Consider the following 144,179-nt stretch of genomic DNA (forward strand, 5'->3'; position numbering starts at 1 on the left):
ATTAAAATAACAATCTTAAATTTCATATGGAAACACAAAAGACCAAGACTAGGATAGCCAACATAGTCCTGAACAAAGAAACTACTAAAGGAAAATCATTCCTGATTTCAAGTTCTACTACACAGCTCTCATAGTAACAGCATAGTATCAACAGCAATAGAGACACACTGATCAAAGCATATAACTAAGGACCCATATATAAACCCACGAGCCTATGACCAGGTACCTGCCCTATGATAAAGATGCTCAAAATACACTTAGAGGAAAAAGAAAGAATCTCCAATCAATGGTACTAGGAACACTGAATATAGAAGAATTAAACGGATCCTTATCTCTCACCCTGAACAAAACTCAAGTCTTAATGGTCCAAGGAATTCAGCCTAAGACCTGATACCCTGAATCTGTTAGAGGAGAAAGTAGGGAATACACTCAAGGCACAAGAATAGCTTTCTGAATGAAACCCCAGTAATACAGACATGAAGACCAATAATTGGCAAATGAGGCCTCATAAAACTAAAAACTTTTGTACAGCAAAAAACACTATCATTTGAGCAAGGAGGCCTCTTACAGAATAAGAGAAAAATCTTTACCAGATATGCATCTGACAGAAGATTAGTGTCTAAAATGTACAAAAAAACTAAAAAAGAAAGTGAAAATGAACAGTTCAGGTTTCATGTTTTTAAGTAGCCATTATATATCAGTTGGCAACACACACACTTACATTTACATCCTTCACCTGAAAAACACAGGGTTGGAGCATCTCCTCCCTCCCATCAGCATCCAGGAACCTCCCTGGTACATGGAGAGAGAGAGAGAGAGAGAGAGAGAGAGAGAGAGAGAGAGAGAGAGAGAGAGAGAGAACCATTGACCCCTTCAGGCTATTTCCAAGGATCTGGTGTTTGAAAGGGGTGGGACCTCTGAGGGCCTAGAGAGACTGAACAGATTCTCTACACAGTTTACAACCTGCCTCATTCTTTTTTTAAATGCATTTCCACCCCCTCTCCGTACCTTCTTTTTCTTTGAGATCAGATGTCACCTTGTAGCCCAGACTGCTTCAGCCTTCCCAGTACAAAGATTGCACATCTGTGTATCTGCATCCCTTTGCCAGCTCCCTTAGATAATAAGCGACTCCCTCCTGTAATACCCAACTAACTCCCTGTGGCCTGGCTAGACCACACCATCCTATGAGCTAGCCTCAGACTTGATGCTGAGGTAATACAGAGCCAGGCTTGGGGTGCTGGTGCTCTGTGGACTCCTGCTGGAGAGCTTTGGCATTCAGGAATGTGGGAATCCCCCAGTGAGCCTCTGTTGAGCTCCTCCACACTGTCAGAGAGGGGTGCTGCCTCAAGTTCTGGACCTGGCCATGAGAGGGATTATGTCTGTGGTTCCAGACCTGACCATTTGCTGGGTGTGGACACTGAGATGCTTCCTAATTTCATTCCTTTGGTGTCTTACATCTGTAACAGAAAATGTCTTTTGTGAAATCTGAAGACTTTATTCTGGTTAACAGCTTTCCTGTAGTATACAACATGTGAGTTGTTTCCTTGGCTCTTTGTGGGGAAAACCACCCCTGTGTGTGTGTGTGTTTGTGTGTGTGTGAGAGAGAGAGAAAGAGACAGACAGACAGACAGAGAAATAGAGAGCATGCCCGCACACATATTATGGCACTACGTCTCTTAGGAAAGGCAACACACTTCTCTCAGAGGACATGTGGCCTTCAGAGGATGCCCTATATTACCAGAGTGTGAAGCCGGGCACAGTGGGAAAGGTCTGGACAGGGGGTGATGCTGACCAGCAGGAGTGGCCACGCTTGGCCATGTGCTAGGCCTGCCCTGGAGGGGATCCCAGGCCGCGGCCCTTTTCAAAGCTGCACAGTTGCTCCACAATTGCTTTAGCCCGAAGCGCTTGACATTCACCCCCGGCAGATAATCGAGGAATAACATTTGCGTTACAGTTTAACACGACCTCGGCCTCTGCAGCTCTTTTTAGATTAGCTGCTGGAAGAAAAAAAGAGCAGCAAAGAAAGAAAGAAAAATGGTCACTGACACCGAGCTGAGGCAGGAGGCGGGAGAGCGCTTATTACCGCAGGGCGGCTCTGCGACGCCAGGAGCTGCGCTGCCCTTTTCCGCTGTGGGTGAGCGACTATTAAGGCGAAGGTATTAAAAGGAGGGCCAAGCAGTGTGCCAGGAGAGCAGGTCAAGCTGGAAGCAGAGGTTAATGGAGTGACTATTACCTGTATATGAAGCTCAGTGTGGCCAATACCCAGGAGGATTCAGCTTTCGCCACTGCTATGAAACTAAACGAGGGGGGTCACTTAGCCCCAAGTTGAAGGATGAGGTGGACTGCTAATTCTCATGAAAATGTGTAAGAATATTGCAGCACCTTTAACACAGAAATGGTGTTGCGGAGAGAGGACACTGCAATCTTTCCACCATCAGACCCACTCCCTGAGTTCCTGGATGTACAGTAGACTAGATGGTCACCCCACATGAGGACTCTGTCCTGAGAAAGGCCTTTGGTTTATGCTTTCACTTAGGGAGGACCGGGAAGTCCAGGAGTACTGGTCTGACAGCCACCACCCCAAGAGGAGGCGTGGTGTCAGGTGCCAGGTGGCGCTCAGGTGAGCCCACACCCAGGGCTCTTGGTCTTGTCACATGTCCATCTTCCACCCAGGAAGGGAAAAGCAGAATTTTTTAGTGGCGTGCATAGATCAGGAATTCAGGCTGGTGATGTGTGCACACTGGAACAACACAGTTCTTTCTGGTTCGTTCAACAATTATGATATTGAGGTCTAGCATTGAGCCTGGAGTTTCTTTCACGTTGTGAACTCAAGTTGCAGACTTGAAAATTCATAGGGTAATTTGCAGACTGGCTGTTCTTGTAGGCAGACTGAAGCCAAACCGTTTGTGGACAGATTATGATGTGGAAGGCCACCCAGGCTGGGGAGTCTGAGTTTCAGTGCCTGGATTGGCAGCTGGCATATGTTCTTAGATGCCACATACCTTGTGTAGGGCCTCTCTCCTCAACCACGGACCCTGTAGGCACATCTTTAGTCACACTTACCTTTATTTCCTGTCAATTTCTCTTTGTTTTACATCTATGCTACAAGGGCACACACTAGCTGCTCTCAAGGAGTACTGGCCAGACACAGGAGTCATACCCAAGGTGTGGGAAATTGGCACAAGCCAAATTCTGCTGTAATGTTTAGCATAGTCAGCATGAATATTGCTTCATCTGAAAATGGGAATGAAGTGAAAGCTTTAATTTTTTTTTAAATGAAACGTAATCTGAGGCTTTGAACCAGCTCAGAACCATAGCATTTACAACTAGGAAGGTGTCGGAAAGAAAGAGCAACGTGCCAGGAAAGGGGGACGAGCTTTGCTTACAACGAATTGATTTTCAGTCATTTCTTTGAGATGTGTCAATGCACAAAGAAGCCCTTCTGTGATGATGCTCTGGATGTGGCATACAGCTGGCTCTCTACAGATCGCCAAGGCCGCTCCCTCTGAAACCTTGCTGGTGCCGCTGTCGTGCTTATGGTGGCGTGCCTCTCCATAGTAGTTGTGGTAGCCGAGATCCCTGCAGCACGATGGTGTGTGAGGCGGGCATGATAGGCCAGCCAGAGTGTCCCCGCTCCCCAGCACACAAAGGGGAGGATGGCGTCTGCAGCTCCCACGCTGGCCCCTCCCCGGGAAGCATGGCCTGCTGACCCCAGCCAACAGCTTCTTGCTATTCAATTAAGAGAGAAAAGATCTCCCTGAGAGGGAGCCGGGAGCCTCCTTTGTAGTTTTTGCTGACCACTCCAATTATGAACATAATTACGAGTGTATTTCAAAAGCACAGGAGGCTAAAGACACTCAGTCACAAATAACTCGAGTCAACCGAATGTTCAACTACTCAGGGACACGTTTAAGGCAGCAATATCACAGTGACACACATTAACATGTACAATTAGTTTGTGCTAGTACAAGGGGGAGGTGCCAAAACAGGAAAGCATCATTGTTAATAATGAGGTGAGTGTCCATCATTTATTCCCCCACACACATCACACCAATTTCAGGGTGTGACCAGCGTGAAGGCTTCCACCCCCACGAGCATGTGAGCACACAAACAAACACACACACACACACACAAACACACATCTTTGTGTGCTTCCTGCTGGGTAAAGGAAAGTCTTGAGTCACGGTTTGGGGTGTGGGCTGGAACTGATTCTCAAACCGTGCCAGGCTTTACCACACAAAGACAGTGCAACAATAGTCAGGCTTTCCCCTCTACAGAGGCGAATATGAAAATGGTTTGTTTAGTTTTTAGTCCGACAACCCTCGGGGGCTGTATCTCTCTGGATACATTTATTTCAGGGTACTTAAAAGCTGACTTCTATGAGATTACCAAGGCAGTGATTACTTTTGCTGAGAAATGTGTCCTTTTTCCCTCTCATTCATCCACTGCTGCGATATTTCTGTTTGTCACAACGCCACAGCCTCTGATAAATGACTGAAGGCTGACTGCTACACTTTATTAAAAAGTAATAACAATTTTTGTACGCACCCTTCACATTGTAAGGGGGGGACCATGAATCAAAGGACACTGCCTGTCTGGGCCTGATAAATGGGCCGTTTACCAGCCGAGGAGTTATTTAGGCCTGGCTATTAATTTAAATCACATTTATCTTCTCTGAGCGGGGGAGGTGGCTGTGATAGGGCCTCGAATGACCAGCAGTGCGGCTAAGTGCGCATTATTTATTACCATGGCCTCTACAGGGCTGTGCAATATGTTAAAAAAAAAGAGGAAAGAAAAGAAAAGGGAAAAAAAAAACAGTGCCAATTACAGTGGTTAATCTCGCCAGAGCAATAACAGATTTCTTCCCAACACAAGACAATTTTTATTCTTGACTTTTCTCCTCTACACATGGACTTTGCTTATAATTCTCCATCATTAAACTCAATTTTCTCTCAGGGTGGCTGTTTGTGGGAAGTGCTCACTTCTCTCTCCCTCACCTTTGTCTGGAGAGCCACATTTTAATTTACCTTTTTCTACAATCGAGAGTGTTCCTTTGCACTCTTAACGAATATTTTTGTATAACACAGAGGGATGGTAGATATTGCATAACAGACCAGACATATTTTATTATTGGATATACCCTCATTAATAATAATGCTTTTGCATAGCTTTTTAACCCACCTAGTTCTTAATAGGAGGAAGAATTGGAAATATATGATTATTAGCATTTTTTTGGCCAATTAACTTCAATTTGGTTGATCTAACATAGAAGATTAAAGTATTTCTAATAAAGTAGGTCTTAGGCAAATATTAACTCCAAGCAGTAAAATTCTTCCACTTGCTGTCACAAAGCCTGATGCACACATGTGCCACCCCCAGCCACCTGTGTTCTGCATTCCCTGGGCTTGAGTTCACCCTGCTTGTCAAAGTCCTGAGGCAGCCATGTAGCACCTGGGTCTTGACTGATCTCCTCCAACTCATTCACATGGCTTAGCTGCTAGCGTCTCGGCTGGCTCTGTTCAGACAGCACAGAGATGTGGGATTGGGGGCTATAAACGCTGGTACACAATTGTCCCACATGCAAGTGGGACAATTTTATATTTGATGAGATGCAGTGTCCTAGCTGTTTTTGTAGTTGGAATTGCATCAGAGTGCTGCCCAGGATGAATGCATCCACAGTGGAAAACCAAACTGGGAGACATGGTAACTATGTGGGAGACACCCACACTATGGCCTGCACCATGGTGTGGGTGGCATACATGGGAATGTTAGCTTTTCTTGGCATTCTTTGGTGATTAGTAGCTAGTCAGGTTGTGCAGTTAACTACACAGATAAGTTGGCAGACATTTGCATTTTAAGTGGAATCCCCTTTAAATTTTTGTTCCCACTGAGTGTATCCCATGTCCAGGAAGCCTCTTGCAGTGGCATAGTACCTACTCTTGAGTGGACACAAAGCCACATTCTTGCTCTTTGCTTCAGCTAACCATATCTTTACCTCTGACTTTCCCCAAACCTTTGCCCTTTGAGTATATGTCTTCTCTGTCCATTTGTATTCCTCCTCCCAAGATAAAGTCCCCACAGCTGGCAGGGTACTGTCTATGTTCTTTATATATAGCTACCTTGTTCTCATTGGTCAAATCTTATTAGTGGTTGTGAAGATCAAGCCATTTACCTACACTTGTTTAACTGGTCTGAGTCATGACAAAATTCAGTAATAGAATGGGAAAAGTAAAAACAAATTTAATAAACATAATAAATGCACAGAAAAATCGGTTACCCAGAAACTTTCAAAAAATATTCTTTAGGTCTACAATTAGAGAGTGTTGTGTTGAGTAATTAAAAAAAATGATTCTTAGAATGGTGAAATAATAGAAATAATACAGATATACAATGGTTTGGATTTTAGATATCCTCCAAAAGCCCAACTGTGAAGGCTCCTGGCATGCATGTTGGCTGTGGGAAAGATATGGATTCCTTGAGAGATGGAGCCTGCAGCAAGTTTTAGGTCATGGAGGATATAGTTTAAAAGGAACAGTGGACTCTGGTACTGTCCTTTTGCTTCCTGCTGAGTCCTGGCCTTGGGAAAGGATGCCCTGCCCTGACCATGATCTCCATGAGTGCTATCTCCACTAACCACAGGACTTTGAGGTCAACCAGCCTTGGAGTGATACTTAAGAACTTGTGAGCCAAAATGAGCCTTCCCTCACTGTGAGTAAGACAAGTTTTAAAATACTGAGTTTCTTTCTCTTATGCAGTGTTGTGACTCCCCAAGGTGAGAGAGAGAGACCAGACAAGTCTCTAACAAAGTGACCAAAATGTTAAAAGTGTTTGAAAAGCTCCTTTACTTTCCAGAAGTGTGACGGCAAAGGGTTTGCTTGACTGGGATACTAACATCTCTTCCCCCCCGCCTCCACCCCCCCCACCGCTGCCTTATTGCTCCTTAACAGCCTGGTGTTTTAAATTATCTTCCTAAACAACCAAGTGTATTGGCTTACTATAGAGAACTCAGTGTGTCCAGGTCTTTCAATTACACAAATGAGGGCAGAAAATAGCTTAACTTAATCTGCATTAACAGCTTACAATACTAATGTTTTCCACATAAGTCTAACTATCCCTTTGTGTTCTGCATCCTCAGGCCTATGTAGCCTACAAAAGAAGGAAGACAGGTGAACACAGCTCTGTGTCACGCCAGAGAGAAGTGAGGAGATGGCCAAGGAGATGGGGAAGGCAAGAAAATCAGCACGAGGAAAAAATAAAGTAGACTGCAGAATTACATGGACAGGAGTCTCTTTACACAGTGAAATGTTTGGTTGCAGTGCTGTGTGTCACAGAGGCAGTTGGTGTACCATGAGTGCTATCAACAAGTTCTCCCTCTTGCTAAGTTGATAACTTGAACAAATTGCTTCGTCTTTCTCAGCAGAGGATGAACACAGTAAGATTTTTCATACTTTCATACTTTTTCATATGTTTGTATAGAAATCACATAGTGCTCACATTATGGATTCAGTGAAATGAGGATTTTTTTCTATCTCTATTGTTATTTTCATCACCATTCACAACCATCAACACCATCACCATCATAACTGCTACCATGTCACCATTTTGTCACCATTGTCATCACCATCATTGTTACTATCATTGCAACCATCAATATCACCACCATCATCATAATAATTGTCATTTCTATCACCATAATTATCAGGAGATCACCATCACTGTAACCATCCTCGTCACCATCACCACGATCATCATTATCATCACCATCGTAACTAACATCATGTGCCACTTAACCTTTAAGTCTATTTGACACAAGCTAGAGTCACCTGAGAGCAGAGAACTTCAATTGAGAAAATGCCTCCATAATATTGGATTATTGGTAAGCCTATGGGGCATTTTCTTAACTAGTTATTGATGTGAGAGGCTGTTGTGGGTCGGGCCACTGCTGGGATGGCTATATTGGGCTCTATTCAAGCAAGCCATAACAAGTAATCCAGGAAACAGTGTTCCTCCATTGCTTCTGTACTAGCTTCTACCTCCAGGTTTCTGCTGTTTGAGTTCCTCATTTGACTCCCTGTGGTGATAGACTGTGGTTTGGAAATGTAAGCAAAACAAATTCTTTCCTCTCAAAGTTGCTTTTGGTCATACTGTTTCATCAGTTTAATAATGAAATTTTCCTGCTTCCTTTAATCTATCTTAGTAAAATGATGTCTCTTTAAAAAATTCATCTTAGTTTATTTCTCTATGGTAAAATAAGAGAAAGGCTGAAAACATCAGATTTTTGTTACTTGACTCTTACACCAAAGCATGCGCAAACAGAGAACATGAAAGTCAACAAAAATGTCCAGGCACAAAAGGACTAATGTATAAGATAGGTAGAGTAAGTGGACTCTTAAGTAGAGCTTTGGAGGGGTTGTGGGAGGGAAGGGAGCTTACTGCTTATGGGGCAGGAAGTTCAGGCTTGGGGTAATCAGAAAAGATCTGGAGCTAGACAGTAGCCCTGGTACACAGCATTTTGAAAACATTTGATGCCGTCAACATGTACACCTAAGAAAGACTAAAATGCTAATTTACTAAAATGCACAGTTTGTTACTATCTGAAAAGATGGAAAATCAGACTTACACACAGAGTAAGTGTGGGTCAAGAACAAGCCCGGTGGCTTGCTTGGGATGTGGAGATAGCTGGATACAGCCCTTCTTGGCCCCTGCAGCCCTCTCCCACTTCAGAAGGTGCTTCATTATTTATTAGCAAAGCAATCTGGCAGGCAGTGTGTTCTCTGCAGCCAGAATTCAATGTGGAAAGGTCACCTGCCAACACCCTAGCCAAAGGGTGTTAAAGCAAACACAAACACACCTTATTTTAATTTCAGCTGAATTGATTAGAGAACAATTGGAGGGTGTCACAGGTCAAAAGGCTCAAGCTAGCAGGTCAGCAGGGAGAAGGGAGCCCAGGGCAGTGGTCTCAGTGTGCTGGGCTGAGCCTGGGGCACATAGCTCTTGTCTTTGCAAATGCAGAAATGACAACAGCAAGACTTTGCTTGAGTCATAGAGAAGGCTGAAGTTCACCTTAGTCAGCACAGGTCAGAAAATGTGCTGTTTGAGGCCAAATACACAAATGTTCTTCAGCACTATAGAAGCAAGATCTAGCCTGTGTCTATGCACTCTCCCATAGCCCAGGAGTACTCCACACCTACCTCGAAATCCATGTCAACCTCAGGGTCTTGAGCAGCTTCACACTATTTTCTACAGGACAGTAAGTATTAGGGGAGGAACTAAGGATTCTGTTCAGTTGCTTCAGTCACATCCATCTTGAAGGGAAGGGAAAGTGACAAAATATGGCCCCAGGGGATTTAGTGGCAGTAGCAAGTAGAGATTTAGAGTTTCATGCTATGCAGCTTCTGCTCGTCCAGGACCAGTAAACAAATGTGAACTTTCCACCCAGGGTTTCAGAAGAGGAAATCCGTGCATAGCTGTAGGCAGAGCTAAGTTTACTTAAGCATGCAATGTTGATCAGTCTTACTAACAGTTGGAGATGTCCATGTTAGAGTCATGAAATCCTTTTGTCAATACTGCCCAGGCTTCCCTACAGGGCCTTCTTTGGTCAGAGTACAAGTTCAGGAAGTTCCAAGGTACCATTGCTCTGCCCATACAGATGTCATGTCCAGGACTCCACCATGGGCCCTCTGAGTATGTTTTAAGATGTGTTGTCAAAAGCAGCCACTGCTGGAGCCCAAAGCCAGAGCTGAGCAGCGATTTTGGCACCACACAGGTCCTGACACCAGCAAAACCCTCAAGACTGAGAGAAGTGACAAGGACCACAGGACAGGGGTGTTGTGATGGCTAAAGACATCTCAGCACTGTGGCTTGGGCAGCCTAGTGCCACCATGGACAGAGAAGGGTATGAAGTTTTCCTCTAGAACATTGTTGAATGCAAGTCAGAGAATCATCACTGCTTCCCTACATTGGGCCTAATCACAGGCTGAGCAGTATCTCTTCAGAACCTGGTTCATCCACTCAGGGGAACGGGCCCTCTGTATGCCATGTATGTGCTCACTATAACACAGAGGACTAGCCACTGAACCTTGGTCTTACCAAAAGTAACCAAAGGCAACTAACTTTTGGAGCTGTGGATAGCTTACCTGGCGACCAGAGGGCTGAACCTAGGGCAAGTCTTTGTCAGGATGTGGAGGAGGCTTGGTCTTCTCACCTTGTTTGTTGGGGCAGGACCTCCTTCTGGTTCATCGCCTGTGGTAAGGGAACATGCTTTCCCTTCTCTATTGTGACTCATCAATGAACTGTAAGTTTGAAAAGAAAGTCCAGGCAGTGGTCTTGAGTTTGTGCAGATATCTATGTAGTAGAGAGCTTCTTAAACCTCCACCCAAAAAGTTTTTCTAGATTCCAAGTGTATAGGAGTAATATACAGGGACACAAGTCAAACACTTAACTGATAATAAATACAGAGAAATATATTTAAAAACAGTTCTTTGATGTATATAATATCACTACGTATTGAAGGCTAAAGAAAATTCACACATAAATGAGATTCTCATAAGGGAGTGGCTCTTGGCCAAGTTGTGACACTTGAAGGCACGTGGTATCTTCAATGTGTCTGAGCTGACTGACACTTTGATTTCATAATCAGCAATGTTGAGAATGCTGTTTTTAAAAAAATGCCTGGAACAAAACAGCAGAGGGAAATCTGGGGCCATTTCAGAAGCTGTTACAAATTATGTCCTCATTGTATGCCAAAATTCACTATATTAATTTTTAAAACAACTCAAGTCAGCAATTCTAAGAGCAATTTTAAAAACAAGAATTATAATACAATACAATATTGGTTAGTTTCTGTCACTGTGACATAAACTAAAGTCATCTGGGAAGAGGGATCTCAGTTAAGGAATTGCCCCCATCAGATTCACTTATGGGCAAGTGTGTGGGACATTTATTTTGATTAGTTTGGCATACGAATACCTAGCCCCCTGTGGCTGGCTAGTGGTCCTGGAGTGTATAAGAAAACAGGCTGAGCAACCATGAGGAGTAAGCCAGTCAGCAGCACTCCTCCATGGCCTCAGTCTTAGTTCCTGCCTTGAGGATCCTGTCTTGGCTTCTTGGAGTGATGGACTACAACCAGAAAGCTGAAGTAAACCTTTTTCCTCTTCAGTTTTGTTTTGATCAGTGTTTTATCACAGCTACAGAAAGCGAACTGGGATATATGCTAAGGAAAATGTGTCAGTATGAACGGGCATTGCTATCTGTTATTAAACCATTACATTCCTATAAGAGCAGAAAGCTTTGTGGGCATGATAATTCACAGCATAAGATATTCTTGAATCTACACAGAGGCATTCTAGGCAGTGCTCACTGGTGTGTTCTGTGATGGAGTGTGTAGAGGAAAGTACATATACTTAGTCTTCAGAACCAATCCTTCAGCAAGGTCATATGATACAACATGCCACATCCACTGGATGGCTAGCACAGTAAGAAGAGGGGAAAGAAAGGAAGGAGAAAGAGAAGGAGGGAGAGAGAAAGTGAGAATAGGAGAGGGAGAGGAAAAGGTGAGGAAGCTGTAGTACTAGGAGCAGAATGCACTCTCTCATTCTTTTTACTTATTTCCTGGCATTGTCAGCAAAGCTGCCTCTAGCCCGAGTTGATTTTTTGAGTTCTACTTCCATAATGCTGCCTCTTGCCTTCTAGTCTCTTTCTTCTCATCTGCAAACAAGGAGCTGTTCTCTCTGTGTGTGAGACCCTGCAACTAAGTGAACATGCAAGAAGTGAACTTACACCAAGTCAGGGGATTCCACACTTTCCCCTCTCAATTAAATACCATGAATCTACTTATTATAGTCATAGAGTCATTGTACAACCAGATATTTAAAACTGTTCTTGTGATCCTATAGCTAACTGGTAGCACCTACATGATGATGCCTGTTTGAATGTCTGTACACCCTGCCTCCTCAGGGAACTCTCCTAAAAATCAGCTTTAGGGTTACAGTGATCCCATGCAAAGCCCTAAACTGAACCCTTGCTTCCAAGAAGTGTCCAATCTAGATATCAAGGTGAGAAGTTTTTTTTGTTTAACTATAAAAACAAAGTGTTGAAATGAAAGTTTGTGGTACCAGAATACTGATAGTAACAGATGCTTCAACAGCAATGAACTTGAGAGATGACTGATTTTACACAGGAAGTGACAATGGAAGGGGGTAGGGTGGAAGGGAAGAAGAAAGGAAATAAAGAGCAATGGAGGAACAGAAAGGGGGATACAGAGAAGAAGGAGAAAGGAAGTGGGAATGGAAAGAGGGAGCAGATATGGGATAAGGGTGTGTCCATGTGTTTGTCATTTCTTCATTCCATTGACACCCCATTCATGTTTCTGGGACCCAAGCTATGCAGGCCACATCACAGCTTGCCTGTTCTCTGTGTTCTAGTCCTCCATGCAGAGGGAATGACATTGACTGGCAGTCTGGCAACAGGCTGGTCAGGAAAACATGAGGAAGCCTGGCTGAAGAGAGGGGACAAAGCCAAGGAGGGTGAGCGTCCTGAAAGACGGTTTAAGGAAGGTACAATTAGGAGCAGGTGGTAGATGGGAGGCCTTGGCTTGGAGGGATGTTCTGAACACAAAGGAAAGTCCCAGACAGGGATGTTGTCTGAACTCTAGAGGCACCTCCTTCCTCAGAACAGAAGCCTCTGTGTCATCAAATGAAGAAAGAGTTTAGTAATCTAGAGTCTCCATGCCACCAACTTTGGACATCTTCATGACCAAAGCTCCACAGTTCATCTTAAAGGCGGCAAAGACATTAGAGGGTACAAGAGAACACAGAGGAGGTTTGGTGTCTGCTCTGGTTCTTTCCTGGTCTCTTACCTAGCTGACAGATGAACTGATGCTTTGGACGGGAGAACCAATGTTCAGAAGAAATGGAGTTGGCCAGGGTGGACATAGAGATAGAGGGAAGTAAAGGACCAGACAGGCCACAGTAGGCTGGCTATTGGCTGGAGCTCAGCTTCAGAATTATTGTGTAGATAATAGGATCAGGAAGGCCTCACAGGAAAATTCCCTCCCTCATACACACTCACATACATACAGGGTCAATTGGGAGTGGGGACCTAGAGCGTCCTGGCAGGGAATCAACCCACCAACATACAGGCCTGGTCAGTCAGGAACAGTGGGACCTGGAGGGGGGCTGGTACAGAAGTAATTCATTGTCTCAGTGTTTCTGTTCCATACAGGTACACTGAAATATTAAGAAAGGTGGGACAGGCTTTGGCAGCACGTAGTTCAGCATATTTCCAAAAGCATGTGCAATATTGCGGCATGCATATGACGGGAAGGACATGCGATGCCTCTAGAAATCCCCCTCCACTGGGAAGGGGAAGACCAATGTGAGAGATCATGGTAGGGAGTCACACTCTGGCAAGATGTTCTTGCCGAAGAAAGTGGGAATGTTGGCCACTGGGTACACAGTGGGTGGGGTGGTACCTTCCGCTTTCCACTGGCTAAATTGAAACTGTGCCATCCTAATGAGATATTCACACAGTACAGGAAATAGAGTATTGACATCAGGAAGAAGGGAGGGATCCTAGGAAGGATGGCACTTGAGCTCTGATATGAAAGTGGGAGAATTGTTCAGCAGGCACAGAGGCAACCCAGAGAGCCCCAGGAGCGACATTGGTGATGTAGCAATGACTGCTGAGAAGACAGGGATGAAGACAAAATCATAGGCTCATGAGTGCAGGACTGAGATGACGCCCCACAGGGTGGAGCCAGCCCGAGCTCAGGCCAACTGACGTTCAAACCCATAGTATCAGAGTTGTGGCAGCCCTCTGTTGGATGTAGGGCTGGTGAAGATCCTTTCCCAATCTGTTGTTCCCAGGCTGTTGTTTTGTTCTGATGACAGTGTCCTTTGCTTTACAGAAGCCTTTCAGTTTCATGAGGTCCCATTTCTTAATTATAGATCTCAGAGCCTGACCTGTTGGTGTTCTGTTCAGGAAGTTGTCTCCTGTGCCAGTGAGTTCAAGGCTCTTCCCTCATTTTTCTGCCAACAGATTTAATGTGACTGGTTTTATGTTGAGATATTTGATCCACGTGGACTTTAATTTTGTGTATGGTGATAGGTCTATTTGCATATATCTGCATGTAGCCATCCAGATAGACCAGCAACATTTGTTGAAAATTCTATCTATTTTCCATTGTAGGGCTTTGGCATCTTTGTCAAAAATCAGGTGTCCATAGATGTGTGAGTTTATTTCAGGGTCTTCAGTTTGATTTCAATGATCCACCAGTCTGTTTCTATGCCAGTGCCATGCAGTTTTTATTACTATTGCTCTATAGTACAGCTTGAGATCAGGGATAGAGATACCTCCAGAATATTTTTTATTGTAGAGGATTGTTTTAGATCGGTTTTTGTTTTTCCATATGAAGTTGAGAATTGTTCTTTCAAGGTTTGTAAAGAATTATGTTGGTATTTTGATGGGAATTGCATTGAATTTTTACTATGTTAATCCTACTGAGTCATGAACATAGGACATCTTTCCATCTAGAGGGTTAATATCCTGAATATATAAAGAAATCAAGAAATTAGCTATCAACAAACCAAATAATCCAATTAAAAATGGTGATACAGAACTAAGCAGAGAATTCTCAACAGAGAAATATGGAATGGCAGAGAAACAGTTAAAGAAATGCTCAACATCCTTAGTTATCAGAGAATTGAAAATCAAAATGACTCTGGGATTCCATCTTATACCAATCAGAATGGCTAAGACCAAAAACTCAAGTGACAACACATGCTGGAGGGGACAGGAGCTCCACAAGGATACCAAGAAAGATACAGAATCTGAGCCTAGAGAGTCCTGCATAGTCTGCTGCACCAGCCAAGGACCATGTGGAGAGGACCTAGACCCCTGCTCAGATGTAGCTAATAGGGGGCTCAGTCTTCATGTGGGTCTCCTAGTAAGGGAAGCAGGGGGCTGCCTCTGGCATAATCTCGGTTGTCTGCTCTTTGCTCACTTTCCCCTGGTGATGAGGCCTTGATAGGCCACAGAGGAAGAGATTCAGGCAGTCCTGATGAGACTTGACAAACTAAGGGCAGATGGCAGGGGAGGAGAACTTCCCCTTTCAGTACACTAGGGAAGGGGTTAGGGGAGTAAGAGTGAGGGAGGGTGGGACCAGAAAGAGTTGAGGGAGGGGGCTACAATCAGGATGTAAAATGAATAAATTATACAAATAATAAAGTAATAATTAAAAATGCAAAAAATAATAAAATACTTGCAAATGTAAAAAAAAGAATAAAAGAACAGAGTTGTGACAGCACAGTGATCAGTGATCAGCACACATGGCACACACAGGGATCACACTTGTGGAGAGGCTGGTGAATATATGGCTCATGAGGCTATTAAATTGAAATAGTGGTGGGCAATGAGCATGTGTATGTTCCACTGCAAAACATACAGAACTGAAAGGGGCCAAGCCTCAGCTACTCAAGGCCATCACAGGCCATTCCAGGTTGGGGTCTCCAGGTTTGCCTCGAAGGGGAAAGGAGTGTGTTCCCAAAGGTAGTAGGGCAGGGTCAGGGCATGTAGCTGTAGAAGAATCATTGAGTAAAGAACATGAAGTCTTTGAACCATGGAGGACTGACAGTAAGGATCTTGCTAAACTTGAAGGACAAGCAGAGAAGGGAGAGAAGCCATGGTGAAACCCCCCACAGCAGTGAGAACCTGGAAGGCCTTGACAAGTTGAGCAAGGAATGTTCAGGACACTCTGGAAGCTAGCTATTCACTGTAAAAGTAACTTTTATTCGCCTAGTTCAATTGTTGACTCAGAGGATTACTGCCTGTCTGCTAACCTAGGCCTAGTCCTGGAAGCCTCTTCTCTCTTTACAATGTAACCTAGGTCTAGAATCTTTTCAGTCTCTGAGACTTACTGCTGAATAAGCTCACCCTTTCTTGTTCTTACTGATCTCTGGGCTGGCTGGTTCAACCCAGCTGTTCTGGCTCAAACTCTTCTCCCAGCTGACTTATTCAATCTGGCTTTCTCTCTGCCTCCAAATTGTTGTTTGGTTTAAAACTAACTGCAACAATCTTTTCTAATCTTCTGGCTCATTCTCAATCTCTGGCTCACTCAGTCTTCACTTCAGTCTAGCTCCCTCTCTTTCTCTTTCTCTCTCTCCCTGTGACCTGTATCTCTATTATTGTCTCAGTAAAATCACCTCCTCACTCTCTGCATTGCCTCTCAAGTAGCTTTCCCTCTCCATGCTCCTCCCCCCATTTTTTGTTATTGTTGTTGTTTTGGTTTGATTTGGTTTGGTTTGATTTGGTTTGTTTTTTCAAGACAGGGTTTCTTTGTGTAACAGCCCTAGCTGTCCTGGACTCCTGTAGACCAGGCTGGTCTCATAAATATCTCATAAAGAACTCATAAAGATCTGCCTGCCTCTGCCTCTGGAGTGCTGGGATTAAGGTGTGTGCCACCACACCCATAGCTTCCCTTTTCTCTCTCTTCTCCTGAGAGTTGGGCGCATCCTATTCTGTCAAATCTTTCTCTGATTTGTCACTTTTTTGCCACTTAATTAGACATCACTTTCAAATATACTTTCCTTCTACAAACTAACTTTACTTTCATTGTTTGTGATTAAAGGCATGTACCACCATGCCTAAGCTTTTCTTTACCTAAAACTTGCTCTGTACCAGGCTGGCCTTGAACTCAGATCTGCTGGTCTCTGTCTCCTGGATTAAAGGCATGTTTGCATTCCAGCTAGATCACACAGACCTAGAAGTTCTTTGGATGTGATCTCTTGCCAGAGCAGCCATGTTTTGAATTCCTCTACAATTCACAAGGTTTGTTTGCCCTCATCTGAGCTGGTCTCTGTGTGTAAAAGAAAACTTTAGTAACACTCTAGTAAGAAATCAGAGACCTTCCACCATTTCTCTAGGCAGCCTTTGCCTGTTATATGCACTACTTTCCTCATCTTTCTGACAATAGCAGCTACTGAAGGAAGGGGTTGTTGTGGCTCATGCTTTGAGGGGAGATGCAGTTCAGTATGGCGAGGAGGCACGGCAGCAGAAACAGGGGGCAGCTGATGACACTGTATCCGGCAGGACACAGAGGAGCGCTGGTCCTTGCCTTGTCTTCTCCTTTTCATTCAGCCTGGGACCCCAGCCCGTAGGAGGGTGCTGCACACATTCAGAGCAGGCCTTCCCTCTTCAGTTAAACCTTTCTGGAAACATTGTCAGAGACATGTCTGAAGGTGTAGTCTTCTAGGGGGCTCTGCATCCAGTCAGGTTGGCAATGAACACAAACCATCATAGAACTCAAAGAAAACTATTGGCGATGCAGATATGGGCATCTGTGAACCGGAATTCAATGTCAGAGTGCTGTGGACATGACTGACTCCAAAGCTGAGAACCCACACTCTCCGTAGGATCAGCTTGAATCAAAAGGAACCCAATGAGTGATGTGGTGTAGACATGGGATAGACTGTGATCAGCAGAACTGAGTGTGTATAAGAGCTGCTCTGGTGTGGCTCCATGCTAAAGATGTGAGTGATTATTTGATGAATTACACACGAGCATTCAGATAACTATTTTAATAGGGGGAATGGTAAATGCAGAAATTTAAAGGAAGGAGCCAAAAGAGAACATGTGTTAACTTGGTGATAACATCCCAGTAAACAACTTGAACTTACAACCTAACTGTATTTATTTATTTATTTTTGCATGTGCATATGTGTGTGGAATGGGTAAGCACATTCCTCTGTGTGTGTGTGTGTGTGTGTGTGTGTGTGTGTGTGTGTGTGTGCGCCTGTATGCATCTGTGTGCACATGCCTGTGGAAGACAGGTGGCTGTTGGGTGTCTTTCTCTCCACTCTCCACTCTCCACTAAGTTGGTTACCTAGTCATGTCCACAGCTTCCTTCTGTGTGGATTCGGAGAATCTGATCTTCAACCCTTACATCTATATGACAAGTCTACTGAGCCATCTCCTGAGCTCCGATCTAATGTAATCTTAGCAACTACTTTTGACCAAGGGAGTACCAGCTCCCTTTTTTGGTGAGGAAACCAAAAGGTCAAAAGGGTTATGAAGTCCTTACATTGATGTAAATCAAGGTCGGGCCTTTCCCACTGAACCTGGTCTTGATTGGGTGCCCAGAGAGGATACAGAATCTCTGTGAGACTTGAGACTCCAACTTGAGACTCTGCTGCTTCTCCAGTTTGAATTCCATGATGGAAAGGAAAACCAAAAGGGAAGCTAGTAAAGGATGAGACTCATCTGGCCATATTAAATGCTCCACACACAGCACAGAGCAGGACACACTGGATTCAATTGCATCTTGTGGGCCCTCAAGGAAGGAAGATATGAATTTCTTCTAACTTCTCTAATAATCAAAATTACTTCCAAACAGAAACTTACCCAAAAAGCTCAATAAAGCAAAATTGAAGCCCCAATAACATAGTCTAGCTGCAGGAGTGTGGGGCGTGTGTAACTTCCGATTTCCTGGAAGTCCTTAGTATTGCAGCTGTAAGTGCATAGTGCTCTAGAATCACACAGATTCCCACAATTCTGCTGTTCATGTGACTTCAGCATAGCTAACTCTAGAGGTCACCCAGATTGACTTAGGAGTGGAAAAGACTTTTCTAGGCTGCAGGGATCCAGACCATGGGTATCCCTTCCTTGGGGCCCTCTTCAGAGCTCTCTCTGATGTAGAGAGCTGACACCCACACCATGGCATCCAGGGACAACTCAAGCTTCAACTTGAGAAAAGTCAAAGAGCCAACCCAATTCAAAGCTGGCCAGGGATGCATGGCCTTCCTCTGACCAGCCCCATGCTCTTCTTCTACCTTCTACACTCTACACTCTACACTCTACCTTCTCATGAGTGCACCTCAGGAATGCTCCCTGGAAGATAGCCATGTTTCCAAAAGAGGTCAGGACCTGTGGAAGGTTTCTTCATTGTCTACAGGTAGTAGGTCTACAGCAAAATTTGAAAAGTTAAACTACACACACACACACACACACACACACACACACACGTACCAACTGCAGTAAGATCATCTCATCTCCACAGTCTCTAGTTTCAGGGAGAGTCACATGGATGAGATTCAGTGATATTTCTATTTCTTTTCAAGATTTTGATATTTGAACTAAATTTGGGCATTTAAAACAAGAGCACATTGTCTCTACTGAATTTATCACATGGTTCTCTGGGCATTTATTTCATCAGGAAACAAACCAATGGAAGAAGGGTTGTTGTTGTTGTTAGTGCAATGTGTCCATTCATCTTTTGGCTGTTTGGGGAGCTGAGTTTTCCACAGATGAAATAGGAACTGCTATGTTGTTCAATTTAGAATTATTTGGAGAGAAAGGCATATTCATGTTGATGAGTCTCTTTCTCTGTGAAGAATATTTTCTATGTGGCTATGATTCTTTCACTCTATGTTGAGGAAAATGATGACAAAACTGTTCTTCTCTTCTTTGAAAACTGGACTCTGGCTGCTTTGCTGGCTTGCTCAACTTAAAGCAACCTCAGGGCTTAGATATCTGCTTTTTTTCTGGAGCTTCCCCAGGCTTAGCACTGGGAGTCTTGAGTCCTGTGAGAATAAAGAGGCTAAGACATCATATCATGTGCAAGACTTGGTGCTAAGATGCTTTGGTGGGTTTTGGTGACATACAGGAAGCATAAACATATGAAATGTTCTCTGTGAGTGCAGTAACTGTCATTCCCACAACCTGAGCTCCTCACCAAGGCAGGCAAAACTGCAGCATTTGGAGTAAGGGCCTGAGACCCCACGGCTATCAGAAGACTGAGTGGCAGTTGGTGGCTTCTGGCAGAGGGGCAGTCATTCTTCTTTGGAGACATGGCCACCTGTTAGTTGTTTGTGCCTGGTGGGTTGAGTCCAATTAGAGCTGCCCATGAGTTTGCACATGCGCTTGGGGAGCTGAGTTTTCCACAGATGAAGTGGGAACTGTTGTATTGTTCAATTTAGAATTATTTGGAAAGAAATAACCCCACACTCATGCACATATGGGCAGCTCTCATTGGATTCAGCGTTATTCATAACAAATAAAAACTGCAGAAAGATGGGAGGGAGTCTGGGTTGGGGGAACTAGGAGGTATTGGGAGAGGCTGTGGTGGATGGATATGATTAAATGAATGAAAAGTTTAAAGACTAAAATTATTTTAAATGCAGTAGAATGAAATGCAACTAGATAGAAACTGGATTTCAAATAATAAAAATAAAATTGACATCAGTTAAAAAACATGTATGCTGTTGGAACCTCAGAGGGTGTGCAAATTCTAAGACAGGGTCCATTTGTCTGAAGATTGGCTAGTTCAAGGGCTGTTCACTGTGGAAGACCTTGTTATGGAAGAATGTGGCAGAGGACGTAGCATGGTTTTCCAGTTTGCTTCTCCTGTGATCAAAACACCAAATCAATGTGAAGATGAAATTTTTATTTCAGCATAGAGGTGATAGCTCCTCATAGAAAGAAATCAGGAGAGGAGCTCAAGGCAGGAACCTGGCATTTGGAACTGAAGCAGAGGACCCAGGGGAGTCTGCTGTCAGGCCTACTCTTACTGGCTTGCTCAGCTTGTCTTTTCCGACCATCCAGGACCACCTGCTCAGGGGTGCCATTCTCATGGTGAGTTAGCACTCACATAGTTTAGCAAGCAAGAAAATATTTCAAATACATAGCCATAGGCCCATTTGATCTGAACAACTCCTCAGCTGAGGTTTTTCCTCCCAAGTGACTCTGGGCTGCGTCACACTGAGAGCTGAAGCTAACTATGACACACCATCAGAAGGAGTGAGGGAGAATTAAAGAGAAGGAAGGAAGGAAGGAAGAAGAAAGAGAGTGAAAAGGGGATGGAGCAAAAGGTTCTATTTTATGGCTAGCCCACTGCTGTAATAAGGGTCCAAGACCTACTCCCATCCCAGCTGATCCCCACCTATCAGCACACTGCACTGGCGATTGTAGTCACGGCACTTGAGGCTTTGGCCAGAGTCTCTTAACCACAAATACCAGATATGCCAAGAAGCAGCTTAGACCTCTGTGTCATTGTTGATATGTTGATTGTCTTTCTAAGCCATTGAGCAAGCAGTGACATCAAATTAGAATGGATAAATTGTATTTTTTATAATTTAAAATATAATAACCATGCAAACACAATAAAGAACTGGTAATGAAGAAGTTGAGGGATGAATTATTCTAAATGGAAAATAAATTACACTTGATGATAAGGATTATGAGCTCTGGGACTCGGCCTGACATGCCTGCAGCTGTATCCCAGGCCCTAGACATGCTTGGCACACAACTGCTGCTCAATACATCCTTGTTGAATATTTTTAATAACTTGTACTCACTTCTAATAAATCTATCACTTGATTAATTCAATTTTCTAAGAAAAAAAATGCTCAAACTACTGTGCCTTTTTCTTTTTCGGGATCTAAGTCAGGGAGCGCAACAAAGGCCAAGCTACCGACTAATGAGGGGATCTTGTCAACCTTGTGTCTGGCTTACACAAGAGCCAGGACAACACAGGCTGACTACATGGATTCCATTTAGAAATAAGAGTACTCTATCTCTCATTGCCTAAGGGCTCAACATTACTTGCAGAATAAATGAAACAAAGATCTGAGCACAGCTTGGGGTGGCTGAGCCTACAGGGCATTTCCAGAAGTTCTGGCAGCCAGTCTAAGGGCACTTTGGGGGCTCTGCAGCTCCTAGATCTTTCTCCTTTGTACATAGCACCCTCTCTGCTCCCCACAAATGAGCCACCTAAATGACACGATTCTCCAAGCTCAATGAAGAAGAACGAGGTGTTGTCTCATAGTGTGACTGAAACACTACTTTACAAAATATGGAACTGTGTCTGCATCCCTGACCTAGAAGAAATTATGTATGTCAAAAATGTAAATGGCCCAGGAGCTGCAACAAAGTCCAGGGACCAAGTGCTATTGATCTGTGCTCCAAAGGGACCCAGTTAGGTGGCTGTTGAATATCACATTTAATTTTTACTGATAGCATATAACTTGGGGTATCTGGAAGGATGCTGAAGTCCTGCAGGCCTTCTGTAGCAGCTGAGAAGATGGTCCTTTTGGTGAATGAGTGCTGACTCACAACCCCAGGACACAAGTGAGAACATTTAAGTGCAAAAGAGCACCCAGCCAAGACCTAGCTCACTCTCTGTATCTCCAAGGCTCCTGGGGGGGATTCTTTCTTACCACTTTATATAAAAGATTATAGAATCTTTTCTTCGGACTATATTAAAAAAATAATCAGCTCAGCCAGTGGCTCTGATGTCAGCCAAGAAGGTCACAGCTGTGGCACCACATACCATGTCCATTAGGTGGTGCTTACTTCTTTCCAATGCTTACTGAGGGTCACTACCTAAGATACTACCCTGGGATTGTTAGGAGTTGTTCACTGTTCAAACCAACTAATATATTATAATAAAGGGGAGTTATGTTATTCACGGCTTTCTATAGCAACAAAACTGATGGAGTGAATATATATTGCCAAAAGGGTTTGCCAGAGTGGCTTACAACAGGGCTATCTGCATGCTACTGAGGCTGAGTCCCCAGTATCTCCTCAGTACATGAGACTAGGTGACTTTCCAGTTCCAATCAGTTGCTGAAGGCCCAGAGAAAATCCTGGAGCACTGTGGGTTTTACAAAGAAGTTATGAGTATCAGTGGCTATCAGTGGCCAATGGCATTGGAAGGGGCAGAGGCAGCAGCAGCAGTAGAGATGCATGCAAAGCAAAGCGAAGGTGGGTGGGTAGGAAGCAGCAGCTTTGGCCTCCCATGTCTCTACATCCAGCACATAACTGCAAGTGCTGCTGACTCTGGCAAAGGGTCTTCTTCAGTTACATGTTGCAGGAAACCGCACAGACACACCTAGGAAACTTCTTTTAGTGGATGCCAGATTCAATCAAATTGACAACCAAAATTAACTATTACAGTCTGAGTCCTCAGCTGACCTTTGTGCATGACAGGAATAACCCTATGATGGGAACTTTGACCCCTGAAATCCTTGTGTCCTCCCACACTGAGAACAAACCTTACTCTCTTTAGTCATCTCATCATTCTCAAGAGCCCCAATATAAACACATTCAAACTCAGAAAATTAAGTCTCCATTTCTGCAGCCCAAAAAGAGGATGAAATGCAAATGATGATATCCCTTTCATCCATCTTCACCCACAGCCCCTTTCAAGCACTGCAGAGGTAGTGACTGTTTCTCCAACCAAGTGAAATGTGGATGGAATGAGGACTGAGCTCTTCAATAGCATACTAAGTGCTCCAAGAAAGGACCTAGATAGATGGTTACCTGAGTGAAGATGGCCATTCTTCTATATGGTCGAGAAATTAAAGCCATCAAGTTCCTTAGCCTTATTAAATATTGTTAAAGATTCCAACTATGTCCTCTTCACAAAATTCTTAACTGTGTGACAGAAGACATTAGTGCAATGATTGCCAGGTATAAAGTGCTATTGATCTCTGGCCCAAGGGACTGAGCCTGGATATTTCTGAGCATCAGGTCTAATTTCCAGCTAGAACCAGACACAGAATGCAAAGCTCGACCTGGGAGTCCTTGGCATGTTTGGAGAATGCCTGACGATCCCACAGTGCATGAGAAACTCAGTGAGCGAGACTTCACTGGCTCTTTCCTTCATAGCCCACAGACATGAGCACTGGCTTCCGGAGAGCACTCTGAGCAAAACAGTGTGCTTACTGGGGGTAATAGCCAGGATGTTCCTAGACCCTCTACAAGGTCTTCAACTCTGACTCTGATGACTTGGAGCAAACCTTGCTTCTCTCAGGGTCATGTGTCTGAAATCCTGCCATGAATCACCTTGAGATGTGGTCCTTGCTGTTTAGCTCTGATAGTCCCATCACATGGTCTTTGCTCCTAAGTCTTTCTCCATGAGGAAGAGAGAAGAAAGAAGCACTATGGCTGCTGGAGCATCTGTAGACTCAAATAACCCTGCCTGGAGGGTCTGAGATTAAAAAAAAAATCTGGCACATTGTTGTGTGTCATGGGCTCCAACTAAATGTAAGCAACACCACTGATCACTGAAGGCTGACATAGCCTCTTAGGGTGTAGTTTGGACTCGATAGTTGCCTATGGCTTATGAAGAGAAGTCGGTCTCATGCAGTTGTGTGTGGTGGAGTGTGAGAACTGAAGACAGAAGGTAAGAGAGGCCCAGGTGCCATTACAGCAATGTGGCACTGGACCTGGCCAGCAGCAGATACCACAGGTAGACAAGACAAGATCAGAGTAAAGAAGGCTGTGGAGGATGGAATGCTCAGACCTTCAAGTAAAGGGGGACACAAGTGGCCTCCTGTGTGGACTGGGCCCTGGAGGATGCTAAGCCTGGGGTGGCTCTTGGAAAGTCTTATGGAGCTTTGTAGACTGGACAGTAGGTTCAGTGAAACTCTCTCAGTAGCTTCCTGAGGATTCTCGGTGGACCCTGCACTATGAACATTTCCCCCCCATGTTCTCAATGTTAAGAAATGCATCTGCTGTTTGTATGGTGAGCAATCAGCCTACTTACACATTCCATATTAAATAACTGCAGAAACAAATTCATTTAAGTAAATTATTTTATTAAGTTTTAATAAATTTAGTAAATTAAAATTAAGTTTATATTAGTATAATTTATAATTATATGAATATAAATTATAATAAAATAATATAATATAAATATAATAAAACAAGGGATTTGAGAGACAGCTCAGTGAATAAAGTGGTTGCCCTACTAGCACAAGGACCTGAGTTCAAATCTGCAAAATGAAAGCAAGAGCCAGATTTGGTATGCCTGTGTAACCCCAGTTCTTCTGTACAAAATGGGAGGAGGAGACAGGAGACTGTCCAGAAGCTTTCCAGCCAGATCATGCCAAACAGGACAGAGAGGACACTGGGTCAATCGAGGTGTAAGGGAGGACAGTAGAGGGTGGAGAGACCCTGCCTCAGGTGAGGAGTAAGAGAGGGGCTAACAGTTGAGGCTGTTCCCTGACATTCCCAGGAGCATTTGTCACACGCCCATGCTCAATCACACGCACACATGAACACACACAGTCCTACTCACTAAACACACCCCACCCTTATTCACAGACTTTTAAAAAATAAAATGAGGTCCTAGTTTCTTTTAATAGTCAATTTATCCTTATAGAGAGATATACATAATATACATTAAAAAAGTTTTTAATGTACCTACATTAGCAAACACTGTCATTAAAACCTAACTCCTTGTTAAATGTCAACCCTTAAGTTTTTTTTCAGTGAAGATACAGTGCTTTGCTCTGGGTCAGGACTCTGAGCATAAGGTATGTGCACAGAAAGCGTGCTAGAGTCCTGGGACCCTGGGGCTCTGGGGCCCTTACTGAGCGGAGCCTAGGTTTCTGATTGTGGGATGTCTTCCGACCTAGGCTCAGACATTAGATCATCAGACCTCAAGCCATGGCACCATATGAGTGATGCCCCTGCCCCCTGGCTGAGGGTGGGACATTCTCATCCCAGAGGCTGGAATCAGAAAGTCATATCTGAGACAGGAATGCTTTGTGGGAAATATTGTTTTAGCACTCACAGAGGGGGTTGATCAGGGCAGCCTAACAGCGTGCTGGGCGGAGATAGACTGACTTCCTTCAGGTCTCCAAAGCAGTATTTCTTTGAAATGAGTGAGTGTAACTTTTGAGATTTGGATAACAAAGCCAGTTTAGACTCATTAGAACTCTCCTCTCCCCAGAATGCACCTGGAAATGATAAAAAAAAATCCAGCTGCCTATTTTGAGTAATGTTGGCAAAGTTTTCCAAGATTTTTACAGTTTGGCTCCAGCATGCTACCGCAGAGGGATTGCTCTCAGTACCAAAGCATGGGATGAGCTGCAGACTTGCTACTTGCTGAAGCCATACCCAGGGTCCTCAGAGCCCAGATGCTACAGTTAAAACTGGGAAAGTGTGTCAGAACAGTTACTTCTAAAAGGAGCAAGCAACCAAAGGTTCTGCAAACAAAAGACTCACACAGCTTGCTGAGAACATTCTGAGCTTAAAATTGCTTTTCAGGAAGAACTCTGGAGACATATCTGCGTCTTATGGTGGAAATCTCTTTAAAGATACTTCCCAAGGTCTTTCTATCTCCCTCTTCTTCCTGCAGTCTGCCCAAAATTTGGCTATCAGTCTCAGTTTCTCCTTCAATACTCTGTTGGGTAGAGTCTTTCAGAGATCCTCTATGGAAGGCTCCTGTCCTGTTCCTTGTCTTCTCCTACTTCCAATGTCTATCCTGTTTGCCCTTCTGAATAAAGATTAAGCATCTTCCCTAGGGTCCTCTTGTGTTTGGCTTCTTTAGGGCTATAGATTTTATTATGTTCATCCTATATGATATGGTTAATATCCACTTATAAGTGAGTATATATCATTTGTTTCTTTCTGCTTCTGGGTTACCTCATTCTGGATGACTTTTTCTAGTTCCCACCAGTTGCCTGCAGATTTCATGATTTCCCTGCCTTTAATTGCTGAGTAGTCTTCCATTGTGTAAATGTAACAAACTTTCTGTATCCATTCTTCCATTGGTGGGTGTCTAGGTTGTTTCCAGATTCTGGCTATGATGAATAAAGCTGCTATTAACATGGTTGAGCAAATGTCCTTATTGAATGGTGGGACATATTTTGGATATATGCCTAGGAGTGGTATAACTGGATTTTGAGGTAGCACTATTCCTAATTTCCTGAGGAAGCACCAGATTGATTTCCAAAGTGGTTGTACAAGGTTACATTTCCACCAGCAATTGAGGAGGTTTTCCCTTTCTCTACATTCTCTCTAGCATGCATCATCCCTTGAGTTTTTGAGGTGTGAAGTGAAATCTCAGGGTCATTTTGATTTGCATTTCCCAAATGACTAAGGATGTTGAGTATATCTTTAAGTGTTTCTCTGCCATTCTATATTCCTCTGTTGAGAATTCTCTATTTAGCTCTGTACTCCATTTTTTAATTGGATTACTTGCTTTGTTGGTGTTTAACTTCTTCAGTTCTTTGTATATTCTGGATATTAGCACTCTGTCAGATGTAGGATTGGTGAAGATCTTTAGGAGAACAACAGAGCCAAAATACCTGGGCCCAGAAGGACCTGCATAGACTGATACTCCAATTAAGGCCCATACCTAGAGAGGACCTAGACCCCCTGTTCAAAGGAAGCCCATTGGCTGCTTAGTTTCCAAGGGGGTTCCCTAGTAAGGGGCACAGGGGTTGTCTTTGACATGAACTCAGTGGTTGGCTCTTTGGTCACCTCCCCCTGGCGGGCACAACCTTGCCAGGCTACAGAGGAATATGATGCAGCCAGCCTTGATGAATCCCAATAAGCTAGGGTCAGATAGAAGAGGAGGAGGTCCTCCTCTATCAGGAGACAAGGGAAAGGGCATAGAGGGAGAAGAGCAAGAGTGGCTGGGAGTGGGAGGAGACAAGGGCTGCAGTGGGAATACAAAGTGAATAAATTGTAATAAATAAATATATAAAATTAAGTAAAAAGATACTTCACGAGAGAGAATTACATGTGCAACTTCTTTGTAGACAAAAACATTTAAGTATAAGATAACTCAGATAAAACTTCTTAAATATGTGTGCTCTGTCAGTCCTGTTAGGCCACAGAGGAGGGCTTTGCAGCCAGTCCTGAAGATACCTGATAAAACAGGATCAGATGAATGGGGAGGAGGTCCCCCCCATCAGTGGACTTGGAAAGGGGCACGGTGGAGGTGAGGGAGGGAGGGAGGGAGGGACTGGGAGGGAATGAGGGATCGGGACACGGCTGGGATACAGAGTTAATAAAATGTAACTGATAAAAAAATAAAAAATAAAATAAAATAAAAAAAGAAAAAAAAATATGTGTGCTCTGTGTATCTGTGTGTACATAGTAAGTACATGACTGTGTGTAACATATAAGAGCATGTGTGTATGTGTACATGCTATCTGCACATCTGTGAGTGCATATTCTTGGTGTGTCCATGTTAGGATGCATGTGTATGAATACATACAGTGCACATACATGTGTTCATGCGTGTTTACATGCATGTGTATCTTTTATGTGTGTACATGATATGCACAGACATGCATGTTTAATGTGTATGGATATGCATTGGGGTGTGTATGTATGTGTGAAGGAGAGTGTGTGGGTGGTTGTATGCAGGTATAGTTTTCAGGGTATCTTCAGACATCATGTTACAGTGTGTCCTTGGGCCAGTGGACTGTGACTGAGCAGATGAAGAGAAAGTGATATCTCACTCAAGAGGTGAGTAGAGCCTGTCTTTCCCTCCTCCCGCCACTCTCCTGTCTGGGCTGTACTGTTACCCTCTATAGACTTGGGGTTCCCACCAAGTGACTGGTCACTCTGCCACAATGAACAGAGAAAGAGCCTATGTGGAGCTGCCTATTTCCATGTTTCCTTGGAAGATTCCAAATGGGGAATTGAGGGCATACCAATGGTTCTGAGCCCTCCCATGGACTACACTCAAGTCTCTGCACTTCCTAAGGTACCTCCTGAAGCCAGTAAAGCAGAAGGGGCAAGCAAACCTCTATTTTGGTCTGTGGAGTCATTTTCATTTATGGCAGAGGTGTGAGTTGGTCCACAATGGTCCTGGCTTCTAGGAAGCTTTGGTGTCCCTCTGTGCTAGGCCCCAGAATGTGTGCCAGCTAACCTGTGATTAGTGGTAAGAACAGGAGCCCAAGTCAAGAGCTCATGCTCACATGTCTGTGGGATTCACCAGGCAGGTCATCTGTAAGGGACATCCAGGTTCCAGGGAAGTGTCACTAGCTCTGGCCTGAGGCTTTGACACTCTGCAGGAAGCTCACTGGTGAGGACAGTAATAGGTTGTCCCTGGAGCAAAGAACAAGTACTAGAACTCTGTTACTAACTTACTAACCTATGTAATGCCAAGCACAGGATGCTTACGGGCTGCTTCATCCACAATGGATTTTTATCCCCACATGCCCTGTTACATGTGAGAGGTTCAATGGGGCCAGAAAATCAGTGGCACAGGCCACCTGGATGCCAGCCATACTTGGCCTGAGGGCTACCAGAGAGCATCAAGTGGCCTAGCTGAGGGCAGAGAAAAGGGTTAGGTTCTTGTGGGACAAGACTGTTGTGCAGTGGCTCTATCACATCCCAGTCCTGCCTGGGATGGTTACAGAAGAATCTAAGAAAAGTCTGCAGGACCCCATGGTTTCCTACTCTGTCAAGACTTGCCTGCAAGGGGGACACTAGTGGTAGCTAGTCAGTGGAATGTCTTTTCTCATCCTCAGGCAATGAAAGCATCAGTTCCAAGTACCATCCACTCCCTTGCCTCTCTGTAGCTACCTGAGTGCCTAGCTTAGCCTCCTTACACTTATACAGTTCAGTGTTCCCTTTCTAGGGAATAATGTTGCCCATAGTGGGCTGGGTCTTTGCCCATCAATTAATATAGTCAAGACAATGCCTCTAAGACTTGGTCACACTGTTTCTCCAACCAAGGACTATGTATAGATATAACCTAGAACCTCTGCTCTGATATAGCCCATGGTAGCCCAGTATCCAAGTGTGTTCCCTAGTAATGGGAACAGGGACTATTTCTGACATGAACTCAATGGCGGGCTCTTTGACCCCCCTCTCCCCCACCTAGGGAGGAGTAGCCCTGCTAGGCCACAGAGGAGGACTTTGCAGCCAGTCCTGAAGATACCTGATAAACCAGGGTCAGATGAAAGGGAAGGAGGTTCCTCCCCTATCAGTGGACTTGGAAAGGGGCAGGGAGGAGATAAAGGAGGGAGGGTGGGATTGGGAGGGAATGAAGGAGCAGGATACAGCTGGGATACAAAGTTAATAAATTGTAACTAATATTAAAAAAATAAAAAAATTTTAAAAAGGTAAATATTTATAAGTACAATAAAAAAAAACTTGGTCACAGGCCAACCTGATCTCTTCAGAGTCACTGAGTTTTTTTTTCCCAAATGATCCTAGATTACATTAAGTTGATAAATAAGGCTTGACACCAAGCCCATCCGCAATGCACCATCCCACTCCCAGTGCCCCATCCCTGGTGGTCCGTAGCAGCCACCTTGGGAAGACAGGTGAGATTTCTATGCAGCAGCCCCCTGCTTGCACCAGGCCACTGGGCAAACAGAGTAGCAGGGAGCTACACCTGGCTCCCTGCACCCTCCATCCACTGGACCTCACACACACCTGTATTCCCAGAGGTTGCTGGGCCCTAGGAACCCCCAAGGGACCGCCAGGCTGCAGGACAAACACAGCAGAGGTGAGCTATGCCTGGTCCTCTGCACCCTCCATCTACTAGACCTCACACTTACAAGAATTCTCAGGAACCACCAGCCAATGGCAGAGACAACCATATGGCTAAAGCCAACACAAGAATACAAATAAGAGTCTTGCCAATATGTCAGCACTAAAACCTGAATATCATTCTACAGCAAGCCCAAGATATCTAAAGATAGCCAATGAACAACAAAAACAAAACAAAACGAAGACTGCCTTAAATCTGATCTCATGAAGTTGATGGAGACCTTTAAAGAGGAAATGAATAAACCCCTTACAGAAACACAGGAAAACACAAACAGATGAAGGAAATGAAGAAAAACTGTCCAAGACCTGAAAATGGAAGTAGAAGAAATAAAGAAAGCAAATCTGAAGAAATTCTGGAGATGGAAAACCTAGAGAAGAAAACAGGAATAACAGACACAAGCATTTACAACAGAATCCAGGAGATGAAAGAGAGAATCTCAGGCATAGAAGATACCATAGAAGAAATTGATACATCAGTCAAAGGAAATGTTAAAGCTCAAAAATTCCTGACACAAAAAATCCAAGAAATCTGGGATACTCTGAAAAGACCTAACCTGTGAATAATAAGAATAGAAGAAGTTGAAGAGTCCCAGTTCCAAGGACCAGAAAATATTTTCAACAAAATCATAGAAGAAAATTTCCCCAACCTAAAGAAAGAGATGCCTATAAATTATACAAGAAGCATGCAGAATACCAATTAGACTGGACCAGAAAAGAAAAAGTCTCCAACCAGTCTTTTAGTAATTAAAACACTAAATCTACAAAGCAAGAAAGAATATTAAAAGCTGCAAAGGAAAGAGACCAACATATAAGGGCAGACCTATCAGAATTATACCTGACTTCTCATCAGAGAATCTAAAACCCAGAAGGGCCTGGACAAGATGTCTTGTAAACCATAAGAGACCACAGATGTCAGCTCTGCCTACTATACCCAGCAAAACTCCCATCATCATAGATGGAGAAAGCAAGATATCCCAAGACTTAACCAAGTTTAAACAATGTGTCCACAAATCCAGCCCTACATAAAATACTAGATGTAAAACTCCATCCCAACAAGAGTAACTATATCCAAGAAAACACAGGAAATAAATAATTCCACACCAGCCAAAGAAAAAGAAAATAAGCACACACAAACACACTCATACTAACACTACCAACATTAGCATAACAGGAATTAACAATCTTTGGTCATTGATATCTCTCAACATCAGTGGACTCAATTCACCAATTAAAAGACACAGGCTAAAAGAATGGTTGCAAAACCAGGATCCATCATTCTATTGCATACAAGAAACACACTTCAGCAACAAAGATAAATAGTACCTCAAAATAAAGAGCTGGAAAAGGTTTTCCAAGCAACGGACATAAGAATCAGGCTGGAATAGCCATTTTAATATCTAACAAAATAGACTTTCAACCTAAATTAATCAAAAGAGATGGGGAAGGACACATCATACTCATCAATGGGAAAATTACACTAAGATGATACTTCATTTCTGAACATATATGCCCAAATGCAAGGGCACCCACATTTGTAAAAGAAACATTACTGCAGCTTAAACCACACATTGAACCCCACATGTTAATAGCAGGAGACTTCAACATATCTCTCTCACCAACGGAAAGATCATACAGACAGAAACTAAATGGATAAATAACGAAACTAACCGATGCTATGAGTCCATTGGAACCAACAGTTAGCTACAGAACATTCCATCCAAATACAAAAGAATATACCAGGGATGGCCTTGGCTCCATCATGGGCATGCTCCAGAGATGCAGTTTTATGATTTCCACACATGTCTGAGCCCTGCCTGCAGGACCCTGAGGCTGCCACAGGTAGGTACACTCACAAGCACCAGGGCTTCCACAGACAGTTTTATCCTAGTCATGTTGCATATGTGGCTTATGTCTGTACCTTCCACTTGCCCTGTGGCTGGTTCTTCCGAGCTCCACCCTTAGATATATCAAAATCTTTTTCCTTTTTGCTGCAATTTCCCTTCCAATGTGCTGATTAGGATGAGCCTTTGTTAAGGCTGTGGAAATTGGAAGCTGTTTGTACTGTTGTGATGCAATGGGCAGGAACCCATGCCTGGCCTGCTGCCCAGAGACCGGGCTTGGAAAGGCCACACACAGACTGGCCCTCCACATTTGCTGGCAAGGATTTAGATCATACCTGTTCCAGTGACAGCAAGCTATGTGGCTCTGCTGTGCATCACATTGACTTCTGTAGCCTGGTTCTGACTGGCTCACTTGTTGGCCCCATTTGCTGTGAGCTACACCATTTTGGAGCTCAGCATGTATGAAAGCCTCCTCTGCACTGAGGCTCAACTGACAATACAAGATCTAGAACACAGAACTTAATCTGTCACAGGAGCTGGGACAGAGCTGTGGGTAATGCCTCGACAGCTGTTGCTTTGCTGAGGGAATTTCCTAGGGTGCAATTTCAGTCCTCTCTAATCCTTGACATTTTTAAAGAACAAAATCAAATGTGCTCTAGCATCCATGACCACACACACCAAATATTTAAGTCTGCAATTCAGAGCTGGGATGGCAGGGTGTTTGATTGGCCACCTGGGTCAAGCAGAGGTGAACAGGCAACTAGTCTGTGGTGCCTGGTATGCAGTTGGCACAGCAGGCAAAGTGGCACTATGTCACTGAGGCTCTCGCTATCTCTCTGCCCTCTTCCCTGTCGGGTGACAATCCTGACCCAGAGGTGACAGGTGATACTGCATACACCTCTAGCCAAGGAATTCCAGGACTCACCATACAACAACATGAGAAAGTATGAACCTGGATGCAGGGATGAGTCTACAGGCCGTCACTTTTCTGTGCAGACTAAGGTGCATGGCAGTGGGTCATTCCAAGACCCAGAGCTGTGGTTGAGCTGCCTAACATTGCAAAGTCTAGGCTTGTAAATGGGCTGTCAGCTGCCAATCAAGTAAGGCTTTTCTTGAAAAAAGGATGGCACTTCCTTCTTGGCTAAATAATTCAGGGTTTTTAAAAGCCTCTCAGAGGACCCTTCTTGTTCCTGAATCCCTGTCACCTGGCATTAGTTTGCAAAGATATCTAGCATCTTCCATGATCTCTTGGAGTTAAGACATTGCTACTAAGAAGTTGGGTTTTACAATCTCTTTTCTTCATAGCATTCCATTCCTCGCTCACCTTCTCTTTCCTGTTATGCAGGAACTATGGCCTTCACAAAAGTAAAAAAAAAAACTCAGTTTAAAGCCTCAGTCATGTTTCTTGGCCTGTATCTGTTCAGATATTGGTCAGATGATAATGAGCTCTTTTTTCTTGTCTGTCTCTTTCCTTTTGAACTTCTGCAGTAGGGTCATCTTGAAAGACAATCTATGGTGACTCAAAGCCATCAGGAGTGTGGGTGATGGACCCAGACACTCCCTCTGTCTAGCATCACACTTCAAATGCCTTTAGAATTATCTCAGAATACAAGCATATTGTTTGAATGCTGTCCTGCCACAACCCTGCTGTCTTAGCTTGTATTCTCTTTCTGCAAAGAGACACCATAACCAAGACAACTCTTATAAAAGAAAGCATTTAACTGGGGCTTGCTTACAGTTTCAGAGGCCCATGGTGGGTGCCAGTTGTTGTTCAGCATCTGGTGGTAGCCTGGGCTTTCCTGTGGTGTGGCTGTTCCACTACGTTTTTGGCCACCAGGATGCCGGGCAGGAAACTGACATGCTCATTTCTCCAGCAGGCCAGTCCAGGTGTTTTTTGGTTCTGGTTGGGATCAGAGGAGCCTCTGGGATCAAAGGTTCCATTTCTCTCAGGAATGATTAGAGTGCTCAAGGTGAAGCCTGTGAATGAGGCTATGCTCCCAGTCTCATGGTGGGTGGGGTGTTGAAATGAATTTTCCACTAGGTGTTACAGTTACTGCTTTTAAAGCGAGATTGCTGGTACCAGATGACAGTGAAAACGCAGCCATTTACCACAGTGATACAGCCCTTTGTTTAAGCCACTGTATTAATGGCAGGGGAGAAGGCAGGTCTGCTGAGGTACAGGCCCAGCAGGCTGGAAGGTGGGTCCAGGCCCGGTGGATCCTTCATAAGTTGTCAAGGCAGCTATAGCTGGCCTGGTTGGCAGCCAAGCCTTGGAAGTTCAGCAGCAAATTTCCACGGAGGTGGGGATCCCTCCCTTCCCCAGAATAAATGATGACTCTCAGTCGGTCATGCTGGAGAATGGAGTGAGAGACAGCTTATATTTCACGAATCAGGGAAATTATAAACCTTGGGTAGTGGGAAGAATTTTGAGGGTGAATGTGATTCACTGGAGCTAGGGATGCTGGGATGCTTGATTTACATAAGTTCTACCATAAGGGGGAGAACACAGTACTTAATTATCCTATAGGTGGGGAAAGAACTCCAGGTACAATTAAGGGTCATTGGTTGAAAGCCAAGACACCAAGACGTCTCATTAGGATAGGGTGGGTGTTTCCAGGAATCTCTAGGGGCTTGCTGAATCTCATCAGAAATGGGTCTTTCTAAGGGCTATGTGATGCTCCTTAGAAGTTCTGCGGTTCCACAGATCAGGCAGAGAGAAAACCCTGCTGAGAAAGAGCATGTTGTCTGTATGAAGCTCAGAGAGTACCCAGAAACGCCAGATTTCTGCCTTAATAGCAGAGTCCCACATGGTCCATTATCATCACGGCAGGGAGCATGGCAAGAGGTGGGCTGGAAACATGGAGCTACGTTCTTATCCACAATCAGAGAGAAGGTAGGTGCCTGAGAGTCAACATATATTTTGTAGCTTCTATTTTAGGGTATAAGGCCTTTCTACTCATACAACTTTCAATTTCATCCACATGTGCAAATCAAGCAAAATACTGTGGTGTGCCCAGTGAGCATGCATGAAAAGGCTGGGCTTGGCCATCAGAGCTCCACACAGGTTCGGATAGGATCTGTTATAAAGTTATATAAATTCTGAGACCCCCAAAGCTCCACAAAGACTCTGTGTTGTGTGCTCTTTGTGGCAGGGAGTTAAATAGATGTGTGTTCTGGTGCAAAGCCACATGGCTTTCCCAGCCAGGAATATCCCCATGGCAGCTCCCAGGTTTGCTGAGTGGGCTTGGGTTTTGTATGCCCCTGCTCTTTGTTTGTGTGGAGTCTCTCTGGTAAACACTGTGCAACAGACTTGTTGTCTCCTCACGTAAGCTGCTTTCTGGCTACTGCTCCCCTACTCCCTTTGCCACTATCATTTGGGATCCTGAAGACAGAAATGGTGGTTAACCACGCTTACCTCCTCACACTCCAGCTTTCAAATTCAGCAAGTCAGAAAAACTGTCTTAACAGGACCAAGATATAGGAAGTGCTAGTCCTACGTGAAGCCCTGCAGTTCTCTTCCAGGAGACTTGTGGGTACCATCTAGACTTCCGGATTTACTTGCATACCATTGGTCCTCCAGCCCCTTCAAGATCGTTCCTCATTGATAAGATATTTCTCTTTCTCTCCCTCTCTCTCTTTCTTCCTCTCTCCCTTTGGCCTTCTCTCTCCCTCTCTTTCTCTCTCCCCTTCTATTTCTTTCCTCTATCTCTTTCTCCTGCTCCCCCAGTCTTTCTTCCTTTCCCCCCTCTCTTTCTCTCTCTTTCTACTCTTTTTAAATGCTGGAATCTTTGAGCAGCCGTATCACTCCTGTAGACATGTAGGTCCTGTGTTTAAGCTGATAGTCAACTGTTGCTAGTTTGTTCAAGTTTAATAATGACTATACTATTGGGACTAGATTTCAAATACAGTATGTGCTAAAAGCTTCCTTTTTTCCTATAAGAAAAAACAAACAAAATCTATGTCTAAATTTATAGGTTTTTTGTTTTTTTTTTTTTTTTTTTTTTTTTTACTGAAAGACTTCAGTCCAACTACTGCACAGGCCCTGCTTCTAACTTCTAGGACATGGCCTCTGATGTTTCCTTACAGGCTCTGAGGCTCTATGCACATTGAAAGAGTATGTTTGCCCTGTGACCTAGGAGTGTACCTGTGTTCAAAGGCCCCAGACTACACTCCTGTTCATGGGACCACATCACGTGTTTCTGCCATCCCTGCTACATCATTCTTCTAGACAGAAGTAGAATCTCGATCTGCATTCACAGTTTGGAGTAGTAATACAAGCTCCAAACTACAGCATGAAGAAGGAAACAGCCCTCTGGATTGTGACTACGACTCTGCCTTCCTCAGCACCAACACCACTGGCCCTTCACCCAAAATGCATCCAGGAGTCTCTAGCTGCGCTTCTGAACTGGTCTACTTTCTGTGAGACTGTCCTACTTGCACTTCTGTGGACAGCAACTGCCAGGCCCTCAGATGCCAAGGCTGGATTTCAGTCCCAGAGACTGACAAGATCCTAGAAACAGTTTAGGATGATTATTTCCATATGGCAGAGTCAAAAATTTGGCAAAAAGCATAGCTTTAGTTTTCACTCCCAGAGGCTCAACTGCTATGCACAGAGGTGACATAACTTAAAATGGTGCAGCTCACATGTTTAGCGGTGGTGTGAGGATGCCCACAATCTTGATCCAATTGTCACTATTTTCTTCAACTTAAATGCAACCACAAATGCACCGTAGCCGAGGAATGAAAGCGGGCCCCTCCGAGCAGAGCTGCTGTGCTCTGTTCTGAGCAGAATGGAAGTGGGGTCCAAGTACATAGTTTGCCTTTAGAACTACCTGAATGCCTTCTCCTGCAGAGTAAACAGAGAGAGAAACCCTGATTCCTACAGTGACTGGATTTTGAGAGACTCACTGGATTTCAGATGCACCCATATGCCCCCTGCCCCTCCCCCGCTCACATGCTGAATCAGGGGACATGAGTACACACACACTTCCATACCTGGGCCCCAGTCATGCTCCTCTACCCTTTACTCATGGGCCACCTGCTCACACTTCCTCCATGCCATCCATGTTATCACCTGTCCTTTGCAGAAGGCAGGCAAGGATGAGAATATGACCTGTAAGGCTCAAAAGATACCCTCAAGATTGTGACCAACTCTGCAGAGGGTTGGGCAGGGTGCAGTTTCCTGGGCTGGGGATGAGGGTGGGTACAGGATGCCAGTCGAGGTGCACCTGGCTGGGGCTTCCAGGCTCTCTATACTCAAAGGGTTCTAAGTGAGGTGTCCTAACCCATCTATACAGCATCTGGCCTGAGCCTTCAGGAGTCAGATTTCAGGTTAAAAGATTTGGCTGCCATTGGGGTTTTTTGTTATTGTTTTTTCAGTACTATGGGGTTCTGTTCCTTATTCCTGCTAGATTCTAGAAGGTTCTGGTACAACCAGCAACCTGCTTTTGGACCTCAGAGTCCACGTTTTGTGTGTGCTTCTGTGTACATACTCAGATGCCTGCAGCTAGAGGTCAATCTCAGGTTTCCTCCTTGGTTCCTTACACTATGAAGAGACACTGAACCTGGGGATGTCCCATCAGCTAGACTGGCTGGACCAGAGGTCTGTGTGAGTCCATCCATTTCTGAGTTGGCTCTCAGCTCTGGGTATGCACAGGTAGTCTTAGCTTTTTATACGGGTCCTGGGGATCTGAATTCAGGCCCTGGAACTTGTCTGGTGAGCGCTTTACCTGCTGGGGATCCCTCCAGCAGCTCTGGTAAGATTTTCATGCCAGACTGAGATACACCAGGCCCAACACAGAAGACGTTTCCATTTAGCCTAGAGGGAAATCAGCCCACTGCAGGGACCGGCTTTGCTCTTGGCCCGCCCTTGCTAATTGTCTTCTCACACTTTCCTCCCAGTCGGACATGAAGATGATTTTATTTGAGCCACTGATGATTACCTGAAAAGCGGATGTGAAAACTGTAATTTTACAAAAGGTGAGTCCTCAACTTTCAAGAGGCCACCACCACTCTTTCTTCTCAACACTCTGATATTAGATGTCTGCTTTCAAATCTTAGCTGAATTCCACGCTGAGGGAGTTCAAAGCATGTAGAATATTAAAGCCTCATCCTTACTTTTAAAATATACTTTAAAAATCTGTTCTCCATGGGGCTGTTTGAGTCCCTCAATGATTCCAAGTGACACTAAACAGCAAGTGAATTAGTGTCAGCATGAATCACTCCGTGGAGACACATGGTTTCAGCATAATTGATTCCGTGGGTTCCGTGTGAGGCGCTACTATCTGGAAAGCAGTGGTAACGGCTGGCTCTACTTCTGCCCGGCTGGTGCTGAGTGACCTTGAGCAAGTCTGGATCCTGATTCCTTCTTCCTTCGTCCTGGGGCATCTGAGGCGTCCACATGTAGCCCAGTGAGAAGGCTTGGAATTTTCTAGAACTTACCTGCCAGGAGCCTGGGGAGGACTCTGGGAGGACAGTGGTGGGAGGAATGGAACAGTTAAGAAATGGAGAGGAAAGGCTGGACCCTGAGAGATGGTGCTCCAGATGTGGCTTGGGGATGAGACCATGAAAGGTGACAGAAGACAAGAACAGGACCCCTTCTCCAGTGATGGCAGTCTCCCCATCTCAGAAGACTCATAGCCCCCTTGCTCTCTCCCCTTCACTCTCTGTCCTTCCTGCTCGTGTTTCTGTGTCGGCCCCTCAGTCCTGACTCCTTAGCTCTTTTGCTTTGTTTCTTCACTCAGATGGCAGATGGCGTGACTTTTCTGGCCTATCTTCCAGCATGCCCTTCTCTTGTTGGTATGGCGTCTGGCACCCCAGCTGCTGCTGCTGATCATGGATAACAAAGCATGTCCCAGGGTCAGGGTGTTGTTGGCGTTCTTGTACACTCTGTCCCCAGGACAGGGATTCTCTCTGGGCTGGCACGGGCTCTGTTCTCACTCTCACTGTCCATAAGAAAAAGCATTGTCCCCCTTCCAGCAAGATGGAGTTCTACTTTCTTCTGAGAAAGCTTGCAGAGTACTAGAAAGACCTGAGAGTGAGACTTTGTGAGGATAGGCTCCATCCCTGGCTTTCCAGACCTACGGACTCCCTTATTGGTTGTTCTTAGTACCTGTCCTCCAGTGGCACTCTGTCTCCCCAGCATGTATCATTAGGTTGGCCACTGCTGTGCTGCCTTAGGTATACAACTAATTCTGTGTGCCTGCTCAGGTCATTGCCCAAGTCTCTGGCTCTCTCCCTGGGGTCACTAGACCATTGAGCATGCTCTGGCTAAGCCTTCCCATGCCTGGAATGTTAGCCCCGCCAGCTGTTTGGGGACAGAACTCTGGCTCCAAAGGCCTGTGCGCTGGTGCAAAGACATGGGGAGCAGAGGGATAAGATCAGGCTACATACCTATCTTGCTCTGCAAAACTAAGATTGGCTCCAAGCTCCAGGACCAGAAAGGAAGCTTCAGATTTAGGGATCCTGACTCTAGCACTGTAGCACACCAGCTACCCCAGTGGCAGTGAGCAGCAGTAGGCAACAGCAGCAGCAGGTTGGGGTCTCTGTGATGGGACCATGAAAGGGTTGCTTTTAGTTACCTGTCCCATAATGCCTTCTTAGATCATGAGGTGTCAGGTTAGCCCCTACATCAGAACACGTCTGCTTTTGCATCTTCTCTAGAAGTCATCCCTAGCCATGAGGACAGGTCTGGAGAGAATGTAAGCAGGTTTAGCTTTAATTTTTCCTCCCATTAAACAGTGCAATGTTCTGTCTTAACCTAATGCTAAATGAGTCTTTCTCTTTCTCTCTCTCTTTCCCTTTGATCATGGTTTCGTCTTGTATGCATATTACATTGCCAAGGGGAACGCCACCCACATCAACATATTTTTACAGTGTTGCTTTCGCTCTGGTAGTAACTCAATTAATTAGGGAGATTGAGATCTCCTCTAATTGCACACCTTGCTAGCAGGAACTTGCCAGAGTTGTCTCACTTCAAGTCCAGTGACCCTTTAAAAAAAAGGAAAGGTGGGGAAAAAAAAACAACAACAAACATGTGATTTTGTGGGTGCCTAGCTCCTTTGCTGAAGGCCAAAAGCATCACAAAATGAAACATCCTGTGACATTCCACCCCTGATCTAAACTAGACTCCCGTTTCTTAGGTTCTACCCAAGGGCAGCCTTCCAGCAGGGTCCATCTGCAGTGATGTTAATAACTGCCATACATACAGATGGATGGCTGTAACTCCACATTCTTCCCTGAAGCTGCAGTTCTCGCTCCAGTGTGCTGCCACACCCATAAGCCCCGTTAGCAGAGCTTTCATAAACAGCTTCAGACTGTGGGAAGAATGTCTTTGAACATCTTCAAAGGCATGCTGTTGCTCATGTAGACATGAGTTTTCAGTTGTGCAATGGAGAGGGAAGCAGACTTTTATCAGACCTTCTGCAGCGTCGACTCTTACCTGTGGCTTTCCTCGTGTGGTCTCAGTCTTGTATGGTGTGTCCCCACAGCTGGCCTCTTGAAAAAATCACCATGCTCTCAGATTCCCTCCCAGGAAGGAAGTCCCCTGTATGTTAACTTTCATAAGAAATTATCTAACAGCATCAGGTAGTTTGCCCCTTCATTGTGCTATGGGGGGGGGGGGTGTCTGAGAAGATTCTTCAAGCTGAAGACACCAAGCTGTTGATTTCTCCTGGCCAAACAGCAGATGTATACAAGTACGCAAGGCTGTTCTTCATTTTAATTGCCCTATATCAGGCTCCAAGAGCGCCTGGGCAGGCCTGGGAATACATCTCTCAGCAAAGAGGCTTCAGACCCACTCACCATCTGACGGAGACCCCAAAGTGCCTCATGCATCTACCAAACCTGTGTTTGATTTATTTCCTCTTTTCTACCACAGTAGAAACTGTGCTCCATTCATGAAATTAGCCCAAGTCCTGTGGTGTTGTTTTTGTTTGTCTGGCTTGTTCTGAAGTTTATTCTCATTCACCCAAGAAAAGCAAGTTTTTCTCCTTTGCATAGAATGTTATGGCCTTTCCTTGCATCTCAAAGCTCCTTGGAGCCGGCAGGCAGCTGAAAGACCACAGAAGCTGCTCCATCAGTGGAACCCAGATGCAAACTGACGCCCGCTGAGGTACCAAGCTGATAGTCCCTCCCATGCTTCTGGAGGATAAAAACTTAGGCACACACCTCAAATGATGTGAGGTCAGTACACCTGTCTAAATGCAAGAATCACAACTTATGAAAAAAGCCCATGGATATGATTAGAAATGCCAAGACGAATTTAAACTAGGTGCTTTTGCTTCAGTATGGCTTTTCATGGCACAAGAAAGAGCTGAAATTGGGTTGTTTCTACATCATGAAATCCTGTATGATGGCACACCAAATTTCTTTTAGTATTTATAAAGCAGAGTGATATGACTGAAACTCAAAACAAATAAACCAACAAATATAAGAATAAATGTAGAATAACAACACAGACACAAATAGGATCAAGGAGAAAAATCTGGGGAACAAAATTATAATTAATTATAATTTTAAGCTATATTGTGTGTGTGTGTGTGTGTGTGTGTGTGTGTGCCTGCACATGTGTGTCAGGGTATGTATGTAGAGACCAGAGGACAGAACTCTCTCCTTCAGTGTGTGTTCAACTCAGGGGACCTGGGGATCAAACTCAGACCATCAGGGTTGGCTCAATTCTGGGGATCAAATTGAATTGGTCAGAATTGGCCCAGAACATTTACCTGCTTTCTTACCAGCCCAGTTTTTCTCTTTTCAATCTGCCATTCTAAAATTTCCAGTTTGCTGTGAGGGGTGATTTCATAACTAGCCAGAGCACTGGAATCATATGCTTTGAGTAACTGGGGACCAGAGAGTAATATTTCTGACATATTGCAAACTGAAGAAGAAGGCTGTGTACAGCAATCCAGAAAGTACTATGAGTGCCAGCTCATCGCAGAATGACATCTTGGGATGTGGGCAGAGCAATAGAGACTGTACTTTCAATTTAATGGTGCCAACATAGAAGCAGTCTGGTTGGACATGCAGGGCTGTGGACAGTGCCATCTTGCAGTTTTTCTCTTGGCAGAGAGAATCAAGTCTCTGGCAACTCCTTTGAAGCAGGAACTTTCCCATCCAGTCTCCCACCCCACAGCCTCATATCTGTACTTCCATCTCCCAGAGACTCCACAGAGTCCTACCAGGTCCCAAGGACTTCAACCTGTGCATTGAGTGGGGGCCTCCTTTTGTCTACATTGTAACAGCCCTGTTAACTTCCAGCCAGCTGCCCAGGCACAGAGAGGTTTGGGGAAAATCCCATGATGTGAAAAGGCCATGTGGTACAGTGGAAGAGCCCGGCTTCAAGGTGGCCCAGTAACTGAGCTTTAAGCAGGTTTCTAAGTAAGGTTATGGGATTGTGAAAGATGCAAGTGAAGCCAGGTGTGAATGAACCCTCTTAGGCTGTCTTGATGACCACCTTGCTGTCAATGCCTCCAACACCAAAGGATGAGTGACTGTTATGGACTTGGTGGCTCACAGTAAGACAGACAGCTGGGGAGAATCTCCAGTTTCTCCATGGTGAATCAAACTTCTCTTAAGATTATGAACGAAGTTTCCCAGGCAGGGACCGCTGTCTTGGCAGAAAGACTTCCAGGAGGCTGCACCGCCTGCTAGAGAACGTTGGCACTGGATGAACACTTGGGGATCCTCACTGCTCCACAGTTCAGCATCAGAGGATCCTTGTGGAGGAAACATGGCTCCCTCACTCAGGTTAAAGGATTCATTGTGTGCTCTAAATATAAGATGGTAATTGTAGACATAATGGCGGTTTCCTAGTGGCATACAGTACTTAGTGTGCCGAGAGAGAGAACAATCCCCACATTAAAAGGAATTATTTTATTTGTCATAAACTCTTCCTAGGATAATTCTGCATTTGGCTCCGGGCGAGCGGGAGGGTGTCTTTGATGAAGAACATGAAGGATTACATGGAGGTGGAAGGTCAGGGGGCTGCACCTGACAGGTGTGCTCCTGGGCCCTGGCCAGGTAACTTACTAAGACTAACCTGGGGCATATTTACATTTGAAAATCAAGCCTGACAGCCAGAGAAACCGAAGTGCCTGACACAGCTGATAGCTCTGGGTTTGGAAATGAGGTTCAGGCACAGGCTGTGGGTCCCAAGGACCATCTCTGATACAAGGTGCCAGGCTGAGCCCAGGGTGGGTGTGGGGAAAAGGCCCTTCTGATCAACCAAACAGAACCTTTCTCAGGAAGAGGCAGCCCTTCCCAACCCACTTTCTTCCATTTCCTTGAAAGCAGGGACACAGTGGAGTCTGCCAGAGAAGATGGCGTCGGCCTTGTCACCCCAGGGATAAGCCTAGGGGCACACGCAGTGACAAGGAGGATGAAGGAAGGAGAGAGAAGGAAGGATTGTTTACTTTTCAGGGTCTGCAACATGGAAATTAAAACTATAAAAGCAGGCAGGGGATGAAAAGGGTTGTAAGGAACAAGCTGCAAAGAGGCACAGGAACACTCCAGAGCCTCTCTTCCTATGTTATTACAGTTACTTGACAGTGAGGGATGGAGTTCTGGCCATGCCCAGTGCTTGCAGATGGGTACTGCATACTCTGTGGATGAAGCAAGCCATTCCTGTCCTGGAAACTGGCTGCAGAGATCCTGCTATCTGCTGAAGGAGCCTGATGACCTGAGCTTCTGTGTCCTCTGGCCACTCTATCCTGGGCAGCATGGCAGAGGGCTCCAGCATACACTTGTCACAGTGAGAGGGCAGTTGGCTTCACCAGGTATGTACAGAGACTGGCCCGATGGTTGATAAAACCTCTGTGCTTTTCTATGAAAGGTCCCATCATTGGTTAGAGCGTGGATGTCTCCAGTTGTAAAAACTGCAGACTCAGTGTACCAAGGAGCAGCTGCTCCAGCAGAGCGTCCAGGAAGTCCTGAGGGTATAAGAGAGTGGGCAGCCAGTTCTTATTGGTTCAGCCTTCGGGTGCCAGCTGGTACTGCAGCTTGTTATAGTCAGGTGGAGAACATGTAGCCACCATTCCTTCAATCCCTTGAGAGTTCAGTTGAGCTGAATTCCCAAATTCCTGATATAATGAACATGTGGTGAGAATGAGAGAGAATTAAAGGAGTCTAAGAACAAGGCATCCATCATGAATCCATAGGTAAAGGTTGCTGTGTGCTCGCAAATTTGGTTGGATTGAAGCTAGTTCCAGGAGCAAAGCTCCAGAGTGACCCAGAGCACAGCAGGAACCTGGGACCCCAAGGACACTGGAGCGTTCCCTGCCAGTGAGCCAGTCAGTAAGCTGGGAAGGTGTCCTTCCTCCTCAGGGACCCACTCTGCTCCTTGTGGCTGGAGAGTCTGGCTTTAGGGGACTTCCTGTTCTTTTTCTGTTCCCTTGGACCTACAGAGCATGGGGCATTGCGTGAGGACTGGGGAACACCGCGTTTGCTGGCAGCACCTCCAAGGAAACTCTGTGACCAGCAGCAAGCCCTCAGCATCCTTCCCTGAACTCGCTAGGAGAAAAGCCTCTGCACACTTTGTGTGAGGGAGTTTCTAGGTTGGGACAGTTGAGGAGGAAAGACCCATCCTGAAGGTGGGAGGCATCATCTTATGGGTAGGAGTCCCAGGCTGCACAAACAGGAGAAAGCAAGCAGAGACCAGCATTGATCTCTCTGCTTCCTGACTGTGGATCAAGGAGACCACCTGTCTCAACCGTCTGCTACCATGCCTTCCCTGTCATGATGGATGGCACCCTCAAACTGCGAACCCACGAAACCCTTCCTTTCTTGACTATCTTCTATCACTTGTTTTGCCACAGAATTGAGAAAAGCAAGTAACAGAACTTGAATACAGGGAGCGTTCAGAGGAGAGTGCTGAGTGCTGGGAATGCCTGAGAGCTGGAGGCTAGCAGGCCATGTGACCTGGAGGCCAGCAGGCCATGTGACCTGGAGGCCAGCAGGCCATGTGACCTGGAGGCCAGCAGGCCATGTGACCTGGAGGCCAGCAGGCCATGTGACCTGGAGGCCAGCAGGCCATGTGACCTGGAGGCCAGCAGGCCAACCGAGGACATGTGAACATGTTCACTCTGGTGAAGAATTGTCTCTATCTGCCACGAAAATGAGGCTTAGCTTTGCGGAATCTGGTGAGACATCTTCTTTAAGTCTCATTACATGGCAAAGTTACATGCTTTCCACTCCTGAGGTGTGATTAAACTCACATTCATTCTTGATTGAGGTTTGGAATCTTTTATTTAGGGAAAAAAAATAGACTTCAGAAGGCAGCGGTCTAGTGCTGTGACACTCGGTGAGGCCATTAAATTTAATCCTTCCTTCACACTCACTCCAGGGGTGATTTCAATTAAATTTGTTCAAAATTTATCAGTTTCCTGCATGTTGGCATAAATGATTCAACACCACTTACATATTCACTGAGCAGAAGGTATCGAAGGATGTGCAGTATTGGTATAACTTTTCACCGTTTCTTCATAAATTCTCCTAATAGGAGTTTCTATTATTTAAAACCCTTGTCCGCTACGTTAAATGGTCCTGTTGTTCTTGCAGCAGTGGAATCTAATTATGGATGCAAATTTTTGGAGCACCCGTGGGTTACAAAAGCCATCCTCTCTCACAGGATGGACATCTGGCATTTATTCCCCGGGAGGAGCAGGGAGATGTGGGCATGGCACTGAGGACCCTGAGGAGAACAAAGGTGTGTGAAGAAGATTTTAGAGGAATGGTTCAGACAGCAAAACTTGGATTGATTTGGAAGCCAGATTCCAAAGGTGTAGAGGATGAACGGATGGATGGGAGGGGACGGTCAGTGCGCGCGCAGACTAGGACGCCCAGCACTGCCAGATCACACCGCATGCACTTGTGGGTATTCGGGCAGCTGTAAGGAACATACACTTACATCTGTAGTAACTTACTTAGGATCTGCATTTGCCGATTCCCCCGAAAGTGGCATCAGAGAGAAACTGCAATGTTCATGTGACCAAATAGCTACCACAACAGAAGAAACACACTGTGCCATCTAAAACCCCATTAAATGAGGTTGGCTGGCCCCAGTTTAACTCAAACTTTCACAGGTGAGCTTCTCCCATGGGCTTTGTGGCTCTCACAGAGTTCACCAGTTGAAAAGGTCTGCATGAGCAGTGTTTCCTTGCCCTCATGGCATCATGAGAACACTACAGGTGAGCTTTTACAATTCTATTTTTCCAATTGCTATAGAGCAAAGCACTCTGTCATTAGTCCACCTAAAGTGTCACAGATACAGATCTGAGTTCTGAAGGCAGCTCATGAAATTTACAGGCTCTCAAGTCTCACATCCATGGAGAGTAACTGGAAAGGAGAAAGTTTACTAAAGGATAGAAAGAAATTGGCTTGGGAAAGCCCAGGACTGGAGCCAGGACTGGCCTCCAAAAGAGAAGGAGGCAGGGGCCAAGCGGCCTTTGTGGGATGCCCAAGTAACACATTCTTTCTGCATAGACTGTTTCATTACCTGTAGACAGTCTAGCCCTGATGTTGTAAGACCTGGGGTCTCACAGCTCAGGAGTTCAATTGCGCCCTTCCCAGAAACTCCCCCAGACCAAGACTCATTGCAAAAGCAAGAGGTTTATTAACCATTGTACAACGGGGTCACCCCTGCTGGTCAGCAAAGAGTGGCACTGGGAGACAAAGGTCTTTAGGTTTTTAAAAGAAAAATTGCGAGAGATTTGAAGTTCTAGTTTTGGCAATTTAGGATTGGATGAGGAAGCTATAAAGTAAGATAATTGGTTAGTCTTAGGTGCTCAAGCTTGGCCAGTCCTGCCAAGTGTGGATGCAGCTGCAATTGAAGGTAGGGGTGGTTAGCTCATCCTTGAAGATTAGGGCTGCGGGCTCTTGGCTGGAGGTCAAAAGCTACTCAGAAGAAGTCTAGGTTTGTTGCTAAGAAATGCTATCTCAAGGACAAGGGTCTGGTCGTTCTTTTGCTGAGTGAAGGTCATTGCTTGCTTGCCCTTTTTTTATATCTGTCCTCACAGATAGGGTCACATTTCTTCACTCTCTGGAAAGGTACTAAGAGGCTTTAGCTTAACCTGGACCTAAAACTCAAAACTATAGGCTTTAGAGGACATATAGGTTACAAAGTTAGCCTAACCCTTTCAATGTCAGCTCATTTCTTGTTCATCTCAATGCTTCCTGGATCCCTCATTTCAGAACCACTGCAGGAGCAAGCCCTCTGAGAAGCAAATTCAGCCCAATTTAGCTTACGAAGCCCTGAACCCATGTTAGCATGCCATGGAGCTCTGCATTGGTTTGCTGTTCCGATACTCCTGTGGGTCAAGGACTCCTTTTCTCACTCCAGAGCACATCTGTATCTTCAAGAAGAGCACCTGCCAGCTCCTTCTCTCCTCTCCCCTCTTCTCTTCCCCTCCACACCCCTCCCTCTCCTCTCCTCTTCTCTGTGGCAGCATTCCCATGTGATTTTCAAAGTGCATGGAGGACCCAGGCAACTTTGTTATGTTCTCTAATGGCCTTTCCCCAGCACGTAGGCCCCCTCATCTCCTGAGATAATGTTGTCTGTGGAAATGTGTGTGTTATGACCCAGTGGCAAAAGCATCCCTGACCAAAAGATACAACAGTTCTGTGACTCTAATACCCTGGTCCTGTCCTCAGATGATCATCAAGCTAACTGAACAGTCTTAGGTGAATACTTACAGAATTTGTTATGAAAAGTTAATAGACAGCCAGCTAGCTCCAAAACTGTATCAGCAATGTAAGATCCTGTGGGTGGGACCTAATCTCTAGAGTTTCCACATTGAAATATTTCATATGTTTGATATTTTTGCAATCTATGAGACACAAAAATAAATTATAAATATGTGAAATAAGTGTGGGCAAACACGGGAAGAAAGATGAGCAGCTGTAACCTGTACTGAGAGACACATGGCATGACACAACAGGCACCTTCATGGATTTGGTTTTATTGTTGTTTGATTTTGTTTTGTTTTGTTTTGAGACAAATCCTGGCTATCCTGAAACTCACCATGAAGACCAGAATTACCTTGAATTCACAGAGATGCTAATGCATCTGCCTCCCAGGTACAAGGGTTGAAGGCATGGCCACCATCCCAGCCACCACAAAGCTAGCTCCAAGAAATTTTGCAAACTGTTTTATAAGTGTTGGCATAATGACAGGACACTGTGCCAAAGTTAGTAAAAAGAAAGTTCTCTCAGCAAGTAGAGAACATAAAATTATATATAAACTACAATCAAAACCATAGAACTTGTGAAGCTGAAAAGAAAGGACCATGACCCAAATAAAAAAATCCCTTCTCAACAGCAGATCTCAGTGCTAATGCACGGATTTGAATAAAGACTGACTGAGATTTTCCAGTGTGAAAAAGGGCATGAGAGACAGCTAACAAAGACACATGGATTCCTTCAGACATGCAGAGACCTTTGTGTTCCATTGGAAATGCAGATACCTCTGAATTCCATTAGACATGAAGAATGTATAGACTCCATCAGGCAGACAGACAACTATGGGTGCTATTGGATCAAAGATACACATGGATCCCATCAGACATACAAAAACCCATGGACTCCATCAGAGATGTGGAGACATGTGGGCTCCACAAGACATGAAACATGTACAGTGCCACATGTAGGAGGAGAGGAGAGAGAAAGGGGAGATAAGAGATAAAGTCATGGTCAAGCTGCTCCAAGAAACTCAGGTAAGAGACCAGTTTCCTTTGGCTCTACTTCCCCTCACCCACAGACTCTTTCCACCACCCATGCAGCCCTGGTAAGAGACCAGCTTCTAGTTTGTTCGGTTCCCTTGAGATTCTCCCAAGCCATCTATCTATCCATTCTCCCACTGAGGCTCAGGACTTTAGCCCAGTGGCCCATACTCGTATCTGAAGACACAATTAACAACCCAACTCCACGTGCCCAGGTCACACCACAAAAAGGATCAGCAACAAACAAGATATGATTTCTGTGTTTCCACACTTCACCCTTATTGTCAACCATATTCTGTGGTCTCAAGGAGAACAGTTTAGATGAAATTCAAGATGTAAGCTTTTAAAAAATGAACCATGTTAAAAGGGCTCAAGGAATTTATAGAAAATACAAATACACATCTGAATAAATTAAAGAAAGGAAGAATAGACTCTTGATTGAAGCCCAAGCAAACAGACTTGTAAGTCTGAATGAAATAATGATACAGTTTCAGGATATGGAAATTAAATAAGGTGATACAGATACTAACACAGGATAAATTGAATTAAAGCTAGAAATAAAAAGTTCAAAAAGTCTAATAAAATACTCAGCAAGAACCCTCACCAATATGGCTCTCATATGAGACAAAATACCACGGCCTAAATATGTGGTAAATGAATGGAAACATTCACTAAAAGAAAATGATAATTTAAATAAAAAAGAAAAGAAACACATGAATAGACCAAACCTACAAATTCTGGGTCTGGGAGAAGGAAAGTAATTAGAGGTCAAAAACATAAAAAATATTTTCAATAAAATCAAAGCATAATTTTTCCAAATTTAGAGAAAGAGAGGTAAAAGGTACTTTTAGGTACAAGAGTACTGTGGAACATCAGATTAACAAGAAGAGAAGAAATTCCCCATGGCATATTAGAGTTAAAACACTAAAACACAGAATAAGATACATGTATTGAAAGCTTCAAGATAAAAATCCCAAGTCACATACAAAGGCAAGCCCACCAGAATAAAACTTATTATTTGATAAACACATTTAAACCCAGAAGAGCTTAGAAAGATTTATTCTAAGTTCTGAAAAAAAAATCACAACTGCCAGATCAGACTATTATACCCATAAAACAATCTTTTATAATTGAAAGGTAAATAAAAACCTTCCATGATAAAAACAGACTAAAGGAATTTATATTCACTAAGCCAGTTCTACAGAGAATACTAGAAGGAAGACTTCAGACTGGAGAGAAGGATAAATATACACAAGAAACCACAAGAGAAAAAAACACGAGGACAGTTAATCAAAAGAGGTCCTTGAAACACCACAAAGTCAACGAAATATAGTAATTAATACAAATCTATTAATAATAATTCTGACTATTAATGATCTCATTTAACCAACTTAAAAAAAAAGACTAGAAGATTGAATTTGAAAACTGAATGCAACTTTTTTTGTTGCCTCCAACAGTCACCCCAAACCATCATGACAATTCCTTGGGAGCAAAGGATTAAAAAAAAATGTGCTCCAAACCAATGGGACTAGGAAACATATCCTAATATTCTAATATCTGACAAAATAGACTTCACATATCAATAATCAGAAAAGATAAAGAATGTTACTTTATACTCATTAAGAGAACAATCCACTAAGAGTTATTACAATTCTAAACTTATGAGCACCAAACACAGGTGCACAGAATTTCAACAAATGCTATTTTATATAAACCATAAAACAACACCATACAGTGATATAGGTGACTCCAATACCTGATACTCACCAATAGAGAAGCTATTTATACACAATATAAATAGAGTAATGTTAGAGTTAAATGACATAATAAATCTCTACAGAGCATTCCACCTGAACAGTTAAGAATATATATTCTCCTCAGCTCTCCATGGAATTTTCTTCAAAATTGCATATTAGGACAAAAAGTCATAACACTTAGGAAAATTGAAATAACATGCTGTATTCTGTTTTTATCACAATGGATTAAAACTGTATATTAATGGCAAAAGAAACTAGTAGAAAGTACACAAATGGATGGAACTTGAGTGATACACCAGCAAATGAGGAATGGTCACTGAGGAAATCAAGAATGAAATAAGCAAAATTTCTAGGATTAAGTGAAAACACAGCACCCCAAAATGACAAGGTGCAATGATAGCATTCCTACAAGAAATGTTTACAGCATCACATGTCTACATTTAAAAACAAAAACAAAAAAACAAAAAGAAACAAAACAAAACAAAAGCTTAGAACCTGGAAAAAACAAGAATGAACCAAACCCAAGAGCTGCAAATAAAAAGAAGTAATTAGAAACAGCAGAAATAAATGAAATAGAAACAAACAAATGACAATATAAAGAACTGATGTAATAGAGGGATGGTTCTTTGAAAAGATTACCAATTGACAAACCATTAGCCAAATTAACCAAAATAAAAACCCAAAATAATAAAACTAGAGATGGTAAAGAAGAAAATAAACAGGAAGAAAAGGAACAAAATTATAAAAATTAAAAAAAATACATTTTAGGTAAATCCTTTTTCCTTAGCAATTAAATGAACAACGTATGGATTAAATTTCCTGGTTATAAGATAAAAGAATGAATTAAAATAAGAACTGTGTCAGTTTCCAATCCTATTTTATACTTTATCTTCGGTATATAAAAGACAAACTGAGAGACAATAAAAGAGAAGTCGAATGTTCAAAACTTATATTTAGAAAATGTGACATTTATCAGGGGAAAAATTCAGTTCTGCTGCATGAACTGCCCTCCCCCACAACACTGCAGTGAGGGCTGCAGAAGTTCCTGCTCCCCAAGAGCCACAGGCCAGCAACCCCACTGGCCATATGCAAGGATGTGAAACAAGTACCAGCATCCAAGCCTAAGCCTAGAGCAGTGCGCACTCGGAGCGCAGTAGAAAGCGGAGCCAGCAGAAGTTGCTGGAGAGCACCGCCAGGCCCAAGTCAAAGGATGCAGCCACATGCAGCTGTCATGGAAGGCCCTGCACCTACCACCAGGCAGCTTCTTCCAAGTAAACGTAGAAAGGTCACTAAAGAAGCCAAAGCACCGAAGGTATTGTCTAGGGAAAACGTGTGTCATTAAATATGAAAAACAGAGTCTTGATAGGAGCTAAAGGTGATGAAAATTAGCTTAATTACACAATATAGATAGTTATCATAAAACATGGGCTTGAATAAACTAAAGCAATTAATAAACACAGAAAGATATAAGGAAGGGGCAGAAAACTGCTTCAGTAATAAAATAGTATTTCATTGATCTCACTGACGTTAAGGATTATTAGAAGTATTTCAGACAACATTGGTAAATAAATATAAAAGTTAAAAGAAATGGTTAAGTTATAGGAAAATACAACTTTCTAAAACTAGGAAGAAAGTAGAGCATTGTAACTGTAATAGTCTTGAATTTATCATGAAAATGAAAACCAAAGAATGCATCCCAAGTCCCAGAAACCATTGCCTGGGAATCTATTAACATAGGAAATATTATGAAATTCCATGTGAATTTTGGCTGATTTCAGGAGCAGTCGACTGTAAGAGACATCTGAATGAAGAGTGACACGTGACACCCCTCCAAACAAAATAAAGGTGGGAGATACAGGAAAGTTTAGCACTTTTTTGCCGACAATTGTAACAAGCCAGACTGACACACACGTGGACACTTGCATGCTGAGGAAGTGGAAAGACCTAGCATAGGGCAAGATGATTGTTGCAAACTTGTTTCCACAAAGGACTCCTGCAAAAGTATTGGAATAACCTGACAAACAACTGTTTACAAAACAGCAATAACCAAACCTGGCTGGATATATCGTGGCTGACCAAGTACCTCATCAGAGGGGCAAGGACGTGTGGAGGAGTGGAGGACCTGGATCTGTGGGGGGAGGGCAGGATACTTGAGGAAGATGTGATGTGCATGCCGAGACAGTACAGAGACACTTGACAGTTGCAGAGATTCTTGGGGGACAGTGGTACGTGCAAGGAGACAGCTTAGGAACAGGAATACTTGAGGGGCAGTGATTCCTGATGATGTAGAGATGCTTAGGGGCAGTGGTAATGGCTGGGAGAGACATCTGGACCAGATCCTCAGAAGAGCTGCAATGTCCATGGCTCCATGTTCAACACACATGTTCTAGCGCTAGACCTTGTGTATGTCACCCACAAGGCATCAAACATTTTCAAGACACCTTTGTTAGAAATGCCCTCCCCCCAGGGACCATGCCTGCCTGCCTTGGCATCCACTGAGGGCTCTGATTTTTGTTTCCAGAGCATCCAAGCATTTCATATTTTCTCCTTTCCAAGTAACAAACAGTCTCAAGGACATCCTAGTATTCTCACTTCATTTTGGCTCAGAGCATTGGCTGCTGTACTTAATCTTAGGGCCCAGCCTGCCCTGTTGCGCCGAATGCTCGCTTTTGCCTGTGCTAAGGGCTTAGATGGCAGCAGCATGGCATTTCATTAAACTCTTCCATTATGTTGAGTTCAGCCAGAACAACGAAAACATTTCCAGGCAACTTGCTACGTGAACAATCAGGTGAGATGGCAGCCCGACCATTACTTATCAGCTTGCCATTAAAATTTCAGGAGGTGTTATTAATTATTGAGAGATTAATGTTGAGACCCAGCTGTGCGCCCCAGTTCCTTGCAGGCATGCGGCGTGGATACCTTACGGCAGGATGTGGCATGCACAGTTGCCCAGCCCCTCTCCTGCTTCAGCTTCTGGTGAAGAAAGGAAAGAAGCAAGTGTTTGTAGTGAAAACAGCATCAGGAGGAAACAAAACTAAAATACCTACAAACATTTCACTTAGCAGCTGTCAGAGGAAGAGCTGCTTGGGAAAATGTGGAGGGTCCTGGGCCAGGGACATTGTGATCAGCTTAACCCTAGTCCTGTGAACACCTGGCAGCACTATTTGGATGACCAGTTGTGGCCAGCAGCTCCCACACTGTACCTTCCCCTGACAGGAGCATGCTCCCTTAGTAATCTCAACTGTGCTTGGGAGAGAGTTTTGCAGCATCCCAAGCAACAAGGCTCCAGGAGCAACATTGACTTTTCATTCCCATGGCTGCTCCTAGTGACTCTTGCTGTCATTTTTGCTTAAAAATTCCTCCCTAGCAGACTAAGAGGCAAAAGTAAACTTGCCCTTTCTTATGCAAAAGAGGCCTCAGTCTCAGACAGGCACCAGTGACCCAGAGGTACAGCTGCTTGCCCCTAGATTGGCTTTTACCTTCTGTTTGGATGGATGGGGACACTGATGAGGGCAAAGATGTTCTTGAGGGATGCAGCCTGTGCCCCCATGCTCTGTTTCCTCCCATTGCACACTGGCACATTAGCCACCAGAATGCAAGAACAGTACATTCATACTTCAAGTATGGCTTACCTTAATCTCTGCTTCTGAGTTGTGATACAGAGGGTTCAAATGCAAGCATGTGAACACCCTTATTATTTTTAATGATGAATTACATCACATTAATATTTCAAACTTGCACTCTGTTGAAAATACAGTATTAGTGGTTCATGAGCCTAATTGGTTTTGTTCAATAGAAAACAAAAGAAGATAAGATTGCCGACTCTGTCCTCACAGTACCTGTGTGTGTCTCTAAGGTGACCTCCCCAGCAGAACCTTACCTGCCGCTGCCCTCCACAGATGGAAATCCATCTAACCACTGGTGAACTGATATAGGTTAGATTGCAGACGGATGGTCAGCTGGTCATACAGATGACAGTTTGAAAGGAAGAAAGATGACCCTGTGCCTCCTACATCTGATGTTGGGTCAGGGAAAAAAAAAAATCAAGACAGTGGGTCTCTCTCCTTGATCATACACCAACAAAGCCACCTAGTAATATTGATAACCAATGCATTTCCATCAGCCTAGCTCAGGCTGCTAGCTGTGCTTGGAGTGTGTGTGTGTGTGTGTTCCTGTTTGTGTGCATGTGTGTGTTTATCAACAGTAGAATCAGAGTTACTCACCTCTCTGTCTCGAAGATGCTTCAAAGGACATACCTATTAGAAGTCAATATCAAGATAGGTGCAGCAACTCAAATCATGGATGGCTGCTAGCTTAGTGTCTGCTTTTGATGCCTCAGGACACAGCCATGTCAGAAGCTAGTAGGAAGAGACTGTAGGACACAGGTTGCTGATGGCCACAGGCAACTCATGTGGAACCCGGGTTGCCCTTGCAGTGATAGAACCTTTGTCTTCCTCTAGGTTTGCCTGGGTGAGGGTTACTACAGTGACCAGAACATGCACACACAACAATGGACTGAGAGGGTGTCTTGGCGAGCTGGTGGCTTCAGAAATTCCTGGGTATGGCCTTTTGGAAAAAGATGCATAGTTTTATAAGAAGGTGGTGGTTTAATGGAACTGAGGTGACACAATGTTCTAGAAAGTGCATGGAGGCTAACAGAGACACAGGGAATTCACATGAAGAGAGACTGATTGTTGGGAAGGACCTGAGCAGAGCTCCTGTGTACAGGAGGCCAGTAAGGAGAGTCAGCACACAGTTGCACCTCAGAGGCCGTGCAATAATGATGGGCAGCGGTGGGATCCCAGATACAGAGGGCTGGGCCTCACATGGACAGAGAAGGATGATTAAGAAATTGGAACTTGGGGATCAGTCCTAAATGTCCACAGAACTGATGCGTGTTGATTGTCAGGAAGCTGTACATGTTTTATGAGTGGACTCAGGCAACAGAGAAGTCAGCTCTTTAGAAGGAGCTAGAATTTACACACCACACATCTGAATAATTTTAGCCGTTAGGGCACTCCTTGCAGAGCTGACCTTCATGTGGACAGTGTTTTTATGTGTGCTTATATATGGATGCATGCCTGAGCACACACAATGAGACCAGATGCTGTCAGAGTAAACCACGGGGTTCTTGCAGTTATTTCATATAGCTCAGCCATGTGATCAGAGTAACATTAATGGTAAGCATGTGTTGTTTTATAAAAATGAAAACCCAGCTGTTCTATTTCACCAATAAAGGCTCAGGGGCCAGATGCTGGGGTGAAAACCTTCTAGGTCAGATAGGCAGAGAAAGTACCCAGCTGACCTTCCTTCTCAGCTCAGGTCTGGATGAAACAAAACCCAAAAGGCTCACTAGCTTAGCTGACAGCCCAGGAGCAAAAGGCCAAAACAGCAAACAAACAAACAAACAAACAAGCAAACAAAAAACAAAAAACCAAGGCCAAAGGCTTGCAGGCTCAAAGCCCAAAAAGCCAGGGAGCTGAGGAGCTGAAGCCTAAGCTAAAATCCAGAGCTTAAGCTAAAAGGCTCTTTCTTCTTCTCCACCCTGTCTTAAATACCCCTCAGCTCAAGTCCCTCCTACTCTTTAATCGCTGTCAGCTGGTTTCTTGCTCTCCCTCTTGACCTAGGATTAACTTTATTAAATCCTGTATACAGAAAGCTCTTGGATTAAAGGTGTGTGCTAGGGCTGGATGAAACACACTATAATCACCTGTTTACAATAAAAAGATCTTAGATTAAAGATGTGTGTTAGGGCTCAACCACTACAAACAAGAAACAGGGTTTTACAGTTCACAGTTTTGGGGTTCAGAATGGGATCAAATGTTCTGCAACAATGTGTGGCATCTCCTAAAAGAGCATGTACATGTGCCTGTGTGAATTGGAATGAAGATCCATGCAAGTGCTTGCAACTGGGAATGTTCATGGACACGCATGATTTTTGTAGACATTCGTGTATTCAAGTGCCTATGTTAGCATGTGTGCATGCATATCTGCATGAAGAAGAGTCTACCTGCACATATGCAAGCTTCTGTCATGTAATCATGAGTACAAATGTGTGCCTGTTTGAGTATACACATTCTTATGCACGCGCGCACATGTTTGTGTTTGTGTGTGTGTACATTGATATGTGCTTATTTGTGTACCTGTGTTAGTAACTGTTTGAGTGAATCCTAGATTTGCATACACACTAAACAGTAGGACATGGGTGTGTTGATACTAGTCTGTACATGTACACATATCTACAGGCTTTCTTATGGACATGTGCTTATTAATGTACCATGTGCAAATTCCTGTGTGATCACATGCACCTGTTCTTATGTGTTGCTGGTGACAGGTCTGAGTAAAGGGAAACGATACCCACATGTGAGCTTGCCCTGGCCAGCTGCTTGATTCTCCGAGACTCACTGCCCTTAGCTGTAAATTGGGGCTGCTGAAGGATGAATCCCGTGCTCTTGGGATCTTGAGACTACATGGATATGTGTGCGTGTGGCCTTTATGGGAAATAAATGTCATAATTTGTTCCTTGCACTAACCACTATGGGCAGGGGCTGAACTGTGTAACCTCAAAATCCATATGCTGGGACCCTAACCCTAATATGATGCTATTTGGAGTTGGAGCACCCCGAAAGGTAAAGATCACAAGAGTGGGGCTCTGGTGATTACATCAATGCTTCATAAAAAGAGAGCTGCCTTCTCCTCTATGTGAAGATACTAAGAAAGCAGTCATCGCATGCCAGGAGGAATCCCAGCGTGCTGGACCCTGATCTGCCATCTACCTCTACCAGGAGGAGAGGCCTTACCAGAATCTACCATGCTAGCCCCTCCCTGATCTGACATCCAGTCTCCAGAACTGGAAGAAATCAAACTTCTGATATTTGAGGGCAAGGCTGTGGCACTTTGCTACAGTAGCCAATTCTTAGTAAGAGACCATGTTCTAAGTCAAAAGATAGATAAGCAAATGTCAATTATCCAATATTTTAAAGGAAGCAACCATTTTTCAATGTGAGTTTTACACAATGAATGTTTTTATGTACCATAAAATCATAGAAATTCATGTTCTCAATTGACTGATAGGACATGCCCAGTTTTGCAATAGTGGCACAAATATCAGGGGAGTAAGCAACCAACCACTGTCTGATTATATTTAAGGCCCATTCTGCAAGATAAAACCCATATACAGCACCATTGTCAGTACAATAATCTATGGTTAGACCTAGGTCCTAAGGAACAAAACTACTACTATTATTCTGAAATATGGACATAGTATTAACCTGACTGTAATGAGTAGTTGCTATAAATTAATCTCTCAACCCTCATCATAGAAATTTCTATATTCAGTATGTGATGATGAAGATAGGAACCAACAACCAGCCAATATGCAGAGAACAGGAGACTTTAGATTACTTGGCCCTAAATGAAACATCTACACCACAACCCCTGTTCCCAAGGCTCAGGAAATACTGTGGAAGGGAGCATGAGAAAACAGCATGAGCCTGAGGCAGCGTGTGAATACAAGGAATGAGTGTCTTCTGGGCACAGCAGGACAGCTGAACATACGAACTCAAATAATTGTGATAACGCACATAAGGCCTGTGCAAGATCAAGCCAAATCCCAGAATGGAAAGGGGAGCTGGGCATGAAATCCTACACGACGATGCTCCAGTGGAAGGGATGAGCAGCACAGATTGGACTTGATGTGGAAATAGAAAGGACCCAGGCTAAAAGGGAAGTAAAGGGGGTATTGATTTGAAAAGAGCTTGGGGAAGACATGACTATGATCAAAACACATTATTCCAATTCTCAAAGAATAAAAAAAAAAAGAACTATTGAAATATTTTAGCTTCAAGTTTTCAATATAAACTAAAGAGAGATGAGGCCATAATAATGTGCAAAAATTTCATGACACAGTTAAAATAAGAAAAATAAGAACAAGATTATACCAAGGTAGAAAAACAGAAATTCAAATAGTAAAAGGAATCAGCAATGTAAGGTAGGAAAATCTGAATGCCAGTCAGTGTAGTCTGCCTTCAGCAGTCTGAAGTCCAGCTGTACAAAGGGCCTGCCCTCCTAGGACAGGCTGTTCCCAAGCGTGAAAGCCACTGAGGAGCAAGCCTGCATTTGAAGCTCAGTCCGGCAGCTGTGACTGATCTCCTGTTACACAGCTGTTAGACTCCAGTAAAAGCCTTTTTGAGAACCACTCTCTCTTTAATTAGCAGCCAGTGGCTGTCCTATTAGATTCAAATTAAGGCCTTATTTGAAGCGGTTAATTTGAAGATTTAACCAAATGTGGATACCTGCAAGGGAGCAATTTCAGTTTCCAGTGCCTGTGAGGACCTGGCAGTTTGGAATCACTGGGGTTCCAAGGCCTGGCCATAGCAGTAAGAGAGCTGGAGGCATCTCATGAAGGGTACAGAACCTGGCAAGTGTGAGTACCCACATCTATACATATGTGCAGCTATATTTACTTCCGGGGTACTTAAACTAAATGTCCTAGTAGCAAGTAGTGGCAAATGTGTCTATCAGACAAAGTACAATCTAATGAACACAGAAAACCAGTTGTGAAGGTTTTTGTTAGTGAACATGCAGGCAGCTCTGCTCCTCCACAGCAGAATGCTTTACTGCTTCTGTTACCAAGGGCAGGCCTCACGAGTCTTGCAATGTTCCCTTCATGAGCTTTCTGGGTCTTGGGTATCTCCATCCTCCCCTAGGAAGAAGTGTTTGCTACCAGACTGGAGGCCTGTCTCAAGAGGTCAGGGGAAGAGGTATGTGTTTGGAACTCAATGAACCTGTGATCTTGCTTATCATTGTTTCCAAAGTGCTTCAAAAATTATTTTTGGATTAAATACTTGCTCCATCTCTCCCATTTCTAGGAACCTGTGATGGGGATATCTCATTTTTTTGGCTACTGCCTGCTGTCTGGGGTTTAGGCACATTTCAGACTAGCACTTTGTCTTTCAAGGACAGCTGTCACTCCACTGAAGACAGGGACAAAATGAACTCAGAAATCGGTGGAAATACAAATGTTAACAGACAATCTACAAATGCCGGTTTTGACCCTCAAGGCCAGCTCCCTGTCACTGGTCTTTACGTCACAGATGAACTCAGATGTCCACATGCACAGAGTACCATGCTCTGCTAGTTTGGTTGAAACTGAAATAGGGCTTTCTCTCTTTCTCTCTCTCTTTCTGTGTGTGTGTGTGTGTGTGTGTGTGTGCCGGGTGAGGGGAGGGGGTCACACTGGATGAGACATACTCTTGGGATTCCATAAAATCAAGCTTATTTACAAGTAATATCCAGAAAGAACCCAGAAACAGGGAGCAGGTTGCAATAAATTTTAGTTTTCCAGTAACTTATGTCACCTGATGAAAATAAACACTGTAGTATAAAGAGGAAGTATTTTAATTGATTACTGTATCAATAATTCTAATCAATAAGTGGTTATTCTTAATAAATATTTATCTTTAAAAATGCCTGTTTTATAGTTAAGATGGAATGCTTATTTACTGAACTCTGGGTTCAACATGGGAATGATTCTTTTAATCTTCCACCCAGGTGACACAGGTAGCAGCCCAGTTTGTTCCTCACAAACATGATGATGAGTATGTCAAAAGAAGCTATGGATCTAAGAGGATATATAATTCTGTCTAAATTTACCCAGAGATATGCCAGAGGTCCTGGGATCTCTGGCATATGCTCAAGATATGTTTGAGGCTGTCTCTCTTCCCCAACTATGTGACAATTCCCCACCTCTACCCCTCCAGCATCCCTGGGGCCTTCTGAACCCCAGAGACAGTTGGACCCCAGAACTCTGACCATAGCCAAGGAGCCTCAAAGGTACTTTAGTAATTCAATTTGAAATACACACACACACACACACACACACACACACATATATAAAGAGAGAGAGAGTGAGAGAGAGAGAGAGAGAGAGAGAGAGAGAGGAGTCAGTCAGTGCAGTGTTTGAATATATGGCTTTCTTAAGTTTTAAAATATTTATTGAGCATGTTTGTGCGTGGATGTGAGCACATGAGTGAGTTGGATCTCTTGGAGCTACAGTTACCTGTGGATATGAGCTGATACGGGTGTTAGGAACTGAACTCAGGTTATCTGCAAGAGTAGCGCATGCTCTTAACTGCTGAGCCCTCTTGGAACTTGACCTTTCTTAATTTTGTCCCAATGCTGATGGAGCCCCTAAATGAAATACTAGACTCTTGTTCACCTTCCCATCGAAGTGTTCCCTGTAGCTTATAAACACATACATATGCATATATGAACATAAGTAAGTGTACATATGAGCATATGTGGTATAAATATCTACCTGGAGACATGATCTGCTGCCTGTTTCGGTTGCTGCAGCCATTTTGTGGAAGGGGCAGTCCAACCCCCCTCCATTTGCCTCCTTCTCTGAGCTCCATATTGCAGTTTGTCCTTGAAATCTGGTAAGAATGGGTAAGAACTAGCCCTGCCTGGGGTCCTGATGACTTTAACAGCTTTCATAGAGAGGTGATTTTGCAAAAATGAGGACACCTGTTAAGCTTTCACTGCCTGTGTTTGTGGTGGTCTACTGAGGAGACCTCTTTTTCTGAAGAGGTTCTTCTTGGGGCTCGTTCATTTCATCTTCTGGTCTCTGCTGCCCAGTACAATGTAAAAACATTTAAGAGTGGTTGTCATATTGAGATGACTTCATTTGGATTTACTGAAAGAGCAAAGTGCATTATTAGAAATCATTTCTGCCTATTTATTTTCACATTGCGATTGGCTCTTTTAGTTATTGCTCTTACCACAGGGACTCTAACCTTGCAGGAACAAGGCTAGCATGTGGAGGAGAGGAAATGTTGTTCTCTCTCAGAACTTGGTTCTGTCTCAGGGGTGAGTTCATGGTCAGTCACATGAGCATAGGAAGAGCATCATGGTGCTGGGGGCAATTAGTCACCTGAGCATCATCAGAAGCAGAAGGGAAGGTAGGAAGGAGGCAGAGCCAAGCTGGCTCCAAGGACCGGATCCCCTCATGCTGATCCTACCTCCAAAAAGTTCCCAAACAGGACCCTGAATTGAAAACTGGGGCTTTAATTCATGAGTCTATAAAGGACATTGTTTTAATTTTTATTAAGATAATTTACTTATGTATGTGTATTCACTGTGCAGTGGTGAGTGAGTGGTGTTTGGAGCACTGTGGGAATTTTTTCTCCTTTCACTGTGTGGGCTCTAGGGCTTGAACTCTGGTCATCAGGCTTGGCATCAGGTGCCTTAACACTCTGAGCCATCTCATCAGCTATGGAGCACATATATTGAAATAATAAGAATTTCCATAGAAAGTTTGTAATGCAGACATGAGTTGTGTTGTATTCCAACAGTCTTGTGCTGCAGGAACTTATCTTTTTGTATGCATTCAATCTGAAACTTGTTTTGTTATTTTTTTGCCTATGTGGTTTAACAGTGGTTAACTTGTTTTTAAATCATACACACACACACACACACACACACACACACACACACAGAGAGAGAGAGGGGGGGGCTCAAGATTGATATCAGGAGCCTTCCTTTGTCACTCTCCACCTTACTCACTGAGGCATAATCCTTCACTTGAACTCAGATGGCTAGAACACCAATATGGCTAGTCTAACCAGCTAGTTTGCTCCAGGGGTCACCTGTCTTTGGTTTCTAAACTCCACTCTCCAAAAGCTGGAATTCAGCTACACCATCACACCCAACATTCAGGTAGATTCTTGTGATCTGAGCTCTGTTTTTCATTTTCACTGCTTGTGTGGTGTGCTGGTTAGATTTAACTGACAACTTGGCACAACCTAGAATCACTTCTAGGAAGGAAGTCAGAAGGAGGATTTATCTAGAGCAGCTTGGCCTTGTGCATGTCCCAGGGGATTGTCTTGATAGTTATTTAAAGAAGGAGCTTCAGCCCATGGGTGACACCATTTCCTAAGCAGGAGTCTAACCCTCCAAAGAGCATAAAAGAGAAGCATGCTAGCTGAGAGCCAACAAGAAAGCAAGGATGAGTTTGTTCTTTCTTGGGCATGGATGTGAGGTGATAACTGCTTGAGTTCCTGCCTTGACTTCCCCTGGGGAATAGACTATAACTTGGAGCTGTGAGCCAATCAACCCTCTTTCTTCTAACTCAGGGTGTTTGTCACAACAACAATGAACTAGGACGCAGAGCAAGAGTGTTAACCAGGAAGACATCTCCCAGTCCTCTGCTTACTCTTTCCAGGTTTAGGTGTATGTCATAATCTTGTAAGCAGATTTAGAAAAACAATTTAAGTAAATTAGATATTAATTTATTTAGCAAATTAGCTTAACAAATTAATTTATTTACAAATTAACTTCTATGGTCAACACAACCACAATACTGAGTTACACTTGTTGGTTTGGTTATGCATTTTCTCTTAAGTTTCATATACACATTAGTGTTTTACCACCCTTTCTATGGTTGACTTTTTTTCATAGTCACAAACACCTCCTGACAAGTGTCGTTCTCCTGTGTGTGCTATATGTCTGCTGGTCATCATGACAGTATGTGTTTTGTATTTGTGCTAATCAATCCCCCTCCTATTAGTTCTAGTGTTTGAAGTTCATTCTTTTGAATTTCAATATAGATATTTTTGTCTCCTAGTAATTCTAACAATGTTATCTCCTTACCTCTATTTTTCATAAGTCACACATTTTCTTATCCTATTTTAGTGACAAACAAAAAAATAGCATTATTGAGTGTAAGTTCACCTCCTTTTCTTAAAAATTAATGTAAAATTTTCTAAACTTAATTGTTTGCTTTAGATGGGAAACTTTAAAAATAATCAAGAAGCTGCATGTGGTGCACAGTATATAAGGCCAGTGCTCCCGAAACAGAGGTAGGCACATTAATGTGAGTTCCAAGCCAGCCTTGTCTATATACCAAATTCCAGGACAGCCAGGGCTACATAGTGAAACTTTGCCTCAAACAGAACAAAACAATCTAATAAATCAACACTATCAATAAATAAAAGTTTCCTCATGTACATTGCTCATAACTTTTTCTTTAAAACAAATATTTATATTACCATTTCACTATACATTTTTACCTCTTGGCTCATTAATGTGAGGTCTTGATTTGTTCTTGTTCCCAGTCCACAGCACTGCACACCTGGATGAAATGAACTCACAGTGGGTCCTTCATGACTTGCTTTCAATAGCACACTGTCAGGATCAGAGCTGCATGAAGTAAGTGTTATATGTCATCAACATTGAATTGGCTGAAATGATAGAAAAATCCAAACCTTCACTCAAAGTGGCTTTGCAGGAAGTGCTCTTGTGCCGCCATACACTGCACTGAGTTTAGGAAATAGGGGTGGGTGGGTACCATTCAGCACTTCTCATCTCTCAGCCCCACCTTAGCCCATTTGGGTGTTGTGATAAAAATGCCATAGTAAGGTGAGCTTGGAACAGCAGGAACTTTTCTCCAAAGCTCTGGGCACAGCAAATCCTAGGTAGAAATGCTGGCATGCTTGGTGTCCATCTGTGTAGCTTCCTCTGTCATGGCAGTCACTCTTCCTGTATCCTTAGGTGGCAACAGGAACAAAGCTGCTGTGTGGTCCTGTTTGTAAGGACACTCATCTACCTATGAGAGCCCCATCTCCAGGACACCATCCCATCTCAAAGGCCTCTTAACACCCTGAAATTTTACTTATTCTCAATTCTGGAGATGAGAGTTTCAGCTATAAATTGTGGGCTCTAATATTCAGACACAGCATCTCACCCTTGACCTGTGTAGTGTCCCTCAGTCCTCAGCTCTACAGCCGTCAGCTTGCCCTGTGCAGGGTACTTCTTTCTGTCTAATCATATGGACCTTGTGACTACCTCTCACTGGTACCCAGATCCTCACACCACTGCCATGTGATGTGTTTCCTCTGTCTTTTAAACTTAGTCATCTGTAGTGTAACTTAATATTAAAAGAACCACTTCACAGACTATAAAAACAAGAGAAAGGGGGTGTTTGGGTATATGTAGAATTGTATATATTCAAGTCTATATTAACATTTAGAAAAATCAATTAATAAGAAAACTCAGGTGTTTTGATGCATACAAATTTTAATTGGGGTTATTAATTTCCTTATCTAGCACTTGTATCATAATTTCCTCAATTTGCACAGTTCCAAGACTCTTCTGACTTCTATAATTGTTAGGAGCTGGTGGTTTCTTGTGTGCAAGTTAAACTGGAGCAGAGGCCAGATGGCTGCTCCTCCCTGACTCCCAGGGAGCCTAATGGGGCAGGCCTTGTTTCCTGCATCCAGGCACATGACCAAGAGGGAGTCAGAATCCCACAGGCATTTTCCACAGTCAGTTTAAATCTTCATTCATTCCAATAAAATATTTATCACGCAGCTTAAATAGTGTCTGATGTCGTTTCCATAAATCTCCGTTTCCTCAGAGTTGACCTTGCTTGGTGTTCATTGGCATTTCTGAGCAACCAGACTGTCCATGCACATTTTTCCATTAGATGCCCCTTTCTGCCCAAGTGGGGAACAAGCATATGTCTTCATCCTGAATTGTTTAAGTGGAGATCTTGAAAATTGATTATGAAGCTGGACACAGTGGCACATGCTGTCCACAACTGTTCCATGGCTGAAGATCAGGTGAGAGAAGGCAGTGTGTTAGAGATGGAGGAACTGGGGGAGCATGGGGAAAGCTGACTTTCTTGAATACGTGCAGTTCACTAAGGAATTCACAGCAGCTGTGATTCCCCCCTCCCAAGGCCTGAGGAAGATAGGCCCATGAGAGTTCTGTAATGGAGTGGAAAGGGTCTCCCAAGGCCCCATCACCCCTGAAGAGTTTGAAGCAGTTGATAGAAGAAAAAGAAAGACTGATGTAGCCACTGAAGATGAGCATGAGCCAATGAACAGCCTCTCCCCCAAACTCCTGTAAACAGCCCCTCTCCATGCTCCTGTCACAACCCAATGGAACTCACTGGATTATCTAAAAATACATAGAAAAGCCTGGGAACACAGGGGCAAGGCACGGATGGAGAAGTGGAAGGAGTCCAGTGGGGGTATGAGGGTGGAGAACAGGAACCGAACCCAGTGAGTAATAAAATCACATTATTTACTTGTGTGAAATGTTCTAACATAACCGTCATGCACTATTAATAAGTAATAAAATAACTAAAGGCAAAGCAGTTTTCTCTTTTTTTAATTGAAAATAGATTCTTCTCTTATACAATATACCCCAATTTCCCTTCCCCCCTCTTTGCATCCCCACATCTTCTCTCCTCCAGATCCACTCTCCAGTCAAAAACAATTTTATTTATTTATTTTTATTTTTTTAGATGTGGAATGTGTGCTTGCCAATTTGTATTTGCTACACTGCCTTTGCACAGTGATAAGAGAAGCCAGCACTGCAGAGAGTCTTAATGCTGGTAGGCAGCACAGGCTTCGGCGTAAGGGCCTGGACAAAGCTGAGTCAGCCTTGTTCCTGCGAGCAAGTGGTTTGTATGCAAGCACAGGGAGGAGAGGGCTTGCCTCTACCTACCCATATGAGCACGTAAGGGGCAGAAAGACAGCACAAATCAAGGCACAAGGGATCTCTCTACCTTGATGACAATGAGTGGCTTGTGGCCTAGTTGAAAATATAAGTTTAAATTTAAGTCTTCTGGGAAGAGAGGTATCAGGATGGAAGGTTTGTGGGACTAAAAGACCCCACGTTTTTTTCAGAACTATAAGCAGAGACATTGATGGATGGAAGCGAGTTAACACACTACCCCTCCTGGGATATTTGAGTGTTGACTGAATTACGCTCTGATCTGTGATTACAGGCATATGGGCAACTGACACCAGAGTATGTGCTGGTCTGACTTGCCTGTCTTTCTCCACTTGAGTCCCAGCTAACAGAGCTCCATCACACTAGTTGTGTGTAGCCATTTGAATCCTATAGGGTTTGACATTTCTTTTGTTTTTAACAGAAAATTTTGTTAAGTTTTTCTATTTCTCTGGATGACACACACTCTGCTTCTTCCATCCTCTGACCTGTTCCAGCTCCCCATTCCTGCGTTCTTTCTCCAGCTCCTGTGTGGAAATCTGTCCTCATGTCTTCTGGTCTCAGGGCAGGGCTTGAAGCTTCCGATGCCACCCCTGACTGTGGAGGCTAGAGCTGCCCTCTGTATGACAATCATTCCTTCAGTTACCTCTTACTGCTGTGGAAATTCCTGACATCCTTCCTGAGGGAAGGAAGTGCTTGTCTGTGCCCACAGTTTGAAGACACAGCTCATCATGCTGGGGACAGTGTGTGGGCAAGAGCTTGAGGCTGCTGGTCGCATTGCTTTCACCGCCAGGAATTAGCAATCAGCACTGGTGCTCAGCTCGCCTCCTCCTTTTTCTTCAGTCTGGGACTCCCACTAGTAGAATGGTGCTGTCTACACTTAGGGTGTTTTCCCAGCTCAATTAACCTAATTTCCCTCCCTCAGAGGCACACCCAGGCTTGTCTTCCAAGGTGATTCCAATTTCTGTCAAGTTGATCCCCAATATTAACTATCCAGTCAGCATCATGTGTCATGCTGAGGCTGATGAAAGGAGAGCAGGGGACATGGATTACTTCTGGGGAGAATAATTTAATTTGTAGTTTTCTGTTGTCTAGTCTGTTCTCCCCACTTCCTAGTAATGTAAGGATAAAGGGGACAGAATGATGCTAAAAGATAGTGTATTTGGATGTGAGAACAATATAGAGAGATTCTAGGAAGCCCCAGCCCAGCCCAAAAACAGAACACCAACAGGAAGAGGAAAGAACATCCTCTACAGAGACTTTGATGACTGGATGGTGTGTTATGCAGTGAAGCCTGTCTTGTCCTGGCTCGTCCATCACTACACAGGACTGAGGATTCACAAGGTGACATACACAGAACCCGGCATTGGGCCGTGTTTATGGTTACACCAGGAAGGTGTCAGCTCAATTCTATTTTCCTTCAGGATACAAGCATCTCCAGTCTGACTCTGCAAATTGCCTTCTGACCTCCATACACAATGGCATGTGGGCACACACTCACTCAAACACATAAATAATCATATTAAAGTATTTAATGCTTGCTAACACCTATGTATAAAACTGACCAACTAAACACTGTAGAAGTGAGTGGAGGTCTGTGGCTCAAGATCAATGCTGGGGGTCTCAGGCATCTCTGCTTCCTCATTGGATGAGCACCTTGCATGCGTAGCCCTCGCTGTCCCACGTACCCTGGTCTCTGCTCTGTAGGGTTCCTCAATCCTTGCAACTTCTGGGTCTTCCAGAACAGGAGCTAATAACTGCCCATTTTGTCAGCATCTTTCTTAACTACTTTCAATCATAGCTTTTCTACCAAGTAGCTCTGGAAGACTTGCCAGTCGACGCCGTGGGGCACCTGGACTTGCCGGAATGCTGGATTGTTGGCCTCTCTGATGTCACTTGCAGCCAATCTGAGAATATGGGACACAGGAGGATGCATTTCATGGATGCAGGTGTGCTCGTTCCGATGCAGAGCCTGCTGATCGGCTCCTCTCTTTCAGGTAGGACCATGTGTGTGAGCTTCCCATTGTGCTGAACTTGGCTGAGGTGAAGATGAAGTGTGTTTGCAGCTTTGCAGGAAGTGGGACCTCCTTATCTCTCTGAGCAGCCACACTAAGTGGGAGGTGAAAGACCAGGGAAGTGGAGGGTGCTGTTGGGAGGGGGGAGTTTGCAAAATTAGCTCTGGTTTTATTTGACAATATTCAAATAAATGAATCATAAAGCTTTAATAATGTTCCAGACATGACGCTATTTCAGCATCTTTTCTGAAGGTCTGATATGTCACACAAGCTGGTATTAAATCCTCTGCATCACAGTGACAGAGAAAAATGTGTACTTGCTGTGTGTCTATTGTAATGCAAATTGTCGAGGAGGTCAGGAGGGCCCTGGTGTTCACAAGCTCAAAGGCTCAAGCCTGTGAGCATTTCCCCTTTAAGCTTCCTAACTACAGCCAGCCTGCTTATAACAGCCCAGGAGATAGTGAGCTTTTACTAAAATATTGAGAAAAGTAAATTAGAAAGTGTGTGTTTTCTTTAGAAAAAAAATCAGTGACTGTACATTTACACAATGGAATACTGCTCAGCAATTAAAAACAAAGAAATCATGAAAATTGCAGACAAACAGTGGGATCTAGAAAAGATCGTCCTGAGTGAAGTATCCCAGAAGCAGAAAGACACACAGGATATGTACTCACTCATAAGTGAATATTAGACATATCATAAAGGATAATCACATTAAAATCTGTACACCTAAAGAAGCTAAGCAAGAAGGAGGACCCTGGGTAAAATGTTCAATCTTCATGCAGAAAGACAAAGGAAATGGAGATTGGAAGAGGGGGAAAACAGGGAACAAGACAGGAGCCTACCACAGAGAGCCTCTGAAAGACTCTACCCTGCAGGGTATCAAAACAGATGCTAAGACTCATAGCCAAACTTTGGGCAGAGTACAGGGAATCTTATGAAAGAAGTGGGAGACAGAAAGACCTAGAGGAACTCCACAAGAATAGCAACAGAACCAAAAATCTGGGCACAGGGGTCTTTTTTGAGACTGATATGCCTCAGTGACCCAAGGGAGACACAACGGTTACCACAAACCAGTGTTTCCATCACCTCCACCCCTTGATACATATGAGCTTGGAAAGGACCTTTTGCACATCTCTGAAAGATGGGAAGTGCTGGTGAGTTTGGGCTGTGTGTTTTTCAAGCCTGAGAAACTCCAAATAAGTAGAGTTTTGCATGTTGGGTTTTCAAGGGTGGCAATAGTCATTTCTCTGTCAATTGGAGGGTGTTCATCCTGGACCACATCTTTCCCTATGCTGCTCCCTAGTCCCTAGGATATGGACTCTCTCTGTTTTTATTTTCTCAAAGGAAATAACTCACCTGAGTGGCATAATTAAAGCAAAAGTTTATTCAGTGAAGGAGTCTCCACGTGGAAGCCGGAATGGGTTGTTTCAAAGAGGGAAATAGTCAGGGGCTTGTATGTTGTGGATTTATAGAAGTCTATGTGAATCTTTATAAGGTAGGCTGCATATTCATGGGGTAAGATTACCCCCTCTGCCCCACCTAATCATGGTAGACCTGATCTCCCTTTTAGTATATTTCTTCCCTTGATCCTCTAAAAAGCCTATGGAGAGTGATCAAAACCACAATACAAATGATGAGAGTAAAGCTAGGGTTCTTTGAGAATTCAGACTCTTTGTTGGTGATGCTGTGTGGTGACTGGAGAGGGCTCCCTGCCTTTAGCTTTTGTCAGACAGGGAGTAATGCAACTGTAGCTTCAAGGATGCTTAACTGCAAAGAGGTGTTCCTAGCATCAAAAGACAGCTGCAGTTTTCTAATTCTCCACCCACCCTGTCTCTCCTGCATGGAGTAAGAGTAGCTAGGGATCTTTGATGGAACTGTGCAGCTTCCTGCAACAGATTCCAGGGTTGGTAGCAGACACAATAGAGAGGCTGATACTGGTACTCTTGCCCAGTCTGGGGGTTCAATCCAAATGTGCTATTCTTTGGTAGCCCTTTTTTTTCCTTCCTTGGCTGAATCTACAGGGCATTGAGAATGTGTAAAGTTTCCTCTGCTCAAATAAGTCAGTCCTTTCCCCATAACTCTGTACTCAGAATCACCCAGAATCCAGATTTTTCTCAGGGAAAATTGTTAATGTGCTATTCAGTGACCTACTGCTGTGGGACACCAGTGGTACTACCCCAAGCATAGAAAGTTCTAAGAATAGATCAGAAAAGTGTGCTGGGGACGATGGCACCATGAAGTGCTGTGGGCACAATGTGAGTTCAGACCCGCACTAAAAAGGAAGACATGTAACATCTCCACCCTGCTCAAGCTCCAGGATGAAGTTAGAACCTCACCATGGTCATGGGCCTCCTCCACTGTGCCTGTCAGTGCTCGGTGCCCATTGTCCAGCCAAGAACGCTGTCTTTGCTGCAGCTCTCTGGAACCTGAACCTGGCTTCAGCTTTCACAGTGAACCTTCCCTGGACCCCAGGCCTCTGGTATAGCACTTGTACACAGAACATTCTGGAGACACTGTACCCTGCTGACAGACACACTCAGTAGAATCATGTAGATTCTGCTGTGGGCTGACCTCAGGCATCTTGTGGGCAGAGAGATGGAATGGAGGTACCCAACAGTTGCTCACATCATGGTTTTAGGAAAGATACCATGTGGTTCTGTGAGTCCTCCAGGTAGAATAGGAACTTGACTGTTCAACACATGGTTACTGAGTTGCTGGGGTCCATATGGTCTACAGTTCCTTTCTCAACACAAACTCTGACCTAGATATGGCCCTATGACAACAGAAAACTGCAGGCATGAGTTAAAGCCTAGGAGGAATGTGCCTTGGGGCAAAACAAGGCCCTAGGGCCAGGGAAGAGTGGGAGGAAGAATTCAGATAAAGGGGTCAAAGATACTGTGTGCTCAAGCCCTGCTGGAAGTGCTGTCTCTAGTAGCTAGCCAAAAAACATGAAAACAGCGGTGAGAAAATAAGAAGTAGTCATTCTTTTTTTTAATCGTCTTTCTTTCTTTCTTTCTTTCTTTCTTTCTTTCTTTCTTTCTTTCTTATTATTAATTACACTTTATTCACTTTGTATCCCCCCATAAGCCCCTCCCTCCTCCCCTCCCGATCCCTTTCTTCACAAATGCCCCTCCCCAAGTCCACTGATGGGGAGATCCTCTTCTCCTTCCTTCTGATGTTAGTCAATCAGATCACATCAGGAGTGGCTGCATTGTCATCTTCTGTGGCCTGGTAAGGCTGCTCCCACCTCAGGGGGAGGTGATCAAAGAGCAGGCCAATCAGATTATGTCAGAGGCAGTCCCTCTTCCCATTACTATGTAACCCACTTGGACACTGAACTGTCATGTGCTACATCTGTGCAGGGGTTCTAGGTTATCTCCATGAATAGTTCTTGGTTGGAGTATGAGTCTCTGGGAAGTCCCCTGTGTTCAAATTTTCTGGTTCTGTTGCTCTCCTTGTGTGGTTTCTGTCCTCTCCAGCTCTTACTATTTCCCACTTTTACATAAGATTCCATGCACTCTGCCCAACAGTTGGCCATAAGTCTCAGCATCTGCTTTGATAGTCTGCAGGGCAGAGGCTTTCAGAGGCCCTCTGTGGCAGGTTCTTAGGTTGTTTCCTGTTTTCTTCTTCTTCTGATGCCCAACCTCTTTGCCTTTCAGGATGGGATTGAGCATTTTAGTCAGGGTCTTCTCTTTTGCTTAGTTTCTTTAGATGTACAGTTTTTAGTAGGTTTATCCTCTGTTATATGTCTATATGAATGAGTATATACCATGTGTGTCTTTCTGCTTCTGAGACAGCTCACTCAGGATGATCCTTTCCAGGTCCCACCATTTACGGGCAAATTTCATGATTTCCTTATTTTTCATTGCTGAGTAATACTCCATTGTTTAGATGTACCACAGTTTCTGCATCCATTCTTCAGTTGAGGGGCATCTGGGCTGTTTCCAGTTTCTGGCTATTACAAATAAAGCTGCTACAAACATGGTTGAGCAAATGTCCTTATTGTGTACTTGAGCATCTTAGGATATATGCCTAGGAGTGGTATGGCTGGATCTTGAGGAAGCGCTATTCCTAGTTGTCTGAGAAAGCACCAGATTGATTTCCAGAGTGGTTGTACAAGTTTACATTCCCACCAGCAGTGGAGGAGGGTTCTCCTTTCTCCACAACCTCTCCAGCATGTGTTGTCACTTGAGTTTTTCATTTTGGCCATTCTGATGGGTGTAGGGTGAAATCTCAGGGTCGTTTTGATGTGCATTTCCCTAATGGCTAAAGATGTTGAGCATTTCTTTAAGTGTTTCTCTGCCATTTGGTATTCCTCTACAGAGAATTCTTTGTTTAGCTCTGTTCCCCATTTTTTTAATTGGATTCCTTGGTTTGCTGCTTTTCAGCTTCTTTAGTTCTTTACATATACTGGATATTAGTCCTCTGTCAGATAGAGGGTTGGTGAAGATTCTTTCTCAACCTGTAGGCAGTCGTTTTGTTTTGATGATGGTGTCCTTTGATTTACAGAAGCTTTTCAGTTTCATGAGGTCCCATTTATTGATTGTTTCTCTTAGAGCCTGTACTGTTGGTGTTCTGTTCAGGAAGTTGTCTCCTGTGCCAATGAGTTCAAGGGTATTCCCCACTTTTTTTTCTAACTGATTTAATGTGTCTAGTTTTATGTTGAGGACTTTGATCCACTTGGACTTTAGTTTTGTGCAGGGTGATAAGTATGGATCTATTTTCATTTTTCTACATGTAGAGATCCAGTTAGACCAGCACCATTTGTTGAAGATGCTATCTTTTCTCCATTATATGGTTTTGGCATCTTTGTCAAAGATCAGGTGTCCATAAGTAGTCATTCTTAAAGTGAACACAGAGTCTTGTATCTCAGTCTGCCATTACCCTCCTCTCCAGGTACCTGTAATGCTCATGGCCAAGGCACTGGATAATAAATTACAAACTGGGCTAAGAATAAGGATAAAGCACAAAGATGAAATGCAAAACAGACAAGCATCATATTCTACTAATATGCCTGTTGACTGATCTGTGACAGACCCAGGTTTCAACTAGAAGAGAATAAACATGTAAACACAGGCGAAACATGCAATATTATTGTCAATGACACAAAAGGTTTCAGCATATTAATAATCAGGTCATGTCACATAAGTCAAAGTAAATTAACAGAGACTAAATTTTTGTTTCTCTTTAATTTGGTTTATTTTGATGGAAGCCAAACTCTCAATTGTCTACAGCTTTTTAACAGGACAGCTAGCTCAAATTTAACTGCTGGGTTTTGCTGTTATTTGTTTTTTGTTATTGGGATTTTTTTGTTTTTGTTTTTGCTTTGGTATGAAGAATCCTTGTGCTTGCTATAAGAAAATTGATCCTGCAACTCAGGTGTGTGGCCACTGTCAACCCTGTCCTCAATCCCCAATGCGGTCCTCTATTCCATAAATTCTGCCTTAACTCATGTTCTCCTCCACCCTGAGACTCTGAATACCTGAGCCCTGCTCCCCTGTGCTTTTTTCTTGACTTATATGACCTCACCTCAGGCTCCTCAGACCCAAAGCTTCCCAGGTATCAGACTCTGAGGCTTGTCCCAACACCACAAGCAGCTTGGAGAGAACCTTCCTACAAATCTCACCCGCAGAATCAACATGATGTCCGTCAATGTTGTTTGCAAGGACCTCAGAGCCTAGCTAGTCTGTCATAAAGGTAGTTCTCAACCTTCCTAATGCTGTGACCCTCAGCCATAAAGTTATTTCATTGCTACTTCATCACTATAATTTTGCTACTGTTATAAATTTTAACATAGATATCTGATATGCAGGATATCTGATATGTGATCCCTCTGAAAGGGTCTTTTGACCTCCAAAGAGGTCACAACCCACAGGTTTAGAACCACTGCTTTATAGCAATAACATAGTCTTCTTTCTCTTACAGACAGTTACACAGTTACTGGTGGATATCTATTTCCATGCTGCTGCAGACTCATGAGAAAGAGCTGGCACACAGCAAGGTCTCTGTAAACTCCACTCTCATTCTTTTCCCATTCCAGAAGTTTCCTGTCATAATGATGATCCCCACTCATCTCATCTGTACTAGGCAGATGGTTTTCTGTGAAGATGTACCCCTCACGGTCAGAGCTGCTTTGGAACTATGTACTCAAACTCCCTTCTCCAGGGGCTATTTATTCTCCCTCCTAAGCAGGTCCTAAAGAGACAGAAGATTGAAAACAACCTAGATGTCCCTCAACTGAAAAATGGATAAAGAAAATGTGGTACATTTACACATTGGAATTTTACTCAGTTATTAAAAAACAATGACATCATGAAATTTGCAGGCAAATAGATGGAACTAGAAAAGATCATGCTAAGTGAAGTAACTATAAAGACAAACATGGTATGTGCTTACTTATAAGTGGATATTAACCTTTAAGTACAGGATAAACAGGCAACTATCCACAGACCCAAAGAAGCTAAGTAACAAGGAGAGCCCAAAAGGGTATGCTTGAATCTCAATGAGAAGGGGAAACAGAATAGACATCAGGGGTGGGGGGAGGGAGGGAACTATGTGTGGAAGGGAGTAGAGAGGGGAGCAGGAGGAACCAAATGTAGGGAGGACAGAGGAAGAAAGAACTGGAATGTTCGTGTGGGGGAGGTAAGCATCTCTGAGGAGAGCTACAAACCAAAAACAAGGGAAACTCCCAGGTACCTCTGAGGGTGACCCTAAGACTCCTAGCAGTGGATGACCTGCAACCTGAACAGGCCATCTCCTGTAACCAGTAAAGACTTCCAATAAAGGGATTGTATCACCAACCCAGGCATAAAACCTTTGACTCACAATTTGTCCTGTCTACAAGATGTGCAGGGATAAAAATGGGAGCAGAAAGTGAGAGAATGGTCAACCAGGGACTTGCCCAACTGAGACCTATCCCATAAGAGAGAACCTACCCCTGACAATTTTAGTGATATTCTGCTATGCTTACAAACAGGTACCTAGCATAACTGTCTTCTGAGAGGTTTCACCCAGCAACTGATAAAAACAGATGCAGAGACCCACCACCAAACATTAGGTAGAGCTTGGGGATTCCTATGGAAGAGGGGGTAGAAGGATTGAAGGAGCCAGAGAGGTCAAGGACACCGCAAGAAAACCTACAAAATCAACTAACCTGGGTCCATAAGGGATCACAGAGACTGAATCTCCAAACAGCATGCACTGGACGGGCCTAGGCCTTCTGTACATATGTAACCGTTGTGCAGCTTGGTCCTTGTGTGGGATGCCTAACAGAAAGAGCAGCGGCAGTCTCCGACTACATTGCCTGCATTTGGATAATCCCCTAACTGGGCTGCCTTGTCTAGCCTCACTAGGCGAAGATGTGCCTAGTCCTATGACAACTTGATATGCCAAGGCTGGTTGATGTCCATGGGAGGCCTCCCCTTTTCTGAGGAGAGAGAGAGAGAGAGAGAGAGAGAGAGAGAGAGAGAGAGAGAGAGAGGACAGCAGGATGGGGGAGGAGAGGGGAGGAGAGTCAGAGAGGAAAGGAGGGAGGGGACACTGTGATCCAGTGTAAAAAGGATTCCTAGAGTGTCTCATATGTTGTCTTCACAGCTTCCCTGCCCCAGCACCAGCCTTGCTTACTGCATTTCTAAGGGGCGGGGCCTGCCTGAGGAACCATGCACAAGTTCTCAAGCGTCTGGGTTGGTGTTCTTGGCTATCAGTCCCCCAGTGTCCATAAACTTCCTGGCTTCCATGAGGAGCCACATCCCACTTGGTCCTTCTGTAACCTTTCAGGTGCCACCACCCTGGTGCTGAAGAACCCCTCTGCTATTAGTTCAGAGCCGAGCAATGAGAATTGGAGAAGGCAGACTCTCTGGAGCTCACATTTGAACTTTCCCTGCAATTTCTGGTCTATAGTGAGCTAATCTCCTGCGTACCATAGGCTTCCTTTTCTTTTATGCTAAGATTCTATCTGGGTGACATCATTAGAGATTCTCACAGGCTGTGTCCACAGCACACACAAACACCCAGAACATTTCCTCTTTGGGTTACTTTGGGTTCTTTCATGTGTTCTTAAGACAGATCACAGTCAGAGTGAATGAACTTCAAATGATCTTCCCAAACTCACTTGAGGTGGTCTCCCTTAGAGTGCTATTGGCTGTCTCCAATTTTACCTGCCTGATTTTTTTCTTACTCAGCTGTAGCCAGGTTGCTGGTCCAGGAAGTCTCAAGAGGTGGCATCCGCTTACCCTTCCTGCTAACTCTAATTTGAATCACAGGTGCTACTGAAGGCTGCCTCATGTCCAAAGCTGAGCCTTCTCTAATGTCCTACAGAGCAGCCCCTGAATGGTATAATTTACCACTGTGCCACTGGACAGCTTTGAAAGTGCCATATGTTGATCTGAGTAGCTTATGGCCAGGCCTGTATGAATCACTCTACCATACACAAGGAAGGAACTGTGTAAACTCACATTCTTGTCCAGCCAAGTTCCAGGACAATTGCCCAGATGAAGGATTAGATTTCGTTTCCATAATTCTATTTGGTTAAACGTTTTGTTTTTTTTTTTTTACTTTAAAAAATACAATAATGTAGATTTGATTTATATTAAATTTGAATTTAAGATAAATAGCTAACAGAAATCAGTTTCTGAAACATTGTTCCCAAGTAAAGATTAGCTTTTCAGGAATGTTTGAAGCAACAGCAAAATCGTTACAGGAAGTTGAAAACCATTATGCTCAAGTGAGTAGTATCTATCCTGGAGTTCAGCTTTCTTTGGAAAGCCTGGACTAGCATGGCCATCTGTGATTCTAGGTGGAACATGGCTGTCTTTCCACTATCAGACCTTTTGGGTATGAGAGTAGTAAAACTAGCAAAGAAGAAAAAGTGTGTGTGCCTTTAAGCTACCATATCTCTAAACAAAGACTTCCCCTCCCCCCTTTCACACATGCCCTCTGCATACATGCACACATTCACATACAAGTACCCTACATAGGCCCACTGCCCACACTTGTGTGCACCCCACACATGCATGCATTCTACATACAACACAGGATGTTTAAGTCGTGCTCCTTCCCACCTTCCCCAGGCGGGAGCTTCATGGGGTAAATGTTGATGGTGTGTTTACCGTGCATGAGTCCGCCATGGAATGTGTACACATGGATTTTGGTGCTCAGTGAGAAGGCAGCGAGAAGGGGCCATGACTCCTAAGAGGATCAAGCTGATCTCCAGCTTGGGAGTTTGCTAATATTTGACCCTGGCTGAACTGGCATCATATTCTAACCCCAGTTTCTCTCCTAAGCTGGGAGGGTGGCAGAGAAGATTAATTGTACATGTCCTCCTTGGTTATTTTTAATAGAATAGGGGTGCTGACACCTGTATCTTGGAAAACAAGTAAACCTAGATCATCCCTCATTGTTCAAAACTCCATAGCCTGAGGTGGTTTTGGGTCTGGCAGTCCCTGAGCCCTGCTTGTCCTTAGGGCTGACCAAGGCCCTTCCATGATGACTAGTCACCACAGACACCTGTGTTCACATCACTCTTTTTAAAACCTCAAGTAGAGGACCTAGTATTTGCTCTCTGCACAGCACATTCTTTCCAGCGTCCCCTTTATTCTGAGGGGCTGGGATCATCCTGCATATCATCCAGGGCTCTGTGACCTTGGGGTTCTCTTATTTGAAAGCTCTCCCTGATGCATCTGGGTTGTGCCTCAGATCTTCTGTGAGGAGGAGACCACACATGGGCTGCACCACAGGCATCTTTGCAGGAAGGAATGCAAAACCTGGAAATGCTATTTGATGCAACATGAAGACAGGAACCATGAACAGAGAGGAACCATGAACAGACAGGAACCATGAACAGACAGGAACCATGAACAGAGAGGAACCATGAACAGAGAGGAACCATGAACAGAGTTTAGAGGCAAAGTTTAGTGGAGCCAAGCCTGGGCTGCAAGAAGGCGTTACAGCACAATGCCGGGCGGGAACCAGTCCCAGCATGGTGCGAAAGGGAGGCCAAGTGATGAGCAGCAGAGTAAGCGCTGCAGCAAGCAAGAAGGAGACCAGCACATTTTTTCAAGGCTTTGACATCAGTGGGAAAGTATGAGGGCCCAGGGTCTGCAGCTTCTGGTCCAAGTGCTGAATCCTAGTGTACTGTGGCTAGGAGGAGAACCAGGACCAGAGGTGATAATGGAGGCTCTCATGTTCCCTACAGTGAGTTTTGCATGAGTAGCTTGTTTGCAGGATTTTGAAGCACATTTTCCCACAGGGTGTTAAAGAAATTGTCAAGAATCACCAGTTCTGGATCATGAGATCCACAGCAGGCACGAGGCCCTATGCCATCCCAAGAAGTGGTTCACACCACCAGTGAAAAATTCATTTTGCCAAATTGTGTTTCTCACAGAGAAAAATGAACCACCCACACTCTATTCACACAGGTATTCTCACCTAGTGAGCTGCAAGACTCTTGAATCTGTGGGGCTCCATCTCAGAGACGCAAGCTCTGCTTCTGCATCCTTCTGGCTGCTGAGATAGCCAAACTCCTCATTCCCCACTGAGCAGCTCAGCTTTCACCTTCCCTAGACACCACTCACACAAAAATGGATTCTCCTTTCCCAGAGTGCCACAGCAGGGCTGTGTACCTCCTGTTTGTAAAGTCTTCCCGTGGGAAGGCACAGGTGTGCATGGCTATTTGCTTGTGCTATTCCGGGCTTACCAGAAGAGCTGGTTCCACCAGGTACAATCACTTATATGCAGCTACCGGTGAATACATGGGTTCTGTGACTCCTGTTTTGGAAATTCATTCAAAATGGTTTTCTTTCCTAAGTTGTAGCTTCATTGTTTTCTTTGTTGATGAGTGTACCAGGCCAGTAACTACAGAGGAATAAGACCCTGGAGTCTCTCCCCTGCCATCGCATTAGAAGGAAGATGCTCAGCATCTAAAAGGAAATGTTTGTTTTGGTTTCAGAGTTTCTCTATTGGCCTCACTCCTCTAATATGCATTTACATATTGTGTGTGTGTGTGAATGTGTCACGGCATATATATGGACTCTCAGAAGACATCTTCCAGGAGGCAGTTCTCTACTTTCACCATGTGCGTTCCAGGGATCAAACTCGGGTCCTCAGTCTTGGTGTCAGGTGCTCTTACCTGATAAAGCATCTTACAGTCTCTGTTGAACTAACTTGTGAAGGGCTGCCATGTCTGCTCCCGTGGGCTATGAGCGCCTGCTGCCATAGGGTATAGCAGACTTGGCTGTCCTCCCTTTGTGCACCTGTTCCACAGCAGCTGTGGGGATGGTCACATGGGATGTTCAGTGCTGCTGTTTTCAACTTTCTCTCCATCATCAGCCCAGGGTTGGGATAGAAGAACCCGGGCGCGAACTCATTGCTGTGGTGTTTGCTTTTGCCAGTCAATGCTTGGGGGCACAATCCAGAAAGCATGCTAGGTACCACTGTCAATCAGAGAAGAAAACCAAACCCAAACCCAGTGTCTGCAGCCCTGCCTGTCTGATCCACTGCCTGTTGCTGGTATCCAGGGATGTTGCAGCCTTCGGGGGTGGGGGCAAGTGTCCTACACTGGGGGAGACACATTCCTTTGTTTTCTGGTACTTCCTCCAACAGATGACAACATGAGACACCAGGATGGATGGAGAGGTTCTGCCTCTCCAGTGGCCAGCTGAATCACGTGACAGATCTGACTCACGATCTTCAGGGTGTGCACCTTATCCTATTGATTAAACCCTTCTGTGCTCCAGGATCTCATTTTGGAGGGCAGGAATTAAGAGAGCAGCCATTCTGTCAGGGATACAGAGCAGGACAGGCCAGCCAAGCTCGAGGCATTCCTACTTGCTCTCACAGATACCCTCGGCAGTTGACCCTCTGACTCAGAGCAGTGTAGCAGGATGGAACTGAGACATCCTCATCTCCATTAACCTTAGCTAGTCCTGTGGCAAGTCATTGACCTCTCCCAGATTTTGAATAAAAGATGGTTCCTTCTGGATCCCACTGTAGCCTTCATGTGGCAGCAGGGGACAGACCAACGGCTTCTGGAAAAATTGTGGCTGTCCCTTGGTTAGTGTAAAGATGGAAGAAGAAGCCATGATACACTATCAGAGCCTGTATCAACCATGAGTTCCTGAAATCAGTAACAACCAATCTGCATGAAAAGGGAACACAAGGTGTCCATATCCCAGGCTAGAGCCCTTGAAAGCCCTGAGAACAAAGGCTGCTGAGGTGTGGGCCCAGGCAGCCAGGTGAGGTGGGTAACATGGCCCTGTAAGTGTTCCTCCCTGGGACGATGTGGTGCTCAGGCTCCGGATCTACCTCTCACACTTCCCCTCACAGGGCAGATATCCCACCTGGATATGAGCTTCTTCAGAAATACATGCCACATACAGAAAAGTATGCTACATGCTATCCTTGATGCCTAGGGTGGTCAAAGGAGAGGTATGGCAGTGTTTGAGAACTGATAGCCTCTAAGCCAGCAGCCTAAACCAGGCAGGTCACAGAGCCACAGTGTGTTCTGACGACTCTTCTCAAGTGTGGATGCTGCATATTTATAAAACTTTATTGAGGGCCACTAGGAACCATAGAACTGTTTAATAAACTAGGGCATGTCTGCTCTAAGGTACCAAGCCTAAAGGCACGTGTCTACCACTGCTAAAGTTTCCTGTGCTCTTATGTGTGTTTGGAGACTCAGGGGAGACTTACCATGCTGTTTATCCTCTTAGTGGATATGATCAAGATACACTGTAGGACAGTCTCAAGGAATTATTAGAAAGATTATATTTTAAAAACAATATTAAGGAGCCAGAACAGATAGACCCCAGCACAGGTGACTTCAGATCAGCTGGGTCAGGCCACACATAGCTTCCCTACACCATTCCTCACACCTGAAGACCTAGAGTTCAGCACATCCTCCACTGTGGAGAAGCACCGAGGCTCGAAACTGGGAAGAGAGCGGTGGAGTCCAGGCCCTAGAGGGTGGCAGAGTCCTCAAGCACTTCCACATGAGTCCTAAAGGCCGATTTCCCCTGCTGACCAATAACAGACTTGTAGAGTGAATTGGTCCAGACTCACAGATGGTTCAGCAAACATCACTATCCAAACCTGACCTCAGAACTTCTGCCCAGGGCTGTGGTCAGCCACTCCAATTCTTCCTGCATTTTATGGATGGCAGGCGGGGAACATGTGAGCTTCTAATGAGAGCCATTTAAATTTAGCTAATTTTATGGCTCTCATCTGTAAAATAAAAATGAGAAGAGCATATTTCCTCTGCGTAATGCTATGCAAATTAATTAGCTGCGGTTAAACATATGGAAAAATAAAAACGTCAATAAAAGCATTAGCACAGCATAAATCTCCATCCCATTAAGCTAAGTTCAGTCTTCACTGGGAGGGTCTCAGCTCCTTCTCCATTTGCAAATCTTTCTAATAAGTATTCATTCTCTGTATTGAGTTCCAAAGCCTTGTGAAAAGCTGGCAACAGAGAAGGGGGCATCAGCTGCCCTTCCCTCATCCACAGCCTCTCCCTGCAGGCGAGGTATTTCTTTCTGGTGCTCCTCAGCCAGCATGTCCACCTTCCTGATTGCTCCTTGCGTATGTCTCAGCTGAAGGGGGATGGTGATTGGAGCAGATCTGCTTGAAAACAATATGCTATTCTCTGATATAATTTATATATATACATACATATACATGTATAATATATAAGAATAAAACCTGGGTTGGGGAGTTACCTGATTTTCAACCTCACCAACTTAATGGGGCAGGCTGGGTGGCGCTTTCTTCCTTCAGAGAGAGGAATAGTGAGAGGAGCTAGTGTCGTTCATGTCTCTCCATCCCCTGGGCTCCCCACAGCACTCACAAGCTCAGGAACAATGGAATTCTATTCCATGCCCCTACTGAGCTGCTGATCCTCACTTACAGGGCCTCTGTTCTTCTCTGGGACACAGACCACGTCTCTCATCTGTATGGGCTTCTTGGGGTCCCAGAATACCTCCTGCCTGACTAGATGACCGTCCCCTCCCTTGAGGCCTCTTCCCACAAACAGTCGTCACACCCCTGAGTACTTCATAGCTTCATCAGGGATAATTTTCCATCTGTGTGACCAGTGCACAGATCTAAAGTGGGACAACCCATGTCTTAGCCTGGGCTCTCATCACTAATCACTGAGCATGCACCACCAAGGCCAGAACTTAATTGAGTCAGCCAGAAGATTCATCCATGGATCTCACTGGGAATGAACAACACTGTCCTTGGCTAAAACAGACAGTGAAGTACACAGTGGCTTTTGGTTCAGGAGAGAAAAACAATCCTTCACTCAATCATGAATTACTTGTTACATACACATTCAAGTTTCAGGTCTCTGCGGCCGTTAACCCCTACGTGTCTAGAAGCTGTTTTCCAGTCGCTTACCCAAGATACCACCAAGCCAGACTGCTGGCCCTTCAGATCATGGCTCTTGGATACATTCTCCTACCCTGTACTCCTGGAGTTCTCAACCACATGGGTGATGACTAGGACACATTGAGAAGCCCTACACAGACGGGCTCCCCAAGTGTAAATGAGGTTGAGGTTCAGAAGCTATGCTGGCAGCTGATGAGCCTCTGTATGTTCTAGAAGGTGATGTTGAAAGTTCCACTCTACTTCTTTGGAAGAAAGGAGGAAAGTCTTCTGCATACCTTGTCACAGTGGTCAGACACACACTTGATGGTAAATGAGGCCCAGGGCATGCCATCATTTCTGTTTCCCTAGCACATACATTGTAAGGGAAATTTGTTGTGGCCACTCCTCATACTCTCCTACTCAGGGCAGTAGATCCCCCTCCATGGTATAGCATGGTAATGATACTGTTCTCTTCAGTAGAGGCAGCTACAACAGGCTCTTGCAGGAGATCCAACAGCATGCCAGTTATGAGACAGGAAAGCAAGAATATGCTTGGGACAAAGGAGTTGTCACTCTCCACTTGGGTTGCTTCTTTGCTGACAGTACCAAAGACACCATCCCTTTGAGTACAGACTGTGTTGGGAAAACGCAACAGAGCTGGCAGGCTTCTCTAGCCCAGCCCCTCTCTAGCAGCCTCTGATGTCTTTCCAGCCTGCATCTCCTGCCTGGATGAAACAGATGACTTTCTGGGCTAGCTCCCGTCGCAGCAGGCAGGAGCAGCAGTGACTGATTGGCTGAAACATGAGGATTAATGGGTATTTATATTTCATTAAATTTTATGCTCACTGGAGAATAATGTATCACTTGCAGATATTGAAACATATGTCAACCCTATCCACTTACATATAATTCAATTTGACTTAAATGCATTGATCAAATTTTATTAAAGTTCAATATATCTTCCAAAAAAGCCTGGTAATGCCGATTGTCCCTTCAGAGTCACTGATGAAAGGGGGGTGATTTTGCTCTGATTCAACTTGTGCTATTTTGGGGGTGGGGGAAAGAGACTGCTGTGGACAGAATACTCATCACTGAATGGCCAGGGCTGCATGAAAACCTCACAAGTGAGAGCGTCAGGCAAATTTCTAAGCAGGAGCCCATACTATACTGGCTCCAGAGAGAAAGTGAGAGCTCATGTCTAGACCTGAAGGGGAGAGATCACTGGGAATGTCTCCCGGATACAAGCTATGGGTATGCAGTGCTTACTGGCCTGCTCATGCACAAACTTCATGGTGAATGGCACATTGCTGATGTTGGCCAGGGAGCGAGTGAATGTGCCTGCCAGGTGCGGTGCTCAGCAGTGTAAGATGGGAGAGTCTGTCCCCGTGGTGTGGCACTAGGCTCCACAGTTCTCCACCTGCCTCCCTTCCCTTGCACCTACAAAACAAAAGAAGCAATACTTTCTGTAGCTACGGCATCCCTAGACAGAGGGTGGTAGGGGCAGTGTCCAGCTTATGGACTGCAGGAGAACACCCTTATTCTATTAAGTAATGTTTAGTTCCAAAAGGAAATACACTCTTTAACTACTGGGTATTGTGTACGTGTTAGAAGTATATACATGCATTCTTAATAGATTGCAATAGTAGATAAATATTGCTTAAATAGAGAGTAGTTAAATATTGTTGCCTAAGTCCAGGCATTATGTCATACTGTGTGCTATAATCCTGGCACATCGAAGGCTGAGGCAGGAGTATCACAGTGGATCAAAGGTTATCCTTGGCTATACTGTGAGAAAGCACATTGTCCCCTAGTTAGATCTGAAACAAAGGGGATCTGTGGATATTTCTATAGAAATGGTTTTCAGCTGTAGGCAGAGTCTCAGGGACTCCTCCTGAGACAGCAGGAGGTCTCTGCCCAAGACCTTTGCAGTGCTGCCCAATCCCATTGGCCTGGGCTGCAGGCAAGGCACTGTCACATCACTTGCAAGTCTACAAGAATAAAGGGCAAATTCTGTCACCAGTCAAGGGGACTCAGTCCTACCGTCACTCAGCACAACTTAGCATTATATTGGATCAACAGCTACAGACTTGCCTGCTGCGGGTAAAGACAGAAGATTCTAGGGCTGACCAAAGAGGACACACTTGTGCCACCTGCTGCAGTGCAGACCGTGGGAAATCAGAACCCACAGGCAGGACTCACTGACTGAGACATGGCACCTTCCGGTGGGAACACACTGAAGGGAGAGGCAAATGGAAAGCAGAGCTGACAACTCTTGAGGGAGCAGGTGAGCTACACCCTTCTTTTCAGTCCCCAGACACCTGACCTCTGGCTCTGATGCAGGTGCCAAGTGCAACAGAAGCACTCAGTAGCCAACATGATGTTCCTGCCATGTGCATTCTGGGAAGGGCAATGCATATGCTTCCCATGCTGCCCACTCTTAACTAAAGATGGAGCTCCTCAAGGGACACCCTGTGCGGTACACTGCTTCTACGCACCAGTCTTTGCTGGATTCTCGGGGTTTTCTGAGGAGTTCTGTGGTCTCCTGGGATACTTCTTCAGCTAATATCCAGTGTTCCTGACTCTTGTCTCCGAGCTTCAGTATATCAGAGTAGCCACACTTTCCCACCTGCAGATAGCTTCCTCTCCCTCTCTGTGACTCCCTGGATCTTGAACCACTTAGGGTCACAGTTTCTACATGGCTTAGTCACTAAGATCCGGCTAAGGTGACAGGTCAGAATTCTTACTGGATAGGGTTTTCACTGTTCTCTGAAGGACCCATGGGTATATCCCATTTTGGTGTCAGGGGCTCTTAACAATTTTACAAATTAAGTAGGTCCAATTGTAACTACTAACAAGGGCCTCTCATCTTTCTTAATTGTTGGGAATACAATCTGCCTACACTGAAGTCTCCTACGAATATCTCCTAGAATTTTCTGGTAGTGGGGAACACTGAAGACATTACCAGAGTCCACATTCCTAGGCCATCACTCAGCTTTCCTTCTTGAATAGTATGTAGGGTGTGCAGAAAGAAAGTCAACAGAAGAAAAAGAAAGTGAGCAAACTAAAGCTACTTGAGAGCAAGTCAATCTTGTTTATTCTTCTCATATGACTTCACCACCAACCACCAAAACAAACAGTGCAGATCCCCTGCTTAGCAAGCTCTTGAGATGACAAATTATTACAGGACACAGAGAGAAATAGATTGCTAGCTGGCAATACAAATGAATAGATAGAGGAATTTATGGAGGGAAGGAGAAAGGGAAGGGAATGATGAATAGATGGATGAAAGAATGGAGGGACAGTGGATTATAGATACACAGATATATAAAATAGGTGGATGTATTCATAAGAAGAAGAACAAATGGGGATAGATGGGTGGAAAGAAGGAAGGAGGGATAGATGAGTGGATGGGAGGAGGAATGGATGAGTGAACAGAGCAATTTTATAGAAATTTGATAGAAAATGAAAGATCGGGTGGATAAAAGGATACATGAAAGCATGAATAAAGAGTTGGAGGGATGGTTGCCTGGCTAGATGAATAGAATGAAATCCCACGTTACTCCTTGACACATGGAGAATAGGAGCCTGACCTATTGTCAGGAGGTGAGGGCCCCAGGGACATGATGGGTGCTGGCTACAGCTCTCTTCTGAGGACAGCCATCAGTGCACGGGGCTAGCTAGGAGAGAGGGAATATATATATATATATATATATATATATATATATATATATATATATATTCAAGTTCTTGAATAATGTGGTAGCCACATTTCTTTGCCTTTCTCACTCCCATTATTCAAAACAGCCTCAAATACAATGCTAATACCCTGTGGTGTTACATGTGGGGAGGTTATGGAGAGTCTTGGAAAGGAATCCTGTCAGATGGCCATCTTTGAGCTTGCCTGAGCTCACTGATCACCAGCAAGCACTGGTGAGTTGAACCAGTGCTGATAACAAACAAGGTCTTCATTTAGAAAGATGCAGGAAGGCAGGTCAGGCACTGGTGGCCTCACGAAATGTAACCCAGAAGCTTGTGGGAACCTGGTCTGAATGCTCGTGGGAGTGGTGGCCTGTCCAGCATTCTCTGAGTCAGTGCTCACAAGACTGCAGGACACAGACATCTTCAGTGACCAACAGGGTTCTGGACTTGTCTGAACCCAGTCAAGGGAAGACAGAACCCAAATCAGTGTGGCATGAGATGTCATGCCAGATGTCCTCAAGCTTGGCACACATTAAACTAACTGGAAATCTTTTTTTAAAAAAATCCCTGACTCCTGCAGAGGTGACAGTCTCTGGGACAGTCTGTGTAGTTCAGGTCATCAGGGCCCTGACAGCAGAGTTCTTAGGGAATCTCTGGTTCATGTAACATTTCCAAGGCAACAAGGGCCAGCTAGGATATTTTCTTACAAAAACCAAAAGCAGTGTGCTCTGAAATTGTACCAAAGGCCCCATTCCACTTAAAGAAGCTTAATATTGCCCATGAGTCCCTCCTTATCCCTAGTTCCACATCAAAGGGACTTTCCCATAGTTCTAAGGATGCTGCCAGACAGTGGATGTTGTGGTTAGCAGCTTGTTTCTGGGGCCCTCCTTTCTCACCAGGCCCTAGTTTGGGACCTCAACAGTTTGCTCACCGCTCACCCTGGTTGTGGTGCAGTTTGCATTCTGTGAAATTCCCCTTGAGAACTAAAGAGCCCAAGTTTGTGATTTGCTTAACACCAAATCTGGCAGGCTTTTCCTGAATACTGATGGAGCTAATAGTTTGCTGGACTGGTTTCTTTGCCTGAGTGTGAACTGTTGAAAAAGATAGAGAAGAGCAATGGAGGCTGGAATTCAGCATCTGTGGACAAGACTGGTGGAAGGTGGTAAATGAGGCAGGCTGCAGCTGCAAGCTTCTTTATGTGTGGCTGTCCCTTCTCATCCTTGGCCTGGAAAAGCTCATGAAGGCAGAGTAGCCTCAGTGGACCCACAGGGAAACACGTTCCATTCCAAGAGATGGGTGACTTTATGGAGGTCCTTTGACAATAAAAAGTCAAAATCAATGGGGAAATCCTCTGGAGAATGCAGAAGTCTGTACATTGAGAGTACATTTATCCTCTAAGTCTCAGGAGAGGCAGGAAGAGCTTGGAGAAGTCTTAGTACCTGTGTTCTGAGCCATTTGCAGAGCAAGTACAGTCCCTGCAGGTCTCTGGGAGTGTTGCAGATTAGGCTGAATCCACCGTGCACCTCTGTCTCTGAAGAGCTACCAACACCTCAACTGGCCAATCACAGGCTCTGCACCCAACAAAAACAGAACATCCCAGATGCCACAATCCCATTTGGAACCTATGGAATGCAGAAATTGAAGCCACTCAAAGACAACTTAGGAATTCCCAGATCCATGGTCAACTGGCTGACATCTCTGAGCTGCAGGCAGGCAAGGGCTCAACCATGACCTGTATTGCTGTGAGGAGCCAGCTAGGGCCTTGGCTTTCCCTGTCTGGTGGGAAACAGCCTGGTTAGTTTCACATCCTAACAACGTCTAGGAATGCAGGGCCATCTGGCCCTTAGAAGCTCCTGCTGGTGCTTTCTTTCCCTCTTGTCAGCCCACCCTGATCCTCTCATTGCAATTCCCATCCCAACTCCAAGCAAATGGACTTACGGGGTTGTGAAACATTTCAGTCCTAACCATTGAGGTCCATGGCTATCCAGGAGGGAAGCTCTGCCCCTCCCTTCCCAGCCCTGAGAGGAGGCACTCATAGGATGAAGCACAACCTCAGTTCTTGCTGCAGAGTCCACTGCTATCCAGGAAAGCTGCACTGCACTGTTGCCTCCGAAAGCAGTCCTCAACTGAAACTACTCTGATATCTGCTGTGACATCACTAGCTTAGAAGACAGCAAAGTGTGACCACAGGTGACATCATCTGAGGTCCTGTGTGATTTAGTAACTGGTTTTCCAAGGGTTAGTCCCAGGATCAGTCAACACACTGGAGTCACGTGTCCCGAGCCTCCAGCAGGATGTGGCACAAGGTTCCCACAAGTGTGACACTCAGTTCTCTGACTGTCTTGAAGCTTTGCACTGAGGGCTTGCCTTCATGCACTTGTCCTAAGTGTGTTTCCTTACACAGAAACATGAATTCCTTCCAGAGGTGCTGGTCAGAAGTGACATAAACAAGGGTCCCAGGAAGAGAACCCCTCAGCCATGGCCGGAGTCCCTCCCACCATCCCCAGCGGGTGCAGCATATGGTACAGCAGCTGGAGAGCAGCATGGAGCAGTGGATAACGAGGCTCCTCTGAATCATTAAGTAGCCTCACAAAGGAGTCCTTCTACCACTCCGTGCTGCATTTAAGCCTGTGAGTCAATTAATACTTAAAAGGCAGAGGCGGCCTCAGCCATGGGCATCAGAAGACATAGCTGAATGAGCCACAAATTCAGGGTGACCCGGCTGGGAAAGAAAGGTCTGCGAACCACCCCCATCATCAAGTCAGATAGCTTCTGCCCACCCAAGCCTCAGAGTGTCCCCCTTCACACAGCTAAGGGACCCAAGTACACACAATCTGGGCTCTAGAGATTTGGGTGGTAACAAAACAGTCCGAGTCATAGAATGGTCATGGCCCATCCCAAAATACAGGTGGCAAGAGTGCACAGGTGACGCTAGGCTAGTGAGAATAGGCCATGGTGCCGAAGACCAGGTTGTCCCTTCGCTCTTGGCTCACATAACAGTTAAAATGATGCAGTTAAGAGTGCACAGAAACATAGATCGTGCAGGGCTCCTCCGGACCATCTCTATGTTTACAGGATACGGAGATCATGCATGAGGTTTAAGCTTTGATTTGTGTGGAGTGGACCTTGATAAGAATACTTTTTGCACACCTGCAGTCTCTATCCAGATCTGCTGGCTGAGACCAAGGCCTTTGCATCTACCACAGCTAGGTTTGTTTCACACGCTCTTCACTGCAAGGGTCAATCATCAGTCAGCTTTCAACAATGTGTCTGTCAGGCCTAGCTGAGGACCAGAGGTTTGGCCCACCCCTTTCCTCTTATCTCCCACACTCGTTTCAAAATCTCAGTCTTACAACCACAACCCCCCCCCCACACACAAGCACACACACTCATATGCACAGGCACTACACACACACACACACACACACACACACACACACACACACACACACTCACATACCACCCCCCACACTCAAATATACAGGAACATACAACCTACCACACAAACACACATACTCACATTCACAGGCATACACATGCCTAGTCATTTCCAGACACACATTCACACACACCGAAAAGGAACATTGAAGTCACATCTTACTTCTCACTGCCTATGTTTTGTGGTTGGGCTATTCCACAGTTGTTTTATTCAGTTTTGACTTTAAGCAAAAGAGCAGCAGGCCCAGGAAGGACCAGGCTTAGGGGTTTTGTCTACTTCATCAGGATGTCTCAGAAATGGTCACCTGGAAGTGGGCACTTGGAGCAGCTGTCTGAGGGGCTGTTCTTCCTAGATGGTCACGTTAAGAATACTAGCCCAGCCCAGCTTAGAGCTAGGGAAGCTTCATTACTGCCATTCAATTAAATACTACCTGTGTCACTTTGAGGTTCCGAGTTCTCCTGCCACCTTAGTTCTAAGACACCCTGGCATCCAGCTTTCTAGTGCTATGGACAAGCTTCCCAATACTAATAGGCACATTCATAAATGTCTTTGCAGTTACGGAGCAGGCTGAGCTGGGTGGTCTCTCTATTCCTGCACATACACAGAGGCTGCTCTATGGTCAGTTGGCAAGCTGCTGGCATAGACCCCGGGGTGTTACCGCTCACATGTCTAACTTATCAGGCTGTTGAAAACTCAGCTGGCACATTTGACATGAGCACTCATGTGAACCTGGAATTGTCAGCCTCCAAACCTCTGAATTTCGAGGCTGAGTGGTGGTGGGGCGAACCTCCAATTCCAGCACTCAGGAGGCAGAGGCAGGTGGATCTCTGTGAGTTCGAGGGCAGTCTGGTCCAAGTTCTAGGACAGCCAGAACTACACAGAGAAGCCCTGTCTCACAAAAGCAAAAAACAAAACAAAACAAATAAATAATAAAAACACTATACCAAAATCTGCAAAATTCTACAGTGTAGAATCTACGGTCACATTTTTTAACCTCCCCCTTTCCAGCACCCACCTAGACACGCATTCTTAGGGAGCAATCTAGGGAATTGATTCTACCTCACAGCCACAGCACGGTCCCAGTTTTTTTGTAGGATCTTTCAGGGTGCCCATGATCTCTTTCAAAAGAGGACAGAGGGGCCAATGATGTCACCTGCTAGGCTGTGAGGACTGCTCATCACTGCAGTTCTGGAAGGCAGTCCTGGCTTCTGCTTTTCTGAGTAGTTTGGCTGCTGGCACCAGGAACCTGGATGAGAATTTTCAGAAACTAGAAAAGTGACTGATGAGTTCACTACCCACTTTTTACAAGCTTGGTACAGACACAGGGCCCGAGGCAGGGGGCTCACCTCAATGTGTAGGAGTCTGAAGGTACCAGAGACACCAGTCAAAGCCCAAGAAAATATTTCCTGTGGCTCAGGATTTCCAAACCACGGCCTTTAGTGCTAACTGACTGAGGAGCCCAGGCAATTGGGCTGTGGTGTGTGTATGTGGCAGGTCACTGTGCATGTGTGGGATGTGTGTGGTGAGGTGGGTTCTGGTTTGTGGTGCAGGCTGCAGGGTGTTGTGGGGGTGATGGTGTGTGGCTTGTTTCCATCTTTTAAAGCTCAGAGGTTCCGGAGGAGCTGTCAGGCAGGTGTGCCAGGCAGGTGTCTGGTAGTTTTCTGGCTCTTCCCTTACAATAATTAGGACACTGGTATGCAGCTGCTTTCTGTAAGCCCTGGCTCCAAGTGAGTTCACGTTAGTTAGAAACTACTTCTAGAAACAATGAGAGAAGCATGAGGCTGCAGTGAACTCCCTTTTGTTTGTTTTACATTTTCAAAACAATAGAGGGCAGGAGTCTCAAACTGATCCTAGAAGCTCTGGAGCAATTCTCTGTTAATCTAAGGATGTTTTTCTATCAGTCATCAGTTCAGCAGGGCTCCAAGGAGCTGGGTTTTCAGCAGGATTCCCAACATCATTTGCAATATTGCATTTCATAAGGGTTTGTATACTTTATACAAAAAAGTAAGTTAAAACATCCTTCTTATTATTTCCAACTCTCACTATTTTTTTAACTTGCGAGTGAGAAAGTGGGACAGTTTCCTGAATTTGTTTTAATCTATCTCTACAGATGAAAGAAAACAAACAAACAAAACCAAACCAATCAAACAGGCAAGCAGGTACACAGACAGTAAATCTAAATCTAAATAACAGTTTTTTATGGACATCTGTTACATAATGTCAAGCACATTTGAAGGGCACAGAGTGGGAATTGAGACAACAGCAGTAAGGCATGAATGATGGGCTAGCTTAACTTCCACACGGATTGCGTGCTGGCTCTGTGTTCTATCCCAGGAATCTCCACACACGGAGACAACAGGCTTGTCCCTGCTGCACAGAGGTGAATCCTATGACTCGGGGCGCTGGGGTCCCTGCATGCAGGAGAACAAGCCTGCATCAGAGAGTGGCCAGACTTACGTCTGTGCCTCTCATAGCAGTGCCTGCAGTGGAAGATGGGGGCCCAGGCAAGAAATAAGTCATTCTCTGTTGCTTCCCTGTTCTTTCTCTTGCTTCCATCCTCTGGCTGAGTGCTGTCAGGATCAGTGGCTTTCTGGTAGGTGTGGGGTCTGTGCCCTATGGCACAGCTCCTTTGCAGCTTCCCTGGCCTCTACTCCATAGCCACAGGGTCACCCACCTGTGTTACAGCTTTAAAGTCCCCAGACTCTGTTCAGTGTCCCACATTGGGAACTGCTGCCCTAAGGTGACCTCTCTGCCTGCCCTCACACTGGACCTGCAATCAGGTCCCTGTAATGTATACATTCTATAAACACCGGGATCAAAGTTTGCTCGCCAAATCTCCCTGTCTGCCCTTCCCCAGAAAACAGAGGCTTTCACAGGCACTAATGCTGCCTGAGATTACTGGCCACTGTTGGTGAGAATAAGGCATCTTCTAGCCACTGCTCAGCAGAGTTCACACCGCACCTGTCTCTGTCTCAGACTCCTTGAAAGGTGCTAACATCCCTCTGCTGCAGACCTAGACTGTTTCACAGCCACACCTCACCAGCTGTCACAGGTACAAACTACCTGGATATTTAGATACCACAGTATCTAATAGGACACTATCAATCTTTTATAGAGAGGGAATACATAAATTATAAACAAATATGTCCTTTGGTCTGGTCGAACAGCACAGCGATCAAAGACACACAATGGCAATGCATTTGCTTCCGCGGGCGCTGTATTCCCCAGCTCGCGGCTGTGCTGATGGACAGCCGGGGAGCTGTCGGCTTTTGTTCATTTGTCACAGTACACTTACCTCCTGTGGTTTTAAGTAATCAATATGGGAGCTGAAATCACCTACTGCTACGTCCGCTACCTCCTATTTTGTCCACTCATAAATTATGGATCGCTGCACAACATCAAGTCTACAATTTCGATTGCATTTGCTAATCATTGATCAATAATTCAGGACCTGCGCCTCCTTCAAGGGCTGCACTCTCCTACAGCATCTGGCACTAGCTGACAGCAAGCGAGAGAGTCCCTTATCACAAAGAGCAGCCGAGAAAACAACTTGTTTAAAGCCGCTCCTGCGCCTTCCTTTTCGTATTTCCGATGAGGGTGACTGTTTCTATTTGGCGCCTTCTCCTGGCTTGTGAGGCTTAATGACTGTCACTAGGTCCCTGAGGTGGCCTGTGTGGTGGGCCTGGGAAGGCTTCTTTCTGTTTGGTGTTGTCTGTTTGTGGGTGCACCGGCTCTCGGGGGGGGGGGGGCGGAAACATGCTGTATGACCCTGTGTCTGCGGAGACAAAGTCTTGTGACAGACTCACAGGCACAAACCACAGACTCATAGAAGATTCTGCCCTTGAGAGTCCTTGGTTGGATGCACTCTAGGGCCTGGCTCTCTTAGGGTCCACACTCAGCTTTTCTTTGGTTGGTTTTAAGGTCTGCTCGTCATCCATCTCATGGTGTCAGTCTGAACAAAGTTAAAAATAATTATGGGTTCACAGAGCACCTTGCCTTTGGGTGGAAGGAATACTTTTATCTCAGCTTCTTTGAGGACAACCAGGTACAGCCCTGCCCTCCTGCACAAGCAGTGGGCTGGACCTACTACTGATGCAGATGTGGAATTGGGGTGGGGGATCAGGTATTCAGTACAGAGCAGGGTGCATGGCAGAAGCAATCTTGAGCTGGGGTTTCTGGGAAGCCATCTCTACAAAAGGCAGGATGCAGTGGAGGTTGCCTGGTCTGGGCACACCCCACTACCCCCCTTGGAAAGAGCAAAAGGGCAAGGGAAGACCCTTTGTGGGCTCCCAGGGCTCATGCTGCCTCCTTCCCTGCTCGCCTGCAGCCTGCCTTCTATAAATGCCTGGCCTCACCCATTGTCACCACCCTGCAGGAGGGCAGCAGACAAGAGGCTCTCAATAACTTTAACTTTCAAAAAGTGGGAAAAAAAGAGCAGCAGGAAGGGCGAGAGAAGAGGGCAGAAGGAAAAGGTTTAAGACAGTCTGTGGCAAGAGGCAAAGCTGGCAGGGCAGGAGGAGTGGGGTGATGGGAGAGAGACAAAACTGTCTCTGTAAGGAGAAAAAGAAAAGAGAATTGAAAAGGCTTTTAATCTTGACTGAACTTATGAGAATGAGGGAAAAGTAAAGACCTAAGAAAAGGCAGCTGTTACCCAAGGATACCATCAGCTAAAACAGCCCTGGCCCCACTGCCTGTCCCTATTGTCTCAATATTCCTGTTTCCACAGGCACAGGAGAGCATGCCATCTTGCCTCCAAGTTTTAAGGCTGCAGGTGTCTTGGCTGGGCTCTGAGAGACAGACTGCAGGTAAACTGAGGCAAACACAAAGCTGAACTGGAGCTGAAAGTGGAGAAGCCTGAGCAACTGTATTGAAGGTTAGGCATAGACCCCCCCCCCCACACACACACCCAACTTACCAATAAAGGATGGAGAATGGTATGGTGGTACCACAGTAGAATGCTAAGGTCACCCTGACTTCTCAGCCACTGCAGAATGCATGGTTCACTGCACAGAACTTCCACATGCCACCACCCAGCCTGACAGCCAGACCTAAAGTCCTGTCCTATCAAGTATTATGCAAAGGCTCAAACCATATCAGCTCATGGTTCAGCTCCTTCTGTAAAGAGAGCCCGCACGCCTGGATTGTGGTGTTGAGACCCCAGGGTGCCCCCAGTGCTGACTCCTGACCCCAGGGTCTGCTGGCCAGGATACATGAAAAGAGGATTTGACTTAAGATGTAGAGCCAGAGCCACAGAGTTACACTTCTCTAGAGGATTACCTCAGGGCTTCAGTGATTCATGCTATCATATCTAGAAAATGGGAATCAGGAACATTTCTCTCTGGCTTAAGCCTCAGCGCCTGCTGGTCACCAAAGACAATCCAATAGTAAATTAGTCATTCATTATTGCTGTAACCAAGTGCCTTACTGGAACAATGTAAGGCAAAGGGTTTGTTTTGGCTGACAATTGGAGGACACGGTCCATCCCAGTGGGAAGGCCTGACAGCATGGTGTGAGGTGGATGGTCACACTGTATCATAAAGCATGCTATCAGGAAGGAGAGATAGAGACAGAGACACAGCCACAGACACACAGAGAGGCAGAGACCAGAGAGAGACAGAGACAGAAAGAGAGAGTCAGAGACAGAAAGAGAGAGTCAGAGACAGAAAGAAAGAGATAGAGTGGGATACAGAGAAAGACAGAGACAGAGAGAAAGAGACAAAGGTACAGAGAGAGAGGCAGCAAGAGAGAAATGCTGGGGAATGGCTTGCTCCCTCCTCTTTTTCATTTTTATTTAGTCTGGGACCCCAATGCATGGGGTGGTACCACTCACATTCAGAGCTTCTGGGATGGCTTTCCAGACACAACCAAAGGTATGTCTCATAGGTCACTCCAAGTCCAGTCAACTTTACAGTGAAGGTGGGCTGTCACAGTGAGCAAGACCTGTAGACATTGTGTTTGCTCATCATCTTAGAGAGGGTGAGCTCCTCTGAGGGAGTTTGTTCATGAATGGACATTTATTTGTCTGCTGGTAGAAGCAAAGACCCCTGTGCCTATACTCTTCATGTGGCTGTTTGAATGAGAATAACAGCACAAACTCATATGTTTGAATACTTGGTAGTGGAACTGTTTGGGAAGGACTGAGAAGTATGGCCTTGGAGGAGGTTTATCACTGGGCATGGGCTTTAAAGTTTCATAAGATTCATGCCATTACTAGTGTCACTCTCTCTGCTTTCAACTTACAAGTCAAGATATAAGCCCCCTGCCATTACTGCTGCTATACCTTTGCTCCACTATTAGACTCTAACCCTCAGAAACATTAAGCTCCAAATTAAATGCTTTCTTTTATAAGTTCCCTTGGTCATGTCATTTTATTACAGCAATAGAAAAGTAAATAAGATGCAGTGTCAGCCCTGAAATAAAACCACAGTGTAGCAGGCAGCTCTATGGCTGTTAAAGCTGTGAATAGCTTTGTGTCCACCTAGAATCAAACTCAGGGTGAACTCTATCACTGTTGGGTCCTGCATGTGCCATTCCAGAGCCTCTACTGGTCAGGGGTTAAAACACAGACATTGGTTAAAACACAGTCTCATGAACTCAGGTTTTTTAGCTTTCCCCAAAGCTTAGCATTCATTTATAAACCTGCCATGTGTATGACATCTAACTATGTATCAATCTAACTATCTGTCTTCTGATTGTTTTTATCTATCTATCTATCTATCTATCTATCTATCTATCTATCTATCCATTCATCTACCCATCCACCCATTTATCTATGTATCTATGTATCTATCTATGTATCTGTCTGTCTGTCTGTCTATCTATCTACCATCTATCATTGTCTAGAAATTATCTGTCTTTTGATTGTCTCTCATCTATCATCTGTCTTATCCCTCCATCTATCTATCTGTCTGTCTTCTATCTATCTCTTTATGTCACCTATATATTTTTCTATGCTGGTCTCTTACTTTTGTTCACTCTACCTAATGGCATTAGATAATACAACTAGATAATCTATTTATCTGCCATTCATTTATCATAGTCTTTCTCACTGATTCATGCAATTTTCTTTCAACACATAAATAATTCAGTTTTTAGTGGACTAACTGTGAGGTTCTTACCTCCACTGTAGACCTTTTACTTTCTTCTCGATTCTGAGTATATCTCAAGCCTGGATCTATACCTTCTTTCAGCAAACAAGCCTAACATGTCCGGGGGCCATGTCAGGCTGTCCTGGAACCTAAGAACCAGAGGAGTGGTCTGAAGCCCTGGATTTCAACTGAGTCTGCATGGTGTCATCCTTTTCTATGTTCTGGTTCAGTGGAAGGGTCGGGGACTTTCTGGTTCTGGTTCTGAGATGGATGCACGTGAAAACTTACCCATTTTACCTGTCCCCTAAACTCTGCTAGCCAAAGAAACTGAAAGGCTTAGTCATTTTTCACGGTGACTGCAGAGGGGATGCAGTGACTACTCTAAGAATTCCAGATAGGGACAGACTTCTTTTTTCTCTCTCAGCATGTGTACCACAAGGCAGAGACAATGATGGTCTGAGCTTTCGTCTATAGACAAGCTGTGCTCTAGCCTCAGGATCCTTTGTGATTTTCCGGAAGCAGCATCTTTATCCAGCCTATGATCCTCCATGAGATCCTAGCTTCTCTCCATCTTCCCCATAAGACTTGGCACTCCCATTTCTCCACTACACTCCACCTACAGCTCAAGGCTCTTTCCTGCTTTGGGTTTGGAGTACAAAGAATAAAGATGGTGACCAAGGTACTCAGCAGATCCACAAGGTCCCTGGGCAAGCCACCTGCCATATCAACTTCGTAGTGCTGGGCTCTACCTGATTTACTAGTGACACAGAGGTCTCCATGATGACACCTCTTCTTTCCTGTACCCATGTGTTGGAGCAGCTCAGCCTCCCTGTGATCTGCAGTGGACTTCTCTGTGCTTCCTCTTGATTTTGATGACTTCTCTGAGTCACTCCCCTTACTTCCCATGTGCATGTGACATGTGCAGGAACATGTGAAGTTGTCACATATGTGATGTTCTGCAGTCATATGCACACAAGTGTTGTACAGTTTTGCTGTACCAAGGCATCGCCTTCTACACAGACAAGAGTGAAGCTCTGCCCTCTGCTTCTGGCAGCCATCACTTTTAATATGTCTCACAGCCTGTATCAGTCTGGCCTGGGGCCCCAGAACCAGAAGAGGAAATGGCCTGGGATCCCTGCTTTAAACCAAGTTTTGAGGAGCTCAGGTCAGGTGGAACCAATGTCTTTTATCAGCCTAATTGGAAATGATTGGTTTTAGCTCTTTGCATACCACTACAGACTTTGGGACAAAAAACAGAAGCCATGCACCCCCTCTGCCAGCCTCAAATATTTTCTCTGGAAACAAAGGTACGTTGATAAGAGTCCCTCTCCTTCTCCCTCTAGAAATGTCAGCACTTGTAAAAAGTTTTATTTTATTATGCCGAATTACAGAAGACCATTTTCACGCAGATTTACACCGAAATTTGGGCCTATTTCCTAGCTCCCTGACCCCGTTCCTCTCCCCTAACTCTTCTTAGTTTCCTTTGTCCTCTAGTCAGTTTTATTTTTACTTTTGTATTATACATGATATCATATACATGTATGACTTTATGTATCCTATGGAAGTTAGTGCTGCATATGAGAGTAAACATTTGTCTTTCTGAGACTGACTCGTAGTTAGATCAATATAGTTATCTCTAATCACAAACATCTTCCTTCAAAAGACAGGACTTTGTTTTTCTCTATGGCTGAAAAGAAATCAACTGTGCATACAACACATTTTCTTTTCCTTTTGATCCATAGTTAGTTCCATGACTTTCCTGTTGGAGCTAGAACTATAGTGAACTGACGTGTGGGTGTCTCCGTGAGACTTTTGTAAATACCCATGGATGCTGTAGCTGGGGCACATGTGGTGTCAGTGGGGCTCGCCGGCATTCCTACCGGCAGTGTAGATGGGGTTCCCGTTCATGTTCTCATCTGCGCTGTTGTTATCGTTACTCTGACTAGGGAAAGTTGCAGTCTCACTATAGTTTTGATTCCCATATATCTGATGACCAGTAAGAGTGAACATTCCTCATGTGTTTATTGGCCATTTATCTTTCATTTCCTTAGGCCATTTATTGATTAGCATGTAGAGAAAACACTTCAAAATATTACTCCAGGCCAGCACTACTTTCTGACTCGTAGTCCAGTTACTGGAAAAATACCAACAACCTCTGGCATATAGGGCTTCCCAAAGTTTAAATGCTTCTATACAGTAAAGGAAACAATGAGGAGGAAAGCTGTTGCTAAATAAACATCTAAAGGAGATTTAATAATCAGAGAACGGTTACTGGATAAAAGGAGGAAATCATCTTCATATCATACTCCCTCTAACTTTAAGTACCTACAAAGTCCATGAATTCTACCATCTTTCCATCATTATGGCAGAGGGGTGCCATAGGACTTTGTTTGGCTGCTTCTACTTCATAAAAAAAAAATCCAAACCAAACCAAACCAACAAGAGCAAAGAAACCTCATCTAAGCCAGGCATGGCAGTGCATACCTTAAATCTCAGCACTCAGATGGTAGGATCAGGAGAATCTCTGCATGTTCAAGTTCAAGGCCAGTCTGCTCTTCATAGTGACTCCCAAGCTACCAGGACTACATAGTAAAAACTACCTTAAAAATAATAAATAAATAAATAGATTTTAAAAAGGGAAAATAATAAGAGCAAACCAGCGTTATCTGGGAAGGCCAGAGGTCAGCCTCTGTTGCTGTTTCCCACTTGCTGCCCACCTTGTTTCTTAGACAACTCACTGAGTTGCCTTGTCTAGATGTCCAAGGAGCCCCGGAGATCCACCTGCCCCTTTCCTTTCAGAGCTGGCATTACAACACCTGCCGCTATGCCCAGATTTTCTTTAGGGCTCTTAAATGGGCTACTGGAAAATTGAGTTGCTCCTGTGGTCATACCTGTGTTTCTACTGAATGTTGCTTATCTGGGAAAAAATCTTCAGGACTGAGACTCCATCCTGAGCATCTCACAGACCTGACCACACTTGGAGGGTAGTCATCTTTGGACCAACAGAGAGCAAGGAGTCCTGAAGAAGAGGCAGAAGGACCACTCACAAAGAGGGAGGCACAAGGTAAACCTATAATAACAGGCCCAAAGAGCCCCTTTACAAAAAATAGTCAGTGGTATCTTTGGCCAACTGTGCCTTCTGGGATTTTCTGGATGCACCTGAAGTGGTCTGATGAATTAACATGCTCTAAGCATCTGTAACACACATAATATATCAAAGGGCTCAAGCCAGCAGCCATTGGAAATTAATAGGAAAGGGAGAAATATCAGGTAATTCAAGAAAAATGAAGCACCTTGCACTGTGCTTATCACTGTCAGGAGGTTCTTCAGGAAGGAAGTGTGACTCCTTATAACTGGTCCTGTATAAACCAGAAGATGGAAGAAAAGACTTCTGTATCCATAGGGTCTTCAACAATTCTTTGTTTTTACGATCAAGTTAAAAATGTGCATCTGGTGATCTGTATGTGTCTCTAAAGAGCCTTCCAGCTGCATCTCCAGAGGGAGGAAAATGAACAAAAGCAGCAATGTTCTTCATTCACCAAAGATGTTTCCTCCCAAGTCTAGGCAAACAAATTAAAGCATAATGAAAGACCTAGTTTTGTTTTATTTTGGCCTTTTCCTTTCTTAGCAGAGCTGGTGATTCCATGGACAGGCCTGCTGCACTTCAGTAACATAGTTCAAGTGCTATAAAACACCGTTTTGCGGGGGAGGAGGTAGAATTCAGTAATTTTTTTAGCATTTGGAAAGTTGTATGCCTATCACTGCCCTCTAATTGGAGAACATCTCCTTTCCTCCCTGTGGTGACTTGGCATTCGAACACTTGGTCCCCTTGGCAGTGTTACGGGGGCATTAGAAAGTGCAGCCTTGCTGGAAGAAGTATGTCATTGTGGATGGGCTGCCTGCTGCCCACTGACTACTGCATGTCTTCCCACCATGATGGATTCATCCATCTGAAACCATAAGCCCAAATGAGCTCTTCCTCCTATAAGTTGCCTTGCTCGTGATGTTTTATCACAGCATCAGAAGACTAACTAATAACCTCCCTAATATATGCTCTGTCCTTCTCCTTGGCTTGCGTATATAGCACCTGCTGATTTATTTTCCAACCTTGAACATGGCCTTTTTAAATGACAGCAACAAGAAGAGTGAGCATGAAAAATTAGTGTCAGGTGCAATAGAAAGTCAATCAAAATAGTGGTTCAAATGTGAAATGTCAATGAATGGGTCAGGGTCATCACCACAAAAAGAACCCTGGAGCAACCAGCTTCAGTGCAGCTTTATCTCTTGTGTCTCTTGGTGCTATAAATCCAAGGTTGAGATGCCAACTAGGTTTTTGGTTCTGACTCTTTCTGCCTTACAGATAGCCCCCTTCACAGTGTGTCTTCCTTTTGATGGGTATACGAAGACAGGCACACAAAAAGAGATAAAGACAGACAAGGAGACACAGAGAGAAAAACAAAGACAGAACCCATTGAGAACCCTTTCCCACAGGACACTGAGCCTGTTGCAAGGACCCTGTCCACCTGTATTATCAGCCAAGTTACTACTCCAAAGTTCTGCTGTGGCTTAACTGTCCCCTCCAAAGGTCATATCGGTTTTTAATTGACGCTGTGGCAAAAGAAGAGTGCAGCCCCTAGGCAGGGGACTCGGTCAAGGGCTGTGTTCTCTTGAGATTTGGTTTCTGAGAAGCAAAAGTTTGATCTCATTTTCTCTCCAAGTTTCTCCGTCTTGCTTACATGCCACCATCTACCATGGACTAATGCTTATGAATTTCCCCAGAGGTCAGGACTCTGACAATGGCTTCTGAGCTTTAGGAATCCGAGTGATGTTAACCTCTGACCTCTGTAACTTACTCTCAGCACCAGTTAGAGTGGTACAGAGCAACTGAGGCAGTCTCATGGGAGGTGGAATCAAGTAACACTGGTACAAGGGAGTTGGGAATGCACAGCTGCCTCCCAAAGCCACAGCCCATTCTTATTTATTTATTCATTTTACATCCCTATCTTAGTCCCTCCCTCCTCTCCTCCCAGTCCCATCCTCTTTTACCTCCTCAGAAAAGGGGAGCCTTCCTTACCCACCCATCCCAGCTCATCTATTCACATGAAGACTGAGTTCATCCTCTTCTCCTGTGGCCTAGTAAGGCAGTCTTGTGAGAGGAAAGTGGTCAAAAAAACAGGCAACAGAGTATGTGTCAGACACAGCCCTAGCTCCCCTTACTAATGGACCCACATGAAGCCAGAGCTGTCCATCAGCTACATATATGTAGAGGACCTACGTCCAGTCCATGCGTGGTCCTTGATTGGTGCTTCAGACTTCACAGGACTCCCTGAGTCCTGGTTAGTTGGCTCTGTTGGTCTTCTTGTGAAGCTCTTGTCACAGCTCATTCTTAAAAAAAATTTAAATGTAGGGTACAAGGACTGCTCTCTAACTTCAGTGGAGTGGGAGTCAGCGTTAGCTTGCATTTATACCAATGAGAAAAAGGAACTAGTAAAAATGCAGGAGCTGAAGAAAGAGCCTTTGGAGGTGGGCACACCATGCAGAACCCTGTGCAGAGTCTGATTCTGAATGCCTGGGAAGTCACAGGCCACTCTAGATGGCTCCCTTGTTCCTGCTGCTGCTATACTCTACAGCTACCCACAATGATGACATTGAATCTGTGCCATGTAATTCTCTTGCAAGTGAATGAGAAGGAGCTATTGGGCTACCTGACACCATGACTTCAAAAATACTCTAAGTGAAAGGAAGACCAACACAAAAGTCCACACTAACCGAATTTATGAAAGTTCTATAAGTGGCAAAATACAGCCATGAAAGGAAGAGTCATGTTCTCTAGGCCCAGGTCTGGGGAGAAGAGTCATCTCAAAGGTGCACACAGAAGCTCCTTAGATAGTGGAGGGTTTCTGGGATGAAGGAGCTTTACATGATGGAAGGGTTCTATGTGGTCCTGTATGATAGAGGGGTTCTGTGGTGAAAGGGCTTTACATGATGGAAGAGTTCTAGTAGAGCTGGACTATGGAGAGGTCTGAGTAAAGAAAGGATTCTGCTTGATGGCAGGGGTTCTAGATCATGGGGATTGTCCTGGATGATGAAGGGGTGCAGTGTGGCTGGGGTGATGGCCACAGGATGTTGTGCAATCAGTCACTCATTCAGATGCACTTTGAAGTGCAGTTTTCTTGCTCATCAGTATCCCCCTCCCCACAGTAACTGCATGAGGTGGCTTAGACTGGTTGGAATGAACAGGAACTAATACAACTGGAGGGACTCAGAGCGACATCTTCTGTGTGCCTCTGATGCCCACTCTATCAGATGTGATGGGTCATTTGATCAGAAGCTCTACAGCCTTGTTTAGAAACAAACCCTTGGGTGGGGTCACTTGGGGGAGGACATGGGTCAACTCATGCCCCTCACAGTATCCTGACATTCCTTTTCTCAGTAAGGAGGTGAGCTATTGCCCCTTGACCAGTGAGTCCAGGAGCAAAGAAAGGTGAAAGTTAGAAGCATTCTGTGTCAGAGTGTTTTTTGGAGACAGAGAAGACATAGAAAGTTTCTGCTTCTTTCTGGGTTTTCATGTACAATTTGCCTAGTGACAACAATTTCCATGGTAAAGAGAAATGAGAGACAAACCCACAGCCCTTTCAGATCTCTTAGGTACCCTCCTTCTTTTGCCCCTATAGGCTTGTTCATAAATAGCCATGCCACCCATTTCTCCAGTGGTGGTGGTTAATACTGTTAGCTTGGGAGAATCTAGAATCATCTAGGGAGCAAATCTCTGGGAATATCTGTTAGGGAGGTTCTGGACTTGATTAATCAAAATGGGAAAATACACTTTAACCTTAGGCAGTGCCATTGATAGGCTAGGGGCTTGGACTTTGAATACAGAGATAAACAAGCTGAGCCCTAGGGTCAACCCTTCTGCTTCCTGTCTGCAGGTACAATGTGACTGACTCCCTAAGGTCCTGAAGCCATGCCTCCCCATCATTATGGAATGTGCCTTCACACTGGGAGCCATAACCATTCCTTCTCAGTGAGAAAATTAACTCAAGGTCCTATTCATTTCCTGTTTGCTACCAAACAGATTATTTCTTTCCAAGGCCCATCTAGCAGGTCTGGACTGAGGTTTTGTTTAACTCTCAATTGCTTTTCTTGGGTTGCCTTTTCATTCACTCCCTTGAATGCTCAAGAAATTTGCAGAAAGCAAGAAAATAAGTTTCTCCATTTGTATCTAATAGTGCTCTGCACAATTTAGTGCCTAATAAGAACCTCTGATGATGGTGCTGACAAGTTGGTGATAATGGGGCGGAACTTCCTTCTGGGAAAAGTTTATCTGCTTCAAGAGAAGCTGGCTCCCTGGAATTAAATCATCGTGTAAAATCAGTTTCTTTACGCCTTTAATGAGCCACAAGGTTAGTGGCTTGATGGCGTGCTTGGTAAATTTGTGTGCTTCTCCTGAGTGTTCATGTTAGCTTGGAGCAGCTCTAATCTACCCCAACCATTTCCACTCTCTGGGCTCCTTCCTGACAGTGAAGTCAGAAGCATCTAGCTCATCAGGGACATGAAGGGAAGAAAGATGCTTCAGAGCCTCTTATAGATGAAATGAGAACACTTAACTTTGCCTACAGTAGGCTTGACTGAGATTTTCTTGTATTTAGGTCACATGGCCTATCCCTGGTATCACACTCAAGGTGGTGCAACCCTTTTGGGGATCCCAGTGACTCCACAGGGATCAGAATGGGAATCAGTGGTCTATCTAGGGAGGTCTACAGAAAGAAGCCAGTCCCAGGGTCTGGCCCAGAGTAACTGCTAGGCAGGGTCCTAATCAGGAGAAGCCATGACTGAAGGGAAGGGCTTTGAATAAAGCAGGAACAGGCTAGGCCCCAAGGCTCAACTAAAAAGAATTCAACTGCATCAAGTGAGAGTGCAGTCCAGGGCTTGCTCTTGGCATACTCATCAAGCCATTGCTCAAGTACCCACTTCAAACACCCACTGTGCACTCTGTCTGGGGCTTGGGAGCACAAATGCTTCCAAGGAGATTCTCATGGGCCCCATGTTTATGAGGTTCCATTCCAAGCAGGCTCCAGGTCTCAGGTGGAAGTAGACAGGTAGTCTGGAATTCTCCTGCTAAAGAGAGCAGATTCAGAGAGGCAGCCTTTGAGAGCTAAAATTCAGGAGAATATAGAATATGACCTATCCATCTGGGAGAGCTCCTTCCAATGAAAGCCCATCTGCATTTCAAGGCTCTTAGGACTGGATGATGTGCCTGAGCTCAACTTCAATACAATGGCTATTATAGCTGGAACAAAACTCGGGTGTCCTTCCAAGAGATGCTCTGTCCACAGTCATTCAATGGGAAGAAAGGTATCTTTCTAAGCTTTCCCTTGAATCCATAAGTTATTCTTTGAGATGGACACCAGTGTGGCTGTGGAATACCTTTCTGTTGTTGTTGACGGCATGGAAGGGACTGTGTTCCTTCCCCATCAGAGGGAGGAAGCAGGGGACCCACATACAGCATCCTGTTCCCAAGGACAAGCTTGGTCTCTTTCATGTTCTAAGACATGACTCCATGTAAAGCCTTCTCCAAGGGCTTTCTCAAGCCAAGTTGAACCCAGCCCCCACCAGTAGCCATTGTGGACTGGCTGTGCAGCTGTAAAGAAGAATCAAAATGTCACTTGCTAATTAAAACTCGTGAAGGAAAAATTAAATCTTGTCTTTTAATGGCATCATTTATTGTCATGGATACCAGAGGGGGAACAGGATTAATGGAAGCATGAAGGAAATTCCACACTTAGTGGGGAGTTTCTTGGCTCACCCCAACCTTCAGTGTGTTTGCTCTAGGCCTGAACTCTGCAGGTTTCATTTTATTCTGAGTTATCCACTGGTGATGCTTATTAGGACAGGGAATAAGTGATCTAGAATCTATTGTATTTTCCATTTGTAGAAATTCCCTAAAAATTCAAAAACATCCACTTAGAAGTGTTTCTTCAAAGACGGGGTTGAGAGGGAAAGTCGAGGATAACACCAGCTGAAGTCCTGTTCACGCCTGAGCTCCCAACCTAAGCCCAAATCATGAGGGTGCTTTATGTCTCCCAGTTCCCCGTGGCAAGCATCTGCGTGGATTCACTCAGAATTAAGTTAATTGGGTTTGCTGTAACACTGTCCTCTTTCCTGCAGGAAACTCTCTCAGGTCCTCCTCAGCCCTCTTGGTCACTAGACTCCGGGCCATCCTGTTAGCTGGGACTTTAATTAGCTCTGGCGTCCTCTTCATAATGATAAACGAAGAGATGATGAATGGAAATGCAAATGCTGGTGAAGTAGCTCAGCCATCAGCAGGAGCATCGTTAATACCTTCCCACTGGTAAATCGATCACTGTCACTCCTGGGTGCTGTGTTCCGCAGGGCTCATGGCTGTGCGCCAGAATGCCTTCCAGAGCACAGGCAGGCTGAGCTTAGTGGGGCCTTCCTTCCCATATGCTTTTACTCATATTTTGCTGAATATTTGTTTGGCAGCCAGGGTTCCAATATATTTCCAGCTGAGATGATAACTATTTTGGGTCAATAAGCAAATGGCTAATTTACAGCAAAATAAACTCCAATAAGAAACTGTTCTCTGGGCCCTGAAATCTGAAAGAAGGTTGACATAATAGTTCTGAGGGACTCTGGTCATCTCTAAGCATTCCTCTAGCACTGTGGGCCATATCTGATCCTGCAGAAAACTGAGAGTTGAGACTCAAGATGTGTGGACACAAAAGTTATTTCAGTCACACTCAGCACAGTGTCCTCTATAAATTTGGTTTTGTGCAACTGAGCTGACTCTTGTCCAACCAGGAGCCCTGAACAGTGCCTCAAGCCTCCCTGTTGCTACTCTTTCTAGCTGCCAACCTGCTGTGAGTCCAGCCTTGGCACCAGCATGGCATTATTTAAAGGAAAGGTTTTACATTGGTCTGTAGTTGCCATAAAATCATAGTATCATGAGGGTCTCCACCTGAGAGGAGGTACTGATAGAGCCCACTCATTGATCCAGCCACGCATGACTTTTTTTCTTGGCTGTCTCCATACTGACACAACTGACACAACTGAGAAATCATGTGATATCTCCAAAGAATGCCAGAGCTGTCAGGTGAACATCGTGCTCCCTTCATGTGAGTATGCCATGCTAAGATCTTCCCTGTCCTAACCAGAGGAGAAGTAAGCCTTGCTGGTGCTACACACTGCTGGTACACAGCCAGCCCTGGAGAGGCTTTCCTGAACACATGTGCTTCACAAGTGCAGTCTAACCCACTGGAGACAGGCCTAGCATTGCTCTCTGCCTCTAACCTTCAGTTCAGTGAATGCAAGGAATGATTTCCATAGTCTCTGTCTGCTCTCCTGCCTTGTGGGAAGGGCAAAATTCCCAATGCAGAGACAGCCCCTGCCACCTGGATCTTATAAGAAGCTAGAGGCCTTACAGATCATGTTTACAATGTCTCTGTTCCACACAGTCTTGTGAGTGACCTTTCCATCCTTTCTATATGTTCCAAACATCCTAGCCTTTCACGTGGACATCATCCTTGGGGTCTATCCTCTCTTGGCCTCATCTCTGCCCCAGTCTATTAACACCGCAGCCAGGGGCATCTCAAGAAACCTTGCATGAGACCATGAATGCCTCATGCTTAAGGTATCCAAATCCTTCCTTCTCTTAGAACATTTGAACTTCAGCACAAGACACCCCATTTCAACTCCCTAATCCTGGCAGATCATCATGAACAGTGGCACCACATTCCACAAGTGTGTCTTCAGCTAGCTTTCAGGTTCTCTTCCAACCTCTGGTAATACTGCCGTTGGCTTTTGTGTGTGTATGTGTGTGGGGGGATGTCATTCTAAATGTTTATGTGGGATATGAATCAAACTTCACAAAGTGTGATTTTGGCTCTCTTTTTAGTCCTGTGCTATAAGAAGCTCATCAACAAACAGCTTGTGGCTGCTTCTGGACAGCTGAGCCACCATTTATATCTACCACCGAGGGACACCATCTTGAAGAATGGGTTGGCTGAGTCTGTGGTAAATCCATTCTAGCAAGAGTTGACAGTACAGCCCATGAGGTCTAGGTGACAACTGTCCATCAGAAGACCCAGACCACCTGTATAGGACTTTGAGAGTTAAAGCTGGGTTGCTTTCTCGAGCCACTAAGTTTTGTTGAGGAGCAGCTAGGATAAACCCACTAATAATTACAGCCTTGCTGGCCAGTGGAGTTAGCTCCCCACTCTGGCTTTTCCTCTTCTTTGTCTCTGTGCATAGGACTGAACTTCTCCTGAAGATAGGAAGAAGCTTTAGTTTTCTGCAGCACTGGAAAATCCATCTGGCAGGACCTCAGTAAACACTGGCAAAATAAATGGGTAAAGGTGAATGTTAATCTCTGGTGTCTGATGGTACAGCCTCTTTTCTTAGCCAGCTGAGAGTTCTCAAGATCAGTGATGCATGGGAGTCCCAGAGGGTGGTGCAGAACTTTTGATGTAGAAAGCCTTGTTGATCACACTCAACACAGAACCTCCAGCCCAAGCACAGGCAAGAGTTAGTCCCATCTGCTTCTGAGTGAACATCATGTCTAGCTTTAATTTCATTCTAAAAGTTTATATTGGAGACCTATAAAACTTTGCAAAATGGAGCTTGAGTGGCAAAAAAACACAAATTTCAAGTTCTTTTAAAATGTTAATACAAATATTTTATCAGGTTAGTAATTTATAGGCAGAGCAACCTAAAAGGGCATTAAAAATAAACAATTTTCCTTTCCCTTAAGCTGTTGGTTGTAGCTCAAGGAATCTTTTAAACTGTGCCTTTTTTATTAAAATTATCACCTTGAAATTACATCTTATGACAGTATTACTTCCTAATGAGAAATCATAAAAGCATCTTTATTTAAGGGAAAGTAATTTCTCTCTAAAATAAATAAAGGAAAATTAACTTCCATCTGACTATAGGTTAAATATTTTATTTGGTTAGTATAATGACAACAAAAATATACAAATAAGGGAAAGAAAAACGTTTGGTTACCTAGGTACCTATTAAGGCTTTGGCATTCTTTCTAGAGTGCTAGCCAATTTCAATAGCATAAGTAGTATGAGGAAATAAATTAGACATTTTAATTGTGAGATTATAACATACTGATGGAAGAGCTGGGAGGGAGCCAAAACAAATTTTAATGACAAAACAATAATCTAAGCAAAGTTGAAAACATTAAGGCTCTATGAGCTTCGAAAGGAAATAAGCAAAATTAGCTCTTGCCAAGCTTGTGAGGCTAATGGAGGATTCAAATAGCTGACAGGCTTCTTCAGACAGTGAAGCCTGCTGTAAACAGTAAATCAAAAGTGTAACTGGGGAAATTTTCAGCTAGCATTAATAACTAATATTTTAGAGAACAGAAACTATCAGGAAATTAGATCTCTGAGGAAATTTAGACTTTTTAAAGCTGTCATGGTGCGCAGCCATGTGTGAGCATCACTGAGGATGAGCAGGGTTTTAAGATCTTGAGTGGGAAACAGAACCATGGGTGAGTCAGCCCTGGATGAATGAGAGTGACTTGTCATATCTGTAACAATAGAACTATTCTCAGTGTAACTGGCGACTTGGCAGAGGGGCAAGCCCACGGGAGATGTTTGTTCTGCTCAAATATGATTAGCTGTGATTGCCACCTTCCTGAGACATGGGGCCACAAGGCTCTAGACAGCTATGAAGAGCAAAGTGCAGCTGCTCTGCCTGTCTCTTGCTGCCCAGCTGGGTCTCTGTGCATAGGGCTCACTCCCTATTTGAAGTCTGACCCAGGACAGCATGACATAGAGCACGGACTAAATAGAGAGCCTAGGCTAAGTGATTCAGGGCAAAGATTTTTTAAGCTGTGGATCATGATTCCATATGCGGTCTTGTAACTGAATGTCGGGGTGGGGTGTGAAAAACTTGGCAACAGCAGAAGGCTTCTGGACGTTCAACGTTCAGTGACCAAACATTAATTCAAAATCATAGTCACGATGTCGAAGGTGTTCCTGGCAGCATACCACCCTGTTGCATCATGCAACCATGCAGCCCTGGTTCTGAGCACACAACAGGAACACTTTGCACTGCTCAAATGACAGTGCCACGCAATGCCAAAGAACAGTGCAGAGCCAAGGTCATTGTAACCTGCGTTTACACTAAACATACAGTTTTCAAGTTTTACTGAATAGTGATGGCTTCACTGTGCTAATCATAGACTTTCAGAGTTCCCTGAGACCATTCCAAGCAAGAAATGCTAAGTCAGTACATCTTTGTGAGGGTGGCAATGCTACTCAAAGGAAGCCTTCCGTTCCAGCACCACCAAGATGAATGACTGCGCCTTAGGACTGTGCTGTATGAGAGTGTTCGCACTTAGACACTGCTCTCATCTTATGCAGGAACATGATAACTGCTGCAAAGTGAAACTTTCAGATTTCTCCACATCACTCCTGTCTGTGCATTTAAGTATAAATCCCAGTCTCTTAAGCACAAACAAATATAATTTCCTAAACCCCAAAGCTAGTGTATTTGATAAACTGTTAGCAATGTTTATTTGTAGTTTATGGCAAAACAAAAATTTATGTGTGTAAGTCACTAAATTTAGGGAGACGAATTGAAATTTCTGGCCACAGTGTAGCAAGCTTAAATTGACAAGAAAAAGAAATTGGAATTCTTTGTAATATATATATATATATATATATATATATATATATATATACTTGCTTTTGATAATTTTGACGATGTACAAAAAGAAACACTACTTCAACTGTTTTGTTCTTGGTTTTGAAATCACAAACCCAGACAATTTGGAACATCTTTTAGGACTAGAGCCATGTCTCAGTAGGCAAGAGCTCACATCTGTTTGCAGATGACCCAAGTTCAGTTTCTAGGCCCCGTGACTGGAAAATCACAATTCTCTTTCATCCTAGCTCCAGGAGACCTGGTGCCCTTTTCTGTCTTCCAAAGATACCTATATGCATGTGGCACACACACACACACACACACACACACACACAGAGAGAGAGAGAGAGAGAGCACAAATAAATTAATAGATAAATTAATTAATTATTTAAATGAAATATTTAAATTTTAAGATGACACCCTCATATCAACCATGTACTTGACTAAAGAAATATTTTGAACAAGTTCTAAAATCTTTTAAGAAAGAGTAACAATGGTTTGGGGATATGTTTGTGTCACTGAAAAGTGTTTGCTTACATCCTAGGAAACACCCTATTTAGTTGCCCAAACTAAAACCCTAGGCAATCGGAGATGAATTCCTACTACCTGCTGGTGTTGAAATGTCAGTAGCCATTCATGGGAAGAAGAATGGGGGTGAAATTTGTGATGCGCCTTCACTGAGAAGTGCTGTTTCCAGAAGAAACTCTGAAAGTCAGAGGGGCCAACAGTGCAGCATAGCTCTAGGCTTATGGCAGCCCAAAGCTCGTAGTTCAGAGAGACCAAAGAGCTGTTGAGTCTAACTGTATGTTTACTGAAGTACACATGACACAGTTGTTTCTGTAAGATCAGCTTTCTTCAGACAATATTTTACATTTTTGCACTTGCTGTGTGCACGTGAACACCACACTGCACATAGGGAGGTCATGGACAACCTTCAAGTGTCGATTCTGTCCTTCCACCATGTGGATCTCATGGCTCAAACTCAAGTTGTAAAACTTGTTGGTAAGTACCTTCACCCACTGAGCCATCTTGCTAGGGCCCAAGATATACTTTTCTGAAGGATGCAGGAAGATGTTTGTCTTAAAATTCATGTTTTTTTTTCATGAAGATTTACAGTGGGAACATTATGTTGATGTCTACACACAATGATGGTCGGGGAATGTAGTCAAAGTCAAAGCTGCGGCCAGTGAATGTGAATCAAGCTTCACAACTTGATGGTCAACCAGAAGCTCGTAAGCATTGTTCTGTGACCCCATCAAAATCAGCAACTTCATGAAAAGCTGTACCCTTACTAATGGTTTTCTTCAAACGTTTATGAAGACGTGGGCTGTGACCATAAAAACTTACTGTTACATGCAGAGGGTTTGATGGCTCTCCAGAGCAGCACAAGAAAGCTAAGCAAGAAGCAGGGCCCTGGGTAAGATGCTCAATCTTCATTCAGAAAGGCAAGTGGGGTAGACATTGGAAGAAGGTGAAAATAAGGAACAAGACAGGAGCCTACCACAGAGGACCTCTGAAAGACTCTACCCAGCAGGGTACTAAGCAGCAGATGCTGAGTCTCATAGCCAAACTTTGGGCAGAGTACAGGCAATCTTATGAAATAAGAAGGCGACAGAAAAACCTGGAAGGGTCTCAGTCTCCACAAGGAGAACAACAGAACCAATAAATCTGGTCCTAGGGGTCTTTTCTGAGACTGACACCCCAACCAAAAACCATTCATGGAGATAACCTAGAACTCCTGCACAGATATAGCCTATGGCAGTTCAGTGTCCAAGTGGGTTCCATAGTAATGGGAACTGACATGAACTCAGTGGCTGGCTCTTTGGTCACCTCCCCCTGAGGGTGGAGCATCCTGACCAGGCTGCAGAGAAGACTATGAAAGACAGTCCTGATGAGACCTGATAGACTATGGTCAGATGGAAGGGGAGAAAGACCTCCCCTATCATTGGACTGGGGAAGGGCAAGGGAGGAGATAAGGAAGGCAGGGAGGAAGGGATTGAGAGGGGATGAGGGTGGAACTACAGCTGGGATACAAAGTGAATAAATTTTAATAAATAAAAAATTATATTAAAAAATTAAATGGAGATGGGCACTGAAAGGTGAATGTCTCATGTTTTTATCTGAGTTAAAGTTCAATGTTAATTTTTTCATAATGATCAAAGGCTTTCAAAATGGTGCCATAATTCAGAGATATTTGAAAAAATATTTAAACATGTCATTTAAAAATTAGAACACACTTATGTTAAAAGATAAAATTGAAAGTTTGCTTACAATAATAACAGATGAAGGAATGGGATGAAAAATTGTTTCTGTAGAAATGTTTGCATTCACGGATGATTTTATCATTAAAAATAGCTTTCCCAAAGATTCAGTTGTAAGAACTGTTGTAAACATCAGGAGACAAGTTTCAGAAATATTTGCTTTCAAATTTTGATTATAAAATCTCTAATGGATTGGTAAACCACATTCATTTCAAACAACAACAAAGGGAAATCAGTCAGACGCTGTTAGAACTTCAATGAAAAGTTACCAAGCTTTCAAGAAATATAGGCCTAAAACTTGGGTTTTGTAAAAATAATTGTTAAATTTTGGCTAGATTAAGATAGAATTTCAACAATTTTTGAATGCTACTAAACCTGCTTCTGCCATTCTGCCCTGTGTATTTATGTAAAGCACAAATCTCTGTATGGATAATTATAAAATAAAAATATCAATCAACTCTGAAAACATTATCATGTCCTATATATAGTATTAAATGTTCATTAAAGATATAATTCCTTATATAAAAATAAAAAATACTCATCTCATTGATATATACATTTCCTTTCAAAGGATTGCTTCCAGACAAATTTGTTCATGAGTTATTATTGGTAAATGGTTCCTTTGTACACCTGTTTCATAGATCTATATACCTGGAGTCTTGTATAAATTTCTCTGCTGAAAAGGACTGAGAGTAGGAAACGTGGAAGCCTAGTTTAGGGAATACTCATCTGCACTAATAAAACTTTAATCAGCTGATTCATGTGCATGGAAATCCATGTTAAGTGACTGGGCTGGTGTGTTACGATAGATGTAAGGAGCTGAGGAGCCAGTTTAGTCAAGAGGTTGGCATTGCCTCTCCCGAGAAAGACTTCATGACCTGCAGTGTAAGCAGCCATTTCACCCCCTTTTGCTCCATGGCTCCACAGATGAGTGATCTTGTTTGTTCACATTTGTGCCTGGTACCTTGTTCAACACAAGTTTGCAGAGGTTCTTCATGTAGCAAGCCTTCACCTGTGTTGTCGGGCACTTTTCTATGCTTACATCACTACAGTAAATTTAGTTATTCATCCGCAAGGGAGTTCCCCAATTTGACACAGTTATGAGTAAAGCTCATTTGACAGTTCAAGATAGGTTATATTTGTGGATAGTTTAAAGTTGCAAAGAATATATTTCTATACATACATTTTGAAAATTAGATATGGCGTTTCAAACTCACAAGAAAAATATGGAGGCCTTCCACCTTGTTTTGGACAGGATCTCCTGGTTGGTGCTGCCTGAACCACACTGGCCTGGACCACAAGTTTCCAGGGTTCTCCTAGCTCCAGCCCCCATCTTCCCTGGAAGTACTGATGTTACAGACACATATGCTAACATGTCCTATTTTTTGTGTGACTTCTGGGGATTTGGCAGTAGGTCCTCACATTTTATCCACTGAGCCACGTCCCCAGGCCAGCTCACTAATTTTTAGTGCAATATTTTGCTTTGTTATAAGGTTGTTTCACGGTTTGAGTATGTGTGTGTATCAGCAGGTAGATTCATATATTACACAAATATGCATGGTACAAACACATCACATATATGTATCTGTAATTGTATTTATGGACACACATATGAGCGTATGTATATGCAGATGAGCACTCTCAGGGAAGTTTCTGGCTGTAAGTGTATTTTGACTCTATTCTCAAACTCTGGCTTGCTTTTTCTTGTTCCTCCTGTTGTCTTTTGAGGACCCTAGTGTTTTATAACAGATTTGGGCTAGCTTACCACACCTGACAAAGAGCTTATTCATGATAATCTTTGCAAGACATATCTGGTCTCTCTCTTCACTTTCAGTATTTGTATCTGAAGCACATTTCCTGCAGATAGACTTAGTTTGATCTCACATTTCTCATCAGCCTTAGTCTCTGTCTTAACAGTTTTCATGATGAATTCATGCAAACACAAAGTCATTGTGTTTGCATGTGGTGAGGTCACACCCATCCTGCTCTCCAGTTACTCATTCCTTTGGTTGTTACCTGCATCCCGTGGCTGCTTTGTCTGTGTTAATCAGTTCCTTGTTTGTTTCACTTTCCTCTTCTGTCTTCTGTTGTGTCTGTTGTTTTCAGTGCTGCTGTAAGTGGCCTTAGGCTTCCTGTAGCTTGTCACGAGTCTGTACAGGTTCATCACCAAAATTTCTCTCAATTTCTCTCACTTCAGAGTCCTCACTTCACAGTGAGTATTTGCTGTTCACAACTTCAATGTGAGGCAGCTCCAGTGAACAAGTTTTATTTACCCATCTCCACCCTGTTTTGATAGGTGTCATCTGCTTTGGTAGAAACAACACCCTCCCCACACAGAGTTACTGATTTTCATTTGACTGAAGCCTTTTGCCTTCTAAGTAAGTTAGAAAAGGGAAACAAAGTATTCAGAATCACCCATATGGTTCCCACTTCTGCAGATTCAGGCCAGCAACATCCTGTATAAAGCCTCAGGCATGTCTTGAATTTTGTATCTTCCTGAATCAAGCATGCTCAGATTTTAAAATCCTAACCAGTCCTCTTTCCTCTTCTCTTTGTAAAGGACACTGCAGTTGTCAATGGAGTGTTACACTGTTGCTTGCTTGTGTTTTGTGAATACCTCCAGTTGTGCAACATCTATGCTTCTCTGTATGTGTGGCTGTGCCTGTGTCTGTCTGTCTCTGTCTCTCTTTCTCTCTCACACATACATACACACACCATGATCACACTTTACCTGATATTCTTAGATCTGCCAGTTATGGCTTATCATAATTGCTCTCACTTTGGTTGTCATTTTTCCTTTTCTACTGTTAGAGCACTGGCCCCTTTCTCAGATCCTAGCCTCAGTCTTATCCTGGTCATTTCTCTCTGGGTTCAAGATGACATTATTTCTACCCTTCTTCCTCCCAGGAAGCTGCCTTTTGGTCCATCATCTACAATCTGCTCTTAAGAATATCCACTAAGATTTTATTTTGGTTATTTTTCTTCTTCCTTCTAGACTGTTTTTTGTTCCTATTATGCATTCCATTTCTGTGCCTAGAGTCCATTTATTACATCATAGCTGTGTTTTCCTTCACTTCCTTCATAGGAATGTGTGTGGTTTCTTAAGCACATTTATTACAGCTGTGTTAGCGTCTTTGTTTGCTAAAACAATTTCAGTGATTATTTATTTGTTTGTTTGAGACAGAGTTCTCTGTGTAGCCCTGGCTGCCCTGGAACTCTCTTTGTAGATTAGGCTGGCCTCAAACTCAAGAGATCCACATGGTTCTGCATCCCGAGTGCTGGGATTAAAGGCGTGTGCCACCATGCCTGTCCACTTCCAGTGATTTTTGATGCAACACTGGGCAATATTTATATTGTTCTCAGAAACTCCAGCATTCAGTCTTTCTCTCTAAGGTTTAGCATTTTGTATTCTGGGACCTGGATATTCTCACTTTCTGCAAACTTTGTTTCTTACTTCACTAAGGTATGTATGCATGGGCTCTGTTCTGATCCTGGTTCTCATTGCTGAGCACAGCCTTCATAGCAGTAGGACAAGCCAGGCCTCACAGGCCCTATGCTACCAGGGCTGGAGCTGAGATGCTCCAGGGAACTCCCAGGATCTGCTTGCCTTAGGTTTCCTCTTCACCTAGTTTCCTTTTTCCTGAGTCTCCTGTTTCCAGATTGCTTGTGCCCAGTTGCCTTTTCCTTGTGTCTCTTCTCCCTGACTCAGCTCTCTCCTCTGTCTTCCTTCCCTGGATTAGCTCTTCCTGTCCCCTGCACCTTCTTCTGTCCTGGGTCGGTTGCCCCCTGGTCATCAGTCCTCTGGATCAGCTCTCTTTGTTGCTCCATATTTCGTATCTTGTCCTGGCCTTGGGTCCTCTGCAGCTGCTCAAAGTTTTCCTGGCTCACTTGCAGCTTCCACCCAGGGACATATAAGGGACCCCACTTGGGATTTTGGCCCCCTTACTATGTATTGTTCTGGTCTCCTCCCTCAGATCAGAGACTCCAGCTGCTTGGTGTCCCAGATTCTAGCTTGTGGGCTGTTTAGTACTGAGGGCAGGAACACCTGGTCTGATTATGCTTCTGTCTTGCCTCTGGGTAAGCAGGAGTAGCTTACGTGTTTCTGGTAGCAGGGTGGCAGTATCTGCTCAGGAGAGAGTGCAGGGGAAAAAACGTGACAGAGGCTTCAACATATTCAGTGCAGATAAGCAATAGGGATCACAGTGTTCTCACAGTTCAATCATTTGGCTTGAAATGATCAGCTTGCCTGTTCTTGGTTAAATAATGAAGTATTTTCCTCATCTCCACCTTACCTAGTACATAGTTATGTTTTAAGATGCTATCTTCATATGATGAAATAATTATAGTTTTGACCTAATTTCCTTGTCCCTCTTGTTGTTGTCCCATGCTTATGGCTGTCATTAGGTAAACTACTTCTGATTTAACAACCTCTCTTGTCCACGTGGAATCATCTTTTAGATGGTGCTTAATTATTCATGTATGTGTTTTTCAAGTTTCAAAGTCAAATCTTTGTTTCTGGATGCACTTTGTGGCTTCCCAGTGGGGTGTGTGAGGGGTGCAGAGCCCTTCATAGTGGACTCCTGGAGAAGAGGGTGGCAGGAAATGCTTACGTTATACTGGAATCAGGGCCAACTGTGCTGGTTAGCTTTGTATCATCTAGACATAAGCCTGGGTCATCTGGTAACATCAAGTAAGGAAATGCTCCCATCACACTGGTCTCTGGACATGCCTGTGGGACATATTCTGAAATAAATGACTGATGTATGATATAGGGAGGCCCAGCTGATTATAGCCTGTGCCACCACAGGGCAGGGGTGGGGAGGCGGGGCTGGGCTGCATGAGATAGCAAAGCTGAACAAGTCACGAGGAGGGAGCCAGTGAGCAGGACTCCTCCATGGCTTCTGCTTCAGTCCCTGCCTCCAGGTTTCTGCTCTGAGTTCCAGCCTAGTAAGGACTTTCCTCCCAAGTAGTGTTTGGTCATGGTGTTTAACACAGCAATAGAAAGCACAGGAGGGCTAACAGGAAGCTACCCCAGCCCTCACCATGTCCATGACTCCTCCAGGCCATGCTTTTAAATTCTAGTTGAAGTAAAAATATGTGAATTACAGAGTGGTTTTCTTTTCACATAGAATCCTAAATGCATCCATTACTGAAGCTTCTTAGCTTGGACCAGAGAATCCTGGTACATATTATTCACTTGCCAGGGAATCTCCTACTGGTTCACAACTTGGTGACAAGTCCTGAGATAGAGACCTACCAGGATCACTACCTCTCAGAGGCCTCATCTAGACAGCAGGAGACTGACATTTAAGATCAAGAAGTGAATGGTTCTGTTAGGACAGGGAGCAGGCCCCAGCTTTGTGTGGGAAGTGGCAGCCAAGCTTAGGGGAAATAGGAGCCAGCAGGCCAGGGGTGCTGTGGACTGGAAAGCCATATGGCAGGCTGAGAGAAGGAGAATAAAAAAACGGGGTGGGAGAGGTTTGGGTAAAGGAGTTTGAGGAATCTGTGCCTAACTTCAGAATGTGAGCTGCTTAAGTGCAGACGTTAAAGGGTCAGGTTGTGATGGTGGGCTGGACCTGAGTCCTTTGTGTATACCTCAGACAGCTCCTCTGCTGGCTCAGCAGTCCTTTGAGGCAGTGAGGAAGTAGTGGGAGACCTTATGGGGAGACCTGTAGGGATGGGGGGAGTTGGTGTTCATCTTTTCATGAACAATAATACCTGTTATCACAGGTTTTAGTCCCAGTAAATCTTCCATAATGGCAGAGCCAATCAATCTGCTTGTGGGACAACCCTGCTGAGTCATATCTCAAGGGTTTGCAAGAAACGTACTGGAGCTGAAGAATGACTTAGTGGTTGAGAGCACTGGCTGCTCTTCCAGAGGATCCGGGCTCAGTTATCAGCAGCCACAAAGCAGCTCACAGCCAGCTGAAACTCCGGTTCCAGGGATCTGCTGCCTTCTTCTGTTATCCATGAACACCAGGTACAGATGCAGGGCACAGACATACATGCAAACAAATACCCATACACATAAAATAAAATACTAAAAAAAAAAATAAAAATAATTAATACTGGTGCTCTACTGCCAGTTAAGCACATAGAATGGAATGTGCTATTTATTTCCAAAACTTTTGACACCTCCATTACTTCTGCTGTGTCAGATAGATGAGACGCAAATGTCAGCATCTCAGGTTGTTTCTGCTGTAACTAATCTGCCTGTTTCATTCATTATTTAGTTGTCCTGTGTTACAGTTTCCCACAAGGGTCCTTTCAACAGGTCCTCTCTATGGAGGTCTCTGCAGCCAATGGGCATGCCCTCATCCTCACCCTCTCCTTTCCTCCTGTTTTGCCTCAACCAGAAGGGCATGTGGGCAGAGTGGGTGGATAGGGCTGATAAACTGAGCTCATGGTGAGGGTGTAAGAATGTGACTAGTTTCTGGAGATGGTGGTGAAGTTCCCTATGGAACAGACTTGGCTACAAGACACACAGGTGGGTTCAAGCCATCAGAGTGGAAGATCACACACAGCCACAGTGTGTTACCTTTTGTCCCCAAAGGCCCAACGTCTGCCTCTCCCAAACCGCAGTGACCAGCCCTCTCATCTCCTTCCCTAAGGGCTCAGGGCATGAACAGTGTGACCGGGAAGATTTAATCTGGCATCCTCTCTTCCTGAGCCCAGCTATGCAAACACGCATCACCTCCTCTCAGGGCAGACAAGGGCTTGGCCTGGGTCAGCCTTACCCAGACAAAACAGGAATGGCCAGGTGTACCCATATGCTGATTAAGCAGGCAATGAGTGTTACCCAATGCTTGAGACAAAGCTGAGTGTGACAGGCAGCTTTAATGATTAACGTGACACAAGATAGAATCACCTGGGAAGAGAGTCCTTGTGAGAGATTGTCTACAGAGGGCTGTTCTGTGGGCATGTCTGCAGGGGAATGTCTGCACGCTAACTGATTTGGAACAATCCATTTCTCTATGGGTAGCACCATTTCTTAGGCAAGGGGTCTTGCATAACATGAGTAGACATAGTTGCCTGTGTGTGAGCAACGAGCATGCGTATGGGCATTTCTCTCTGCTCTTGACAGGATATGAAAGTTCCAAGTCCCTGCCACAATATCGGAGTATAAAGTGAAACTGTAAGCTCAAATAAACACTTTCTCCTCACATTGTGTTTTGCCGGTTGTTTTATCAGAGCCACAGAAATGAGACCAACAATAACTTGAACACGCCCCCTCTTGCCCTGTCAGTGGAGATATGCACCATGCCCCCACCCCCTACTCACCCCACTGAGCCCACCTGCATCTTCCCTCATGCTCAGGCTCCATTCCACCTGCACTCTGAATTGCCAACACCACTGACCTCCTCTCAGAAGGTGATATTTCTGCAGAAGCTTCAACAGTGTCACATGGTGAACGACACTGAGGGTTAGGAGAGATTCGTAGGAGAAGCCAGAACACCAGCCTGTGCCCTGCTGTTGCACGCACGACTGATCTGAGCTGTCTCGGGTCTGGTGACCTCACTGTGACTCCAATCAACATCAGAGAAGCAGCTCTGCTTCTCTGAAACAGCTGGGCCAGAGCCTCAGGATCTCCTTACCTTCCTTCACACGCATTGACTGCGCAGCACTCTGAGGTCCTGTGTTCTTCCTACACAGCACACAGCACACACTGATCAAATCCACCTTCTTTGTGTCTTCTTCCATTCCAACCAATCCCAAACTCCAAAGGCCCAAACTCTGTTTATCACAGTTCTGCCTCCAGGCTGACTCTGTAGTGCCCATGTCTGTGAAGAAGACAGTAAGGCCCTGCTTTTCTGTATTTGGTCTATTTCACTTTACACATTGCCCCCTGCTCCCTTTCATCTTGTTGCAAATAACATATTTCACTGTGTGTAATGGAATACTATTCACCCATAAAGATCTTACAGTCTTTTCTGAGGAGTCACGCATAGTGGTGTAGCTCTTCGGAAGGACAATTGAAATCTCACTCTACAAAGACTAAAGTAGAACAAGAGAGCCTCCTCCCACCACTTGTTTCTTAGAATGAAGTATAATAACCCAAACACACAGTCTGCATCAGGGCCTGTGGTATAATATTCAGCTTCAAAGCCACTCAACAAGGATGCCAGCAGCAGCGCCCTCTGGAGGTGAGCCACACACACTGAGTTTACACACACTTCTTCCAGTGGCAGAATTACCAGCAGTTACTGCTTTGAAAAATATGCTTCTTTAGGTCTGTGGATTGCAGTTTGGTTATCCGATGTTATATGGCTAATTCCCACTTACAAATAAGTACAGTCCATGTGTGCCTTTCTCCTTCTGGGTTACCTCACTCAGGATGGTCTTTTCTAGCTCCATCCATTTGCCTGCAAATTTCATGATTTCCTTGTTTTTAACAGCTGGGTAGTATTCTATTGTGTAAATGTACACAATTTCTCAATCCATTCTTCATCTGAGGGACATCTAGGTTGTTTCCAGATTCTGGGTATTATGAATAAAGCAGCTATGAATATATTTGAGCAAATTTTCTTGTTGTATGGTGGAACATATTTCCTGTATATGCCCAAGAGTGATATACCTGGATCTTGAGACTATTCCCAATTGTCTGAGGAAGTGCCAGACTAATTTCCAAGTGTTTGTACAAGTTTGAACTTCCACCAGTAATGCAGGAGTGTTTTCTTTTCTCCACATCCTTGCCAGCTTATGCTGTCACTTCAGTTTTTGATCTTAGCCATTCTTATGGATATAAGGTGGAATCTCAGAGTTGTTTTGATTTGCATTTCCCTAATGGCTAGTGAGGTTGAGCATTTCTTTAAGTGTTTCCCCTCCATTCATTATTCCTCTGTTGAGAATTCTCATTTAGTTCTGTACCCCATTTTTAATTGGATTATTTGGTTTGTTGGAGTTTAATTTCTTGAGCTCTTTATATTTTTTGGATATTAGCCCTAGTCGGATGAAAGGTTGGGAGGTACATAATTCTCATTCAGAAGGGCAAATAGATTAGACCGCAGAAGTGGTTGAAGAGAGGGAACAGGATGGGAGCCTACCATAAATGTCCTCTGAAAGACTCCACCCAGCAGGAGATCTAAGCAGATCCTAAGACTCACAGCCAAACTTTGGGCAGAGCACAGACAGGGAGTCATAAGAAAGAGCAGGGGGAGGGGGGAATAAAAGGACCCAGAGCAGGCAGCAGCTCCATAAGAAGACCAACAGAGCCAACAATCCGGGCCTGTGGAGGCCTACAGTGACCAGCATGAAGAGGAACCCGAACCCCTGCTCAGATATAGCTGAGAGGCAGCTCAGTCTTCATGTGGGTCTCCTAGTAAAAGGAGCAGGGGCTGTCTCTGACATAGACTCTCTTGCCCACTCTTTGATCACTTCCCTCTGGTGGTGGTAGGGCATTGCCAAGCCACAAAGGAAGAGAATGCAGGCAGGCCTAATGAGACTTGATAGGCCGGGATCTGTTAATAGGGGAGGAGGACTCCTCCTTTTCGAGAAATAAGGAAGAGGAAGAGAGAAGAGGGAGGGAAGGTGGGACCAGGAGAAAATGAGGGAGGGGACTACAGTCTGAATGTAAAGTGAGTAAATTATAAAAAATACAGTTAAATTAAAAAATATGGTCCTTGGTTTTCTTATCAATTGCAATTTAATCATTGGAAAAATAAAACTTCTTTACTTTGGAGGAAAAGGGAGACTAATTGCACAAGAGAAAACTGTAATTTCTTTTCCTGCACTTTACACTGGCCCGGTGGATCTATATACCATCAACCATCCTCAGAGCCCTGACAAGCCTAACGAATTTTTATGAAGCACTCCCTTCAGAACTGAGTGGGCCATGCTCCTAGGTGAGTTTCTAGGGCTGACCAAACTTCATCAGTAACTTTAGTTAACAGCAAGGAGGAAGTGACTTATTTAAGAGAGAAACATCAGCTTCTTTTATTCTTCCCTTTGCAAAATCCCTCTGTTCTCAGGAGAGGAAGGCAGTAGACTCATATAAAAGGCTATTACTTGCTAATCAGACCTCTCATTAACAATTAATTGGATCAAAAGTTCACAGGCCATTGTTGCTGTGTCAATTAGATGCACAGGGCCTGGGAGGCTGAAACAGAATGACCTTCTCAAGTGATAAATAATTTCCAGGGCCGACTCGCCTTACCTCTGCTGCCCAAGCTGAGGTCACTGTCCTGGCTGCAGTGGCCACACAGGGCACCCTTCTGACAAGAAAAAGACGCGTTCTCTCTTATCAGACATGCTAATTTAAGCTTGTAACCAAAACCGTGTGAAACACCATCTCTGACAAACAGAAGCTGCCAGGCTATGTCTACACCTGCGTTGCAAGCGAGTATGTACGGTCTTTAAGAAGGAAGAGGGCCAGAGGACCTGTGTAGACCATGTGGCCTTCTGACCGTTGGCAGGCATAGTAAACTCAGGAACAGGGTCTCTTGACCTGGCCACTGCACAGGCTGAGGCACCTTTTCTTGATCATTGCTTTTATGTCTGACTCCTTTATTGGATTTCTCCTCCATAAGGGGAAAAAGCCTTGGCATGTAAGAGTGGAATTTCCTGGCATCATGAATATTGTCATTCCACACCAAACTCATTGTGCCCACTTGGGACATGTGTTGTCTCCCAGGCAAAAATAAGATAGAATAAAACCTCAAATAATTGAAAACAGAGAAAGTGTTTACTATAAAAAGTTTTATATACATAATCATAGCACCTTTGTCAGTTCTGAGAGTCAGGCCCACGTTTTTGGGCTGCTTTTTTGGGAAAACATTATATTCCAGAAGCTCTCCACATGGTCCTGTTCTCAGTGCACAAATATCACGGGAATTTGCTGAACTGAATAACATCTGAGCATAAGTCACCATGGATATAATTCAAGTCAGGCTAGTAAAATTCTTCATGGAATGGTGGCGTCAGTTACTCTTTATTCAGAGCCCCTTTGTGTCTCACTGTGACACTGTGCTGGGCTACATTCAAATGTCAGCATGCTGCTTACCTATCTGCTCACCTGATGAACCAAAACAGACTCTGTAGGGACTGTGATGCCACCTACTGTCCCATCAATTGGACCTCCTTGTGTCAGGTGGCTTCTCCTTGCAGTTAGAAGACACTCAGCAAACAGCTTAAGGGAGAAAAGACTTTATCCTCCTTTTCAGTTTCAGAAAGCTTGACACATGGTTGGTCCTTCTATGGGCTTGTGGCTGGGAAGGTTTCCGAAAAGAAAGCTCATGGTGGTACCCTGTGGTAGTCAGAGAGACAGGAGGGAAGCAAAGCAAGACATGCATTGATTGAAATTCCTTTATCCTGTAAAAGTTATATTTATAAAACTGTGTTTATGTCTTAGCTTCTCTCTTAACCTGGCTATCATACAAATAATTGAGACTCTATTGTATTTGCTGATAATAAGCTTCATAGCACAAAAACTAATTTTTTTTTTCAAACCAGGGTTTCTCTTTCTAGCCCTGGCTGTCCTGGACTCACTTTGTAGGTCAGGCTGGCCTCAAACAGAGATCTGTCTGCCTCTGCCTCCCAAGTGTGGAGATTACAGGTATGCACCACCACTGCCCTTTAAAACAATAACAAACATCTATCATAGAATGTCCAGAAACCATCTACCCTTTCTTGAGAATGGGGCATAGCTTTCTTTTTATTATTTATTTATTTATTTATTTATTTATTTATTTATATTAATTACAGTTTATTCACTTTGTAGCCCAGCTGTAGCCCCCTCCCTCATCCCCTTTTACCCCCCTCTTCTTCTTCTTCTTCTTCTTCTTCTTCTTCTTCTTCTTCTTCTTCTTCTTCTTCTTCTTCTTCTACTGATAGGGGAGGTCCTCCTCCCCTTCCATCTGACTCTAGTCTATCAGGTCTTATCAGGACTGGCTGAATTGTCTTCTTCTGTAGCCTGGTAAGGCTGATCTTTCCTCAGAAGGAGGTGATCAAAGACCCAGCCACTGAGTTCATGTCAGAGACAGTCCCTGTTCCCCTTACTAGGGAGGTCATTTGGACACTCAGCTGCCATGGGCTATTTCTGTGCAGGAGTTCTAGGTTATATCCATGCATGGTCCTTGCTCAAAAAAGACCTCTGTGCCCAGATTTTTTGGTTCTGTTGCTCTCCTTGTGGAGATCTTGTCCCTTCTAGGTCTTTCTACATCCCCCTTCTTTTATAAGATTCTCTGCATTCTGAGAATGGGGCATAGCTTTCTTAAAATTGCTTCCTGCTGATTTGGGACGTAGTTGCTCTCTTTTTTGGGGGGAGGGTCGGGGCTAAGAAAATCAGTAAACTGTTCAGTCTTAAGAAAGCTAGCTGTAACTCTTTTTATCCAGTCTCTGCATGCTGATAAACTTCAGAGCTTACTGAAGTGCTGACTGCAACAGTCTGTGCTGCTGGATGATCTAGATAGCTGTTCTGAAATTGTCCTGGAGGCAGATTTTGAGGAAACAGTTTTGAGGCCATCTGTAAGGTTGGATCACCTGAAATACTTCTCTTGTCTTTTTTGGTGTCTGGTCCTCTTGCTCTGTAAAATATTAACTTTCAAAGTTATTATACTTTATTTGTTAATGTATGTATTGGCTGTCTACTAAGCTTGGTTGAGTTCATAGACGATTCTCTGTTCTCTGTTCAAGCAGGTAAGGCATTTGTTTTTCTATATAAGTTAGCTTGGACTATATAGAAAACTTAAAAATAAATTTTATCTATGCCATTTAAAAGAATGGCATGATAAGTCTTGGGGATTTTGTAACCAAAGATTTATTAGTTATGCAAAGCTGAAGTCCTAGCTGGAGACATTTTCAGTCAGACTAACTGTCTCAGTCAGTCTCAGAACTGTTCCCTTGTAGAGGGATCAGCAAATTGTTACCTGTCTTGATTTAAATTGTGTGTGTGTATGTATTTTATGACTGTCTATATCCAGGTCTTTTTTTTTTTTTTTTTTATTTCACCTTAGGTCCTATGCATTTCCTTTGTTTTACCTGAGACAATGTCCCATTTCCTAGTGCTGCAGAGATACCTTTTGAAGTGGCCAAGTTGGATTCCAGGAGTCTTGTGAAATTGTTGTATTGGCTCCTGTATCCTTTAAGCCTTTCACTTTATTTTCACTATAAAAATTCCAAAGGCTTGGTGTCATTGTGTCTTCCTCCATTTCCAATACTGAAAATAATCTTTATTCTCAAAACCTCTCCCCAAGGACTTTACTTTCTCAGACCAGCTTCTCTTCTGGACCTGAGCGGTTCAGATACTTGAGGCTCCTGCTTCCAGGGAGAAGCTTTTTTTAATCTGCCTCCCTCACTGTATCTGGACCCTCCCCTCCCCTGGGAAGTTATTCAAATCATAAGTGTTTGCTACTCTGGCCTGCAGGAGAAAGGCCAACAAGAGCCCCTTCTCAAGAGCATTTAGCTTCCTGCCTTGGCCAGGAAAGTCTGGCTTTGAGAAGCTTGCTTGTGTTAAAAAGCCACTTTCTAAAAATAAATAAATAAATAAATAAATAAATAAATAAATAAATAAATAAAATAAAATAAAATAAAAGCCACTTTCTTTTTTCTTAGCAAGGGTTCCTTAGAAGAACTGCCTCTGTGGGTGTGTATCAGTTTTTGTTTTTCTGCAGCCTGCTAGAGGTCTTGCTGTTCTGCAAAGGGTCTAAGTAGGAAGTTGTGAGCTCCTGCCTTAGAAATTGCGATTGCTCTCTTAACAAACAGAACTAAGAAACTGCTTTCTGTTCAAGTTTAGATTCTCAATAAGTTCTGGCTAGGTTTGTGTAAATTCTGCCCCAACTTGGTACGCCAAAATGTTGAAGTTATTTCTATAAAACTTTTTGTTGCTCAGTTTTTCTTTTAAACTGGCTATCATAAAAATAATTGAGACTCTGTTATATTTGCTTAGTAATGAGCTTCACAGCACAAGTACTGCACAGTTATTACCCTATTCTTAACCCTCTAAGCTAATTTGGCTTTCTCCCAGCATACATCCCAGAGATACTTGTACTTTGTAGCTTTCTTTGCTGAGCTCTCTCTCCTGGTGCCTCCTGGACATCTGCCCACCACTGACTCACCTGGCTGAATCCCCTACTTTCTCCTCTAACTTGTTTTCCCCTGGCTGGCAGGAAGTCTAGCCCTATTCTCTCTCCTGCTCAGTGACTGGCTGGAAGCTATTTTATTGGCATTTCAGGTGACAATTTGATATGACATTGAGACAGGAAATCTCAGAAAAAGGACTACAACCAGATAGGGGGAGGTGGTAGGTGGGTACAGAAATAAGCAGGAACAAACCCAGCAGAAGAGGGTGGGTGCCTGAATGATGCATGGGGTAGCCTTTTGTCCACATTATCTTGGTGGGGCTTGGATATGGGTTTATGCAGAGATATATGGAAGACTACAGAACTGGGGATGAGCTATATTAACCAGAAGTCATGGATGACGGATGGCAGCTTGGAGTGCACATGGCATGTGACTGGCTCCTCAAAGGCACGCAGGTAGATCTCCAGACCTAACAATGGCCTTGCCATCAAGCTTCTTCCTCAGTCGGTGGACTATGAAAGCTGCATCAGCTTGTGACCTAAACACTTCCCTGTTTCACAGGGTTAGAAACAGTGACAGTCAATATCCTAATATGACAAGGTGCCTTGGGCAGTTGGCCATAAATAGCACTGGAAGTTTGCATCAATGTAGGCTGACTGGAAAGGCATCATGACTGGTCAAGGCTCATTAGCAGAATCCACACAACTAGCAACACAGCCATGGCCAGTGCCTGCCACTCAACTGCAGAGATGTAGATCAGAAGCACACGGCCTGCAGTGAGAGGTATCTTTGAAGAGTCAACATTTTATTGTTCTTTTTGTATTGTGAATTTATTTTTTTTCCAATGTACATTTTTATTGAGACAGGCAACATAGCATTAAGAAATATATACAACATTTTTACCTGCCTAAAGTAAAAATCAGTCAGTTGCCTTGGTGTCTATGACACAGAAATCCTACTGTGAAGTCAGCTGTTGCATTTGTCTGTTTAGGCTCCAGTTTGAACTTCTGCATTGAACCCTGTTTCCAGCAGTCGGATGTAACTATCCAAATTTTAATCACTTTAGCAATTCTCCCTGGTGTCTTAGAATGCTGCCTGGACATTGGTTCAGGTCTGAGTATGGCAGAGGATACTCCAAAGAAAGTCCACAACAGCAGAGGGCTCCAGAAGTTCCAGGCCGAGGACCTTCCCCATTCTAGCAATGTACCTAGAGCAATGTGGTGACATTGCCCCAGCTACATGGCAGCCTGTCTCCTTCCCACATGTGTGAAAGCTACGTCACAGAGCATACAGAAATGTCGAAACATTCCAACCTTCATGTTAGGCAGAGCCTGCTCAGCTTTGCTACTTGTGAAAGAAGTAGAGTTTCAGTGCTTATGCAAGAAGGGGCCTTTCTGATGTGTCGTGGTGGTCCGCATGGACCTGTGCTGCTCCTTCCTTTACTAGCTGACTTCCAATGAACATTTCCCCAGAAAAGTTCCTAGGCTTAGTTCAGCAGAGTGCCCCAAAATCATGTACCAGTCTCAGCTGAGCATAGACTGGGAATGGGAGTAGATAAAAGATGCTGGAAACTGAAAAACTCCACGGCCTATGCCCCACAGCTGAACAACAATCTTCTTACTGCTCCTAGAAAGAAGAAACCATAATGTGGTGCTGTGTACAAGGCCAGGGATGCTGAGGGAATCTGGACCTGAGAACCTCCAAAGAGCTGTCTGCAACCCCTGGTACCAGGGGTAGCCATGATGTGGATCAAGGAGGCGTGACCCTGTTCTTCCTCTCACATCGATGCCTCCCACCAGTATCTGTTACAGTGACAGGACCAGCAGGGATGGCAGAAAGTTTAAAATTCTCTGGGGGGTCCTGAAACAGAAAGCTTTGAGATAAGCTCCAGGAATGGAAAATCACATGAAAGTGCTGGTGGGTGCAGTCTTGCAACTTGCAGGACCTAGAGACCCATGAAAAGCCCTTGTGTTAAGCTGAGCTCCTCCTGCCATCAGGAGAGCATGGGCAGCACCTTCTGAAGAAAGCCTTCGATGCTTGGCATCAGGCTTCATTACTCTCTCACTCCTTAACAAGTACCTTCTGTCGACCCCAGTTTGGCCAGTGGGAAGGCCTCTGGTTCTAGGACATTCTACTCTGTAACCATGGATCTAGAAAGCAGCCACTGAGGAGCTGCAGTGTAAGGCATTTTGTTCAGAGGCAGTGCACTTGCATAATGGGACCTGAGCCGTTGCTCTAGGAGTAAGATGACAGACCTGCCTAGCCTCCTCCCTGGCAAAGCCCAGCAGCGCAGGACAGGCAAGGGGTCAGATGAGCAGCAGCTCTCCCCAAGGAGAGAGACAAACAGGCTGGCCAGAAAGAAGTGGTGATGGAGATGTGAACAGACGGGCCATCCCCAGGGCATCCAGGCAGCATAAGAAGATAGAATCATTACGGCTCATGAGGACGACCTGGAGCGCTCAGAAACTACTTAATCATGTTTAAATCGCTGTTTCCAGAGAGTTCATTTCAGTTCAACAAATATTTATCATCAGCTAATTATGTGCGGGGCTCTGTGAGTCGCCCTGGGGGTGTGGGTGAGGAGCTTAATTAGCTCTGTGAGGTCCCAGCCCGTTGGTTAGGATGCAGGTGAGATTCACAGGCTGGGTGTCCTGGCTCTGACACGGGGGTGGGAGGGGGGTGTAGAACTAGAGCTAAGAAGGCCCCAGGCTGCAGACTGGTCCCATCCTGCCCACTTCTTCATGATCGATCGGAGGACAAGATGCTTGTGGGATCTGCTGCAAAAGGGAGTAGCTTCCTAGTCACTCCAGAAACCACTGACTCCAACTGGGGCAGGGAACAGCGCTGAGGCGGGAGCTGCTTCAGGGCTCGATGCTGGAGACAGAGGAAGAGGTGTGTGTTGCCAACCAGGATGGCAGGCAGAGCAGGATGCTCACGTAGGAAAGGAAGGAGTGGCGAGAGCTCAGTGTCCCTTTAAAGCAGGTCGTGGCCTCTGCAGGATGTCACCCAAATAGATTCCTACAGAATGTGTCAGCACACTGGAGAGAAAGGTCTTTCATGAGCAAACCCAGCCTGATGCTCACTCCTGCTGTCTCACCCAGCCCACAGCTGAGAACATGCTGAAAGCCTCTTCAAGGTCCTGACTCACTAGAGATATTTCCGGGTGCCATGTAGGGAGGCATGTTGCATTAGACGTTCACAGAAATAAAAAAGAAAACACATGGAAGCAGTGCTTTGCCCTGGATTCATCACACAGTCTTTATCACAAAATTATTAGTTTTGCTCTGGATTGATCTGAAGGAAAAGCTCTTCATCCCCCGACTCCCGCCATGCACACACGTAAAGGTAAAGTGTACAGATTAGGTATTCAAGTACATACACACATGTACAGAGCTAAACCAGAAGCACCAATAACTGTGTGTTGGTAACCAAAGGTGAACATGAAAGTTGCACAGAGCCTGAGGGGCAGCCCTGGCTAGAGGTACGGTCCCGTGGTTGGGGGTAGGATGAGGAAAGTGCTTCTCAGGATGAAGGGCATGTAACAGGCCCGAGGCCACTATGCTAGCCCATGTCCAGGTGTGGATATCTGGCTTCCAGGGCTAGATCTGAGAGACCCATTGCCTCTCTCAGACTATGTCAGGGCTTGACTGAAGGAACTCTTTGGCTGTTTCCACACCCCAGACATGCAAGTCCTGTATTCCCGCCCAGCCAACCTCTCCCTACCCTTTGCCCCTTCTGACATCTCCTGGAAGAATAATCTGCCACTCTCTGGTGAATACAGGGTCCCCCTTTTGGCATGGAAACCTGGGGTTGACTTTCCTTAAACCCTGGGCCACTATGTGACTTATTATTATGAAGATGTCTGAGGGACTGAAAAATAAATCTGGAAAAGTAAGAAAACCATCTTTTAGGAGCTTGAGAAAGCTTATAAAGAACAGATCCTGAAGGTGAAACCCCCACATGTAACCTGCAAACAAACATGTAACCTCTATATGGCCTGTTTCACATGAGAGTTATAAACTCACCAAACAACAAACAAACACCCACAGAGGTGTCAGGACCACAAACATCTGACTGTCCTGGACGGAGAAACTATCAGCAGACTAAAAAGCTCTGCAGGGACTCTAACCCAGAATCATCTCACAGGAAACAGAGCTAACGCTGCAAGAGCGAAAATGACACCAAGAGTTGGCAGTGTGAGAGAGTTGTCAGAAGACTTAGCCCTGTGAGGGAGGAAGCTGACAGCAAGACTGCACTGTACGAGGGGAAGTTAGCTGTAGGGTTAGCAGGAACTAACTCAAAGCGAGAGTCAACTGGAGAGCTGGTGGAAAGCGTGGCTGTAGGAGAAACAGAAGAAATCCCATGTCCTCCAGACCAAAGCTGCTTCCAGTGGTTTAAGCTGCCAAGGAGGGCTGGTGTGTTGGCTGAGTGGGTAAAGGGGATTGCTGCCAAGCCTGATCTCCTGAATCAGTATGGTAGAAGGAGAGAACTGACTCCAAATTGTTCTCTGACCCACACGTATGCACCCTGGAACCGGAGCGAGGGTGTGCATGTCTATGCACAGTAAACAAGATAAAAGGCAGTAGAATAAACCCCCCAGAGAAAAGCTGCAAACCAGGAGTTTTGCTGCTTTGATCTGTCTTCTGAGACAGGGTCTCCCTCTGGTGCCCCAGGGCTCAAAGGATCTTCCTGCCTCAGCCTCCCCAGTATCAGGGAATCCCATCGGGCACCACTCTATAAACCAGTTCTAAGAAGGACAGACTTATCACATCAACAAAACTAAGCTGCAGGATTTAAAAGCTAGAATGACTTTAGTGAGTTCCAGGGTTCATTCAGCTACACAGCCCTGGGTAAGATTAGGACTTGGAGCATGGGATGAATCATAGTGTCTGAGTCTTCCAGAAGTTGAGAATTCAAACAGAAGCCAACACACAGTCAGATTTTCTTTCAAAGGCAGTAGAAAACTCCTAAAGACAGAGAAAATCCTGAAGGAACAGCAATTAGGACAATAGGCTTCATGAACAGCAAGAACAGCAGGGCTAAGGGGAAATGATTGTCAACACAAGAAAATAACAGTTTTCCCAGAACCTCACACTCAGATAAACTGTTACAGAGTGAGTTAAGGCAAAGAAGTATCAGGAAGGATGGGCTACCAAATTCCATAGCATGCCAGATAATAAGCTGCACTGTGTGACCAGTGGTAATCAAGGTGGATAATTGAAAGCAAGAGGAGACAGAAGAATATTAGCAACTAAAACATTGGAGAATCAGGGCAAAGGGTAGAGACACTGGTTGACTTACATTCTGTAGGTCAAGTGCACTCACTATCATTCTGGGGGAAATCACTAGAGACATGTAAAAAGAACGTATGCCTATACCAACAGTGGGGGAAAAAAACAAACAAAAAATCAAGAGGCTATAAGATAAAAAAAATAGAAAGATTGGAGTATGGGAAATTGTAAATACAGAAAAAAAAGATGAAGGAGAATTCAGATTTAATAATAGTTACATGTCAGTTCTTCAAAATACAGAGTTCTCAGACCAGAATATTTAAAAATTTAGCCATATAGCATTTAAGTGTCACCACTTGAAGTTTGGCTATAAGTCTCAGCATCTGCTTTATACCCTGCAGGGTACAGCTTTTCAGAGGTCCTCTGTGGCAGGCTCCTGTCCTGTTCCCTGTTTTCTCCCTCTTCTGATGTCCATCCTTTTTGCCTTTCTGAATGGGGATTGAGCATCTTAGCAAGAGTCCTCCTTGTTTAGTTTCTTTAGGTGTACAGATTTTAGTATGTTTTTCCTATATTATATATTTAATATCAACTTATGAGTGAGTATATACCCTGTGTGTCTTTCTGATTCTGGGATACCTCACTCACGATCTTATGAGAGAAGGGGGAGATAGTAAAACCTGAAGAGGACAGTTGCTCCACAAGGAAAGCAACAGGACCAAAAAAATCTGGGCACAGGGGTCTTTTCTGAGACTGATACTCCAACCAAGAACCATGAATAGAGATAACCTAGAACCCCTGCACAGATATAGCCCATGGCAGTTCAGTGTCCAAGTGGGTTCCACAGTAATGGGAACAGGGACTGTCTCTGACATGAACAGATTGGCCTATTCTTTGATCACCTCCCCCTGAGTGGGGAGCAGCCTTACTAGACAACAGAGGAAGACGATGCAGTCACTCCTGATGAGACCTGATAGACTAGGATCAGAAGGAAGGGGAGGAAGACCTCCCCTATCAATGGACTTGGGGAGGGATATGGGTGGGAGAAAGGGAGGGGAGGGAGGGTGAGACTAGGAGGGGAGGAGGGAGGGATCTACAGAGGGGGATACAAAGTGAATAAACTGTAATTAATAAGAATAAGAATAACAAAAGGGAAAAAAAGTATCACCATTCACCAAAACAGGAGGTTTGCAGCAGAGAAGTGGACGAAAGGCATTTAAACCTGTCTATGCATATCAACTTAGAACACAGCAGTGAAATGTGTCACTCAAGAGGGACTGCAGAGGCCTGTCCAGGGGATGCCCAGTGTCTTACTTAATTAGGTTTTCCATTTCTGTGAAGAGACACCATGACCAAGGCAACTCTTTCAAAAGAAAATGTTTAATTGGGGCTGACTTACAGTTTTTAGCAGGTTAGTCCATGGCGGGATTCATAGCAGTGTGCAGGCAGACATGGTGCTGGAGACCGAGCTGAGAGGTCTACATCTTGATCCACAGGCAGAAGGAGAAGACTGTGTATGATTTGAGCATAGGAGACATCAAAGCCCACCCCTAGAGTGACACACTTCCTCCAACAAGGCCTCACTTACTCCAACAAGACTATATCTCCTAGAAGTGCTACTCTCTATGGACCAAGCATTCAAACTCATGAGTTTATGGAGGCCATTCTTAGTCAAAGTACCGTGCCTGGCAGCGGAAAACACTTCTGCCCTGCTTGTTCTGGGAACTGGCTGTGGGTACACCTGTGTGGTACTTGGCTAATGAAATCCTACAGACAGGCAGGGTTGGATACAGAGTGTCTATCTGCAGCTGGGCAGAGAAGGCGGAAGACACCCCAGGCCCTGGGCTGCTCCCAGGACACCTGCAAGCTCCCCATTCCAAACCCCCGGGGAAGTCCTATAGTATAGGAACCCAGGAACCACATGGTTTAATTGAGGGGACACAGCCACACTTCTCCCACAGTCCTCCAAAAACAGACAGGTCTGCCACAGAGGGTCCAGAACTAGATCTTCGAAAATTGCATCAGACTAATTTTCACCAAAGATGATGCTACTCCTCTTTCTGTTGAATTATAAAACACCCGAGGCAATCAACTTATAAAGAGAAAAATGTCTGGACTTTCCTGATCTGGCAGGTTTATTTTATTGGCTCTCATAGAGGTGGCAGATGATGGGCAGACAGCATGCAGGAGTCAAACTGCTCCCTTGTGGCCAGAGAGCGGGAGGCCACAGAACACACCAGACTGCAGTGAAAACCATGGAGCCCCTTTCCCGTATGGCTAAATACTTAGCCAGATAGTGGTGGCTCAGAACTTCAATCCCAGTATCCAGGAAGCAGAGGCAGGTGGATCTCTGTAAATTCTAGTACAGCCTGGTCTACAGAGCAAGTTCCAGGACAGCCAAATGTTGTGAGGGTGAGGGGATTCATTGCAAATATTGTCAAGAACTCACACTCCTATCCCTTACGCTCCCCTCCCAACCTTCCTCTCATTTTCTCTCTCTTGTGGCAGAATTACACTAACAGAATCGCACTTCCCCCTATACAGAGAAACACTGTCTCAAAAAAAAAAAAAAAAAAAAAAAAGGAAGGGAAGGGAAAAAAAGATACTAAATATTTAATGCAGGAGGATTTCTGCAAGTTTAAGGCTAGCCTGGACTACACTCAGCAATTCTGTCATTAAGAGACAGAGAATGAGGCACATATCTAAACATAGTAAAGGCGATATACAGCAAGCCTATAGCCAACATCAAACTGAACGGAGAGAAACTTAAAGCAATCCCACTGAAATCAGGGACAAGACAAGGCTGCCCACTCTCCCCATATCTCTTCAACATAGTGCTGGAAGTCCTTGCTAGAGCAATTAGACAGTTGAAGGAGATCAAGGGGATACAAATTGGAAAGGAAGAAGTCAAATTATCACTATTTGCAGATGATATGATAGTATATGTGAGTGACCCCAAAAACTCTACCAGGGAACTCCTACAGCTGATAAACACCTTCAGTAAAGTGGCCGGATACAAAATTAACTCAAAAAAAATCAGTAGCCCTCCTGTATACAAAAGACAAAAGGGCTGAGAAAGAAATTAGGGAAACAACACCCTTCACAATAGCCACAAATGACATAAGGTACCTCGGAGTAACCCTAACCAAGCAAGTCAAAGACTTGTATGAAAAAAATTTCAAATCTCTGAAGAAAGAATTAGAAGAAGATATGAGAAGATGGAAAGATCTCCCATGCTCATGGCTTGGCAAGATTAACATAGTAAAAATGGCCATCTTACCAAAAGCAATCTACAGATTCAATGCAATGCCCATCAAATTACCAACACAATTCTTTACAGACCTGGAAAGAAAAATTCTCAACTTTATATGGAATAACAAGAAACCCAGAATTGCTAAAACAATCCTCTACAATAAAAGATCTTCCGGAGGTATCTCCATCCCTGATCTTAAGTTGTACTATAGAGCAACAGTTTTAAAAACTGCATGGTACTGGCATAGAAACAGAATGGTGGATCAATGGAACCGAACAGAGGACCCAGAAATAAACCCACACACTTATGGACACCTGATCTTTGACAAAGACGCCAAAACCATACAATGGAAAAAAGATAGTATATTCAACAAATGGTGCTGGCCTAACTGGATGTCTACATGTAGAAAAATGAAAATAGATCCATACTTGTCACCCTGCACAAAACTGAAGTCCAAGTGGATCAAAGACCTCAACATAAAACCAGACACATTAAATCAGCTTGAAAAAAAAGTGGGAAATACCCTAGAACTCATTGGTACAGGTGAAAACTTCCTGAACAGAACACCAACAGCACAGGCTCTAAGAGCAACAATCAATAAATGGGACCTCATGAAACTGAAAAGCTTCTGTAAAGCAAAGGACACCATCATCAGAACAAAGCGACTGCCTACAGATTGGGAAAGAATCTTCACCAACCCTTTATCTGACAGAGGGCTAATATCCAGTATATATAAAGAACTAAAGAAGCTGAAAAGCAGCAAACCAAGTAATCCACTTAAAAAATGGGGAACAGAGCTAAACAGAGAATTCTCTGGAGAGGAATACCGAATGGCAGAGAAGCACTTAAAGAAATGCTCAACCTCACTAGCCATTAGGGAAATGCAAATCAAAACAACCCTGAGATTTCACCTTACACCCATGAGAATGACCAAGATCAAAAACTCAAGTGACAACACATGCTGGAGAGGTTGTGGAGAAAGGGGAACCCTTCTGCACTGCTGGTGGGAATGTAAACTTGTACAACCACTCTGGAAATCAATCTGGTGCTTTCTCAGACAACTAGGAATAGTGCTTCCTCAAGATCCAGCCATACCACTCCTGGGCATATATCCAAAAGAGGCTCAAGTACACAAAAAGGACATTTGCTCAATCATGTTTGTAGCAGCTTTATTTGTAATAGCCAGAAGCTGGAAACAACCCAGATGCCCCTCAACTGAAGAATGGATGCAGAAATTGTGGTACATTTACACAATGGAATATTACTCAGCAATGGAAAATAAGGAAATCATGAAATTTGCAGGTAAATGGTGGGATTTGGAAAGGATTATCCTGAGTGAGTTGTCCCAGAAGCAAAAAGACACACATGGTATATACTCACTCATATAGACATACAACATAAGACAAACCCACTAAAACCTGTGGATCTAAAGAAACTAAGCAAGAGAGAGGACCCTAACAAAAATGTCCAATCCCCATCCGGAAAGGCAAAGAGGATGGACATCAGAAGAAGAAGAAAACAGGAAACAACCTAGGAACCTACCATAGAGGGCCTTTGAAAGCCTCTGCCCTTCAGACTATCAAAGCAGATGCTGAGCCTGATGGGCAACTGTTAGGCAGAGTGAATGGAATTTTAGGTAAGAACTGGGAAATAGTAAGAGCTGGAGAGGACAGGGTCTCCACAAGGAGAGCAACAGAACAAGAAAATTTGAACACAGGGAACTTCCCAGAGACTCATACTCCAACCAAGGACTATTCATGGAGATAACCCAGAACCCCTGCACAGATATAGCCCAGGGCAGTTCAGAGTCCAATTGGGTTACATAGTAATGTGAAGAGGGACTGCCTCTGACATAATCTGATTGGCCTGCTCTTTGATCACCTCCCCCTGGGGGGGAGCAGCCTTACCAGGCCATAGTAGAGGACAATGCAGCCACTTTTGATGTGAACTGATAGACTAAGATCAGAAAGGAGAGGAGAACCTCCCCTATCAGTGGACTTGGGGAGTGGCATGCAAGCAGAGGGAGGAGGGAGGGTGGGATTGGGAGGGGAGGAGGGAGGGGCTTATGGGGGGATGCAGAATGAATAAAGTGTAATTGATGAAAAATTTAAAAAAAGGGAAAAAATAATTTAAGAACCTTAAATGACTTTCAAAAGTGGAGGAAAACATGGAGTTAGTCAATTGGCATGGAGCACGTCTCGCCGCTGGTGGCAATGGTCTCCTGAACCTACTCAGACCTTGGACACCACCACTGCTAGTTCTAGAACTGATGCAGGATGTTCCAACGAGGGGGTTAAGGCTTCTCATAATATTTCCTATAAGCCCACACCTGTTTGTTTATATCCCCCATTTTTATTCATTATTAGCCAGATAGAGCCAAGTAATTGTGGTAATGATACTTGCTTTTTTGCCCAATGCTGGAATGCTAGTAAATTTAGATATGCCCTGGTTACTCACATGCCTCGCTGGGTGCCTGTGCCCGTTGATGCCCCTCATGCTATGACTCTCTTCAGACAGAAAAGGGATCTTGGAACTACAGCCACCATTGTTACTGCCATTTCATTGGCGGCTGTTGGAGCTACCACCGGGGCATTAGCCATGAGTCATACTGGGCAGACTGCTTAGACCCTGAATAATCATTTAGCCAATGTAGCTCATGCCTAAGTTGTACAAAAAGGAATTAATGCTCAGCTAAAAGGAAGCTTGATGGTGTTCAATCAGAGGATTGACCTCGTGCAGGAGCAAATTGATACCCTATGGCAAATAGCTCAACTTGGCTGTCAATGAAAATATGCTGGACTTTGAGTCACTAGCATATAACATGAGAATTTTTCCTGTGCTGCAAATCTGTCTAAACAATTGTCGAGCTATATTTTAGGTAATTGGACTGGAGAATTCAATACTACGATGGAGCAGCTGAGAGTGGCCATTGTCACAGTAAATTCTACCAGAGTGGACGCAGGACTAGCCACAGGATTGTCATCATGGATTGCTGCAGCCATGAATCATCTGAAGGAATGGGTGGGTATGGGAGCGTTAGCAGGCCTTCTGGTGTTGGTCTCCTTGGTTTGCCTGTGGTATATATGCAAGATTAGAGTCTCACAACAGCATAATGCAGCCATGACCATTCAGGCCTTTACAGCCATTGAAGCAGGACAGTCTCCCCAAGCATGGTTGGCTACCATAAAAAGCTGAAATGTTACGCTCAGGATGCGAGGCTAAGCACTGCACTCAGGGTCAGCCGCTTTGGACCCAGAGAAGAGCATGTCTGATTGCATGCGGGTTGATGCCCCAGGTCCCGCCTCTGAGAAAAAGGTATTGGACGGGTCTGATGCTCTTTGGGTGGATGACACCTAAATCTAAGTGAACATCAGTACAAAGTCCCAATTTATTTCTAATATCAGAGATCAGACCTCTACTCTTGCCTGATGCATCTAAAACAAAAAGGGGGAACTGTAGAGAGCTGCGGAATGCTGTGCCTTAAAGATGGAGCTGGTTTCCGCCTTCCACCTTCCCGATGGTGAGTGCTCTCTGTCACGAACAATTCCACATTTGGCTAAGGCTGAGGATCTGGCTTGCTTCCATGTATGTGGACCTATCTGCATTGCCCACATGGCACGCTGGGGTTGGCTACCCAGAGGCTATTTAAGCTGTGGGCTGGCTTTCCCCAGGGTCAGATGATTGTTCAAGGTTCCTGAATAAACTGCATTGAAAAAAAAAAAAAGAGACAGAGAATGTGAGAGAAGGTATTGAGGGAGGAAGAGAGGGAGTGTGAGATCTCACCAATATTTGTGTTTTATGCCTTCACTCTCACATTTCCTCTTGACATTCACACCCTCCACCTCTACTTGATTTCTATTGTTTTGCAACACTAAGCATTCATTTGCTTCTGTGAGATTAAGTTATTTCAGACAGTCAAATATGGGGAAAGGTGTTTTATTAGTTAATAATTTACTCACCAAATCATTAGGTGCTAACAGATTCATATATTTTTATAGGCTGCTGAGACACTGAATCACAGGCGGAGGAGACAAGTCCCATAGTTGATTCAGAAAATTTGGAAATGACCCTCATATTTTACCCAGGGCAGATGCCTGACATTTCAAGTACTTCAGCTCCAAGTTCCATATAAACCTGCACTTGGTTGAAGAATCGAGGTGCTATAAAGTATCACCATGAGTTATCACTGAAATAATCTGGAAAGGGAACTATAGACAGTTTATTCACGGTGGTCTGGGTATGTTCGTGGCCATGGCTTATAAGGCCTGCTCTTCTTAAATCAGAGTATCATCACACACAAAGATGCCAGCAAGAAAATATTCCAGGACTTACAAGGAGACTGCATTGATGCAAAACAACAGCAACAAAAATCTCTTACTTATCAAATGGGCTCTGTGGCATCCTGCTGCTGACAGGAAAATAAAACCTCAGCTGTTTGTCTTCCTTCAGCCTGGGTCCATGGCAGCAGCTTCATTTCTAGCACCTCAGAAAGCAATCCTCTTAGAGAAGGTATTAAGATAAAATGAAGTTACTAGGGTGGGTCCCAATCTAACCTGACTTCAGTGTTTATTATTTGTTCATCATAACATTTATTAGGTACAAGTTTTACTTTACTATCATTGTGTGTGTGACCACTCATGCCATGGTCTATGAAGAAAAAACCCATATCCACAGGGTCATCTTGCAGACTCTTGACTGGAGTATTTGTAAATTGGGATACAGACACACACAAGGGGAGGCACAGAGGAGGGCTCTGGAAGAACACTGTGTTTGTGCACCAAGAACAAAGCCTTGGAAGAGCCCAGCTGGTCCCCATAAGCCTCAGCTTCCAGTAGTGGTGAGTGTCAGCATTTGTGGTTTCCACCTTCTGGGATGTGTGTTACAATATGTGAGCTGACTTACACCCACAGTGATGGAAAGACAGGTGTGTGAACTCAGGACTGAAAAGCTCAAAGGACAGTTGTGCCAGCCAGACAGTGCTACCTGTGATCACAGATAGGGTTCAGGTGTTGATCTTGCTCTCATGAAGGCAACCTCCAGCTTCCTGCCCACAGCGAAATCCATTGTCTGGAAGTTGCTCTAGCTGATTCTGGATACCAGGACTCAGCATGCTTCACTCTCCTACTCTTGGCCATGCCAATCTTGTGCTACACACACACATATCAAGCCCCTCCTGCAGCCCTTGGCCCTGTATATGGTACCCTCAGCTTCCAACATCTCCAGTAGTCCCCCATAGTTTCCACACACAGAGGAATTACAACCCACTTGAAATATTTTTACAAATTCCCTCCATGTTCTTTGTATTGTGTGAGTCACCTGGGCTAATAGGGGTGGTCTAAACACTTGTGTGTGCCTCCTGTTAAACAGCCGGCCAGCAGTGTCCTTTTCCAGGTAGAGCTAGGCTGGTGTAAATGGAGGGAGACACAGTGCAGCCTATAACAGCCATCAGAGCCAGTTTGGGGTCATCTGCACCAGTCTGAGCAAGGGGTTTTGAAGGACGGGATCTCACTCACGATGGCTTAATCGTGATGAGCTCTGCCCAGTGACCACAGTCTTGCACAAAGCCACCATGAGAGTGAAGTCTTATGCCTGGCACCTGTCTGTTTGGCCTCACACCTCTACCACCTTAGTTAGTAATCCTCAGAAACCAAATCCTGGGCTCAAAATTCCCTATGACTGCCTCGTCATTTATGCCCCTAGAACTCTGCCTTTGCTGCAGCCTCTTTGACTGTGCCCATCATCTGTGGCATTCACATTCTTGTGATGCTCTTCTTGCCCTTTGCAGTACTGTTCCCAAATGAAAATAGCATTGCTTGCATTGCAGTCTCCTGGTGCTCCCATCAACAAGCTGTCCTCACAGCTAATGTCATCCTCGGCATTTAGTTTCAATGTCAGGGGGACAGGCTCACGCCTGTTCACAATGTAGCCCATACGAGATGACAAGTGTGTGCTTGCGGTGTGATTGATTATATGAATGGATGAGTGCATGGATGAATGTATAGGTGAAAGAGTGAGAAAGGTATAAAAATGAAGAGACAAATGGATGAGTGAATATATGAATGGTCGGGCAAATGGGTGGATAGGTGAATCAGCTAATGAATGGATAACTGGGTAGTTTGCTTCGACCATGTCTCCCTTTTCTATTGTTATCTCCCCTCAGTCAGACTCCAGAAATCAGGAAATCAGGAGAGAGGAGAGAGAGAGAGAGAGAGAGAGAGAGAGAGAGAGAGAGAGAGAGAGAGAGACTTAGAAGTTGATGAAGGCTTTATCCCACAGAAAAAAGGCAGAAGCCCTTGGCTCTGAAAACGGTCCTCTGTCTTGACTAAATGTCTGAGGAGGTGGACTTAACAAGCAGAATGCTCCCTGGCCCTAGGCAGAAACCTAAGTTCTAAGCATTTAGTGCAGACCAGCTCTGATTGCCCTGAGCCAGGGCTATGGATGTTTGCCTAAGCAGGAAGCCTTCATGCTACCTTTACAAAGATGATGGGGGCAGAGGACCTCCAGAACCCCTCAAGTTTGCAAGTGTGCCTGTTAGCAAGCTTCCCTAGAGGCCAGACATGTGGTGCAGTGTCAGCATTCTAGAACCATCTCTATGCTCTCAGCTGTTCTGTCAGGTTCTCCTGGGTTCCTCCTCTGCACACCACTGCTGAATCTCTAATACATCTGACTACAATTATCAGTCTACATTTCTGCCTTCTCTGCTAAGGTCTTATGATCTTATGAGTCTGTTTATTTTCCCGCCAGGCAAAAGATAGAGGGTGTATGGATACATACAAATACAGTCCTAAAAAGAACACAGATTTTTGTCCTCACACAGAGAGAACTGTGCACTGGGGGATTGCCCTGGACCTTCTGAATCATTCTCCAGACATTTTAGACCCGGTGTGTCAGACTTGAGGTTCTAATAGGTACTGGCTTGTCGTTGTCCTCAGCGAACATATGCACTGGATAAATAAAGATGACAGCATCATAACAACATGAAACACTAAGAAATCTATCTATATATATGTGTATACATATATTCAAATATGAATGTGTGGATACTATTTTGTAAATGAGAGGCATGTAAAGGAACTCCAGAAGGAAGTTGCATGGAACTGTGTGCGTGAAAGCTGAAGCTTATGTGCAGGCAGCACGTGATGTCTAGCAGCAGAAACGGTGGTTGGAGAGGCTCTTCAAGAAAGTGCGAGCTAGAAAGAATCAGAATCCAATCTTCCACAAGATCTCAGATTCTTTACGTGAGTCATTCCCTCTGTTTGGAACACAGTCCTTTCACAAAATGTCAAGCCTCTCTTGAAGAATTTTCCAGGTAACTTGACCAGGCCATGTCAATTTGTCTTGCTTTCCACTTTCTAAATATTTCTTTAAAAATTAAATTGAAATTTAAAAATGTAAAAATGTAGTTAGCAGACGGGGGCAAGATGGCGGTGTCGGGAGGACTCTCATTCTGAGCAGCAGCACAGCAGGATCAGCACAGTGACCAGCAATCAGAACTCTCGGCCATAAAACACAGTCATTGTGTTTCCCAGGTGAGAGGATACCCCACGGTGGGGGATTCAATCAGCTTTTAACTCACCCGGCTAAACCACGGAAGAGATCCCGGTTCCGCCAGACGCTTGGCTGCCGGCCTCCAGCCCCAGCCCCAGCCCAGAGCCACAAGCCAGTGTCTCTGGTCACAGTCCCAGACTGAACCTTGGGCACCACACTATCAGAGACTGGAATTTTCAGTTGAGAGATAACCCCTGGGTACAGGAAACGATTGGGACCGGCCTTAGGTCACCCAGACATCCCCTGGAAAAGACTTGGGCGGGTTCCACGGGCACCCCAGGAGCCAGCCCGGAGCCAGAGCCGGGGACCCAGGTTCCGGCACAGAGCCCTGCCTGCCTGTGCGCCTGATTCGCCGCGGAGATAGAAACGGCGGGTCTGATCTCAGAACACTCAGCTCACCCCCAACCTGAAAAGGTCCCCGGAAAATTACCCATCTGAGGGAGGCACTCAGGCCCCCAAAAGCCGCAAAGGCAGACACAGGCAGTTTCTGCGCACCAGACAGCTGGCAGAGACTGAGCCGCCATCACACAGCTGTGCTCCAGGCACAGGCAGTTACTACGGCCAGCCAGCTGGCGGACACTGAGCAGTGTGCACCAGGGCAAAAAAAGACACTGGGAGTCCGTGTCTCCAGAGAATCCTTGGGGAAGGAAGGAAACTACTGACCTAAATCATCCAATCCTTCCCTAGAAAAAGTCTAGCAGTCTAGTGGGGCCGAGGCGCCAGCACTAAGCTGTGCTCCAGACACAGGCACAAACAGTTGAGGCGCGCCTGATGTCCAACTGGGTCACAGCAGCTGATCATTAAATTTACGACAAGAAACCCAGAAACAGGGCAGCTGCCCTCAGGACTTCCCTGGGTGAGAGGAGAACCCTCTCGACTAACAAAGACCACAGTTACCACTCAGGTCTATATTCCTGAAGTGAGCAACTCCTGAAAAAACACCAGCCATCCAGGGACTATACCCAAAAAGCTGAGAAGACATCCTTTAGGAAAAAACAGCTTTCTGCAAAGGGGATTCTCTCCACCACAGGATCCCCAGGAACCACCAGAAAATAACCCCAAACACCTAAGATAGCACAATGGGTAGAGGCCAGCGTAAAAGCTCAAGCAACAAAAGACAGAGCAATATGGCATCTCCAGAACCCAGTTACCCAGGGGCAAGTAGCCCTGGACACCCCACCATAACTGAAATCCAAGAAGATGACCTAACAAGTATGCTCATGAAGATGATAACAGAGGAAACAAATAAGATTCGTAAAGACATAGAGGAAGATAAACTCAAACAGAATATTGCCATCCGTAAAGAAATAGAGGAAGCTGTAGCCAAACAGTTTATGGCCTTTAGAAAGGAAATGCTTAAAACACTGAATGAAATGATAGAAACAGAGTTGAAGGAACTAAAAGAAAAACAGGAAAGTACAATCAGACAGCTGAAGGAAGTAAACAAAACAACTCA

This window comes from Meriones unguiculatus, chromosome 3 (assembly GCF_030254825.1).
Source record: "Meriones unguiculatus strain TT.TT164.6M chromosome 3, Bangor_MerUng_6.1, whole genome shotgun sequence".
NCBI classification, from domain to species: domain Eukaryota; kingdom Metazoa; phylum Chordata; class Mammalia; order Rodentia; family Muridae; genus Meriones; species Meriones unguiculatus.